General features: G+C 50.6%; 2 protein-coding genes across 2 annotated transcripts in view; both read left to right on the forward strand.

Annotated features, from left to right (window-relative positions):
* Positions 1–13,328, forward strand: part of MFSD11 (major facilitator superfamily domain containing 11) — a 16,971-nt gene extending 3,643 nt beyond the window's left edge. Inside the window, exons 5-14 of the mRNA XM_064395316.1 lie at positions 1–61; positions 162–258; positions 1,398–1,456; positions 3,483–3,624; positions 4,425–4,465; positions 5,220–5,285; positions 7,333–7,458; positions 8,329–8,503; positions 9,496–9,631; positions 10,142–13,328. The exon at positions 1–61 is cut by the window's left edge and continues 19 nt beyond it. Coding sequence (XP_064251386.1) covers positions 1–61; positions 162–258; positions 1,398–1,456; positions 3,483–3,624; positions 4,425–4,465; positions 5,220–5,285; positions 7,333–7,458; positions 8,329–8,503; positions 9,496–9,631; positions 10,142–10,309 — 1,071 coding nt within the window. The 3' untranslated portion in view covers positions 10,310–13,328. The remainder of the gene's footprint in view (positions 62–161; positions 259–1,397; positions 1,457–3,482; positions 3,625–4,424; positions 4,466–5,219; positions 5,286–7,332; positions 7,459–8,328; positions 8,504–9,495; positions 9,632–10,141) is intronic.
* Positions 13,329–37,709: 24,381 nt separating this feature from the next.
* On the forward strand, positions 37,710–107,047 carry MGAT5B (alpha-1,6-mannosylglycoprotein 6-beta-N-acetylglucosaminyltransferase B). Its single transcript, XM_064395298.1, has 17 exons — positions 37,710–38,005; positions 44,669–44,781; positions 62,173–62,317; positions 75,039–75,151; positions 76,237–76,310; positions 77,746–77,916; positions 78,674–78,838; positions 79,810–79,979; positions 88,867–88,998; positions 90,318–90,451; positions 92,134–92,264; positions 94,539–94,694; positions 95,666–95,812; positions 98,093–98,209; positions 104,556–104,630; positions 105,054–105,328; positions 106,416–107,047. The coding sequence occupies exons 1-17, from the start codon at positions 37,938–37,940 to the stop codon at positions 106,612–106,614; spliced, it is 2,385 nt and encodes a 794-aa protein (XP_064251368.1). The 5' UTR covers positions 37,710–37,937; the 3' UTR covers positions 106,615–107,047.
* Positions 107,048–140,688: the final 33,641 nt, after the last annotated feature.

Consider the following 140,688-nt stretch of genomic DNA (forward strand, 5'->3'; position numbering starts at 1 on the left):
ATCCAGCCAGCTACCTGGGCTTTCTACACTGCCTCTGTGCTTATTGGCATTGCAGCTGCTGGTAAGCATTGTTCTTACTCTGGTGATTGTTTTTTATGAGATTTGACAAAATACCTTTAAAATATTTTAATTTCCTGAGCAATATCTTCTGTCTGTTTCAGTCCTCTGGACAGCCCAGGGAAATTGCTTGACTGAAAATTCTGATGAAAACACCATTGGAAGGAACAGTGGAATATTTTGGGCACTCCTACAATTCAGGTAAGCTTTATTTGTTAATTTTTTTTTGGTTGTGTACACATTCTACCTTTTAAATCTTTTTATAAGTGGGAGACTGCATTGAAAATGACTCCCCTGGGACCTTGCAGTCAGTGGGAAGGAGAGATGGAAGCAATGTTTTTATTGGTGCTGTGCATTACAGAAGAGGGAATTTAAGAAAGCTGAGTATTGCAATCTCAGCTCTTGAGCTGCTGAAAAGATATATTTCTGTTAGGGGAGCATTTGAGGGATGTAACAGCAATCTTCTTGGTTGTGGGGGGATGTTCCAATTTGTGTCCTTTACTGAGGGAAAAGCTGGTTCTCATTGCCAAGATGAAGACACTGAAGTTTGATCTGGCAGTCAGAAAAGAAATCTTGTTTTTGATGTCTTTCTGATATTAAACTTTGAGTGCTGCTCAACTGAAAAAAAATCACCAAAAAGCTCAGCATCAAGGGCAGTGAGAACAAGGCAGGGAGTGCTGTGTTGTGGCCATTAAGTGTTTTGTGCAAAGATCATTAATGTTTCTCATGGGAGTGGAATACAATTAAGATATAGAGAAAAAAAATGAAATTATACAAGAAGACAGAGCTAATGGCTTGAGGAGAGACTGAAAAGGTTGGGACTCTTCTGAGGGGGAACATTTTACAATGGGTTACTGTACAAAATACGTGGCTTAATAAGAGGAAAATTGGCTCTAAAACTCTTTTAAATTATTTATTCAGAATGACTGTACTTTGGGAATGGTAGTTAGGGACAGAGAATTTCCTTGAGCTGAGCAATCCTTCAGACAAGACACATGACAAGGAAGCATTACAAAATCACCTCCAGACATATGTCAGCTGTCTAACCTATATCCTTCCAAAATTAGAAACAGCTTAGATGCAGATTTCATCATTTTTGCAACCACTTTGTGTCTTGATTGATAAAAACAAACAGCCACCATTTTGGGGCAGAATCCTCAAATTTGTTTTAATTTTATGTAGAAGCAGTTGACATGGGGAGTGACTCGTGTCTTTATTTCTTTCACTGTTGTACAGCCTTGGGATTTTTTTTTTTTTTTGTATAAAATAGTACTAATGTGGTGCTATAACCCTATTTTTTTCACAGAATGTATCGTTGACCTTTGCTCTTTTGTTTTCAGCTTGATTTTTGGAAATCTGTATATATACTTGGCTTGGCAAGGAAAAACTCACATATCAGGTGGGTACTGCTTGTTCATATGTTCAACCTTTAAACACAGTAGCATGAATTAACAGGTGAAATAATGAACTCCAAAGTGACAGGAAGCTTATACAAAAGCAGACTTTTTTTTTTTTTCTCTTCCAGTTTATTGTAGGTAGTCACTTCTTGGAGATTTTCCACAATAGCTACTCTGGGATTTTCCCTGTACAGACACATTTGTGCCAAAATACACCTGGGGAAGGTGTTGTGGCTGTATGTGCAATACTGTACACACAATCCTATTCCAAAGCAAGCTCCTGGTGTGGAGTGTTCTTTGAATCATATTGGAGATTGATTAAGCTATGAAATAAAGGAAAATAAAGGAAAACCATCTCAGTTTTTACTTTGTGTCTGCATTAATTGTGCTTGCACAAAGCATTGCTGGAGTCAGAGGCTGAGATGAGGCAGCACTGCTGGGAGAGTGGAGAAAGAACTCTCTTCCTTTCTTGGCATAGTTTATGAGATGAACTTCCTGATGGGATTGTAATTAATGCTGTATTTTTTTCCCATTTGATGTTGTGCTTGACTGGCAAAGAGCAGGGACTGGATAACAGTGGACTTTACTTGTTCTTGAGCCAGACAGTGTTGAGATTCTGTTTTTAAACCAAAGATTTCTGTCAACTGTTTAGGCCAGGCAAAGTAGGGAGGTGGGAATTCACTAAGAAAAGTGGTGAAAATAGATTTTAATTACCAAAAATGAGTGCTGCTGGGAAGGCAGTGCTCTGTAAACAGATAAGTTTGATTTTCCTGTTCTATAATTACTGATAATTTTCCTTATTTAGTCCTAATGTTGGATATCTACTAGAATGGTCAATTCTTTTAACCTTTAACAGATGATTAATTCTGCTCTGGTCAATCAGGAGTAAGATGTTGACTTTTAAACGATAATTATCAGGTTTCAGAAATAACAGAACAGGGAGAACAGTCACTTCTTGTTTCTGTTAGCTCCATCTCTTCAGCTTATCCACAGAAACAGGTTTGGTAATGACACACTGGCTAAATTTAAAGTTTATTTTCTGCATTCTCTCACCTGTAATACAAAGGTTTAAGTGTTATTGAAAATACTGGAGACACTTTGAACCTGGAGGGGTGCTCAAATTCTGTGCATTCCAAACTTCACTGCTCCGCTAACCACAGAACAGAGCAATTAACTGTGAGGCAGTTCTGCTGTTACACATCCTTCCATCTTAAATGTCTTGAGATTCCTCTTAGAAAATTTTATATCACACCCTAACAGCATTCAAAAATCACATAGCATTTAAAACTCAAACCTTATTTTACTGCCTATATAAAAATAGCAGGGTCATTTCAAGCTGTGAAGCACACCTTCTCTTTTTGGATCTGTGATTATACCCAAGTTATTTTCAGGACAAGTTTACATTTGCTGTTGAGCTAAGGGGGAAGTAAATACAAGCATAGGTAATATCTTAGAGTTATGCATTAGTTCAGTCACAACTCTGCTGTTACTGGCTTTTTTCCCTGCTTAATACTGGTAAGTGGGGGTGGCTTTTGTATTAGATGTGCCTGTGCTGTGCTGCAGTTTACAACTTGCTTAGCAGAGTTGCCCCCTCAGCTGCTGTGGCAGTCACTGAGGTTTTGGTGGTTTTAATGCCTACAGTTTGTGATGTCATGGTGCTCATGGTTCTGATGCTGGTCAAGGGATTCTCTTACAAATCTGAAGGGGTTTATATAATCTTAAATTATATAAGTCTTCAAAGATGTATTTTCTTCTGCTAATTATTTATGCACTTCCTTTGATTGGCTGCTCCTTGGTCATAGCCTTTGCATGGCAGAGAATGCGAGGGACCTCTTTAATTTGCTGATATTTTATTAGCACCATAAAACTGAGACAGGAGTTTGCCAGCAGCTCCATGTGGAAGGTAAGCTAGAAAAATTAGTGTGTGTTAACCACTGTAGCATGTGTGTGTTAGTTGTTGGAAGGTAGCTGGATTGGTTTGAATCTCTCCTGCACATCTGGTTATGGCTCTTGTTTGTTTTCCCACAGAGAGCGATCGCAGAACTGTCTTCATTGCTCTGACTGTTATCAGTCTTGTGGGCACAGTTCTGTTCTTTCTGATTAGGAAACAAGAGGACACAAAAGCTCCAGGGGATGATGATTCCACTAATGAAATCCTGGGGGAGAGCTCGTAAGTGCTGATGGCAATAACATGTTGTCACATCTCCTTGTTTGTGCTCCTGCTCCACAGAGGAACATTGTGCATTCACTTCCCCTCTGTGCTGGAAACATGAATGTTATCAGCAATCTGGTGGATTCACAGATTTAACAGAAAAGTGTCTGTATTTTAACAATGAGAATATATGAGAAATAATGTTCTTGCTATGGCATGTTCTCAAGGGTGAAGTTCAGTACTGCACATCAAGTTTTTCCTTTGATAAGCAAGTGCCTTGCAAAAGATGCCCTTCACCTCTTCTCCACTGGTTATTATTTATCTTGCCCTCATCAGCCCATTTGAAAGGCTGGAATAAACAGAAAATGCTCCTTTTGATAGGTTGTTTTACAAACTAGAACATGTTTTTCCTATCTTCTCTAAATATATATTCCACCCTGATAAATACATTAGAAATGCACAGTTACACTGATTCAGTGCAATTTTGCCTGAGGCATCAGCTTAAATATTTTTGCTTTATTTAAAGAACAATGAAAATGTTAGAACGACATCAGTGAGCAGGCCTGTGGAAAAAATGTTGAAAGCTAAAAATGTTCAAAAGAAAGATTCTATTAAGCAAGCATTCACTAGTGCAGGCAGCAAAGAGATTTTGTGGTTACTTTAGATCTCAGAAACTTTTAAAAATACATTGGCATATTCCAGTGTATATTGCAGGGCTAGAAAATGTACAGAAGGTTTGAAAAATGAAGGTGCCTTGCAGCACAGCAGTAAAGTGTGGTTATTCTCTTCCATTTTGACCAAGTAATTTGTTTACCCAGGTCTGCACGAAACAAAATGATGAGAGCAGTGGCTGCCTTCAGTAAGTACAATTTCACATAAGAGTTGCTTCAGCAGAACCTGGCTCTCCTTGCCAGCTCTCTGTGTTTGTGCTGATGATGTGATCATGTACAAACCACTTCAAGCACATACCTGAGTGGTCCAGGAGAGACTTGGAGTGTTCCTCCTTTGATGTGATTTCAGATCCAAACTGCTTTACAGCAGCGTCCTTGTACAGATGAGCACGAAAGAAGCAGCTTACTCATTGGGAAAGGCAATGAGACTGAAAAATAAAAATCAACAAACATATGAAGATAAAAAGAAGTCAAATAGGTTGTTTGATTTTGTCACCAGTTGATACCAGTTAACAATTTAGAACTGAAGCATCTGCAGTTCCCTTTGAAGCTTGATGTGTTCTGCCTGAGACTGTTAAGTTTGTTCTGAGGATCTTCACTGAAAATCTGTTTATCCTTTCAGGAGACAGTTGCCATGAACTGAGAGTACAAAAATACAGAGAGCAGAAAATTGTCTGATAATTGAAAACTGTGTTTCTCCTTTTTAGTATTTCCCCCACTGCATTTCTTACAAAATACAATTTTTGAATGACACATTTCTTCTAGATGGCAGATTTGGGTTGGTTTATTTGGCACTCTGCTGTAATAAACAGTAAATAAAACTTTAATCCACAGTTTGTATAATAACCAATTTTTGCTTTAAGCAAAGAGCAAAAGTAACTGTAGATTATCTTAGTGCTATCTTCAGAAGTTTTATTAATTTTCTTTATTATTTCCTTACAGAGAAATCTATTACACTGAGCTTCACCAAAGAGATGCTGCTTCTCAGTGTTACCACAGCCTACACAGGTATGAAGCCAGCAGAGTTTCACCAGGGAGCACTGGCAGGGCATTGTTTGGAATTTTAACCCCAGACTGGAATTTTAACCCATATCTCTGCAAACATTATTTGGATGTTTTAGTTAATTTTGGGTTACTCTTGATGTTTCTGTGTCCTGGTGAATGTTTTGTACAGGAGGATGGTGCATCCAAACCTGCAGGTGCTGGTTCAGTAAAGTTCAACATCCCAAAGTGTGAGGCAAAATTACAGAGCTGGCTTTTGTGGGATTTGATATTGCACTACCAATAGAGTGGAGATTTGTAATGCAGCTGTATTGCATCCATTTGATGCAGTTGTATTGCATTTGAATTAAAGGATTGTTTGTACATCATACCTTCATTAAGGCATGGGAGATTCCCAAAGCTCTTCATTTTAGTCTTTGTTCTATTAGGAAACAGCTTTGTAATTTCCAGCTGTTTTTATCAATAGGATTTGCTGTGGCAAGAGTTCTCATTCTTTTTAGCAACTTTTAGTTAAACTTGGTCTGGTATCCTTGCACCAATGTAGACTTATAAAATAAAAATGTATTTTTGCCATATAAGTGATTCTTCCATCAAAAAACCCCATATAAAATCCTTGAGTTGTTTTTTTGGGGGGATTTCTTGCTCCTTATTTGGCTTCAGATATAGTTTTGTTCATGATCAAATTGGGTTTTTTTATAAAATAGATGCACTTTCAGAGCTCTGAGTCACCGTTCGGAACAATTATTGTTATGTGAAAAGAAAAATGTAGATGTGAACAAAATATCAACAATGCAGTTTACAGCAGCTGCTGGTAGAGAAACAGCAGGAGTAGCTCTGGAGTTGGGTTACTCCAGCCACTGATCTGAGTTACAAATTACTCCACAGCATCTCCAGTGTTGGGTTAACCCAGATTAATTCACATGAGTTCCTCTGGGGATGGGAATGTGGAGCAAGATAACAAGAGAAGGGAGTCAGGTTTTGCCTGAATATCCTGAAATTTGGGTTTACAGGTGGCATAAAAATAAATCAGTCCAGACTGGGGAAAAAAATATCTGCTGCCATCTTCTGGATCTGGGTTGGTGTTGCTACTTTCTGTAGGAAAACAGAAAATTCCCTAAGGACAACAAGAGCTTTTATTCCAATATTACTGGAATTAAGATGCTCCAAGTGCCCCCCTGTTATTGGGGCCATGCAGTTCAGGCAGGGCAGGGTGAGCTGTACCAGCATTAGGTGTAGCTAAAAAGCAAAGGATATAAATGAGAAAGCTTTATTTTAAGCTGTTTTTTCTGTTTAGGAATAACATTTTGTGTTGTTTTAAATGCACTTTTTAATTGAGTTGGTATTTTTATATTAATGGTTGCTCATGGTCACATTAGCTGGGTCAGTGGTGTCACCTTTCCTCACACTAATGGTAATAGAAAGAAAGAGGATTTAAAACAAATAGCAGTTGTTCTTTCTCAGCTTTTTAAATTCATTATGTATGTATAAAAAAGTTCATTTTAGGATTCTTATCTCCTTATTGGTATTTGGGGCTGCAGGGACTTTTAGGAATGCCACAACTTGAAGGGGAGAAATCCTTAAATGAAATTGTGCCTTATTTCTTCAGTTACTTTGTGTTGTTTCATATGGCATTTTTATTTGATAAAATTCCAGAGTCCTTGTAGAAGTAGAAATATAAACTGTAGGTTTCTATTTGTTTAATATAACTAATATAAAAAAAAATATATATAGGTTTATTATAAACAAATATAAACCTATATTTTATATTTTGTTGAATATAAACACTTTAGGTGCTGGGTCAAGAGTAGCAGCACTGAACCTGGGTGCCTGTGACACCAATTAGTGTCACTTTCCTAATGTGGTTTTTAGGAGCTGGTGTAGAAGAATATAATAATTACATCATTTAAAATTCCCTCTTTGCTTTTATTACCCACATCTAATTTAAATATATGATTTGAAAGATACCTGAGGGCAAAACAGCATTTAGACATAAAGATTTTTTCATGACTTTTATGAGAGTGCATCTGTCAGTTCTGTTTGGTTTCCTTCCAAGGTTTGGTGTTGACATTCTTTTCTGGAGTCTATGGAACGTGCATTGGTGCTGTGAACAGGTTTGGCAGTGAAGAGAAAAGCCTGATTGGTCTCTCTGGTATTTTTATTGGTGTTGGAGAAATCTTGGGTGAGTCTAAACTTGCTGTCTTTTGACAACAAAAAGGATTAAGCTGATGCAGTTATTAATTTATTTTTTTTTTTGTGTTTAACTCAGTTGTTAAGTTAAATGCTTGGAGCTTCCAGCAATAATTATGTGAACACAAAATGAAATAGTAGCAATATAATAGGCACTGTGGTTCCTTACTGCACTGTGAATTATACCTCACACTCTGTAAAGTGGATGTAGACCAATTCTAATATTCTGCATTCCTCTATGGAGGAAAACACAGACTTCAAATGTGAGAAGCACTGGGCTGCAGTGTTGGGGAATTGTAGGGAATTGAAACCATTTTGCTGTTTTAAATGCTATTTTGAAATAGTATTATGTTTGCATTTTTATTACTTCTTGAATGATATAATTTTAATTTTTTTGAATAAATGCTTACACTAAGGATTTCTTCCTCTAAAAAGTTTGCTTGTGTTAAATGAGATGTGATATTTGAATAAATTTGGCTACAGGTAATATTCATTGAGTAAATATTTCTTTTTTTCTGTAGACTCAAGTACTGAGGTGCTTAGCAAAAAACCACTGTTCATTAGCAGCTCAAATCCATTGAGTTGCATGTTTTTCAATTAAGAGCTGAGCACAAGGCTGTCCATTTTCACTTAGTGATGTTGCAATACTGAAGGAAACTGGCTGCTGGTTTGCCAAATAGGTGAAATATGTTCATCAGCACCCATCTGATCAATCTCCCGCCCCATTTCCCTGGCAAACTCCTTGGGGCTGTTTGCATGTCAGTCAATCTTTGTTATTCAGTGTGGGAATGTTTTTCATTTAAATCGTCAGTATTTAAATCTCCTCTCTGATTCAGTTCTCTCCTCTTTTCTGCTCCTGCAGGGGGAGGAATCTTTGGTTTGCTGAGCAAGAAGAGTCGCTCTGGCAGGAACCCAGTGGTGATGCTGGGCATCTTTGTCCACTTCATAGCCTTTTATTTAATTTTTTTCAACATGCCAAATGATGCCCCCATTGCTCCTATGGAAGGAACAGATCGAGTTGCTTATATGATTCCAAGGTATGTGGGATTTTCTTGCCTTTGGCTGCTGTAACTCAGGATGTGTGTAAAACAGCTTGTTTCTCTACAGAAATTTTCTTGAAGTTTTTTTCTTTATAGTGACTAACTCCCTGGAAAAAGCTTTCAGGAATTCTGTTTTTATTAAAGGTAGATATTCCACCAGTGTGCACCCAATTTAGGAACTTGAGTGGCATAAGAATAAAAAGCCTGAGGATGAATAATAGCAGTTGTGTCACTTGACAACTGATGTTTCTGACATGTAGCACAATAGCAAGACCAGCATCTATTGTAGTGGGTGTTAAGAATTCAGTTTATTTTAAAACAGTCTTGGGCTCAGTTTTACATCAGGGAGCACCAGCTTTGCCCTGTTGCACTGGTTTTTAAAGTCTTCCAGTGCTTATTGTCAAATTCCACTTGGTGTGACTGCAGCCTGTCCCTTACAGCACTCAGTTTTGGGGGAAGAATATAGAAAGCTTTCTTATCTCACCATTACAACTTTCTTTTGGGCTGTATTTTTACCAATTTATGTGAAAATCCTTTACTGTCAGTTTTGCACACCCAGCTGCTAACTTGCAATTCTAAGCATTTGTGCCTGTGCAGGTGACTGGTTTTAGCTGGAGTGTTCTTCTGCCAAATGAATTGGTTTTTCTCTAACATTCCTGCAGATTTTTGAACTCACCATGTGCCTCAGCTTTTAATCACTGTGTGGGTTTTGTGGCTCCAAGCACTAAAACCTTATTTTAGTGATTCTAATTCAGTGCAGAATTGACTGCAGGTAACAGTAACAGAAGTCTTGGCATTCAAGAAATTAAAGCTGATGAAATGACTCCTTTTGCCAAGTCAGGCATTCCCAGTTCTTTTCTGTGGAAATTAAAAGTGTGATAACTTTCTTCCATTTGCAGTTTCCAAATAAGTCTGCCAGAAACAATTTATAGATGTGTGTGAGCTGTTTGAATGAATGGCTTTTAAATGGGAATTGCTTTCTCCTTCAGCAAAGAGGTGGCCATGCTCTGCAGCTTCCTGCTGGGGCTGGGGGACAGCTGCTTCAACACCCAGCTCCTCAGCATTTTGGGATTCCTGTATTCAGAGGACAGTGCTCCTGCCTTTGCCATCTTTAAGTTTGTTCAGGTATTGCCTTTTGGAAGTAGGATTGTTGGGATGTTACTGAAATACTGGGTTGGGCTTTTTAATGAACTGAGAAAAATATTTCTGCAAATTATTTCATGCTGAATTTTTTTGGTGTGAAATAGTTTTGTGAAGCTGGAAACAGTTTCCTGGGCCATGATCTTAAAGCTTTGTCTGTGTTGCTTCTAGACACAGTGGTTAGAAATACCAGAGGTTTTGGTAGATGTTTTACCATTTGAAATACCAGCTTGCAATGCTACAAACACTTTGGAATTTGGTGTTAATTTTCTACAGTTGAATGCTGTTTAAATAACAAGTAAAAACTAAATCTGTTGTGGGACATGCTGAGACATATGTTGAGGTATAATGAAGCCTTAAGATTCTCTGTCTACTACAAAAGCATTCTGAGAGCTTCATATTAAACTGTCTCTGTGTCACTTTGATAATCCTCCTGTAGCAGCACCAGCCTGGAAATCTCCACTGATAATCTTCTCACTTTGTTTTTCCTCTCAGTCCATCTGTGCTGCAGTTGCCTATTTCTACAGCAACTATTTCCTGCTGCAGTGGCAGCTCCTGATCATGGTGCTCGTGGGCTTTTTTGGCACAATCACCTTCTTCACCGTGGAGTGGGGAGCAGCAGCAGCCCTGGCTGCCCGTGGCTCAGACTACAGCAGCATCTGATCCCTGTGCCAGGAGCAGCAGCACAGGCATGGCTTCTGGGAAGTGTCAAAAGGGGAAAGTTGCTGCAGAGGTTGAGGTGGAGGAAGCTGCTGCTTCAGTCCAACTGAATGTGAAACAGGAGGGAAAAAAATGCCACGTTTGAAAGGCTCTTATTCCTTGCTTTGGTCATCTGAGAGTGGTGTTGTGTTGTTAAAAATCTGCTGTTGGGAATGGAAGGAAATGTAGGGACCCATGTATTGAACAATTCTCTTCTGAGATGTCCCTTTCAGAATGTAATTGCCTAATTTCACTCTACCATGCACTACAGAATTAGTTTGGGGTTTTGTCCCTTAAATTATTTTTCCTATACTCTAGTTCTGCAGGCATTTGAATTCCTGTATTGAATGAGTGATATTTTTATAAGGTAGATTATATTGCAGATGGTGTCTGCACAGCTGAGAAATCAATTTGGCATTGAATTTTTCAACAATTAGATGTGAGGAAGTATTTCTGTGGGAAATGTTGCCTTATTCTGTATCCCTCAGCTCCTTGTTTCCCAACCATTTGTTTATTAATCTATTTTGTGTGCTTAAGTTGTCAGATCCATGGGGTTTTTTGTTTGGTTGGGGTTTTTTTTCTGTTGTGGGCTTTTTTGGGTTTGATGTTTTTATTTTTTTTTTCTTTGTAAGGAAGTCAATCAGGTTATAGTGTGACATGATAGATTTTACAAGAATTTGAAGAAATCACCCTTGGCCATCTTAAGGATGGGATCCCAAGGCCTGTGAAATATTGATGCTGGAAAACAGCTTCTGGCTCAGCATCTCAGAATGGAGCTGTGTTGGGAAAGGTGCTGAACCTTCCTCAGGGTAGTGCTTTATGAAGGACCATCATCCATGTGGGATTACAATCCACAGCTTCCCTCCCACAATCCCAAACAGTTCTTTTGAGTTCAGTAGCATTTTCATCAATGATGGAAATCTGTGATGGGAGCACTAAGACAACTTTAAAAAAAATAAATAATCTCAGAATGTGAACTGTCAGAATAATTTTGCAGTGTTTATTCTACTGCATAACCTGGAACACTTGTCCTAAGTTGTTTTATTCAGTCTGTTTTGGGAAAATGGAAGTGTAATCTTAATCCACCAAATAGGAAAGCAAGGTTACAGGCATAGTAACTGAATTTTAGTCCAGAACTCTTGTAGGTGATGTAACAGGCAGTGACTGCAGCTCACCCTGCCTTATCTGCCTACATAAAACTCTGCAGTTCTTGCAGTTTGTCTGGTGGGCAGAGAGCAGCCGTGCAACACTCAGAAGGTGTTTTTAGACACTCCATGGGGCTATTTTTAGATAGGTACAATTCACCAACCTTCTTTTATGCCCAGTCAGAATGTTAATGCCTTCTTTAAAGACAAATTAAAAAGACTGTTTTACATTTCAGTAGCTCCCACGTGCTGTTGTAACCGTGTAGGAGCTCCCAAGGTTAACCCTGGGGAGGGAGGGTGGCATCTCCTGTGACATTTGCTGTCACTTCTGCTCTCCAGGAGCAGTGTCACAACCGGAGCACAGCCAAACAGCCGAGGGGCATCTTTTCACAGGGACAGAGAAAGGGATTTTTAAATTCCCAGGGATAGAGAAAGGGATTTTTAAATTCCAGGCAGGTTTTTGCTGTGAGATCAGCAAGGTGTTAATGGGGGGATTAGAGGGCACCTGAACATCCAGCAGGCTGAGAAAGCTGTGAGGACAAGCAGGAGAGAGAGGTTTGTGTGTATTCCCAGGAGATTTAATGAATGATGTAAAAGAGAATGAGGCAGAACATGGATTTGAGTGAGGGGTTACCAGAGCCATTCCAATCTGTCAGGCAGCCTGAAAAAGCATTCAGTGTTCAATCAATATGTGATTAATGGGACCAGCAGCACTGCAAAGCCTCTCTCTCTCCCACTCCTGTTATCCTGCAATTTGAAGCATATGATTTTTATATACTGAGCACTACAAACGTGTGGATTAAAGGGTGCTGCCACTGATTAAAATTCTCTTGTTGCTACACATTTGCATTTTCTCCAGAGTACCAAAAGGGATAAAGAGCTTTTTTTTTTTCCAGATAGGGAATTACTGAATTTTTTTTTCCTCCAAACCCTTTTGGGGCTCTGTTCTCCCCATCACCTTAATGAGAGCAGAAAGACTTGAAAGTTCACAAGGAGCAGTTTTTTCTTACGGTGTATTTGGGGAAAAAATTATTCTTGGGTCTTGTGGTGATGAGTAACTTGTAAGTGCTTTTTAAACAATGTAATTTAATTGTAAGTAGGTTATGGCTCTCATGAGGTTGCTTTTTAAATTGACCCCTTTTAATGATGAACTTCTGTGATGTTCATTTGCCATATAAGAATTATACGAACTATTTTATTAGAAATTTAAAATGCTAAGTTTATGTAGTTTCAAAAAGCATTTTGAAACCAACTCAGAGGGATACTAATGAACAAGGACTTGTGGGTTTTCAGTACCCTTGTGAATCTGATGCTTTACTTTTTTTCTTTTGCTCTGTTCTGGTCTGACTCAGTATCAGATAATCTTAGAAGGCTGCTCAGAACTATTTATAGGGTCATTAAAGGGAAGTATTACTGCTCTGTGACAAGATTTTCAAGAAATCACAGCACTCTCCAAGCTGCATCATGGATAGCTGTTCTTTTTTACAATTAACTATATAAGTATTGCTTCTGACATTTGATCTGAAGAGAGAGGCCTCAGTTATTCAGGCTGCTGATGACAAATCATTGCTTTTCACTTACTCATATTTCTTTAATATGCCAAGAGGTGAAAAATCCTCTCCCATGTACACAGCTGTTCATTTGGTTGAAAAGTTTGGTGTAGCAATATAAAGAACAGCAACACTGACATCCATTTATGATTCCATCTCTTCATCTGTTAATCAGCATTTACCAGCCAGGAGGCTGCAGCCCCTTCATTTCACCTCAGTGGCCTTTGAACAGTTTCATGTTAATCTGAATTGGGAGCTCACTGTTAAATAAAGAAGGATTTTGCTTTATCTGTGGGTTTGTTTTATATTATAGATTTCATCTTTATAAGCAAAATTATACATGAAGTTGCTTTGGTTTATTAAAAAGTTCTCTTTCATTTTTTTCCTTCATTCTTTTAGGGTTTTACTAAGGTTTAATATCTTGATTTAATATCACATCCTCATGTTTTTCAAACAAATGCTAAACAGGAAATGAAAACTGCTTTTCTTGACAACTGAGTGCCAAATAAACTGCTACAAATTAGTCTTCAATGAATCTCATATAAACATACCTGTATTTTGTCTTGCCAGCTGGTTTTCATTTTGATACATGGATGCATGGACTGAGAATTTCCAGAACTGTGGACTTCCTTCCTAATTAATTATGTGGTTTTACTGTTGTGTAATTTAATTACTTTTGTGTTAATTTAATTAGGTAAAATCTATGTTAGCAAGCTGAGATAAGAGAACCATTTATAAAATATTTTTTTAAATAATTCAAATTTATAATTTTCTGCAGGTACTGCCAGACTCTTAAAGGGGTTTAAAAAACCCCATCCCAAACAATCAGAATCCCCAAAGATCCTTAACCAAGGTCCCTATCTTAGCAGAAACCCTCTGTGGTACAGTTATGAAAAACAAGAAATCTTGTGCTGGTGAGTTCTTTGAATGTTTGTGACATTTTAAAATGGAAAGAGAACTTCCTGGTGGGGTTTGCTGTGATTTATGGAAAAACAATTTAAGTGTACGAGGCCATAAGTTCAGGACCACGGAGTTAATCAAAGTTCCTCTGGACCTTCTTGGAATTCCACAATTTTACTTCAGCTGATGGATGTGGTTCCCTGGACCCCAGCCTAAGTGCCAGCAATTAATGCACAGAGGGGTGTGTGAACAGAGCACTAAATTCTGTGTTTTAGGGCAAACATGAATTGTTTGCTGTCAGTGTAAATAGGAAATGCAATGTTCAGCATCAAGCCAGGAGCCACAGTTCCCACCTTGGACCCAAACTGTGCAAGTGTGTTAGTCAAGGCACGACCTCACCATCACAGCCATTAATTTTCCTGGTGAAATGTGTGCTTGAAAGTTTTATCCACACTTCTATTTTCCTTGGAGACCCACAAATGTTAATTAAATGGCAGCAGCAGTTAATACCATGTTTTCCTTGATCCCTGTCTAACATGCAGGCAGAATAGTAAAAGATGGGGTGATTTAGAGATGGAGCTGAACTGGGAAGTTTGCTGCTTTACAAGGACCTTGCCCTTCTGATATGACCATGCTGCTTCAAAAGCAAGATTGAGACTCATGATTTTCATGGATAAAATCAGAATGGTGCCTTGATAAATTTATTTTCAGAGGTTGAGTTAGTACCACAGAGAAGCACCAATAAGAGTGGGGAAAACATCCTTAAAATGCAATAAAGAGCAAATCTGGAAGTGAGAATTAGTCTCAGTGGGCACATGAAGGGGGTGCTTTGTTCAGTTGAGTTCGTGCATTAGAAATTGAGATTTCTATTTAGTTCACCCTGCCTCTGTTAAGTTGGTTATCTCAGCTGCTGAGAGTCTTCCTCCAAGCTCTCCTTTCTCTTTTATTTACATTTTAACACTGTGCAGAACTCTAAATGATGGCAACTTTTTTACCTTTAAAAGGTGTCCTTGGGTTGGAATTGGTGGTAATTGGGAGCAGGCTCACACAATGATCATCCCTAATGGAACTCTTGATTTCCAGTGAGTGTACTGACTCTTCCTTTCATGGTCACAGGCACGCAAATAAAAGCGAATTACAGACATTGTTTTTGTTAATAGGCTCGTTAAGTTGCTCTTGTCACTGTTTTAGAGACACATTCTGAACCGATGGCTTGGGAAGTGCTTTGTAAGAGCCAGCTTAGGGAAACGAAGTGGTTGGTTTAGGGCTAGGTAGTCCTTTGGAAACCCATACTGTTGTTGGGAAGTGTCTAAATGTTGGTTTGGGGCTATTTTTTTTTTTGTTTATTTCCTTTCCCAGTACCCTTTCCCACAGTTTCAGTTATTTTCCTTTTAACTCAGGTGGTCAGGTCTGAAAGACTTCAGAAAATCTATCAGAGTCGTGGAGTGCTTGTGTCCTGCTTATCTGAATTTAGATGTGGCTGTGGAGGGCTTTGTCCAGGCTCAAAGTCAGGATTTAGTGCAGGCTCCATCCTGCAGCTGAGGGGAACGGAGGGAGCAGCTCTGCTGCCTCTCATTTGGGTGGGTATACATGAAATAATTCAATTGCACGGGTGAAGATGCTCAGGGTAACAAGGAGGAGGCCAGTACAGATGAATTCTGCCTGCTGCAGTTTTCCCTCGAGGTTTAGTAATTTGCAGATGGGCCAAAATCCACTGTGGTTTCACCAGTGTGATCTTTGGATGGCCTTGGCATTCTGATTTGTGAGGGAAAGAATCTGTATTCAATACCTGGCTCCTTTATATGAGCAAATAGAAAAGAACCTTGCAGGTTAACTTCTGCTGTGCACAGCCCTTTGAGTCTTGGATAAAAGGACATTCAGGAGTTTGCACTTCAAAGTTAATCATGAAGGGAGGAAAAAATAGAAGGTTTGTGCCTTAAATTAAAAAAAAATAAAATTAGTCATTCTGTCATATGAAAAGGAAATTGCTATTTAGGGTCACTTAGTGAAATTAGCTTCAATTAAGCATCCTTTCTAAATGCAGTGCTTGTTGTCAGAGCCACTCATCTTGTGATAATGCCTGACCTGCTGAGTTTATGATTATTAATCTGTGTTTAAAAAAACCCCTAAAACCAAACAGGTTATTAACTGTGTAATCAGCTGTTGAAAGGAGCTTTGCCACCATACATCACTGTTTGTTTTGTGCTCACAAAATTGTGACTGACAGAGCATTTGTGATGGTGATGGTGCTGAGGAGGCGTTTCCTCAGCTGGAAATACCTCTGAGCTGAGTTTTGTGGGCTGAAAGCAGAGCAGTGGAAAGAATCAAAGCTGCTGGAGTGTCCCTGCTCTGTTCCCAGTGTGGGACTGATGGAGAAAAGCACAGCACGGAGTGCTCAGCCTTTTCCCTCGCTGCAATTTCTCCAAATGCTCACTTAAAATTTGCAGGCCAAACTTCTTAAACTGCCTTTCTTCCCATTGTACCTATTGCTATAAAATATCTGTAAATACACCACAGTGGTGTCAGTGTGCTCAGCCTGGCATGGGCACACCCAACAGGTTCAGCTGCTGCTCCCATCTCAGTGTTTCCTCTGTGTGAACGTGACCCAGCCATGGAAGAGGCTGCTCTTCCTCCCTGCAGGGCTGGGATTCAACAGTTTTGGAGAAAATAGGACACGAGAGAGCCTGAAAAATGAGTGTTCCAGTGCTTGCGTTCATCTGCCACCCTTACCCCGCTGCAAGTGAGAGAGAGCAGCGGTCACAGGCACATCTTGATGACATTTATGAATAATTATAATAATTATACTTCACAAGAGCCTAATTCTGCTGATTGCCAGACGTGTCAGTGAGACACGAAGTGCTGTCCTTGGCAGGGACAGGGACAGGGCTGAGACCTGCGGGCGTTCAGTGGGATCAGTGTGGGACTGTCCCTGTCCCCAGCTCCACAGCCTCAGGTGTGTCTTGGTTTGAACAAACAGTCTGAACTGTGGGGGGAAAAAAATATACATGGTCTTTGTTGGCTTTCCAACACCCTCACCCTCACTGTGGGTCTGGATTCACTGCAGGATCAAAGCCAAAGATTTCAGTTCGTGAGGCAGCCCAAGGCTGCAGCAGCCTGTGGTCAGGAGAGGTTGGTAACAAGACAGAGGGGAGTGCTAAAATATGTAGGAGAGAAAACAAGAGGATTATTTTTCACATTCAGGCAACCAGGAGCTCTGAAATGATGCTGTGTTGATAGGCAGCAACACTGAGGGATCAGCAAAGCTGGGGTTCTGCTTGTCTGTGAGGATGAGCCTGTGAGCTAGCCCTGTGCAGGGCACAGAAAGAGCTCTCTCTGCCTTCACTGCCTCTTGAACTCACAGCGTGTGGTGGTGTGGTTTGGTTTTCCCCTGTGTGAACACGTGTCACTTCATTTGGAGGGGAAAGAAAGGTCATGTTGCTGCATTAAAAATTAAACTTTTTCAGCTGGTGGTGAAGCCGTGACAGGTGCTCAGGCTGTGGAATAAAGGAGTGGGAATGCCCTGGGTAGTTTTAAACAGCTGAAAGTGTAGATTGATGGTCAATATTTTCCTGAAGGGCTATGTTTAGCAAGAATGATAATGTTCCCAAGTCATTGACTGAAACTCTCAAATGGACTTGTTTTGTTTGTGGTGGAATTAAAGGTTTAAGATATTCATAATACTTAGATGTGGAAACTGGTCAATATTTTCTACTAGAAAGTACTGCTGGAGAATATTTGATTTGTTTTTCCTCTATGAATACATTCCTTTCCCCCAAAAAACAACTTCACGCAGGAAATAAATATTGCAGAAGAGGAGAATTTTGAAGCAGAAAGGCAGAGGTTGTGCCTAAGGCAACAACAGCCTCAGAGGAGGAGCTGGGATTAGCAGCTGGTTGCCCCCAGCTAATCCAGTTTGTAAATCCCCAGTGAGCATCGCTGTCCTGGGTTCTGCCTGGAGCTGTGAACAGCCCGGGGCTCTCCAACCCAGACCCAGAGCCCACTGCAGGTCCAGGCTGTGCCTGTGGCTGCAGACGATGCTCTCTGCTCGCGTGGTGGCTGATCCCACCCTCTGCCACCCTCCACGGAGCCTCCCCAAGGTGCCCTTTGGATCTCGTTCCAGCTGGCTCCCAATTAAATCCAGCTCAGGTCAGCTCCTGACAAGCAGCCTCTCTTGTAACTCAGGGAGGTTACCAGCCAGCAGATTCTTGAAATGCATCTTAAAAAGAGAAAGGTTTGGGCTGGGAGCCAAGATGATTTTCCGTCTTTCTTTATATTTTTTTTTTCCTGTCTCCCCCTTATTTCTCCCCAGAAAGTCTTTTGGCAGGGCTGTGGAGGTTGTGGGGACCAGGAGCACAATGTTAATTAGCTGTTGTACCTCCCAGCTTGTAAAACCCTGATAGAGACCCAGTTGTCATAATTAATGACCACAGAAATAGCAGAAGGGCTCTTAGACCTTGTGCTGAGGGATGTGAGCCAATTCCTCAGTACTGGAAACCAGGCAGAGGCTGGAGTGAAGGCAGGCTGTCCTGGGTGTGTGCAAAGGGTGTCCTGCACCCTCCTCAAGTGCCCAGAACGGGATGGTTTGTGGGACACAGCTGCTCCCAAACACGAGCTGCTCTGGTGGAGTTTCTGAAGTTACCTCTGTGTCAGTAATTATAATTGTTTTTCATTAATACATTTTTTGGTGTGGCACAGCAGAGGTGGAGGATGGGTTTAGTTTATAACTGAGCTCTCTGTAGTGTGTTTTGTACAGAGCAAAAGGAAAGGAACGAAGTGGTGTTGTGTGCTTTGAGGCTCTGAGTGTGAGCAGTCCCGTTGTGCTGTGGCAGGACACAGAGCAGGAATTGCTGCTGGGCTGGGAGAGCAGCTGGAGCCCCTGTGAGGAGCAAAGCAGCAGCACCCAGCTGTGTGAAGGCAGCTCCCTGCTCCAGCTGAGAGCCAGCGGAGCTGCTGTCCCTGTCTGGAGGGTTGTGAAGACTGCAGGTTCTGGATTTGGGGTCAGCTCGGGGGGGACACCAAGGGAGGAGCTGGAAATGTGGAAGAGCTGTGGGGCTGACCTGCTCTCTGCTGGATTCTGGAGCAAATCCTCCCAGCTGTGGAGGACATGCTTGGAGAGGGAAAGTGTAAAAACACAGAAAGGATGGGGAGATGTTGTTTTGGGGAGGAGTTCATGGCCAGCTGGAAGGGGATCAGTGGACACAATACTGCTCTGATTGGGCATTTCAGGATGTGTGTGGTTGGAAGTGCAAGATGTGCTGGGGGGTGTGTGCTCTGTCCCCGTCTGTCAGAGCTGGGGCAGTTCTCTGCTGTTCCCTGGGCAGTTTTTTCTTTGTCTCTCCCACAGCCAATCCTCCCTCCAGCAGATCTCTGCTGTCCATGGCCAGGGAGTGTCCCTGCAGGGCTGATCAAATTCCAGCATCCCATGGGGAGATGCTCCGCCCAGGGCAGGAGCCAAGCATTCCTACCTGGATACAATCTGAGCCTGGAACAGCACAGCAGCCTTTGCCCCCTGCATTCCCAGAGGAGCAGCTTTCTCCTGCCCTGCATTCCCAGAGGAAGAGCAGGCCCATCTCCAGCAGCCCTGGAGCTGCAGAGGAAAACTCCAGCCTTGTGCAGGATCCCTGCTCCAGCAGAAGCACAGCTGGCACTGCAGGAGGGCTGAGCCCCCATGGGATGGGACTGTGCCACCACCCTGACCCACAGGGCTCAGGGCATGTTCTGACACTGGCAGTGGTTTGTTTTCTTTTTTGTAGTATTGCATTTGTATTTTTTAAAATTTTCCTAATAAGAAGTGTTATTTCTACTCTCATATCTTTGCCTGAGAGTTCTTTAATTTCAAAATTAAATTTTAATTGAATTAGGAGGGGGTTTACATTTCCCATTCCAAGGGAGGCTCCTGCCTTCCTTGCAGACACCTGTCTGTCCAAACCAAGACAGAAGCCTCTTCTCACTGCCTACTCCTGGCAATTAAACCCTGAGCATGGCAGCATCTCTGTTCCCCAAGGAATTATATTCCACCCAAGCCAGACCTGTGGCTGGGCTGGCTGAGCACACAGCTCTGGTGTCATCCCAGCCAGGCTGGCTTCAGCAGCATTGCTGGCAGAGTTCATTCCCCTGTTGGGCACACAGAGCTCCTGAACAGCCTTTGGTTCCCCCTTATCTACAGGAAAGACAATTCCAGCCTCTGTAATTAATGGCTCTGTCCTGCTGGGGTCTGGGGTGAAGCATCAGCACAGGAAATTGGCTGGGCTAAGTGGTGCCTGTGCCTGGATCCAGGCTGCAAAGGCAGCCCTCAGCCAGCTGAGATGAATTGTGGCCGAGGTGCTGAATTCATTTTTCATCCTTGGGTCTGACAGACGCAGGAAGAGCTCCTGTGCAGCCTGGTGTAACTCCTCCATCTGCAGCCTCATTTGTTGCAGATGTCCCATGAGCAGGTGGAGATCCAGGGCTTGTTGGGCTCTGTCCCTGGGGATTAGCTGTGCTGGGGTTTTGCAGTGGCATTCAGGGACCAGACAGTCCAACACCACTCAGGGAGATCAGGTTACAGGACAAGGGTTAATTCTCAGGGAGCTGCTAAAAGGCAGCACAACTGCTCTGACCAGAGCTAGCACTCGATGAATCTCTCAGAACAGAGAGGTTCTGAGGTGCTGTCAGGCTCCCACACATGGTGTGCTCTGTATCCATCTCAGAAAAAGCTAATTTATTTCACTTGTAGTGAAACATAACCATACACCAGGAGGCTCCTGTTCCTGTACCCCTATGCTCACTTGTTTTTCTCTCTGTCCTGTGTTTTCTTTGCGTCTTGTCTGCCTCCTCCTTCAGTTTACCTCTCCTTCCCTCCTTCCCCTGTAGCTCCTGCTTGGCAGGGAGCTGTGGTCACCTCTGTCCCAAAGGCTCAGCAGTGTCACCTTGGGCCGTGTCCCTGTGTGGTCCAGGTGAGTCTGGTGAGCTGAGCTTTGGGTTTCTAATCCTGGCTCCTTTGCTGGCCTTAGGTGCCTTAGGAGAGGTTTTGGCTTCCTCACCTGCAGGGTGGGATTGTTGCTGGAACAGCCCATGTCTGTGGCAGTGTGAGGTGGATCCTTGGAGGATCAGATTCTGGGGAAAACAGGCAAAAATGGGTTACTCAGACTTGCTGGCCAGCAGCATGTCCTTCAGTTTCAGTACCTCCCCTGGGCTGGGAGCGATCCCTGCAGGAGCAGCCCGGCCTCAGGCTGCAGATGGACACTGGGGGCCAGGTGGGGCTTCCAGATGTGACCCCTGGCTCCAGGCAGCCCAAATAATCTGCCTTGCACCCCGGAGGGGACTGTGTGTCCGTGCCCTGGAGCACAGCTGGGAGCAGCTGATGCTGCTGGAGGCTCTCAGCTGTTTCTGGAGGCTGTAGGTAACTGGGGTGGCACTGTGATATTTTATGAAAATCCTTTGCTGGGATTTTTCTCCTGTTCTAGCTGAGAAGCCTCAGAAAAGAAATGTAAACAATTAACTATCTGATGGCTGTGGAATGTGGTCTGGACATTGTTTACCAACAGATGCATCTTTGATAGGTCCATGTGAGTTGTTTTTGCTTGATGATCAGTCAGGGTCCAGCTGTGTTGGACTCCCTGGCTGTCAGGGGTTTTTGTTATCCATTCCATTCCATTCCATTCCATTCCATTCCATTCCATTCCATTCCATTCCATTCCATTCCATTCCATTCCATTCCATTCCATTCCATTCCATACCAATTCCTTTCTAGCTTTCTGATGGATCCTTTCTCTCTATTCTTTTTGGTATAGTTTTAGTATGGCAATATAATAATATAATATAATATAATATAATATAATATAATATAATATAATATAATATAATATAATATAATATAATATAATATAATATAATATAATATAATATAATATAATATAATATAATATAATATAATATAATATAATATAATATATCAGCCTTCTGAAACATGGAGTCAAGATTCTCACCCCTTCCCTCATCCTGGGACCCTCAAACACAACCACAGTGGGCAGCATCCAGTTCCTCTCCAGAAGCCGTGGAGGAGGCTGGCCTGACAGCCAGACCCAGCTCCAACACCTCGCTGGGGGTGCTAAACCCACTTTTTCCCCTCACAAAGACACTTTTTGAGCTTCTGTCTCCTCCCCACCCCAGGAAGAGCTGTGTCCTGTAGCCAGGAGCAGCCAGGAGCAGTTTGGCCCTGGGGAAAGGCTGTGACAGTGCTGGGGATGCTGGGGACAAGCTGCACTCCCCACAGGTTCTTTTTCCTTGCTTTTAAATCACTTGTATTTGCTGCTGTTGGCACATAAGAGCTTTTTGGAGGCTGCTGGGTGCCTGAGGAAGGACGGCAGCATTTTCCCATTTTCCCATTGCTGTGCTGAAAGAGCAGCTGGGAGGGAAGGAGCAGGCCTGCTGGAGCAGGAAGGATGCTGCGTGCTCTCACATGGGGTGCCTTTCAGCCTGTGCACACGAGAGGGGAAGCGCCTTTTGCAGGAGTAGCTTTTCCTGGCGTTGCACTTCATCTTGTTAATAAATCTCTTGTAACGCCTCCCTGCAGAGCCCCTCGAGGAACTGGCTAACCAGGAGAAAGTGGAGACCCGAGAAAAGCCTCCTAATCCATTATCAGCAAACGCAACCAGACTCTCCATCTGCTCCCCCCAGGCCCCTGCAGCTCCCTGTGGGAGCCAGCCCCTGCTGCACAGATGTTTGGTCACCTCGCTGCCTCTCCCTGCACTCAGCCTGGTGTCACCTCGCATCAGTGGGCTCCTGCTCAGAGCCTGCCCTGCCCTGGGGGGAGCCAGGTAAAGCTGGCAGGCTGAGGCAGGCACACCTTGGCTGGAGAACAAGTGTGTGTGTGTTAGAGGATTGCACAAATGAGGACTGCTGGGGTTCCTTGAGCTGCACTGCAGCACCAGCCTCATCGCCTGGCTGAGACAACTGAAAGATGACAACAGCTCACATGTCACCAGCAGCTAAAGATTTCTGTGTTACAGAGCGTTAAAAAAGCTTTCTAGCCAATAACATTGCTAAAGCTTACAGATAATTTGTTGTAGTGGCTCTCTGGTCACAGAGAGCAGCGGACAGCTTTCCCAGGCATGGTTCTGGGAGAGGCTGTGAGGAGATCAGAGAAAAAAAAAAAGAGACAATTTTTACCTTGCTACACCTAGTATTGTGAAAATGTGGCCCTGGTTTGCCTCGGTGGCAGTGCTGGGGCAGCAGAGGGGTGGTGGGATGGAGATCTGCCAGCAGAGCACCTCCTCCACGAGGGCACATTTCAGGCTGTGCCAACCAAGCCGTGCTTTGTCCACCACCCCCATGTTAACATTTGGGCACCTGCCAGCATTTCCTACTTTTCCTCTTTTTTCCTGTGTCCTTTGAAATATTCATTATCCAAGATAAAAATCTGTCCCAGGTAATTTCAGGATTCAGCTGCACAAAAATGAGAAAAAGAGCCAAAGTAACAGCAGGTAAAGAATGGTTTAATTTAGTAACTAATTTTCTATAAAGTAATTATTTCTTTAAAAACCTGGGATTTGCTCAAAGTATCCCAATTACTTTTTTCATTATGGCTACAGAATCAAGTGCTTGTTTAATTAGTAAACATTTGGCATGCCTTTAAATAGGTTTTTAATTACATTAAAGGGACACTGTCAAGGTGTCTTTCATAATTTTTAATAGACCTGGATTTCATTTTTCCCCTCACAGTTGGATGCAACTCCTTGGGTTTGATTGGCTGTGCCAGACAAAAACTGGAGAAGCCATTTCCCTGGAAAAGATTAAAAAGAGAGGCTCATTTCTGGGTTTGGAGCTGAGCTGTGGTCTCCCCACCTCCTGTTTTTTTATCTTGCTACCAGCAGGGCTTTGCAGCCCTGAGGGTGGTGACCCTGTGCTGACCACCCAGAGCTAAACCAGCACCTTTTCCCCAAAAAAAACCTCCCAGTGCTGCTCCCTGGTGCAGCAGATGCCTTGTTCTGCAGCCTCGCAGCTGCTCCCAGGAGTAGCTCTGCTAATAAATCCCAGTGCTCTCACTGAGCTTGATGCGAGCTCCTGGAGGAAATTGGGCTCTGGGTGAGCCCCCAGGCTCCTGCTTGCCTTTGGATCCCCATCCTGCTCCTCCCCTGGGCTGGGAGGAGCTGCTGGGTGCTGCTGGTGCCCTGCCTGGCTTGGGCAGCTGGACATGCCCGTGGTCAGTGTGAGATGGGTCAGGCTCAGAGCAGCCACCCCCATGTGGCAGGGGACGTTTGCCTGTGTCCCCCCCTCTCTGCTCACAGGAGATGGGGCCTCTGGTGCATTTTTGGGGAAGGTTCATTAATTGGGATGGATGGGAGCTGCTGCAGGCAGCTGGGATTGAGCAAAGGGTGTCCCCAAAGGGAGAGCGAGCAGCACCAGAGCGTGGGGTGTGTGACACAGGGGCTGCCTGGGGACACGTGCCAGCCCTGTCTGTCCCCTCTGAGCCTGTCCCTGCTCTGCTCCCCATGTTTTACAGGCTGAACAAGCAGACTGAAGTGCCTCTGGCTGAATTCTGCCTGTGTTTCACACATGCTTGCTCTCCTCTGAGGGGCAGGAGCTGCAGGGAATGAAAATATCCAGTGTCTTTGCTTTAATATCATTGACTTTCTGCTCTGCTGGGTCCTGGCAGGCTTCCCCGAGGCCACATCCTCCTCCAGCACTCTCTGAGCACCTCTTCTTGGTTTCCTCACATTTCCCCCTTACTCCCATCTGTTTTCCTCCTCTTTGTCCACCTCCTGCTCCTTCTTCCTCCTCTTTGTCCACCTCCTGCTCCTTCTTCCTCCTGCTCTGTTGGCTCTCCACGAATTCTTTTTCCTGCAGTGGCTGCCATTCCCCCATGTGGCCTTGAATCCAGCACTGATCCCTCCTGACCCCAGAGCAGATGGAGATGAGGGGCACTGGGAATGGCTCCTGCCCCTCCACAGCTGGAGGATCCCTGGGAAGGAAAGGTGCTGCCTGGCACAGCTGGAGCTGGGCAGCAGGGGAGCCACAGCCTTCCATCCATCCCCCTTCCTGGAAGGAATTGCTGCACAGCTTGTCCACCCACCTTCCCCAAAGGGAAGCGATGCCCTTTCCTGCTTCCAGTTTCCAGGGAGACAGCTGCTGGGGAAGCACTGGAAGTGCTGGAGCTGGCAGGAATGCCCAGCCCACCATCAGGCAGCCCTCTGCCCAGGCTGTGTCCCACCCATCAGACAGAGGGACCCTGGGAGCAGCTCCTGCCCGTTTGTCCTGCTCACCATCACCGTGTGGCATCTTCCTGGGCACAGGGAATGGGGCTGTGGGCATTGATCCCTTCCCAAGTCCCTCCATGGGACCACAGAGCCTCTTTTCTTTGTGGAATCAGGGCTGGGGAGGGCTGTGTGGTGGTGGCTGCAGCAGTGGGGTCATGGTGGGAGCCCTGCTGCTGTGCCAGTGTCCCTGTCCCCTCTGCCCTGGGATGGCTGTCCCCAGGAGGGTCTGGGGGATGGAGGGGCACAACCCAGCCCTGGGAATGTGGCTGCCCTGATCAGCTCCGTGCCCTGTCCCCAGTGCCACAGGGAGCTGAGGTCCCTGAGCTGTAATTTCCACTCCAGCTCCCAGCACCCCTCACTGACAGAGATTTCTGGAAGGGAGCAAATGGTTGTGAACATCCCTGGCTTTGCAAGACTTCCATAAAATATGAATGCATGACAGCATCTGCATAAATTATTCAAGATAATCAGGATGGAGGATATTTCCCTGGCAATTTCATGGGGGCTCCTGGAGCTTGATTGTCCCACCCGTGGGGTGTGTGCCAAGCCCCCCTAAGGCAGAAATGGAAAGTCCTGAGCATGCCAGGTCTCCCTGCTCCTCCCCTCCCTCTCCTCACATTGCCAGCAGCTCTCCCTGCTGCCTCCATGTGCTTTCCCCCAGCTCCCAGTGCTATTAACACCTCTAATTAGAGCTGCTTATTGATGTACTGCTGTTTATCTAAGTGCAGCTGATCAAGGCAGAGAAGCCGAGGAGCCGAAGGGAATCACAGCCCCCTGCAGCCTGCAGAGCCAGCACAGCCTCCCAGGGGCTGGGGAAGGGGGAGAGAAAAGCCAGGCAGGAACAAGGGTGTGGTGCCAGCCTGCTTGGCTGGGGCTGGTCCCTCTGCGAGTCACTCCAGGGAATGGAGTATTGGCTCTCTTTACAATGGCATTTTCCTACAGGAGCGTCCCTCAGGAGAAGGTGTCCCTTGTGTCTGTGCCTGCAGTCAGCGTGGCCCCATCCAGACTGCCCCGAGTCAGGAAAACCCCACTGGAACAGGGGGTTCTCCAAGGAGGAGGGGTTTTCTTCTTCCTGAGGGGTCAAGCAGAGCAGATCGTGGATGGATGGATGGATGGATGGATGGATGGATGGATGGATGGATGGATGGATGGATGATGGATGGATGATGGATGGATGGATGATGGATGGATGGATGGATGGATGGATGATGGATGGATGGATGATGGATGGATGGATGGATGGATGGATGGATGATGGATGGATGATGGATGGATGGATGATGGATGGATGGATGATGGATGGATGGATGGATGGATGGATGATGGATGGATGGATGGATGGATGATGGATGGATGGTGGATGGATGGATGATGGATGGATGATGGATGGATGGATGGATGGATGGATGGATGGATGGATGGATGGATGATGGATGGATGATGGATGGATGGATGGATGATGGATGATGGATGGATGATGGATGGATGGATGGATGGATGATGGATGGATGATGGATGGATGGATGGATGGATGGATGGATGGATGGATGGATGATGATGGATGGATGGATGGATGGATGGATGGATGGATGGATGGATGGATGGGTGGAGGGATGGATGGATGGATGGGTGGAGGGATGGATGCTCACCACAGGACACTCACGAGCATGGGCACCCTGTGGGTTTGAGCAGGATCCAAACCCCCAGAACCAGCTGGACACAGGGTTTGACCCCACACTGGGGTGCTGGGGGCACAATCCTGCTCTCTCCTCCCAGGGCAGGGACCTGGGGGGGCTGTGTGTCTGCCCTCCATAAAGCCACCCCCAGGTTAGGGCAGCACTCCAGGCCCTGGCTGCTCCTGCTGCGAGCAGAGAGAGGAAGGATGAGCACAAACCCACCACTGGACTCTGACCTGTGTGTGCTGAGCCAGCTCTCCTGACTCCCTCACCTGCTCTGAACCTGGCATCTCCTCCTGGGCCAGCAGCACTGACAGAGGGTGGTGGCACTCGGCTGCAGGAGGCAGGATTTGGCTGTCCCTAAATTGTGGCAGCCCCCTGGCACCTCTAACCAGCCATGCCAGGGACACGAGGAGAGGCTGATGTGCACCAGGAGTGCTGCCCTTCCCCCGTGCCATCAGGGTTTATTAATTCCTCACTCGGTGAAGTCTCTATTAATAACGGCTGCAGGATCTGGCTGGGAAGCTGCGTAATGAGATCCTCTGCTGGCTGTTCCTGGGCTGCTGTGATTGTGTTTGGAGGACAAAATTCTATGTGGATTAATTAAAATGAAAAACAAAAGGGGAAAGGAAAAAAAAAAAAAAGCAGTGTTGTTTGAATTATTTACTAGTTTCCAGGAGACAAAGCAGTAATTGCAAGTGTCTTATTGCAGGTGTTTGGAGAAGGGATGCTCCCACCTCTGGGCAAGGAGCAAAGTCTGGTTATTTACTGGTGTGGAGGAGACTTATCAATCCTCTTTAAGCCCAAGTGCAGCTCTAACTGCTCCTCAGTTTGCTGATTCTGTTTTTCTCCTCTTCCTTTTCGAAATTCAGAAGAGAGAGACAGCTTTGATGTGGGTAAATGTGGGAACAAGCTCTGCCAGCAGTGTGATCTTCCCTCCTGAGCAAGGAAATGGAGAGGGAAAACCTCAAACCATCCTTCCCTGAGTGACTGCCTGTTCTCTGTTGGCTTTTGCCCCTGCCAGGGCCCCTCTGGGTCACACAAATGCCACCGTGTGCTCCTTGTGGTGCCCCTTTCTGGATGCCTGTTGTGCCAGGGGGATGCTGAAGGAGTGGAACCACCCCATAATGGGTTCAAATGCCCTTTGGGAATGAGGTTGTGTCCCTAATGGACACATCTGGGCTAGATGCAAGCCCAGGGAAAAGCCAGCACGTGCTGTGTCCCAGCTGTCCCCCGGCACTGGGGTGGCTTTGGCCGTGTGTCCCAGCCGTGCCCTGGGAAGCAGGGCTGGTACAAAACCAGCTGTTCAAAGCCTGGCTTCCTTCACAGAGCCTCTCAGCTGATGGATCAGCAGCATTTTAGGGAATTGCTCCGTGCTTTTACTGCTCTTTTACTCAAGTGCTGCTCCCCTTGATTGCCTCCGTCCGTCTCTTTTCAACCCGGGGCTTGGGAGCCGCCTAATTGATTTCAAAGGGAGCAGGACTTGCTGGAAATTGAGTTTTGCATTCCTCCCTGCCTCTGTGACAGAGCACCTGGCAGCTCCAGCCTCGGCTCCTGCAGCAGTTCACCTTCACTGGCTTGTCTGTAGGAGAGGAACTATGGAAAAGAAAGAAAAATGAAGGAAAGAGGCACAAAAAATTCCATTTAGCAATTTAGGGCGTGCTCAATATTCCTTTGTCTCCATGTTCAAATCGTGATCCTGCTGAGAGAAACAAGTGGAGCTGTCTTGCTGGAGATGAGAAGTTAATCTTTAAAGCCAATAAAGATTTAGGGCAGTGTAATTGCTTTAAGATTTGGTGCTTAAGACTATTCAAACTTTAAGTTTTTAACCAAAGGACCTGGATCCTTGGCAGTGGGAGATGAGGAGCAGCGACACTTTGGGAGGGAACCCGTGGTGATGCTGTGTGGCCTGGGATGGGCACCCTCAGGAGGGGACAGCTGGGTGCTCCCTGTCCCCAAAAGCACCAGCAGGGAGTGGAGAAGGTGAAGAGGAATGGGCTGGGAAGAGGAGGTGCTCTGTAGGAGAAGGGGACCAGCCCCAATGGGGGTCACAAAGCACCCCATTCCCTCCCCTGCTGCATGGAGGGCAGAATTAACCCCCAAACTTTTCCACTGCTGTGATTTTACAGTGTTGTTACAGGAAGGGAGCACGTAAGGGATGAGGTAGATCATTATGTGCTTATATTATCAGCAGTAAAGCAAAGTCTCTTAATTCCTAATTCCACCATTGTCTGACACATTTCTTTGTGAGTTTCCTATTCATCCATATTTTTTTCCCCTTGGTCTCCACTAATAGAAATTGCTTTGTTGTTCAACTCAATTTCACTCTTGACTGGATTGAAATATGCTTATTTCATTTCTAAAATAATAATAATAATAATAATAAAAATCTAAAATTATTTCCACTCATTGTATGTGAAAAGCGAACATTTTTCTTCATGAAGTCTCTCAGGTTTGAATGTCTGAGGGTTTCAGAGGTTTATTTTCTAACAGTCTAATTGCATGGTCCCAGCCCATAGCTGGGGGCTTTCCATTTGTTTCATCATGAATTTGAATAACTCGGGACAGTTTAGGATTTCCTGGATTCATTTTGGAGTCTTTTGGCAGAGAGGGGGCTGCAAAATGAGACTTCTCCCACATTCAGCCTCCTGACACAGCAACAGGGCTGGGAGTGCTGCACAGCAGCCTTGACTCTCCCGCAGTAATTAAAAGGCTGGAGACTTCTTCTCACCCCTGACTTGATTTCCCTTAATTACAGCAGAAGCTTGGTGTATCTTGTCCCTCTTAATTTGGCTGAACTTCCTCCTGCTCTGGCACCCGCTGCTCGCTGCAGTGACCGGCAGCTCTGTCCCTCCCCAGCCCTTGCAGGGGCTCTGAGTGCCCTGCTGGGCTCGTTTTGGGGGGTTGAAGTGAGCCCTGGCTCAGTGGGTAAATCCCTGTGGATACAGGAGCCTGTTGGGGGGTTTCAGCTCTCCCTTCTCCCCTTCTTCAGAACTTCTTCAGCCACTTTTCACCTTGAGCTCCACCACGTGCTGGGTGATGCCCCCAGGTCGGTGGGCTTGCTCCCCAGGGGATAAAATCCATCCTGGGGGATGCTGGGGTATCGGGGTTCGCTGAGTTCCCACACTGGGGGAGCTCCTGGACTCTCCCAGACTTTTCTGTGGGGCATAAAATCCATCCTGTGGGATGCTGGGGGATCTCCTGGACTCTCCCAGGCTTGTTCTGCAGGGCATAAAATCCATCCTCATCCTGTGGGATGCTGGGGGAGCTCCTGGACCCTGCTGGGCTTGTTCTGCAGGGGATAAAATCCATCCTCATCCTCTGGGATGTCTGGGGGAGCTCCAGAACTCTCCCGGGCTTTTTCCCCAGGGGATAAAATCCATCCTTCATCCCATGGGTTGGCTAGGGAAGATCCTGGACTCTCCCAGGCTTGTTCTGCAGGGAATAAAATCCATCCTCATCCTGTGGGATGCTGGGGGAGCTCCTGAATTCTCCCTCTCCGGGCAGGCAGCACTTGCTGCAGGAGCTCAGGATAACGTGCTAACAAGCCTGGGAGGCTCCTCCAGCGGGTTTTTCTTGTCCTTTCGATGCTAATCCAATAGCTGAGCGATGTATTGTCCTCCCGGGACCGCACCGGGCTGGGAAACGTGCTCAGCTGAGTGTGACAGAGAGACACGGGGACAGGCAAACCTGAGCTGGCAGCTCTGAGAATCTGCCTGGCAGAGGGGCAGATCCAGCCCTCGGGGCTGACTCTTCCCCTGGTCCCCTTCCAGTGAGGGCTCTCCGGGGTGTTTAACCCCACCCAAGGAGAGGAAGGATGCTCTCTCCTCTTCAGGAGAGGTGGTTCAGCGTTTCCCACCCTGCCCTGCTGCTCTCCTTTCCCCTGGGCTCTGTGCCTCCTTTCCCCCGGGCTCTGTCCCCTCCTTGCTGCCTCTTCCCTGCCTGGATGGAGCTGGGCAGAGCTGCCCAGTGAGGGAATTGTGCTCCCCGGGGGGGTCAGGAGCTGCCCCTTGCAGCCCTGCAGCGATCCCAGCGCACCTCCCTTCTCTGCTGCGCGCATCTTCCTCTCTCTTCAATTTTTAATTGCTGCTCGTGTTTCCTCGGAGCGTCTCCCCTTGCAGCCGGGGAGCCAGGAGCCCTTTGTGACCGATAAAGCTGGTTCAGGTTTTCCTTTCACCTTTTGTGTTTGCTTCTCGCTGGAGCCGGGGTCGCTGCTGGGTTTAATTAACATAGTGAGAAAAATGCATGAGTTTATTTAAGCAGGAGGAGAAAGGGAAATTCAGCTTCCCCGCTGCTCTCAGAACACATAATCCTATTGGGAGCCGAGGAGTGATCCCTACATCGATTATTCTCCTCTGCTGAATTAGCGAATTAGCGGCTAATGGAAGTGAAGGATTCACAGTGCTGACAGGCTGGAAGAGCAGGAGCTGCCCAAATTCCCCTGCAGGGCAGCGCTGACAGCCCTGTGCTGTCGGGAGCTGCAGAATCCCGTGTTCTACCCCCGAGCTGGCTCTGCTCCTGCAGCAGTACCTGAGCACGGGGCTGTGCAGCCCCCTGGGCATCCAAGGAATGCTCCCCCTGCTCCCCCCTGGATGCTCCCGGGGGCCCAGAGCCCATCCCGGCTGCTGGGGGCTGCAGCCAGCCTAGCCCGGCTGGGTCTGCCCCCAGGGATGCCTTCAGGCAGGGCAGAAGGGCTGAGCATCCCCCTGGGCTGCCGGCTGCTGTCCCAGGCAGGAGGGGACAGAGATCGGGGTCTGCCTGCTGGGGCTCAGCCATGCACACAGCTCCGGGGGACAGAGAACAGCTCCAGGGGACAGCTCCAGGGAGCAGAGAACAGCTCCAGGGGACAGAGAACAGCTCCAGGGAGCAGAGAACAGCTCCAGGGCACAGAGAACAGCTCCAGGGGACAGAGAACAGCTCCAGAGAACAGCTCAGAGCAGAGAGCAACTCCAGAGAATAGCTCTAGGGGACAGAGAACAGCTCTGGGGACCAGAAAACATTGAGAACAATTCCAGAGACCAGAGAACAGCTCCAGGGCACAGAGAACAGCTCCAGGGAGCAGAGAACAGCTCCAGGGGACAGAGAACAGCTCCAGGGAGCAGAGAACAGCTCCAGAGAACAGCTCCAGGGGACAGAGAACAGCTCCAGGGCACAGAGAACAGCTCCAGGGAGCAGAGAACAGCTCCAGGGCACAGAGAACAGCTCCAGGGCACAGAGAACAGCTCTGGGGACCAGAAAACATCGAGAACAATTCCAGAGACCAGAGAACAGCTCCAGGGAGCAGAGAACAGCTCCAGTGAAGAGCTCCAGGGGACAGAGAACAACTCCAGAAAACAGCTCCAGGAGCAGAGAACAGCTCCAGAGAGCAGGGAACAGATGCAGAGACCAGAAAACAGCTCCAGAGAACAGCTCTGGGGACCAGAGAACATCCCCAGGGACAAGAAAACATGGAGAACAGCTCCAGGGATGAAAGAACAGATCAAGATACCAGGGAACAGCTCCAGGGACCAAAGAGCAGCTCCAGGGGTCAGAGAACAGCCCTGTGAACTGCAGAATTGCCCCAGAGAACAACCCTGGGGAGCAGAGAGCAGCCCCAAGGACCAGAGAACAGCTTCTGGAGCCCTCACCACTGGTGAATCCCCCCAGGGCAGTGTCAGGTGCCCTCTCCCTGCTGCCTGCCAGCTGAGCAGTGTTCCTGCATTTCAGGTGTTGAAGGGAAATGTTGCATCTTCTGCAGGCTGCAGTCACGGGGACTTTAGGCTGTGGATGGATCTTCAGCATCCACATTTACTGCTCTGACAGCAGCAAGGCCACCCATGCCCAGGGTTTTTGCTGGCTCCTCTTGGTCCCTTTCAGCAGTCTGAGGGAGCTCCTGAGTGTGTGGGGATGCAAAGGTGGCTTTAGGACACTGCCATCCCCTCCCTGCTCTTTGCCCGGCGTTCTGAGGACCAAATTTAAGTTGTTTTTTTTTTTTCGCTGCCCCTGGCTGGTGATGCTCAGTGGCACAGGGGGTCCCTGGGAGCCTTTCTGCCCTGTTGTCACAGAGCTGGGCAGGGGCGTGAATGCAGCAATTGAGGCTGCGCCAGGGGCGAGCCGGCTTGTTTGTGTCAATAAAAGAGCTCCCTGTCCCCAGCAATGCCTGGGGGGGCAGAGGAGTTGCGGTGACTAAGTGATCCTAATGCCCGAAGCATTTGGGCACGGCAGCTCCTGCAATCAAATTATCTCTCTTATCTCAAGGGCAAGGCTGTGTGCCGGCAGAACTTCAGGAAGCGCCTTGTCACAGCACATTACAGCTCCACTGCTCGCTGCCACTCTCCCCCTCTGGGGTCACTGGTTTTCCATGAAGAACCAGTACACCGAGGATGGAGAGGAGGGTCCAAGGTGAAACACGGGCAGATCCAGCCCCCAGGCTTTGGAGAGCACTGAGGGAGGAGTGGGGAGGCTCTGGAGGGTCCTGGGGTGCTTTTGGACCCCCAGCAGACGGGCAGAGCTCACCCAAAGCCCAGATGAATCTGCCGCTGTGGCTTCTCTGGAGGTGCCCCCAGCTGAGCACTGGTGTGTGCGTGTCTGTGACCTTTGCAGGAATGGATTTTCAGCTTTATTTCTGGTGGGTTACAGCCCCCCTGCATTCATTGCCCCTTTCCTGCAGCTGTGGTGACCCAAACCTTGACGTCCTGTGCTCAGGGAGCTTTGGGACTCGGGGCTGCACAGTCACCAAGGGTCAGCTGAAGATCCCCAGGGTGTCCTAGGGTGACTTCAGGATGCTTGTATCCCCAGTTATCTGTTCTGTTTGTGCTGGGCATTAAGCTCTGCGCCCTTAAGATTGGTTCTGAGAAGGAAGGGGGTGAGAAGAAGTGTGGGGTTTGTTAACAAAGTTATTAACAAAGAGTGGTTTAACACTTTTTGTTAAGCACACTTATTTTTTGATAACAGAGTTAATAACAAGGTGTGGTTTTCAGAAGCTGCACTTGCTCCTCCACATTCCTGCTCCTGACTGTGTTGTCTGCAGATGGACAGACAGCAGGACAGATCTCTCCTTTGCTTTTAGTTAGTTTTTAGCTGGCTGAGGCAGAGAAGTTCCCTGGACTGTGTTTTTTTCTTTTTCTTGGAACTGATCAGCCCTGCTCTGGACTGAAAACCCAGAAAAACATCAGGAGCTCACACCTGTGGCCCACTGGGGCCCGGAATTCAGTGTTTCCAGCACAGGAGGATAAGAGACTGAGCGAGCTGAGGCACTCCCCACCACGAGGCCTTTCTGAGTTTGCCATCTCTTCAGAACAGCAAGAGGCTCCATTGTTTAATATTAATCATTTTCCATGTCTGTGAGTACTTTGCTTGTTAAATAAAGAGTTTTTAATTGCTAAATAAACAGTTTTTTCCACTTCTCTTGAAGGAGGTTTATGTTTCCCAAACCTGTAGAGGGGCTACTTGAATTTGCTTTCTATGGGGACCCCATTTGGAGGTTTCCTCCCAAATTTGCCCTAAAGCAGGACACTGGAGCAGTGGTGCAGGGTGAGTCCCATCTCCCAGAGGATGCTCTGGTGTTGGGTCTGGAACCTTGGCCCTTCCCCAGTTACAGGGGCAGCCTGGAGCCTGCACTGGGGGTGCTCCGTGTCTGCCTCTGGGTAAGAGGGGCTCTAACTGCTGCAAAACTGGTTTCTTTTGGGGCAGCTGGCTGCTGAGTTGGTTCTGCCCATTCCCTGCTGCTGCTGAATTCAGAATAACAAACAAATGTGTGTGTGTGTGCAGTATAACTTCAGCATATTGATTTTTGGGGCTATTGCTTCTCAGCTGCCGAAGGAGATAATTCACTGCTTTATTACCATCCTTGGATTGTAGATTTATCCCTCTAAACAGACAGCGAGCTGGTAGTTAATTAAGCTTTTGTTTCAAGCAGCAGCACAGGGAAAGGACTTGGCTGCTGCAGAGCTTCTCCTTGGGGATGAGGGCCCTGGGGGTGGGGAATGCCACATTCCCATCCCTGGGGTGATGGATCCTGCACAGCTGATTCAGGTGGGAATTGCTGCAGAAGTAACTCTGACTGTGCTCCCTTCTGATCCCAGCACCCTGCCAGGATGTGCATGGAGACTGACAAGAGCAGATTTCTGTATTTTATTTTATTTTATTTTATTTTATTTTATTTTATTTTATTTTATTTTATTTTATTTTATTTTATTTTATTTTATTTTATTTTATTTTATTTTATTTTTAAAATTTTTAAAATTTTTAAATTATATTTTATATTTTATATTTTATATTTTATATTTTATATTTTATATTTTATATTTTATATTTTATATTTTATATTTTATATTTTATTTTTATATTAGTTTATTTTATTTCATATTTTATATTTTATTTTATTTTATTTCATATTTTATTTTATTTCATATTTTATTTTATTTATTTTCCTGGTCGGTGCTGCAGGAGGCACCTGGAGGAAGCCAAGGTGGCTGAGCTGCCTTCTGCCTGCTCAAGAAATATCCAAACCCTTTGGGAGTGTTTTCCAGCCCAGGATCAGCTCTGGAAGGAGGAATGGGAGGACACCATCTCCTCCTGGTCCCTTCTCCCCTCAGTGTCACTCACCCCTAATTCTTAAATAATTAATGTGTGGTGCTCTGCCACACCCCAGACTTTTCCTGCTGGGAAGAGCTGGATTGGCAGGACCCAGATCTTGTGGGATATGCAGAAGGACCTTGGGGTTATTCTGTGGGGGTCAGAGGGCCCCACCCCACAGAATTCACCCTCGCTGAGCTCTGCCCCCCTGCCCTGCACTCCTGGCTGGGATGTTCCCTGTCCCTGCCAGGCTCTCGGCAAGGCACAGCTGGATCCTGGCACAGGTGGGCAGTGCCTGCTTGCCCCAGCAGCCTCTCCATGCAGTGTTTATGTGCACTAGGGAGGTTCCCAGCCCCACGGGGCTGAGCTGATCTTGGAAAGCAGCTCTTGGAGTGAAGGGCTCTGCTCCTGCTGCCGGCTGGAGCCGGGCTCTGGAGGGCAGCACCAGATTTTGAGGTGGATTTACAGCTCAGGTGAGGAGCAAGAACTCCTGTCAGGAGCTGGGAATGGAGCGAGCAGGCAGGAAATCCAGGGCAGCAGGATCCCCCCACACCTTCCCTGGGCTGCTCCTCCCTCCTTGCCCAGGTGAAGAACGCCTGGTGGCTTTTCCAGAGGAGGCCAGGAGCTCCCACTTCACCTGGAAGAGCAGGGACTGAGCACCCAGCTGCTGTCTGGGGTCTGTCCACCCCTGGGGCTGCCTGGCTGTGTCCACAAGGTCCCCACAGGGTGGGCTCCAGGGAAGGGTGGCCTTGCCAAGGTGACCTGAGGGTTTGGCTTGGCAGTGCTGGCTGCTCCTGAGCCACGCTTGCTGCAAATCCTCACTCTGTGCATCCCTCTGCATCCTGCTGTGATCCCAGCCTGGTGGGGCAGTGGCTCCTTCCCTGCCAAGGACACTGTGTCCTCCTTGGTCCCTTCTCCCCTCAGTGTCAGGGGACAGGGGACATCTGGATGAACACAAAAATCCTCCTGAATTTAAGAAGTCCTGCAGAATCGGGTTTTGCCTCTCACTTCCGCTTGGAAAAAAAAGTGCTGTTTTATGAGGAAAAATTCTGTTTTGGGGTAAATTTCCAGCTGCTGTCCCTGAGCTCACTCGTGCCTGGTGCTCTTGCAGATTTATGCTCCCTGGAGCTTTGCTGACTCTGATTTCCACGGGGGAGAAGGAAGCACTGTGAGCATCTGGGGTGCCTGTGGAAATGCAGTATCACAGCAGCATTTCCTCCTCCTCAGCCCCACGGGAAAGCCCTGGGGTTGTGCACAGTCAGGGTTGGTTTGTAGAGGAGGGGGTGGCTGGTGCTGGGAGGGTGCTGGGATTCAGCACTTGAGGTGCAGATCACTAAGCCAGGGAAAATGGGATGGAGAAAGGCTGGGGAAGACCATGGGAGGAGAGCATCCCTACCACGAATTTGGGGAAGGCAAAGGACAGCTGTCCCCTGGTGTCACCCTGAGCCTTATGGCACCCGTGGTGGCATTCAGAGCAAAGAGGGACAGCCAGCCATGGGGCCAGCGTGGCATGAGGGGGTTCTGTTGGCAACACAGCCCCCCAGACCACGGGGACCCTGTCCTGTAGCCTGGCCAAGGGGGGACAGCGTTGTCCTTCCAGCCATTCTGTGCTCACCCCGGGGTGCTGCATCCCTTCCCTCACCCCCAGTGGGTGCACCCATCCTGGCTGGGGTTGGAAATGGGACATCTCTGGGCTCTGTGCACACTTGGCCCCTTTAATTCCCAACTTTTGGGAGGCTTTTTGTGCTTGTCACCTTCCAGAGGAGAGCAGGAAACTCCTCTGCTGAGCTCAGCGCTGCTTCTCCCGCCTCAGCTCTCACGGCCCTTCCTTTGTCTTGCCAAGGACACCGCCCTGGTCCTCTTGGCAGCACCCGGGCACTTTGGGGAGCCACATGGTGGCTGTGACTGTGCCCCCCAGACAGAAAGCAGAGTGATGGGGCGGCAGAGCTGCAGCCTGGTGCTGTCAGACTCCAGACCCGCCTTTTCCTCTCCCCCAGGGGAGGTTTGCCCTGCTCCAAACCCCCTCAAGTCAAACAGCACCCGGGCACGGTGCTGGGTGGCATTTCTGTCTGACTGCCCCACCAAAGGCCATCGCTGCCTCCCGATGTCCCCCCGCCGGGCGCTGTCACCTGCGCGGGGATGCTGCCGCCCTCTCCGCCCAAACCTGGCCATCCCCACCCCAAAACGCCATCCCCTCACCTCGGGGGGGGGGCTGCCCACCCCCACGCCCCTTCCCCCCTGCCCCGAGCCCCCTCTGCGGGGCCGGTTGCCGCTAGATGGCACGCGGAGCGCGGCGGAGGCTCCGCGGGGCGGAGCGGAGCCGCAGCGCGGGGTGCGCGGAGCGGAGCGCAGCCCAGCGGCCCGGCCACCCCGGCCATGGGCTCGGCCGGCAGCGGGCAGGGGCAAGGGTAGGGCGGGGGGGTCCCCGCAGAGCCCCCGCCATGCGCCCCCGCGCAGCCCCGCGCCCCTGAGCCCCGCTCGCTGCCGCCCGCGGGGAGCGGGGCCGCCCCTGCCCGCAACTTTGAACGATGATCACTGTCAACGCGGATGGCAAGATAATGGTCAGAAGATGCCTCGTCACCCTGAGACCCTTTAGGTAAAGTTGGTGTTTCCTCCAGGCAGCCTCGCCCGGCTCCTGCGGGCGGGGAGCGGCTGGTGCGGGGGCTGCGGCTCCGGTGGGGCGGGAGGGTGCGGATGGAGCCCGGCCGAGCATCCAGGGATCCGGGCAGGATCCGGGCAGGATCCGGGCAGGGATCCCGGCAGGATCCGGGGAGGGATCTGGGCAAGGACCCGAGCAGGATTCGGGCAGGATCCGGGCAGGGATACGGGCAGGGATACGGGCAGCATCCAAGCAGGGGTCCGGGCAGGATCCAGGCAGGATCCAGGCAGGGATCCAGGCAGGATTCAGGCAGGATCCAGGCAGGGATCCCGGCAGGACTCCAGGCAGGGATCCGGGCAGGAATCCCGGCAGGATCCGGGCAGGGCTGCCCGCGGGGCAGCGTGCGGCTCCTGCAGCTCCCGCTGGCTGCCGCTCCCGGCTGGCCCCGCCGCTGTCTCTGGGGTTATCGCGGGGATGCTCGCCGCTGGCTTTTTTGGGAGCCGTTCTGGGAGGTGTTGGTCCTCGGGGGGATTCGGTTCCTGTGGTTCAAGCCTGCTGGTGCAGCTGGGGATTTCGAAACGCACCCTGAGCTGGCAGTGGGGCTGGGGTGCATGTCCAGACCTGAACCCCTCCGGCTCCAGCACACCCGTACCCACCCATTGCTTTTTCCCCTGGCTGTAACTCCCATTTTTTGCTTCCATACATTCCCTTCCCTCTCCAGCCTTTGCTCTCCGGCTTCTTTGCTTCGCTGGAGACGTGCTGGGGTTGGTCCCAAGCCTGAGACACCCGGGAGATGTCGGCAGTTATTTGGTTTTCCGATGGGGAGAGGGACCAAACCCCCTTAGAGACGGAGGCGAACGTGCCGGGGGACGGAGCTCAAGGTGGGGCGAGCCCAGCCCCGTCTCCCAGCGCTCCCCGCTGCGTTTGGAGCTCTGGGCTCACCCGAGGGATGTGCTCACTGCCTTTTTCTCGGCGCAGGTACCGCCCGGCTGGGGAAGGACAGGCTGGGCTTGCTCCCCGGGTGTGGAGAGGTTTTCTGCCTCTCCTCGGGACTGGGGAACTCGGCCAAGGGGTGCCACAAAGCAGAGCTGTGAGGGCTCCCAGAGCTCAGCAGTGGAGCAGGGAGTGACTGCCAGAGACACGGGAAGGGCACACTCACCCCGGGGGATGCTCCTTGCCTGCCTGTTTGCTCTCTTGACTGGGTTTGAGTCCCACAGTGAGGAGGTGACTGGCTGGAGCATCCCTGTGCCCTGGGCATCACCCCTGAGGCAGGGGAACCCCGGCTCCAGCAGTGATCTGGGGTCAGGGTGGGCGAGCACAGGGAGTGCGTGGCAGGGTGATCACAAAGTCCTGTTAGGGATGAGGATGTGTGTGTGAGGGGTTTGTGATGGCTGGATGGTCTCTGGTGCCCAGGTGGAGAACTGGCATGGTGCTGGCCGTGTGCCCTGGGCTGGCTTCTGCTCTCCAACCAGTACAGACCAGTACTGGTGCCACTGGAACCTTGTTGTTAACAGCCAGGCTCTCCCTGTGTAAGAGGAGGAATTCCCAGACCCTCTCCTTACAGTGTCCAGGACCTCTGCACCTCCTCCCTGCTGCTGTCAGGCTGAGTGTCACCCCCCTGCCACAGTCCTGTGTCACCTTGCTCCCAGCCCAGTGTGGGTGAGTGCTGGCACTGCCCAGCTCCAGCCTCAACCCGTGCAGATCAGCTCTGCTCCCCCAACACCAGCACCCCCATCCTCAGGGATAACCTCCAGCAGTGGGAGAAGGTCCTGGCAGCCAGGCTGGGTCCTGCAATGTGCAGATCCTGTAAATGTGCAGATCCTGTAAATGAGCAGATCCCACAGGTTCCCTGCTGCTGGCTGTGCAAAGCCTCGCTGCTCCGGGAATCCCGTGCCCTGCCTGATGGGATTGGGGCCATCGGCAAACAGCACACAGGAAACCCGATCCTGTGCACCAAAACATTTCATTAACCACCTCCAGACACGCTTAGCAAAGCAATGCAGAGCCCTGAGCTGGGAGAGCTCCTGCAGAGAGGGAGCAGATCCGTCTGGAGAAGCACAGGAATGTCCAAGGGTGGCTCTGACTTCATCCCAGCAGCAAAGGGGGTCTCACTTGTGATGGATCCAGGCAAGAATCCACCCAGCAGCCCTGGTCCAGCTCGCCCAGCTCTTGGCTCTGTAGCTCTGTTTGGCAGCTGGGAGCCAAAGCCAGGCTTTCAGTGGGATGTGACAGTGCTCAGTGAGAGTTCTCTCTGCTCCCTGCCTGGATCACAGTGCCCACGGCTGAGCATCAGTCTGACAGCACCACAGCCCTGTCGGGCTCCAAGCAAAAAGGGTTTGAGGGAGAGGAGTCACTCATTAGCCTGACTGCTGCTGGTAGGAACGATGGCTCAGCTTCTGGGAGTTGAAAACTTGTCTAATAAAAGGTGTCACCTGACTCTGCAGCCCTTGGTTTCCCCCTGCTCCTGTGTAGGATTTTCTCTGTGGGTCCCAGCTGGGTGATGTGGCACCATGGGCACAGTCCCAGTGCCACAGTCCCATCCTGCTGGGTGCTGCTGGCCTTCCTCCCCCACCACATCCCAGCTCTGCACTCAGACCCTCCTGGTCACATCCAGCTTTCAGTTCCATGGGCCAAAATCCTCCATGACTGGGGCATCACTTCCAATTTGCATTTAACACTTGAGGAATTTCACTTTCTTTTCTTTTGGGCTCCAAGCCAGAGCCCAGAGCTCTGACTATTTCAGTTTGGGGAGGGTGTGGAGAGGGACTTGGCACCAGAACTGTGCCTGAGTGATGAATTAAATGTGACATGGGATGGCAGGTAAAGCCAGCTTGCAGGATAGGTGTTATTTGGTCCTTGGAACGCTAGAGTCTTCAGGGAGTTAGTTTTGATTTTGGGGAAGAGGACTCTGCATTTGGACCATGTGGGATCTGGTATGTTTTACCTACTTTGTGGTAAATTTGTGTTCTGTATAAGGAGTTTCCACTCAGGTGAGTCTGGGCCAGGCACTTTTATTCACCTGGAGAACAGGAGCAAAAGTAAAGGAGTTGGGGTTCTCAGGCTGAGAGTCCAGCCCTGCAGCATCCCTGCTCCCTGGAGCACTGCTCTGGGCTGGATCCACTGATTTCCCAAGGACAGCAACTCCAGTAAGGCTCCAATTCATCTTTATTTTATTTATTTTTTTTAAAGCATCTTGCATCTCCCCTACTCTCTCTGTAATCCAGGCAAAATGAAAAAGGTTTAGTTTCCTAGGGAGATGGTAGAGCAGAGATCACCTTTGTATCTTTTTCTTCCCTTCCCCTTTTTCTTTCTGCTCAGTGTTCAGCGATCCCTCCTTGCCAGACTATAATTATGAAAATTAAAAAGCGCCAACACGGTCTCGCATAATGATGAAGATATTGTCAATAGGGGGTGTGAGAGCAGGGTCAGGGCTGAGTGTTTGTTCAGGTGGTGCTTTGTTAAAATGCCCCTTGGGGGAAGGGACACCAGGCCAGGGTGGGTTTGTACCAGGATGGACCCTGGGGTGCAGGATGGACCTGCCAGGGCTCTGAGCCCTTCAGCTTGTTTCCTCTCCACCTGCTGCTGTCCTCTCCTGCCAGGGCAGTGCCATGGCAGACAGCACTGCCCAAGGGCACACTCAGCCCTCCAGAGCCGAGCTGGGTGCAGCAATCCCCTCCAGGGTGTTCCTGAGAGCCTTTCCCAGAGCCAGCACCGCGCCGGGCTCAGGCTGTGATGATAGCAGACAATGATCCAACATCCCCAGATCACCCCCTCTGCAAGCTATTTATGGGACACCACACTGCTCTGCAGCATCAGGGACGCTCTGCTGCCTCCACATCTCCCTGCTGGAGCTGGACCACAGCTCCCTGCAAACCCTTCTGCCAGGTCTGTCTGTGTGTGTCTGTGTGCAGATCCCACAGCTCCATGGCTCACCAGCATCTGCTGGGGAGGGTGGCTGTGCTGCACTGCTTGCTGCTCGTGGGGCTGTGCCTGCAGCCAGGCCTGTAGGGATGGGAGCCTGGCTCAGGGAGTGCACAGTGCTTTCTGTACCCTGTAGAAACTGCTTTCCACGCCTCCAGGGGCGGCTCGTTCAGAAATAAAGGGACCTGAGCTGGTCCAGGCTGCACGGGGATGTCGGGCAGTTCTGGTGATGCACTTGAGGATCCCGTCTGCCAGGTGGGTCAGTTCTCCACCAGGTGGGTCAGCTCTCCCAGGTGTGTCAGCTCTCCCAGCTGGGTCAGCTCTCCAGGTGGATCAGCTCTCTCCCAGGTGGATCAGCTCCAGCTCTCCCAGGTGTGTCAGCTCTCCCAGGTGTGTCAGCTCTCCCAGGTGGATCAGCTCTCTCCCAGGTGTGTCAGCTCTCCCAGGTGGATCAGCTCTCTCCCAGGTGTGTCAGCTCTCCCAGGTGGATCAGCTCTCTCCCAGGTGTGTCAGCTCTCCCAGGTGTGTCAGCTCACCCAGGTGGATCAGCTCTCTCCCAGGTGGATCAGCTCTCTCCCAGGTGGGTCAGCTCTATTTCTCCCAGGTGGGTCAGCTCGCCCAGGTGGGTCAGCTCTATTTCTCCCAGGTGGGTCAGCTCTATTTCTCCCAGGTGGATCAGCTCTCTCCCAGGTGGGTCAGCTCTGCCAGGCCAGCTCTGGCCTGGCTGTCAGGCAGGGTTTGTGCTGGTGCTGAGCGTGCTGCTGGCAGAGCTCATCAGTGCTGACAAGCCCAGGGTGTTGCTTTCCCCTTGGTTAGGTGGGAGGTGAGGGGGGATGGGGAGCTGGGCTGTGCTGCTTGCCCAGAGCCCAGGGCCAGGTGTCCCTGATCCACTGGGAATGGGGCAGGGCTGATCCATGGGGATGGGCAGGAGTTGTCTGCTGTGAGCAAGGCTGATCCTCCTCGGAGCAGGCAAAGAAACGCTTTGTTCTTGAGCTGGCTGCTGCTGAGAGTGAGGCTGCCCTGGATCTGGGGCTCAGGTGTGTCTGTCTGTGTGACAGCAGCATCAGAGCTGCCTGGATGGAGGCAGGGAGCTCGTGGCATCCCCTGTAAGTGCCATGCCTTGCCCAGGAGCCTCTCCAGGCAAGGAAAGCCTGGCTGTGCTGGCTGGGACAATAGGGAGCTGCCCTCACTAGATCTCCCTGGGGAAGCTCAGCCCTTCTTGAGCTGCTTGACCTGGTACTTGAGCTCTCCACAACATCTCCAGTCACTAACGAGGGCTTTGAAGCAGGTCACTTTATTTGTTAGCCCTTTCCAGCAGCAGATAATTGCACTGCTGGCGTGCTGTAGCCCGGAGTTGAAGGCTGGTTCTCACTCCTCTGCCTTTTAGCTGTGCAGGAATGCTCAGGTGGAGGGCTGGGGGCTCCTCTGGCCCTGGAGAAGCCTGGGTGGCTGAGCTGTGGCTGTGTGCAGCTCCTGAGCCCTGTGGAGGGCTCACACAGCTGTGTGCAGCTCCTGAGCCCTGTGGAGGATGCTGTGAGCTTGTGAAGCTGCAGGCTGCTGCTCTCTGTGGTTTGCTTCCCTTTGGCTCAGGATGAGGCAGCGATGCCAGGGCACCCCTGAGGGCTCCCTCAGCCCCACACAGGATTTATTCACCTGCTGGAAGACAAACCTCTTGTTTCTCCAGGCTGGCTGGGGGTTGTCTTTTCTCCTGCTCCTCCTCGAGGTTTCCCCTGGGTCTGAGATCACACTGCTGCTCTGGGAGCTGTCACACTGACACCTGGCAGTGGCTCTGCCAGGGCTGCTCCCCTGTGGCTGCTGCACCTCCACGGAGTCCCGGGGATGATGGCAGCAGCTCCGAGCAGTGGAAGGAGGCCAGACATCCATCCCTTGGCACAGAGCACTCTGCTTTTCACTCCCTGGTGCACAGCACCCAGCTGGCACAGAGCTCTGCCTTCAGCCCTTCCACCCCCAGAATGGGACTGGCAGAATTTGGGCTGAGCAGGAGCAGTGCTGGGAGCTCCTGCCCCTCGCTGGAGGTGACGTCCTGCCCAGGGTGTCCCCTGGGAGCCCTGTGAACAAAGCAGTGATGGGATGGCCCCAGGCCACACGAGTGCTGCAGGTCCCTCCTTGTCCCCTTGTGCACAGGGGACACAATGACAATGCTGGTGGCCTAGTTACAGGGGAACAAAAGGCTTTGTACAAAACACTAAAAGGGTTTATTTTAGATCCTTTGGGAGGAAGGGAAGGTAAAGGTCTCTCTTTACTCCTCTCTCCCAGAGGAACACAGGCATTGTTCATTGTAGTGGTTCCTGTGCTCTGGGCTGTTGGGCTGCACCTGCGGGAGCATCACAGGGCAGCAGTGCTCTGGCTCAGCTCCCCTGATGAAGATGCAGATCCACCACTCCCCTTTGTGCACTGGAGGATTCCTCAGGGCCTGCCCATTGCAGAGGCTGCAGGGAGTTCAGAGGGGTTCTCAGGCAAAGCCCCCTGCTCAGTGCCAGGCTTTGTGTCCTGGGCTCTTTGTGAAGGGTCTGGCATAGCTGGGCTGAGCTGCTGGTGGGGCTGCACAGATGGCCCCTGCCATGGCTGGGTGGGGTGAGCCACAGGGATGGAGCTGGGATTGTCCCAAACACCCAAACCCAAACCCTCTCCTGCTGCTGCTGTGCAAAGGGATTACCCCATGGTGGTGGGGCTGGCTCCTCATCACGCCTTGCTCCAGCTCTGCTTTTTCTCCCGCAGGATTTTTGTGCTGGGCATTGGATTTTTCACCCTGTGCTTCCTGATGACATCCCTGGGAGGGCAGTTCTCAGCCAAGCGCCTGGGGGACTCCCCCTTCACCATCCGCACCGAAGGTGAGCGCGGCTCCGAGCCCGGCCCGGGGTCCTGGTCTGGACAGACAGGTGTCTGCCAGGGAAGGCAGCAGCCTCCCTAGAAATGGAAAATGTAAACCCCCTCCCTCTGAAGTATTACAATTTTGAAATTAAGGGGCACTCAGGTAAAGATATGGGAATAGAAATAACAGTTCTGTACTAGGAAAAATAAAAATACAAAGGCAATAGTACAAACAAACAAACCACTGCCAGAGTGAGAACATGACCTGACCCCCTGTGGGTCAGGGTGGTGGCACAGTCCCATCCCATGGGGGCTCAGCCCTCCTGCAGTGCCAGCTGTGCTTCTGCTGGAGCACGGATCCTGCACAAGGGGGGAGTTTTTCTCTGCAGCTCCAGGGCTGCTAGAGATGGGCCTGCTCTCCCTCTGGGAATGCAGGGCAGGAGAAAGCTGCTCCTCTGGGAATGCAGGGGGCAAAGGCTGCTGTGCTGTTCCAGGCTCAGATTGTATCCAGGTAGGAATGCTTGGCTCCTCCCCTGGGCGGAGCATCTCCCCATGGGATGCTGGAATTTGATCAGCCCTGCAGGGACACTCCCTGGCCATGGACAGCAGAGATCTGCTGGAGGGAGGATTGGCTGTGGGAGAGATAAAGAAAAAACTGCCCAGGGAACAGCAGAGAACTGCCCCAGCTCTGACAGATGGGGACTGAACACACAGCCCCATTTCCAGCCTAAGATCCTCATCTGGTGCCCTTAGCTGCATGGTCCAGCTGAGCTGATGAGTGCCAGGGATGCAGGAGGATGGTGCTTGGATCTTCCATTCCCACAGGTTCTTCCCTTTTTGGTTCTTCCCTTTTTTTCTAATCCTTTTTGGGATTATCAGGATGGCTGAGGGTCAGAGGGTTCTAAAGATAGGGTGAAACAATGGAAACAAGACCATTACTCAGCTCTTCACACTCTTTCTGGATGCCTTGGAGTGGCTTTTCCCATCATTATCCTTAATTTAACCCAGATCTTTGAATCCACTGGCTGCATCTTTGTCTGTCTCTTGTTTCCTGGGAGCAGTGTCATCTCAGCCCTGGAGCTGGATTGACCCAAATCTCCTTTTTCAGGCACTCACACCTCAAATCCTCCACATGCAGGGGTTCAGGTGATTAAATCAAGGTGTGTAAATGGGTTCCCCCTCTTGCCTGAGCCTCTTTGGCTCTGCTGAGGGCTGTGAGCACCAGCCCTGCTGGTTGGGAGAGATGCTGCTTTGCTCTGAGGTGGTGCAGGTTGAATGTTGCTTCTGGTAATGCCTGACTGGTCTCATTTAAAGAAGAAAAGAAGTAAATTATGACCTCGGTCCTCTAATTTTTCAAGGTTTTGGTTTCTTAGCTTTCTAACTGGGTAAGGCAAATCCTGCTTTGTTAGAAAGCTCAAAAATTCAATGCAAATCCAATTTTTTCCCCTATATTCAGTGGCTTTGCCAAACAAACTATTGCTTCCAGATGAATTGCTGCACATTTGGCTGTTGCTGTACTTCTTATTGGGGAAGATGAGCTTCATTCATGGCCTCACACACTGGTTTCAAACACAAAGCATCCTCTCACCTGTCTCTGGAGGAAGGTTGTGTTCTTTGTGCCCTTGGCAGGCACAACCTGGGAGGCTTTTTCTCACTCTTTAACACCTGGTTCAGGCTTTTGGGGTTCAGCTTTTCCTGTCACACTGTCACAGCTTTTCCAGAGGCTGCTATGGTTCCCACTTTGCTAGTTTTGTGTTCTGAAGCACCTGCTTCCCCCCAGGCTCAGGATGAATTTTTATTTTGGAGTGAAAAGGGGTAATAAAAGCATAAAGAGCCATTAGCATTCCTGCTGGCCATGGCGGGGTGTTTGCAGGGGCTGGCTGTGCCCCAGGGTGATGTAGCTGTTCCTGGGGGTGAGTGACCCCCAGAGCAGAGTGGGCCCAAGGCTCAGGGAATGAGCTGGCCCGTGTCACCACAGAGCTCCCTCTGTCACCTGGGAAGGGCTGGGGCTGCTGGGAGGAGGATCTGATGGCTGGGAGGACCAGCTATCCACCCATGGCAAAGGCAGGAAGGGTGCTGCATCCTGGGCAGCCTCCCTGGGGATGGGAAATGGGAGTCACAGCTCTGGGGAGGTGGGGAACCCCATCCCTGCAGACTCTGAGAGCACACCTCAGCTGAGCTGAGCTGAGGTGAGGTGAGGGCAGGGCTGACCCTTCTGTTTGGAGCAGTGTGAAAAACACCAGTTGCTTGTTTTTAAAATGTTAAAAGTTTAATAGTAATAAAATGGTTATAAAAATAGCAATATAATTACAGTAACAAAAATTTGAATAATTGAGATTAGGACAATACAAGACAATAAAAAGAAAGAGTTATGGACGTCCGGGTACCTCTTTGAGGAAAAAATAAGCCAAAAAAGGACACACATTAACAGAGGATTAACCCTTAAAAACAATAGCCTGTTGCATCTTTATACACCTCACACATGATGCATAAATTCCATTCAAACAAAGGATTCTGTCTGGTCACTGTCAACTTCTTCCTCTTAATCCTAACGGCATCGAGGTGGGAAGAAGTTAATTTCTTCTGATAATGGAGCAATAAATTCGCTTTCTCTGAAAGATTTAGGTGTCCTGTGGCTGCTATCTGGTGCGAGTACCTCATTCCTTTCTTTAAAAAATATTCCATATACATAGTTTCTCTTTTAGCATTACCTTATATCCTAAACCTATATTTAATACACTACTTGAGAAAATGAACACAGCATAACTTTCCAACATAACACATATAATATTAATTTTAATATTTGCAAAAAGCCAATCATAAAATACACATTTTTCACAGGCAGGAGCTGAGGAGGGCACTCGGAGGGCTCTCCTGGCTGAGGGGAGGTGCAGCTCACGTGGGGAGGGAGGCAGGCAGCAGGAGTGGATGTGCTGCTGATTAGTGCTGTGAAGTCTCCAAAGGTCTGTTTGAATAACAAACTGGCAATTTAATTAACATGTGTTCTGGTGCCCAGGGAAGGCCAGGAAGTGTTCCTGGCAGTTATGGTGGCTGTTAAAGCACACGGTGCTGGGCTGGAGGAGCAGGTTAATTGTGCTGGGCTGTGCTGAACTCTTGGTGTGATGAGGAATGGCAATCTGGGAGGGTTCATGGCTGGTGACTTTGGAAGGGTTCCTGGGGTGTGGTCAGGTTTGCCATGCCCAGGCTGGAGTGTTTCCCAGGAATGGGGCAGGAGCCTGCTCCCTGCTGCTGTTCCCTGCCCCTCCTGGACTCCTGGAGCATTATTCATTAACTGATGGGTGCTGCAGGGAAGCTGCCATCATCCTCCGCGTGCTCTGGGGTAAAAATGGGGTGAGATTGTGCTCAGTGAGTGCCAGCTCCTTCCTGGAGCTGGTCCCAGCCCTTGTGGCTGTTTGTGCTGCTCCTTGTTCCCAGTGTCCTGCCAGACCCAGCTGTGCAGGGGAAGCTGCCCGTGCCCTTCAGTGCCTGCGGGGTTGGGGTGGCTGCAGAGAGCTGGGGGATGTCAAAAATAATTTGCTTTAAAATCACCTGCATCAAAAAATCCTTTGGGTTGTGGATGAATGTGAAGTTCATGGTCCCTGGTCCAGTTTAGGCTGGGGCTGTGAGCCAGCCTTGAGCCTCAGCTATTGCCATTCAAAGCGTGACATGAAAATGCCCCAGCCCTGCCCAGAGCTTTCCTGGCTCCTGAACTGTGTGAGCAGCCAGTCATAACCAAAATAAACATAGATGTGAGGCAGGAGCATGAACAGGAGGAATGGATAATGTCACAGTCCAGAAGTTAATCCCATTTAAAATGTGATTTTTGTATGTGAATACCTTTCTCAGAGGTTCTCTCCAAAAGCCAAGTTTCTTGTTGTGTGCCAGAAATTATTCTTCAGATGGATTCTCTGCTTGGTGATTCGCTGCAGCAGAGGCTTTGCATCTTAACAATAAATAAAAAAACCCTTCTGAAATGCAAGTTATTTTATCCTAATCCACTGCTGTCAAGTAAACACAGACAGAGGTTCCTTTGTTTTGAAATGGCCACTGAGAGAATTTATTCTGCAAACAAAGATGTAGATAAAAAAGGGAAACAGAGAAGTCTATAAATTTTGAATGTGGGAGATGCTTTGGAAAGGGCTCTAGACTCAGGAGATTGAGTTTTCTGTGCCCTCCTCTCTCCTCTCATTTAGAATTTAATATGTTTGATGATCCTTTTTCCCCCCAAGCATCTTTCTTGCGGTTGTTTTACTGCCAGAGTCAGGGGCCAGGAGGCTGCTGCTGAAAAAGCACCAAATTCTGTAATCATGGTGCTGGGAGGGATTTGGCTGTGGTCCCTCAGCCCGTGGCTGTGCCCCAGGCTGGATTTGGTGGGATGTGCATCCCGCTGGTGGAGCTGGCTGCTGCAGGGGATTAGCCAGGGAAAATAGGTTATTAAGTGTTAAAACGTGATTAGATGTGGCTGGAATATTGCCTGCAACTGCTGTAGCTGGTTCAAAGAACCAAAAGCCTTTGGATCCCTCTGGCTGTTGATTCCTGCAGGGCTGGGTGTGAGGTGCTGGAGGAATTTGCTGCAAATCCAGGGGAAGTTTGGGACGGGTCCTGAAACGGCTGGGGCAGAGCTCTGCCCTCGTGCTGGGCTGCTGCCTGCAGGAGGGGATTTGATTTGATTCCAGCTGACCTTGCTGGGGCTTTGACAGAAGCACCTGAAGTGGCTCTCAGGTGTCTCAGTGCTTGGGGTCACTGCAGCAGCGGTTCTGGGGCTGGGCTCCTGCAATCCTGCTGCCTTTGGGAAATGGGGGTTTGCTGAGTGCCTGGGCTTTGTGTTTGCTGTTCCCATAACTGTTTTTGCAACTTGTTTTTAAGTGTTTCCTGCTGCTCAGCTGCAGAGCTCAGCACCTGCCTTTTCCCAGCCCAGCACCTCCAGCTGGTTTCCTGTGCCTGACCACAGCTGGGCTCCTGTTTGCTCCACTGCTTTGGGAGCAGGATTGGTGGGAATGGCATGGAGGAAGGACAAGGGTGGGGGAGAGCTGATTTTAGAGCACAAGCTGGAAAACAGAAGCAAGGAGAGGCAAAGCTCAGCCTCTACAAGGCTCTTGCACCTTGTGCTAAGTTGCTGAGATGTGTTTTGGGGTCTGATCGCAGGGCTGTGGGATATGGACCCTGATGGGGTGATAAGCAGCTTGTGGGCTAGAACAGAGGTTTTCCCAGTCCTGCAGCACTGGGACATTGCAGCTGGGAAATGGTAACTCAACCTGGAACCTGTCTGGGGGTGGGCAGTGCAGCAGCCCCTGCAGGGACTTCCCATGGTCTGTGATCCAGCAGAACTGCAGGTCACCAAGGAACTGCTTGTGCTGCAAAAAGATTTGGTCATTTATGCTCATTTTGGAGGGAATAAAAATAAATGTGGAAAAGAAAAAATAATAAATATAAATATAATAATACATGAAATGTGGAAGCCTGTTCTTGCTGGCTTGGGGTGTCTTGTCCCACATGCAGACCATGGGGGAGCTGAGCACTGGGGCTTCCTTGTGGTGTCAGAATGGCTCTGGTTGGTCACGTTGGGCTACAGGACTGTCAGGAGAGATCCAGAGCCAACAGCCCAGGTGTGTTGTGCTGGAGATGGTGTGTAATGCCACCTGGCAGGGATCCTGCCCTGTTCTCCTCAAACCCTCTCAGTATTCCAGCTCTGCCTCCCCTGCTGCTGCTGCTTGCTCCAGTTCCTGGAGTCTCACCTGCTTAAAGCAATTTCTTCCATCAGTGAACACAGAAGAGGAGAGAGGGAGATGTTTGGGGCTGTGCAGCACAGCTGCAAGCTTTGGTGTTTGTGGCTTCTGTTTCTCTCCAGAGCAGGGGTGTTGTGGAGGGGTGGGAATTCTGTGCTGATGACAATGCTGAAGGTTGCTCGGGGTTTTGTAGGGCATTCTCACCATTTCAGAGCCACAGCGCCGTGAAGCAACGGGATCTCATGTTATTTCAATGCCTTGCATTGCTCCCTGAGGAGCGGAGCAGAGAGGCCAAACAGAAATGTGAGAACGACACGATCTCCTCAGAGGGGTCCTCTGCTCCTGCTCCCGGCTCTGCTGCTTCTCCTTCTGCTCCAGCAGCGTCCCAGCTGGGCCAGCATGGCCAGGCAGCATCACCATTTGTTCTCACAGAGGAGGCAGAAAGGTCAGGCTCGGATTTGCTAACGATCAGAGTGAGCCCAAGGAACTCTGCCATCCCTCCTCAGCCAGCTGTGCCGGGAGGGCAGGAGGAGGAGGAGGAAGAGGAGGAGGAGGAGGGAGGTCTGTCCACAATCCTGACCCCCTGTGTACTCTCTCTTTGTGAGGGCTGACAGCAGAGCAGGGCACAGCTCGGTTCAGTTCCATCCTGGCTGCACTGAGATGCTGCTCAGCCCAAGAGAGCTTTAAAGTAAAACACAGATGTGTTCACCCTCCCTCTCTCTCAGGAAAGGTAATTTTCAGGACCTATTTGAAAATTTTGTTGCAGCCACTTGTGACAGATCCCAGTCTACTTCTGGGCAGAGCACACAGCTCTTCTGACAGGAGCTTGGGGTGGGCAGAATCCCCAAAAGCTGCTTTGTGGCTTTGGGAATCCCTTTTCTTACCTGCTCTGGCTGGGGAGAGCACCCGGGAGTGAGGACTTGGGCTGCTGGCTCCTTGAGACACGGCCCACAGCCCTGTGGTTCCAGGGATGTTCGTGTTCCCTTTGCTTTTTAGAAGTCATGTGAGTTACAAATTTATCTTGCTGCCTTTAAAGCTCAGTGGGGGCGACAGGAGAACCATCGTGCAAGCAAGTGACAGTGACAGGGGAGGGAGGCAGCCGGGCGGGCTCTGCTCACCAAACGGGGCACTAATTATTGCCAGTTTCTTCCTGAGTGAGTTACAACCCTCTCCCGGGCTGCTGGTGTCATGTTTTGATGTTGTCTGCTGGGCAGCCCTGGATAACTGCAGCGTTTGTGAGCAGCTTGTCAGGATCAGGGGATGCTGCAGCGTGTCTCGCTGGCAGTGCTGGGATGCTGCTAAAGGAGGAGGGATGAGACTCTTCTCAAGGTCTGAATCCAGAGTTTGCTTAGGTAAAACTCTCTCAAAACACAGGAGGTTCCCCTCTTGTGGGAAATGAGTTTGTAGAAAATTTTTAAACTTGATAGAAGGTTTATATAGTACGTATTTTTGTGTAAATTTTAAGAAATGTTGACTTAGAAATGTTATGGAACAGGATAGATATTGTTAAGAGTATTAAGCGTAACACTATTGTTAGTGTTTTTAAAACACCTCTCATCTCTAAATAATAAAAAAACCACAAACTGAATCCAACACGCTGTCCTATCCCCTCTTCCTGCCTGGGGGTTGTTATCCAGTCTCCTTTCCCAGGTGCCAGGTGTGGGTCTGAGTGTGGTGTCACCTCCCCAGGACCTGCAGATCCTGCACGTCCCCAGTGCTTCCCCTTCCTGCTGCTGCATCCAGAGCTGGACTGGCCTCTCCTGGAGCCTGTGGGTGCCAGCCAGGGGGAAGCCACGTGGAGGAGCCTGCTGGGCAGCTCTTCAGTGCTCGGGGCTCACTTCCAGCCTCTCTGCATCCATCCCTTCCAAAGCCACTCCATGGATCCTCAGAGGCTGGAGCAGCCAGCTGATGCTGGAAGAAGTTGTCTGGTTGGTGCCAAGTGGAGCTGGCTGGCTCTGGGAGCATCTCCTTGGTGAGGAGCTTTGCTGGGAGCTGGTGGGGTTTTGATTTCCCCTGGAGCGTTCTCCTCCTTCCTTGTCCAAGTATTGGTGGGGAGAAAGGAGTTCAGGGAGGCGCCAAAGCCAGGCAGAGCCCAGCTGCAGGGTGAGGGCTTTCTGCCCCAAACATTGCCTTTTTCCAGCTCCTGCTGGATGCTCAGCTGCCCCAAGGGCTCTTTGGGCAGGTGACACAACGCCCACGAGTGCCAGCAGTGTCACCTTGCTGAGGTTTCACCCCATGGCCAGCACAGGGCTGTCCTCAATCTGCAGGATTTTGGGAGCAGGCCATTGCTTTGTGTGGGTGGAGAAAATGAGAGTTGGTTAAAAGCATGTGGCTTCTTCCCCTTCTGCTGGTGTCCCCACTTCAGCCCCAAGCTCTGCATCCATCGTTAGGTGCACTGTGCTCCCATCCTTGACCGACTCGTGGAAAGGGAGTTTAAAGTGGAGGTGTAAAACTTTACTGCCCTTATTAAACTGGTGTTGCAGGCAGGGAAATGTGAGCTGTTGAAATAATGAAAATAAAGGCATCCCTGGGGCTCCACGTGACACTGGAGGTTCCTGCCTGCTTCTGGGGGAGCAAAATTCAAAATGAAAATTGTGCTTTGCAGGGCACAGAGGGGTAAAGAGAAGTGTCAGGGCTGCTGTTGTAGTGGTTAAGGCTTAATCCACCCTGGGAAAATGTCTCTTCCTGAAGAAGTGCCTGTTTCATGCAATTACTGCTCAGAATTGAATGCCTGCAGGCTTCAGGAGAAGAAAAAAAATGATGCCACCAAACTTATTGGAAAATGGAAGTGTGAATTCACACGTCTTGAAGTGGGGCAGCAGGGATGAGGGGCTCGGAGCAGGGATGTGTGCTGGCCCCTTCCCTGCTGGCCCTGTGTCAGAGCAGGCAGGAGCAGCTTCCTGCTGCCCTGGCACTCTGTTATCTCCATAAGCAGGGACACCCAGGGAATGATTAAATCAATTAATTGATTTTCTATAGCTCATAAGGAAGTCAAATGGCATTTCCATCAACTTGTGATGAGCCAACACCCCACCATGGCCAGGAGGAATGTTAATGGCTCTTTATGCTTTTATTACTCCTTTTCCCTCCTAAATCAAAATTCATCCTGAGCCCGGGAGGCAGCAGGTACTTCAGAAAATAAAACTAGCACAGTGGGAACCATAGCAGCCTCTGTAAAAGCTGGGTTTTCCCATTGATTTATTTGTTTCTCTGGCTTAAACGAGAGAGCAGGGCTCAGTTCAGCTTGAGGAGAGATTAGCTGAGGCTCATCCTGCAGCTCTGCCAATGCCCCCCAGCTCTGGCCCTGCTTTGGGCTCTGCTGCTGCTTGGAGGATCCGGCCCCTGAGCTTGCTGGAGACTGATGGGTCTGGAGGAAGGGATGATTTATTTGCCCCTGGAAGCAAAGTGGCAGGATGCCCAGCACTGTTTGGCCAATCTTTTTGGCTGAAGGAGAAAGGGTGATCATTTTAGAAGTGTTAAGTGAGTGAGTTCTGAAGAAATCACCTTTCAGGGCAGCTGTGAGTGTGCAGGGCTGGAGGATTGATGGGGGTGCTGAGCCTCCTGGAGCCTTCCCCTGGCTGGTTTTGGGCTGTGCAAGTGTTGGGTGCAATCCTTCCTTCCCTGCAATCCGTGGGGCACTGCTGCTGGCAGTACAATTGTCCCTGGATGAGCAATGGGGACCATCAGGAGGAGAACCCAAAATGCTGGTGCCCTTGAAGAGACTCCTGTAAACACCAAGAACCCACACGGAGGTTGGTCCCTGGCTCGTGAGTCTGTGGAGTCACTCTGGGGCTGTCCCTGTCCCGTGGGACCTGTGTGTGCTGCTTTTCACCTGAAAGTGGGGGTCTCAGCTGCAAATCCAGGCTCCAGTTTGCCCCCAGTCCCAACAGCATCCACCCCAGTGTGGGGTGCAGCCGTGCCCCAGGAGCTCTGGTGTCCTTTGGGCTTTGCTACAGCAGCTGCCCTGCATCCATCCCTGTGCTGGAGCCTTTGTGTTTTAGGAAGCAATTTAAAATCAATGTTAATCTTGTAATTTGGAAGCCTGTCCTGCAGTGTGAGGTGTTTGAAGCGCTGCAGAACAGCTTAAAATGCAATTTAAAATAGTGCTGGCTGGCAAAAGAGAAGCAACTAAAAACTCCCTGCTGCTGCTTTTTTAAAAGAAAAAGTGAAAGGGGGATGAGAAGGAGGAAGAAAGATGCCTTTAAAAATATATTAAAACAAATAAAAGCTGAACTGCAGCTTGTGTTGGGGTTGTGTGTATTCATCTCTCCTTCCCCAGCTTCCCAAGTCCCCAGCCCATCTCTGGGGGCTGTGGGGGAGAGGAGAGATCCAGCTCCCTTTACCTGCAGTGATGGCTCATGGCAGGACTCCTGGGACTGTCCCCATGTCCCAGAGGGGACATCAGGTCTCTGGTGTGTGCATGGCAGGGTAAGAAGCAATAAATCTGGGGGGAACAGCCCTGGGCTCTCCCTCGTAGCAGTGAAACGCTCCTGACGGGGAGTGTGAGTGTTTGTATTGTTCATTTTCCTGCCTTTTCTTATTTGTATGGAAATAGGGAGCAGACATGTTTGGGTGGAGCTGCAGGCTGTAGGAAATCCTACAGGGTTTTCTTTGGGATGGGAGGGATGGGGGAGCTGGAGGGGTGGAAAAGCATCAGGACCCTCTTGTGCAGGCTCAGCTCGGGGTCCTGTAGGGGTGGCATGAGGCTTCCAGGACAGATTTTTGGGGCTGAACGGGGTTATTTCCCTCCTGCTGGTGCTGCTTTGGGTCTGGCTTTCAGCAGGGAGCTCCCACAGCACATTTGTCCCCCTGCTGCCACGGAGCCCAGGCACTGCTGCTGCGAGGGGCTGCAGGAGGGCAGGGGGGTCTGAGCCCAGGGAAGAGCTCAGGATTAATCAGGGAAGGGTTGCAATTGCTGCTGTCACATGGCTGCACCTGCAGAGCTGTCTTGGTTTGGAAAGACAGGTGTGTGCTAAGGAAGTCAGGAGCCTCCCCTGAAAGGGAAAATGTGAACCCCCTCCCTCCAAATTGCTGTAAATTTTAAATTAAGGGGCTCTCAGGCAAAAATATGAGAGCAGGAATAACAGTTCTTTATTAGGGAAGAAAATAAAAAGATAAACAATGCAGTAAACAAAAACAGCACTGACAGAGTCAGAGCACAGCCTGACACCCTGTGGGTCAGGGTGCTGGCAGCAGTCCCATTGGAATTGTGGCTCAGCCCTCCTGCAGTGCCAGGGGTGGTTCTGCTGGAGCAGGGATCCTGGAGAAGGGTGTAGTCTTCCTCTGAAGATCCAGTGGAAGGGGCAGCTGCTGTTCCTCTGGGAAATGCAGTGGAGAAGCTGTGCTGGTGTTCCAGAAACTCCAGATTATATCCAGGTAGGAATGCTTGGCTCCTCCCCTGGGCGGAGCATCTCCCAGTGGATGCTGTGGTTCTTATCAGCCATGCAGGGACATTCCACAGCCTGTTATCAGCAGATGTCTCCCCTGAGAGAGGAGTGAGTGTGGAAGAGATAAGGAAAACTGCCCACTGAACAGGAGACAGCTGCCACATAGATGGCAAACAGAATACAACTTGCCTGGCAATCTGGGACAAGAGCCCTGGGTCAGATCCTGCCTGCCCGGGTTGTTGGGAGGGCACAGAGGGTCTGACAGGCTCTGCCTGCCCAGGGATGCAGGAAGAGTGAGGGAAAACACCCTGAGGCTGCACATTGACACAGCAGTGCAACAGGGGAGGCAGAAATCCAGGAGCAGGTGAGAGCAGGCAGGTGGGACATAATCTGCTTGACCAGCCAGTGGCTCAAGGTTGCCTAATTTGGCTGATTAGCAGGGAGCTGCTCTGCTGCAGGCACTCCCAGGGCTCAGCAGCAGATCAGTGGTGCTGCTGGAGCTCTGCTAAGTGTCCACTTCACCAGCAGCCCCTGAGCTCCTTCACGGGCACCTCCAGCTGCTCCTGTGTGCCTCCTGGTGCTCTCTTCCTTGGGGGCACTGGCTGTGCAGGTCTGTGTTTTCTCTGTATAACTTAAATTAGTGAATCTGGAGCAGTTTAATGGCAGATGTGGGTGGATGTGCTGGCAGCAATAACTGGCTGGGAGCTCATGCTGAGCAATGAAGGGGTGCAGCCACCCTGAGGGGCATTGTCCATCCCTGGAGCAGCTTCCCCAAAGGGATGGAGACAGCAGGGGCCATTGCTGCCCACCTGAGCCTGGCCTTGGGCTCTCTTGTTTGCACTTAGAGCTGGGTCTCTGGGCTGTGATTGCAATGGATTATGTGTCAGAGTTAGTCCTTGGCTAGTTGGCTCTTTGGTCTTTTAATCTGCTTGAATCAAAATCGATGGTGAAAGTAAATAGAGGAGCAGGCAATCAAAGGGCTGGGGCTTTGCTCCCTGGGAACATGCCAGGGTGAGTGCCCTCATGGGAGGATGGGATCCCCAGGACAGCCCTGGGCACCACCCCGAGGGGCTGGGCATGAGGTCTGGGTCTGCCTCAGCCCCACTGGAGACCCTCTGGTTTCCTCTGCAATCAATCTTTCAAGACTGTGCTGCCCTTTTGAGGGGTTTAAGTAGCCTGGAGTTGTCCTTTAAAGGAGAAAACCACAGCAAATGATGCTTTAGATTGAAATTAATTCAGGTGGTATTTTCAATGGACATAGGTAATATCTCACTCTGTCTGAGCTCCAGTACCAGCAGGGGGTTTGCTGTTGTGGGATGGCCAGGCAGGCTGTGACACATCTGGAAAGGGAGGGGACCAACAGCCAACCAGCCAGGTTATGGACATTGGGAATACAGTGTGGGATTTTAAAGGAGACTCAGGGGTGCCCTCATCACTCTGCACAGCTCCTGAAAGGTGCCTGTGCTCAGCTGGGGCTGGGCTCTGTCTCCAGCAGCACTGACACAACCAGAGCACACAGCCTCAAGCTGCACCAAGGGAAATATAGGCTGGATATCAGGAAAAAGTGTTTTACAGCAAGGGTGATAAAGTTCTGGAATGGCTGCCCGGGGAGGTGGTGCAGTCACCATCCCTGGGTGTGTTTAACAAAGCCTGGATGTGGCACTGGGGGCCAGGGTTTGGTTGAGGTGTTGGGGCTGGGCTGGACTCGATGATCCTGAAGGTCTCTCCTAACCCAGTGATTCTGTGAATTCTGTGAAGTCTGTAAAGGTCAGGGAGATGCTTTGGTGCTGTTCACATGGGTCTGTGGAAATGTGGGTTGAGGATATTAGGAGAAATTTTTTCACTGTGGAAGTGATGAGGCACAGGAGCAGAAAAGGCATGGATGTGCTATCCCTGGAAGGGCTCAAGGCCAGGTTGGATGGGGCTCTGAGCAACCTGATGGTTGGAAGTTGTCCTGGCCCATGGCAGGAGGTTTGGAGCTGGATGACCTTTAAGGTCCCCTCCAACCCAAACCATTCTGATAACATGAAGGAGTGGCCAAGGAGGAAAGGAGATGCCCCTTTCTCAGCTGCTCTCCACACCTGCATGGTCAGAGAACCACAGAAACACAGAATATCCTGAACTGGGAGGGATGCACAGGATCACTGAGTCCCACTGAGCTCCACCTTTGAGTTCAGGTTGGCACACGCAGCAGAACTGCCCTGACTGCTCCTCCTGGCTCCTGCTCTGGAGGTTCCAGTGGCAGGTCCTGGCAGGGGGTGACGCCTGCTCACGGCTGCTTTCACTCCAGGCAGGTATTTTAAAGACAAGTGCATCATTAGTGAATTCCCTAGGGTTTCAACCCATCCAAATTTGAGCATATTGGCTGTTGACTATTCCACTGGTTTCACAGAGAAGCTATTCCTTCTTCCACAAGACATCACCCTTAGGGGTTGCTTTCCTTTTTTCCCCTGATTTCATCCAATTACTTAGCTGTGTGCTCTTCAGAAGCCCCATAAATAATTCTCCTCCCTCTGCTGTGTTTACCAGCGTGTCTCATGAAATCCAGTAAGATATGATTGATTGCAATCATTATTTCCTAGTGCTGCTATGAAAACCTCTGTCAGTTCAGTGATTGCCTGGAAAGCGTGGCTGCCACTCAGGAAAACTGTCAAAACCCTGTCATACTTTAACAAACTCCAATTAATCTATCAGTTAGGTTTACTTGTATTTGCTGTCCCATCATTGCTGATTATCAGGGGAAATGAGAATATTTTTTCCTTTCTAATTAGCAGCACGGTGGCTTTGTTTTTTAAAAGAAAGTGTTTTTCAGCACTGTTTAATTTTTCAGAACTGTTGTACTGGGGTTTTGTGCTGTTAAGGTGGGTTTGGGTTTATCCTGGCTGCCTGCAGTGCTGTGGGTAAAGTCTCCTTGAGGATCTTCATCACTGGCTTTAGGGAGAAGCCTGAGCTCCTGGGCAGGATCTTCTCCATCCCCTGGATCCCCAAGCCTGGCTCAGGCAGCTGAGCAGCCCTGGGTGGGAATCTGAGTCTCTGTTCCAGGTTAACAAATTAATCCTGGCTTTTGCATTTTTAAAAGAGTCGCTTCAGCACTTTTCCTCCTTTCTTCTGGTTTTAATGAGACACACTTTCCAAGAGATGTAATAATCATTGCCAAAAATGTCAAGTCGTTGTTAGCTTCCTTAAGCTGCTGGAAAAACAACAACAACAAAGACCAGGAACAGAAAGAGAGAGGTGTTGATGCGGAAGAGCTTCGACTTCATCTCCGAGTGCCAGGGGAGGGCTGGGGAGATGTGTCCTGCCTCAGCTCTGCTTTCTGGCAGGCTGCCCCAAAAGATAGTGCAGGGAAAGCTGAGATTTTTTTATTACTATTTTTACTTAGTATTTGGATTTTTTTAAACATTTCTTTATTTGAGAAGGAATATCTCAGCTCACTGTTGACAGCAAAGCTCAGAGCTCTGCTCTCAAAGCATCCTGCAGTGGTTCAAAACCAGCTGGGAATTGGATGGTGGCAGTGACAGCAGGGGAGATCTCAGAGAAATTCAGGGAAGCCACTGGGAATGTCGGGGCCAGGCTGGTGGTGAGTGCAGAGCTGGAGTTGTGGCTCTCTGGGATCCACAGGGAAATGGATTTGTGTCCTGGTGGGAATATCCTCATCCCTCATTAGTGATTTGGGAGCAGAGCTGTCTTGTCAGCTGTGCTTCTGTGATGAAGCCTTGGAGGAGCCATCCTTGCCTGGGCTGCCAGGAAATCTCCATCTCCACTGCCTTCCCAGGGACATCTTTGTGTGTTCCCAGCAAACTGTCACAACCTGACCCCCCCAAACAAGCTGGGCTCCAAATCCCCAGGCCAGGATGGACTCCATGGGAATCTGGGGGTTGTGGTTTCAGCCTTTCCGGGCAGCTGTAGGGTTTGGGTCAGGTCTTTTTCCTGACCTCCAGCCTCACCCACTGCAGCACAGGAGCATCCAAGAGGGATCAGTAATCACTGTCTCATGCAGAAACCAAGTTTAAGGTCTAAGCTCTGATCTGCTGGCCATGCTGGGGTGTCAGAGCAGGAGCAAATTCTGAGTAGAAATCCCTGTTTGGGGGATGGTCAGTCCTGGGATGGACAGAGGGTGCTGGGGCTGCAACCCACGAACCCAGCCCAGCTGAGGGAGGGATGGCACTGGAATGGGCTCAGTCTGTGGACAAATAACTAAAGTGGATTTTCTGATTTAAGCCCATGTCAGAGCTGTTCTATTTCCCTTGTTTGTGCCTTTGCCTGATTTTCTCAGCTCTGTTTGGGGCAGCCCTTGTCAAAACAGATCTCCAGATTCCAAAATTCCATTTTTTTTACCCCCCATAGCATCTTTTAATTGCAGGCTCATTAGGGCTGCTGCTCTTCAGTGGGACAGGCTGTGACTTTGGCATCACCCAGGGGACAGGGTGACCTTCCTGGTGGGTTGGACCCAGGTGGCTCCTGCCTTCCCAAACCCACCCAGGAAGGTCTGGGGCTGCACAGGACCTTGGGCACCCACTGACTGAAGCAGAAATCACTGACTTCTTGCCATGGAACTGAGGGAATGTCTGGGGAAGAGCCCAGTTTCAATCTCCATGAATGGTGGCTTGTCCTCTTTCTTTCTGAGGAATTGCTTTTGCTCTCAATGTTTCTTCTGTTTCGTTAGATAGCGTCAGGAAAAATAATGTGCTGCTGATAATCTCAGCCGAGCGTGGCAGGCAGCCTTTGGCGAGGTCTGGCTGGCCCGGTGTCATGGTCCTGGAGGGGTTACGGGCTGGCTCACAGCCCTGTGCTCGTGTGCCGTGCCGCAGTGATCCGGTGTCATCCCAGCGCCTGCCGGGGTCAGAGCCTGGCAGGGGAGCCTGGGGGGCTGGAGCCTCCAGTTCGGCTGCAGTGCCAGTGCTGCCTTCCCTGGGAAGCAGCTTCCCCAGCCCCTGGGAGCTCTGCCTGAAGAGTGGGTGAATTCCTGGGGGAGCAGGGATGGAGCCGGGGCTGCAGCTCTGCAGGAGCTGGCACGGTGCCCCTGATCCCACCATGGCCACACCCTGCTCTCATCTGAACACCCAAACACTCAAACACCCACACCGAGGCCTGTGTGCTGTTCTATGTGCTCAGCCAGCTCCTGTGGTGAGGAGAAGCCCATGCCAGGGCTGTCCCTGGCACACAATGCCATTGGGATGCTCTGATCCATCCCGCCGTTCTGGCTGTGCCAGCGTAGGGAATCCCAAACTCCCTCTGCCTTTGCAAGACTGGCTGTGCATCTGTTTGGAGGTGCATGAGGTGTCCCCAAGTCCTGACAGCCACCTGATAGCCACCCAGGACATCCAGCAGCTGCTTGCCTTCCCACTGCTGCCCCCCTGGCTCCTGCTGCTCCCTAAATTAAATATGTGCTGCCTCTTGGAAAGGACATGAGAGTGGAACGGCAGAGATAAGCTAAACGGGAGAGGTTCAGGGGATTATGCACTGATTAAGTTATTACCAACGTGAAATGAGCCGAGCTGAGATGAAACCGGAGCTTTATTTTCTGTTCCCTGGCTCCGGGCTCGCTGCCTGTCACTAGATGGCAAATCAAGCTGGGAGCCAGGAGCTCCTGGATCCCCCTGTGCTTTCCATGTGGCAGCAGGTCAGCGCCATGCAAACCCACAGAAAACTGTGTTAAACAGGGCTGGGAACTGGGGGCTGCTGCTGGGGGGGTTTTGAGATGCAGCACTTGAGCTATTTCCAGTGCTGGGTCACCCACCCCACTGCAGATTTGGGCAGAAGATTTCTTCTTTTCTGTAACAGGAAAATCTGGTGCTGCTGGGAGGATGTGTTGGGGAGCACCACCTCTTTGATTAGTTTCCCATGTTTTTCCTTAAGCATCCTCTGCAGGCTGCTGTCAAAGGCAGGGTGCTGGGCTAGGTGGAGGGTGAGAAATAGAAGTGCCAAATGAAAAGCTGTTATTTGGTGCTTGGGAATGAAGTCAGTTTGCCATAAGCCCTCGGGACAGGCTGGATGAGGTGGATAAGTCAGGAGTTCATGCCTGGTGAGGGGGCTGGATCCAGGCTGAGATAACCACGGAGCTGGAGGAGCCCAGCTGGATTTGGGCAGGGATTTACCCTGCTTGGGCAGGACGATGGGGCTGTGGGGCCAGGGAGAGGACACGGGGACAGCAGGGCACTGAGATGCTCCACACACCACCCATGGGGGTGGGGAGCAGAGCTCCAGGGGTAGCTGTGGGGCTGGGGCAGGGGGTCCCGTGGGTGGGATTGTCAGTGGCTGGCGTGGCTGTGCCTCAGCTGCTCTCTGTGTGCTGCAGTGATGGGCGCGCTGGAGTCCCGAGGGGTGCTGCGCAGGATGAGCGACATGCTGGAGCTGCTGATGAAGAGGATGGACATCCTGGCCAGGCTGGAGAACAGCACTGACTTCCACAAAGGGGATGAAGCACGATTCCCTCTGGACAGGTCAGTCAGACCCTGTGGAGCAGTGCTGGGCGTGGGGGTGTTGCAGGAGACCCCAATGTGCTGAGCTGCTCTGAGGGTGGTGGGAGCCAATGGGACGTGGGCCTTGGGGAGATCTTTGCTAGTCTCACTTGCCATGTCTGGAACCATTTCTTTTGGGATTTCTGAACTGACTGTGATTTTTAGGATTAGTGGTCACACCCCCAAGCTTGTCAGAGTTCAAGAAACATTTGCACTCAGGCACACTGTGTGATTTTTGGGGGAGTCCAGTGCAGGACCAGGAGCTGGACTCAGTGATCCTTGTGGGTGTCACCTAACTTGGGATATTCTATGATTCCACGATGTCCTGAAGCAGCTGTCCCAGCTGCAGGTGTGGCAGTGTCTGCACTGCTGTGCTGTGGTGCAGCTGGAGCTGGGACTTGCCAAGCAGCACCTGGCATGTGGGATGTGCTCCCTGAGCTCAGGACAGCTGCTCTGTGCCTGTACTCCTTGGGTAGCTGTGGAGCTGGTGGCTGGTTGGAATCCAGGGCTGATGTGCTCAGCCTTGGAGCTGAGCAAGGTTTAAAATGTGCAGAAGGGCTTAAAATGATGCCCTGGCTCCCTGTGATGCACATCTCAGCTGGCAGCATCAGAGATGCCAACAGACCTCCCTGTTGTGGCACACTGATTCACTAAAAAGATATTTCCCTGTGCTCTGGGAGCCTTTAAACACTCATTGATACTAATTTGGGTGTCAGTGCTCAAATGGTAACTGGTGGTGGGGGAGCAGAGATGAAAAACCACAGGGGCAGCACCTGGGACAAACTTGGCAGTGTGGAAAAGATGCCAGTGTGGATTTTGCTCAGGTGGAGCCTCGGGTGACACAGGAGAGGTGGATGGCAGGGATGTGACGTGCAGGGGTCACCCCTGCTCTGTTCTCTGCTGACAGCACAGGAGCTGTGCTGCATCCTGCTGGATCCCTCTCAACATTCCCACCTCCACCTCCTGCCATCACTGCGCTCTTCCCTGCTCCCATCAGCATTTCCATCCCTCTCCCTCGCTTTCCTCACGAGCCTCTTTTGTGCCTGTAACAGCAAACAGAGTCAGTGAGCCTGTAATTAAAGGCTGAGCTCTGCCACAGTACCTGCACACCTGAGCTAGAGCTGCAGGGGCAGCCGTGGGATGCGTGGCCCTGCCTTTTATGTAGCATCATTTCCAGCACTGAGAAAATACAATTTGCCTCAGCCATGGTAGGTGCTGGGGATTTTGTTGTTCCAAGGCTGGCTGGTACCCAAGAGAATGAGATCACCAATAATTCCAGAGAGGAGTGGACAGGACTATTACAGCCAGCCACTGGAAGGTGCTTGCTCACATGGAACGATTTTCTTGGCCAGTCTTGTGTTAAAAGAACCAGTAATTTCAGGTGATGGTTGTTTCTCTACACCAGCAGCCAAGAGAGAAACTTAAAAGCGTTTCTGTGGGCTGGCAGCAATGGCTGCAGATGGGATTTGCTGTTTCAGATCTGCTGTGGGAGTGATGGCTTCGGGGCCATCACCTGAAGAGAGGATTGCAGCTGATGGACCCACATCAAAAGAGCCTCAGGTTTTGTGTGTGTGCTCAGATGGGCCTGAGTGGCTGAGATCACAGATGTCTTAATTTGCAGGAATGGAAAGTCAGGGGCAATGAGTTTGTCACCTTTTGCTCCTCATAATTCACCCCTAAAGAGAAATAAATTCTCTTCACTTGATTCTGCATCCAAACCCATCTCTGTCCTCTCCTTGTTCTCACCTGGCCTCTGAAGATCCCGTTGTGGTCATGGGGCAGAGCATCTCCAGGTGGAGCAGCCACCAGGGGGGAGTTTCTTGTGGGGGGATTTTGCTGTGGCAGTCCCTAATGAAGCACTGGCAGCATTTGCCAACACTTGGGAAGCATTTCCTGAGTGCTCCCTCCCTTCCCTGCAGCCCTGGCTCTGGCTGAGGGCTGCACCCAGAGGGGATGTGATGTGTTGGAGGTGTCTCAGCAGGTTTGAGTGGCTCCACCTCTGCTGCCACACATGCTGCCTCATCCAGAGTGACCTTTCTTGGCTTGTCCTGGTCCCTGCTGCCCTCTGAGGGGTGCATGAGGCAGCTGGAAGGGTTCAGAGCTGTTCTGCTCTGAGCAGAGCCTGGCTCTGTGCTGATCCCACAGCTCCGGGTGCTCTCAGGAGCTGAGCAGAGCATCCCGGGGGAATCCAAAAGCAGCTGGTGTCAAACCCTGTGGAGTCTGGGTGCTGAGATCCCTGTCCCTTCGAGGGTAACCAGCTGCAGTCCTGGGGACCCCTGTGCTGAGGTGGGAATGGGCACCTCCAGCTGCCCCTGGACCCAGCAATGACTCCTGGGCCCGGATCAGCCCCACGGAGACACCCGGGTGCTGTTCCTCGTCAGGATCCCGGGATTCCACCACGGGCTTGTCTCCTTCCCTCCCTGTCTCTGTCTCTTTGATCACCAGTGACCGACTTGAGGCTGTCAGGGGAAGATAATACAATTAAAGGGTGGTAATTTCAAAGGGATTTTAGTCTTCAAAGCGTCCCTGCTTGGCACGGCTGCTGCCTTCGTCTCCTTCCCGCTCTGCACAGCTGCCAGCGTGGGCTTTGTGCTTCCAGCTGCCCAAAAGTGGATTAATTCTTGTTTTTACAAAGTGCTCTCCTGCTTAAGGCTGGATCTCCAGTGGAGTCAGGAGGGCTGGGTTTTGCAGAGCTCCAGCTGAGAGGAAGGAGGTGAAGGCTTTGCTGAGCTTTATGGAATAACCTGTGAGCACTGTACTTCTCCAGCAGAGGCTTGGCGTGGCTTTACCCCTTGGAAAGTGCAAGGAAAAGTCTGTACATGCAGGGTGGCATTAACGGCCTGCCTTGGAAAGCCTCCTTCCCAAGCTGCAAAATCTTTCTTGCTCTGCTGGGGCTGTCTGATCAAATATTCCACAGGTGCCTGAATTTCCAGCCCCTTGCAATGCTTTAGATAAAACTCTTGAAAAACCCAAATGTCCCACTCCAATTTTCTTCCCTTTAGAAGAGCTGCCCAAAGGTTTTGTGGGATGGCACACAGGCTGCACCTGTGAACCCCGGGGGTTGCTGGATCCCTTCTCCAGCCCTGCCTGGGCTCCCTGCTGCCTGCATCCTGCCCAAACCCTGCCCGTGCTGGGAGGGGAAGGATGGATTCCCTAACGAGGGCGAGCAGGCTGCCAGTCAGCTGCAGGAAAATCAATACTGCTGTTAATTGAATGCAACCCTCGTAAATCATCAGAGGGGAAGGAAATTAGGAGTACTTATGGAAGCCTCCTGGAGAGCTGTTTACTGGGCAAGGGAAATATTAGTTTGCAGGGGAAGTGTTGATCTCTTGCTGAAAAGTGCTTAGGAGGGAGGGAGGGGAGGAGGGGTCTGAAGGGGCTGACCCAAGCTGGCACTGTAACCCAGCAGTGCTGGGGCTTGGAAAATCCCTTTTCCAGGAGCTGGGCTGCCCCTGCCCACCTCATCCCCCAGGGACATGGCACAGGGGAAGGCTGGGGTCTGCAGCACTGGTGTTCCTGGTCATCCCTCTCCCCACGTGGTGGTTAGCCTGCACAGGGTGTTATTTGCTAACGACTGATTAATCTTCAAGCTTAATTACTGCCAAGGCTCAGTTAATTTCCACACACTTTAAGTATTTGTTCTTGTAATCATTACATGACTCCATATTCCCCCAGTAATTAAAAGTCTCGCAATATGACACTAAATGGATGATGTTCCTGCATCCTGCCAGCCCGGCTCTATTAATTCCTGAATTGTTGCTGCTGGTGAGCTGGCTGCAATGAAATCACTGCCAGGGCTGTGCTCTCCTGCTGCCCAGGTGAGCCTGGAGCAGCCCTGGATCCCTCTGAGCATTGCCTCCCATCTCCTGAGGGTCTCGGGGGGGCTGCAGCAAGGGGAGGGGGCAAAGCTGCTCAGAGCAGCCCAGGGAAGGTAAAACCCACCCTGTGGTCCAGCCTGGCTTTGCTGGGTGTTGGTTCTGCTGCAGGAGCAGGGGTGCAGCAGGAGACAGGAGCCTTCCTCCCCAGCACTCACCTTCCTCACAGGTCCCACACCCTGGCAGAGGTGGTGAGTTGTTTCTTACCAGCTCCTGAGGATGGCTCCAGCCTGGCCCTGGATGATTTCACAGGATCACTGGGTTGGAAGAGACCTTCAGGATCATGGAGTCCAACCCAGCCCCAACACCTCAACCAAACCCTGGCCCCCAGTGCCCCATCCAGGCTTTGTTAAACACACCCAGGGATGGTGACTGCACCACCTCCCCGGGCAGCCACTCCAGAACTTTATCACCTTGCTGTGAAAAACTTTTTCCTGATCTCCAACCTATATTTCCCTTGGACTGTGTGCTCTGGTTGTGTCAGTGCTGCCTGGAGAGAGAGCCCAGCCCCAGCTGAGCACAGGCACCTTTCAGGAGCTGTGAGAGTGATGAGGGCACCCCTGAGTCTCCTTTTCTCCAGGCTGAGCACCCCCATTTCAGTGTTACTTGCAGAGGATGGGCACAGTGTAGGGCCTCACTGCCAGTCTGGAGTCCCCATCAGCATCAGGAGAGGACATAAATGGGGGAATTCAGGCCTGGGCAGATGAGATAAATTGCTTTTCTCTCTAAGGCAGAGCAGGGCAGTGTCTGTGTGCTGCTAGCAGGTCAGCAGGGTCCATCCATGCACCTCGCATTTCCAGAAGGGCTGTGGCCTCATGGAAGAGCCCCACAGCCCAAATGGTGCTGGGCATCACCAGCATGGGGATAGGACAGGTGCCAAGGTGTGCCCAGGTCACTCACACCCTTCCCTCCTGCTCCCAGGCTTGCACCTCCCCCAGCACCTCCTGCTCAATTTGCTGAACTTAATTCAGCAATAGGCCGTGCTTTCTGATTTTATTTTATTTTATTTTATTTTATTTTATTTTATTTTATTTTATTTTATTTTATTTTATTTTATTTTATTTTATTTTATTTTATTTTATTTTATTTTAATTTCCATGCCAAATAAATATTTTATTTCCATTGGCACACTGGAAACTGCTTCATCACAGGGCTGGTAAATGAAGCTCCTTGAATGAGCACCTGAGGCCAAGTGCAGTCGGTGGTGTTTTTGTGCTGTGGTTATTTTTGGGTGGCTGCACAGGGGCAGGGCTGGGCAGTGGTGGTGTGGGGCTGCCTTTACCCAGCCTGTGTGTCTGCTGTACCCCACAAGGAAAATCAGAGCCTGTTAACCTCCAGCAGATCCCCTGATTTTGGAGCAGACAGAGGGATGTGCTCAGGGGCTTCCCAGCTTGGGGCATGGACACGATGGAAAGGGCTGTCAGGGCAGGGTGCAGTGCTGGCAGTGGAAACACAGGCTGCCAAAATACTCCTGCTCAAATTAAACAGAGCATGAGCACCAAACACACAGCTGGCAGAGAAATGGGGGCTGAGGAATGTATCTTGCCCCAGGGGATCCTCTGCCCAAGGATTGGGATTAAACTGGTGGTTTTGGTCTCACTTTTAGGCAGGTCCCTCTTAGTCCAGCCTGTGAGGCTGGCAATGCCTCCCCAGCTCACTGGAGGGGTTTCTCCCAGCCTGCGTCAGGCTACTCAGGCCTGTAGATAAATATATCTGATTTATGCCCCAACAAAGTGGTGATCCCATAACCCTCCTTTTCATGACCCCTGTGATCCCATAAATAAACCCACAGCTGCCCAGGCCTGTGGTTCAGCCCAGTTCTGCTCTGAGGGTCAGGAGGAAAATGAAAGTTTGGGCTTGTGGCTTCAGCTTTGTGTTCTGCTTGGGGAAGATCTCAAAGCACTTTATAGCATTGATAAAATATTTTAACTAATGGCGTTGGTTATACTTTGCTGGCTGTGCTGGTGAGCTACAGGATTTGGTTGCAAAGCTGCTTTTCATCATTTTTTTTCATGAAGTTTATTGCCAGCTCACTGAAATGTCAGTATTCCCCCCTGGGGTGTGCAGCCACAAGCTTTGGGTTGGCTCAGGGTCTTTTAGAAAAGTATTTGTGTGAGAAATATCACCCACAATCAACTGAAATGAGAATAAATGGAAGTGCTTTAGTGAGTTAAATGCTCCTGAGTTTATTATGTGATTTATTATGTAACTTGGTGTTGGAGCAGTTCAGTCAGGGCTCTGCCATGCATCATCTGGTATTTGCTTCAAATGAGTTTCCAGGGAATGCTCCCATCCCAAGTCATGTTCTCTGGGATATTTTCCCAGGGTGAATTCCCAGTGAGCACAAACATGGCCAGAGCGAGCTCAGGCCTTTACCCAGGTGTTTGTGGAGGGGAGATGGAGCCGTTTGTGTCACCCTGAGGTGGAAAACCTTGGGAAGTACAGAGACCCCAGAAATTACACTGGGAACAAATGCTGCCCTCTGTTTTTTTTTTTTTTAAGAATATTTTAATTTCATTTTGATTTCTCCTCCAGTTAACTGGCAGGAGCAGCCTGTGAAGAATAAACCCACTTCTCAGTGGAAGGGACCTTCTCACACATGCAAAGCCAGGTGCCACATCCCTGTCCTTGTCCAGTGTCAGGAAAGGCACCGAGGGGCTGAGTGACCTGCAGAGCCCACTCCAGGGGGGAGCAAAGCAGCTGTGCCTCAGCCCCTGCACTTTTTTCCTCCAGGATGACTCTAAATTTCCACCATGCTGATCATGAGCAGAGCTTTGGGCTTTTGCTCTGCTCGCTGGGGGTCTGAGCTTTCCCAAGTGGGGCAGGATGTGGAACCCTCCCTGTGCTTCCCACCACAGCACGGGGTGTGCTGCCCTCCCACCACCAGGACCAGCACTCAGACAAGGCCTGGCTGCTCATCCAAGCCAGGGGAACAGCACTGGATGATGAGGATTAAATCCAGGGTTACAAGGCCAATAGATAGAAACTGCACAGCTGAGCCTCCCAAGCCTCTCGTGCTGCACCTCCTGTCTTGGGGTCACTGGTGTCAGGGGACTGTGACACAAATTTTAGACAGAGCATCAGCCACCCAATAACCCCCCTGGGTCTGTGTCCTGCCCTCTCCCACATGGGCAGCCCTGGCTTCTGGGTTTTTGGATACAAGCCATCCCAGAGAGGATGTGGAGATTCACACCAGGGCATGGATCTCCCAGAAATGTTCTTCCTCCAGCATGGATGAGTTTTATTTCTATTCTCTTATGTTAGTGGAGCAAAGCTTTTAATTTCTCCATCTTCTTGGACATTTTAATGACTTTTTTTGTTATCCAGCACTCGGATGAGAGTTTTTCCCTACATCCCTGGGACTCCTCAGCTTTCCAGCCACTGAGTGGGTGACTGCCCAGAGCTGGGTGACTCTGAGTGTTCCCCACTGGAGGGGGTTGGGGATGAAGAGGCAGATGGATGGATGGGAAGAGCAGCCTGAGCCCTCAGGGTGACCTGCTGGTGATGCCCTTGGGGCTCATTTTTCCTGGAGATGTCCCAGCTGTTTGAACAGGCAACAACCTGCAGCAGGAACCAGGAGGACAGGACAGATCCTTTTTCCCTTGGCATTCCCTTTCTCTTCCCTGTGGGATTTCAGCTCTCTGGCCTGGAGACTGAGGCTGCTGTGGGGTTGGATGTGATTTGTGTCCCCAGAGCAGTGAAAGAGCAGCACCAGCCCTGCTGCTTTCTGCTCTGCTTTGGGTCTTTGGGCAAAAAAAACTTAAAAAAATATTTAAAGAGGCAAATGGCAGCACAGACACTGGATGTGAGCAAGTGGAAATCCTTTGGTAAACTGCTCTGTGCAAATGCTGAATTTGTTGATGTATTATCTTCAGAACATCTGCTTTTCTCCATCTGTATTGGTCTTCCCAAAGCCATGGCTTTCACAAGTTAATAGCAAGAAATATCGGATGAGCAAGCAAATATGTTTAGGGCTTGTATTATGAAGACAACACACAAAGAGAAAGAGATTCATCTTTTCATAATGCCACTTTTATAAAAGGCAATAAAAATACAGCGGTTTGTAAAGGGATAAACAGGCTGGATCCGAGCTGGTGCTGTGGAGTTGGGGACAAGAGCAAAGTGAAGGGAACCAAATTAATGCATAAAAAAGTGACAGAAAACCCAACCTCCGGCTATATTCTATGGCAAATGATCTGTCAGTGGGGAAAGATACATCTTAATAGCAGTTTTTGAAAGGAAATGAATACTGTATACAGAGCATTATAAGGCACAGTGTGATCTGAATCTTAATCAACGGGGGGAAATATAAATCTGAAAATAATAAAGACGAATCTATATTGATGGTTAGGAGTAAAAATACTGTACTTGCTGTAGTAAACGCTTTTAAGGTCCCAGGGAAAAAATTGTTCTAGAAAAGCTGTGGTAATTTAGTGTAGTTTCAATAGCTGGCACAGTGCCAGCACATTTTGGTGGCATTTAGCATGTCACTATGGAAAAATTTAAAAAGCAGGAAGGGAAAAGGCACAAATCTGCTCCCTGGGCAGTGGTGGTGCTGGAAGAAAGGAGATTCTTTTTCTGCTGGGCTGGCAAGGGCTGTGCTGGCATCCTGGCTTGGATCAACCACGTGGTGGGATATTCCTGCTGCTGTTGAGCAGAATAAACCACTTACCTTGTCCTTCCTCGTGTCTCCAGTTACTAACAACAAGGCATCAAACTCCCACGAGGCACACAGAACCTTTTCACATTGCAGATACACCTTTAAATGCCTTATTTTCTTGTCCCCCGCCTGGGTGACAAATCGCTGTGCTGATAGTTGATGTAACTTATGCTTAACCTGCTTGTCACCTCCTTAATGCCTTACACAAAATTTGCTGCTCCCGTGATGGCCTTGTTACCCAGCAGACACAAACACTGGGACCTGTCAGTGCTCCCAGCTGGGAGAGTGGCTCTTCTCCCCAGGTGTGAAATCCTTCGCTCAGAAAAACCCCACGAGGGTTTGGAGACATCCAGTTTGACATGCAAGGGTGAGGAGCATGGGAGATCTGAGCCTGGTTCTGTGTTTCAAAGCGGCTTTTCTACTTTTCTCCCTCTCCTTTTGATGCCTCAGGTTTAGCTTTTCTATTTTTCAGATTCTGTGCTGCTTCAGTGTGTGGGTCTAGGTTCATATCAGGGGATGGTGAGCTCTCTGCACAGAGCAGGGAGACAAAACAATTCCTGCTCTAGCTGGGAACCAAGGACAAATGATCCAAATCTCAGCCCCAAGAGCACAAACACCGTGGGCTGGAGAGAGAAAAACAAGCAGGATGGGACTGGATGGGCTAAAGCTGGAATTGGACAATGAACTGCAATGTGCACATGGAGCAGAGCTGATCCCAGGGAGAGACCCCGTGACCATCGTGCATTTTGGGACCATTTTAGTTCATCTTGGGTGCAGCCCTGGCTGGGCTCTTGTGCTGCCCAAGGTGGATCCATGGAGGCCTTTTCATAAATCCCTGCTTTATCCTTTAGCTCTGTCCAGCCTCTGTTCTAGGTCAGCCTTCACAAGGCATCACATTCATATGTTCCAGGAGTCATGGTGGACATTTTTAGTGTCCCTTTCCAGTAATCCTGTGTGTTTTGGGGAAAGCCTTGTGGTGCTCGTGCGATGCCTGGCTTGTCTGGAGGACTGGAGTGCGATGCTCAGAAATACATTTTGCATCAAAGGGCTTTAAGGTAAAATCTCTGTGTTTGGGGAGCAGCTGTAGCTTCACAAGAGCTGGGCAATCTGGCACAGAGCCTGAGCCAGCTCCATCACCCAGCACTGTGGCTGCCTGGCAGGACAAGGCTGTGTGGGAAGAAAGCCATTTATTTAGGATTTATTTAGGATCCTGATTTTTGTTTGAGCATTTTTGTGGCTGCCCAGTGCTCAGCCCTAGCTGAGTCAAGGTCTGGAGGTCATCAGTGAGGAGGTGGGGACTGAGGTTGCTGTTGATTTTTGAGGCTCACCTGGTTCCTTGGGTGTTTGGGAGCAAGTGAGGATTGGGATAGCTTCTGGGAAGATCTTTGCCATGAGTGATGGAGAAACCTGGGGTGCATCTTCACCAAGCCCACATCCTTTTCCTGTTAAAAAGAAGAGTTTGGGCTCACTGGCTCTAAATTCACTGCATCCTTTTGATGTTTCCTCCTAAACTGCCCATCCCATGTGTTTACTGAGTGTCTCTTCATCACCTGCAGGGTCTGAGGCTGCTTGCTGGTGGAAAAAGGCTTGCAGAAATGGGGGTTTGCGAGCTTTCAGACCAGGACAATTTTATCTCCTTGGAGCCATGCTGACAAGCAGAGCTTATCTCAGGTTATTTTTGTGCCCATATTTTCCCAGGGCCTCACGAGCAGCCTCCCTGCTGCAACGGTTACAGCAGGATACCTGGGGTTTATTTTCTGCAAAGGTTGGAAGTGACTTGGGGGCAATGGTGTCCTCTGCATTTAATTATTATTTCTTAAAAGCCCAAGATCAGTGGCTCCCTGTGGAGATATGCAGCCTGAATATTGATGGTCATAAACCATGCCAGAAGGAAAAATGTGGGCTGCTCGCTGCTGGCAAATGGACTTTAAATCAACAACTGAAGCAGTGTCGGTTCATAAAACCAGGATTTTTTTAGCCTTGAGGACAGAGGTACTTTAAATCCCAGCCTTCGGGTTCACTGATCTGCTGGAGAACAAACATAAAACTTCACCACGAAGGACCTGACATCAGCACATATTTTTTGTTCCACGAGTATTCAAGGTAGCCCTTTTGGTTTTGCTCACTGCGTGTGACATTCTCTTGTATTATAATGACCTCAATGGCAGCAAGAGGGAAAACTTACAACCCAAACACTGCAGAAGGGGAGATTATTTACTGAGATAACTCGTGGAGACGTGGTGGCTGTTTGTGGTGGAAATGGCAGGTATCTTAGGTTGGAAATGCAAGATGGGCTGCGGGTGTGTATTCTATCACCATCTGTCAGAGGTGGGGCAGTTATTTTCTGTTCATGGGGCAGTTTTCTTTATCTCTCCCACAGCCAATCCTCCCTCCAGCAGATCTCTACTGTCCATGGCCAGGGAGTGTCCCTGCAGGGCTGATCCAATTCCAGCATCCCATGGGGAGATGCTCCGCCCAGGGGAGGAGCCAAGCATTCCTACCTGGATACAATCTGAGCCTGGAACAGCCCAGCAGCCTTTGCCCCCTGCATTCCCAGAGGAGCAGCTTTCTTCTGCCCTGCATTCCCAGAGGAAGAGCAGGCCCATCTCCAGCAGCCCTGGAGCTGCAGAGGAAAACTCCCCCGTTGTGCAGGATCCCTGCTCCAGCAGAAGCACAGCTGGCACTGCAGGAGGGCTGAGCCCCCATGGGATGGGACTGTGCCACCACCCTGACACAGGGGACACGGCCTGCTCTGACTCTGGCAGTGTTGTTTTGTATTACTGCATTTTTATTTTTATATATGTATTCTTTTTTCCTAGTAGAGAACTGTTATTCCTATTCCCATATCTTTTCCTGAGAGCCCCTTAATTTCAAAATTGTAATAATTCAGAAGGAGGGATTTGCATTTTCCATTTCAAGGGAGACTCCTGCCTTCCTCAGCAGACACCTGTCTGTTCAAACCAAGACACAGGAGAGGTGTTGGAGTGGGAGGGCTCGCTCCTTGTCAGGCCTGGCAGGGCTCCACTGGTCATGGATGGAATTCTCTTTGCCTTTTTCCAGCTTACACCAGGTTTTAATTGACACCAGGCCTTTTTACAGGGTTCTGTTTTCCTGTTCACACAACGTGTTCCTTGGATCACTTCACTGGGGCTGTTCACCCAGGACAGTGTTGATTCCAGGTTTGATTCCATGGAAGCACGTGCAGCAATCCAAGCTGCTGGGATCCAAGCCTTGGTGGAAGGTTCCTGTGAGCTTTCCTGGGGCTGCCATCCCCAGCTCAGCCCCTGCTCCCTGTCCCTGCACAGCCCTGACTGCTGCTCCTTGCTGCAAATCCACTCACCTGAAACTCACAATCACTGAGGCTGGAAAACACCTCTGATATCATCGAGTCCAACCATTAACCCAGCACTGCGAAGCCCACCACTAAACCCTGTCCCTAAGAACCACATCTGGGTATTTTTGGGATGCTTCCAGGGATGATGATTCCACTGCTTCCCCTGGCAGGCTCCAATGCCTGGCCTCACTTCCAGTGAAGAAATTGTTACTGATATCCAATCTAAACTTCCTCAGGTGAAAATTGAGGCTGTTTTGTTTTGTCCTATCACTTGTTCCTCAGGAGGAGAAACTGATCCCCACCTTTAGTGGATGGGCTGGCTCAGGACATCCATGTGTCCTGTGTGTTTTTCACCACTCTGCTCCAAGCCCATGAACTTCCTCAGCCATCCTCAGTTTTACCTTATTTTCTCTGTATTTTTATTCTTTTTCTCTTTTTTTTTTTCCTCAACACAGCTTCCTACTGCAAGACCAATTATCACAGCAGAGGATTTTCAAACACAGCACATCTGAAACAAGAAAAAACATTTTCTTGCCAGTCTATTTAATATTTTCCCCACATAAAATGCACAGGTGGATCCATGTTTAACAGCACACTTCAAAAAATGGCAGAATATGTATAAAACATTGATTTAAATAGGTTTTCAATCAAACCTCCTGGAAGGCAGTGACTTCTTTGCCTGCTCAATGCTGCACTAGGCATTCCTATGTTTCATCCTGGAGCTATATTCAATCTGCTGGCAGCTTCCAAGGGCATGGATTTCTCTTTGAGCACCTCTGAGTGTCACCACTGGGAGCCATCAAGTTCTCGGGGTTAATTTGGTTTCTTTCCCAGGTTCCAGCCAGCAGCTGGGCTGATGGAGAGGATCCAGGCCATAGCTCAGAACGTGTCGGACATTGCCATAAAGGTGGATCAGATTCTCCGGAACAGCCTCCTGAATGGGAAAGGTCAGTGGCCCTGGGGGTCCCCGTGCCCCAAACCCCCTGTGTGTTGTGCCGTGCCCGTGGGAAGGTCCAGCCATGACAAATTTGGTAAAAGTCCCAGAAATGGAGGCTGATCTTGAGGCTGCCTTCCTTGGGAAACTTGTGCCTGGATGAGTGGTGACAAATCAGAATGGCTGACAGGAATAAATGCTGGGGAATTAAATGCAAAATTAAAGGTGAGGAGCAGTGCCAGCACAAGCACTTGGATAGAAGAATTTGGTGGTTTGGATCCAGATTCACAGGGGCTGGGATCCAGCACCAGGAGAGACATTCCCATCCCATTGTGGCACTGCTGGGAGGGCAGCTGGGCTCTGCAGATGTTTCCCCAAATGCCTGTGTGGTTCTTGGGGTGTAGGCTGAAGATGCTTCCACTCCCTCTTGCACCTCTTGCTTTGCAATTATGGGCAAAGGAAGGCTTAGGGGGGGGGCTGGTGGCTTTTATTGACCCAGCCATGAGGGGAGAAAAGATCCTGATGCCATTTTAACCACTTTGTGGCTTATTCTGGAACTCACCCTGGGGGCTGAGTCTTCTTCCGGCAGCTCAGCAGGACAGCTTTTATTGCAAGTTTACAGCTTAAAGGCTGTCAAGTACTTCCCCAGATCCTGCAGCCTCCTTATAAGAGTGGGGATAGGTGGAATTTGGGGTCTGAACCAGGCAGAGGGTGCAGGGAAGTGTTGGAAATGCACCTGCTGAGATTTAGGGAAAGTGAACATTCCCAGCATTGAAGCAGGGTGGTTTCCTCTGTTTGTTCCCTGATTTGGGAAGGATGCTGAAGATGCTTCACACCTTAATGTCCTGCTCCATCCAGTGGGATGGGGCTGTCTGCCAGCCCAGCTGTGGCACCAGTGAACATGCTTGGGGGCTGCCAGCCCTGTCCCATCCCATCCCATCCCATCCCATCCCATCCCATCCCATCCCATCCCATCCCATCCCATCCCATCCCATCCCATCCCATCCCATCCCATCCCATCCCATTCTCCTCACAGTGTTTCCAGCTGCTCCTCTGTCATGCCCCAGCTCTCCCCATGCCCAAACTGTCTTTCTGCAGTGATGGAAGGCAGGAGGGATCAGTGTGAGGTGCCCAGGGATCCCAAGTACCCCGACTGTGCTGGCAAGGTGGAGGTGAGTTGGGGTCCCCTGTGTGGGAGAGGGTCTCCAGCTGGGATGGAAGGGCCCAAAGCAGTGACCCTGGGGGTTAAACTGGGAAGAACAATGGGGAATGGGATGTTTTCCAGAATAAAATGTCTGTTAATGTTGGAAAGGTGCAGCCCATTGAAGGAGGAGCAGCAGAGCCAAAGGCGTGGAAAGCAAAGCAGCGCTGTGCTTTGAGGAGAAAACACAAGGGAGGTGTCCAACCTTCTCTGGCAGCCTTTGCTACAGAAATGGGATTGTTTGCCCCAGTAATACCCTCCCCAAATATACCTTTAGGTGGAGTGGTACAAAGCATTGGAGCCAGAGGCTGCAGCAGAACCAGCTGTGAGACCACCTCTGCCTGCAGCCCTCCCTGCCTGCAGTCTGTGCATCCAATTCCAGAAGCACAGTGAGGAGGAAGCTCTGGCACATCACCTCTGAATATCTGGAGCATTCCCTGGTGCCTGGGGATTAAGCCCAGCACTGCCCAGAGCAGCAGCTCGTTCAGGTGGCCAGAACCTCCATCTCAATCAGTCCTGCCTGACCCAACCTGCTCTTCATACTGGAAAGCGGCCTGGCACTTGGCCCAGAGCATGATGGCTTTGTCAGAGAGCATATTTACATCAACTAATTAAAAGCATTGCTCTTTTCCCTCCTCTTCCCAACATGCTTCAAGCTCAGGCTTCTGCAGGGCCCAGTCTCTCTGGAAAGATGTTGAAGGTTGTGAGAAAATGATGTGGGAGGAACAAGAAAATGATGTGGATTTTTCACTTCCAGGGATGTTAGCCATCCTTTCCTTTCACAATTTGAGTAAATTCGGGATGTAATGCAATTGTGGAAGGCTGTAACCCCATCTCCCCTCTTGGTGATTGCTGTGCTTTACAGATTGGGCACAGCAACCCGTCCCTGAGCAGATTTGTTTTTGTAGTTGAATTAGGAAGAGGCTGGCAAAAGCCGTTGTGGGGGATGATGAATCGCTGCTCTGGTCCCTGGTTATTCTCCTCTGTGTGAAATCATCCCTGGGGACTGCTGGCAGATCTGTCTCCTGCCCTGCTGCTCCAGGGGCAATGAGATCAGCAGCTCCCCAGCAAAGCCAGCCAGAAGAAATCCCTATGGTGCATAATTTCCTGGAGATTAATGGCTGTGCCCCTGGGGAAGGCTGGCACCAGTGCTAGAAACCCAGGGAGCCCCCAGCAAACCTTCCTGGCTCTTCCTCTGCCCCGCATTCCCTGGAGGCCCCGAGTGGGTGAACACCAGCCCCGTGGCACTGGGGCTGGGTTTGCAGCCCTTTTTCCACCCTCTGCCCTTCATTTTTATCTGCCAGGCAGAGAAAGGGACAGAGAACAGAGCTTTTCCATAGCAGGGGCAGCTGGCAGGGCTGGCACACCTCCTTCATGGGCCTCATGTGTTTCTTTGCCCCTCGCAGTGGATGAGGGCCCGCTGGACCTCTGACCCCTGCTATGCGTTCTTTGGCGTGGACGGCACCGAGTGCTCCTTCCTCATCTACCTCAGCGAGGTCGAGTGGTTCTGTCCCCCCCTGCCCTGGCGAAACCGGACGGTGGCCGTGCCCTCGCCGCCACCGCCACCGCGGGCGCAGGTAAGGTGGGCCCAGCCTGGCTTCTGCTGGGCCAGGGGTTTGTGTGGGGAAGCATCAGTGGGAATAAACATTCGTTGTCAGCACGGCCATGATGCCTGACGTGGGTTTTCACAGAATCACCGCGTGGTTGGGGTTGGAAGGGATTTTGTGGGCAGGGAACCTTGCAGTAGAAGAGGTTGTTCCAAGGCCTGCCCGACCTGGCCTTCAATGTTTCAAGGGATGGAGCATCCACCACCTCTCTTTGCAACCTGTGCCAGTGCTTTATCACCCTCACCACGAAAAGTTTCCTCTTTATGTCTATTCTGAGTCAGTTTGAAGCCATCACTCCTTGTCCTGTTGCAACAGGCCCTGCTAAAAATTCTGTTCCTGTCTTTTTGTAAGTCCCTGTAAGTATGGAAAGGTTGCAAGAAAATCTCTCTGGAGCCTTCTCTTGTCCAGGCTCCCCCAGTCTGTCTCCACAGCAGAGATGCTTCATCCCTCTGATCATTTTTGTGGCCTCCACTCCTCCACTCCAACACATCCATGCCTTTCCTCTGCTGAGGAATCTGGGTTCTCACGAGGAGCCCTGCGTGCAGTGGGATCCCTCTGGGATTTGGGGCATGAAGTGGAGGAGCTGCCACGGCTCCAGGGCAGCAGGAAGGGCTCAGATCACCTCTGCTGAGATGGACAAACCTCCCCCAGGCCGCGGGGCAGCCCGGGGGCTCCTCTGGCGGCTGCTTTCCCTACACTCACCGTGCAGAGCCTGCTCCTTCCCTAGGCAGCTTTCCGGAGGGACCTGGCTCGCCTGCTGGAGCTCATCGGCACGGGCAAGGAGTCCCTGAGCTTCATGAAGAAGAGGATCCGGCACCTGGCCCAGCAGTGGCTGCGGGCGGCGCGGCGCCTGGAGCAGAGGCTGGCGGGACGGCAGTGGGACCAGAAACACGTACGGGGGTTCTCGGGGAGGGGAGCCAGCTGGGAGGAAAATTCATTTATGGCAGCGTGTGGGTATTGTGTTTGTGGGGTGCCCCGATGAAGGAAGGAATGATGACTCTGACTCCATGCTCTCAGAAGGCTAATTTATTATTTTATGATACTATGATATTAAACAATACTATGCTATACTAAACTATACTATGCTAAAGAATACAGAAAGGATACTTACAGAAGGCTAAAAATATATCAATGAAAACTTGTGACTCTTTCCAGAGTCCCGACACAGCTTGGCCCTGATTAGCCAATGAGTCAAAATAACTCACACCAGAATCCAATGAAACAATCACCTGTGGGTAAACAATCTCCAAGCACATTCCACATGAGCAAAACGGAGGAGAAGCAAATGAAATAAGAATTGTTTTCCTTTTTCTGAGGCTTCTCAGCTTCCCAGGAGAAAAATCCTGGGCAAAGGGATTTTCCCAGAGAATGCGAATGCCACATGTGGGTCTGTAGGGTTGGTCTGTTGTCCATGGGCATGACTCCACGGGCATTTGGGATGTGACAGGACTGGTGGATTTGTGACAGTGGGGTGGATTTTGGAAAGGGGTTCTGGTGGGTGGAGATGGTGTCTGGCTGCCATTGGAGTGTGACAGATCTCCTCTGAGGATAAGCTGAGGTTCCTGGCCCTCCTGGTGGTGTTTCTATTGGGCCTTTGGCCCCTCTCTGCTGGGAAATCCAGCTCCAGCCCGTGGTTCAGGCTGTGATGTACACAGAGAGCACGAGCCAGGCCCCGGGACACAGAGTGGCAGCCAAAGGGCCACGCTCTGGCCATTGGGTCTGTGCTAACTGGACATAGATCATTTGTCTGCACACCTGACTGAGCTCCCTGAGTAATCACAGCCTGCAAAGGAGCTGGAGGGAATCAAGGAAAACCCAGATTGTCCCTTTCCCCAGTGCTGACCCCTCTCCTTGTCTCTGCAGATCCTGGTCCATATTGGCTTCCTGACGGAGGAGTCGGGGGACGTTTTCAGCCCACGGGTGCTGAAGGGAGGCCCTCTGGGTGAGATGGTGCAGTGGGCTGACATCCTGGCTGCCCTCTTCATGCTGGGACACAGCCTGAGGGTCACAGTCTCCCTGAAGGAGCTGCAGAGGTGGGTGCTGGGCTGCATCGAGGTCTTGGGTGGAAGCACCAGGTCTGAGAAGGCTGGGGGAGGCTCTTTGCCCACCTGCATCTCAGACAGTGCTGGTGCTGTACTGTACAACCAGCATTGTGGCTGGGAGAGATCCCCTCCTGCATCCCAGGAAAGTGGGAAGGATTGATGTAAGGTGATGCTTTGCATGAAGCTGATGTGGACATATCTGGAGCAGGGCTCTGTGCTGTGGCTTCAGTGCTGGATCTGAGTAGAATGGTTGCCTGCCACCAGCACACAGCATCACCTGTGTCCCCTGACACCTGCCTGGAGCTGGCTTTGCTGGTGGTTGAGCAGTGACCTTCCCTTCCCTTCCCTTCCCTTCCCTTCCCTTCCCTTCCCTTCCCTTCCCTTCCCTTCCCTTCCCTTCCCTTCCCTTCCCTTCCCTTCCCTTCCCTTCCCTTCCCTTCCCTTCCCTTCCCTTCCCTTCCCTTCCCTTCCCTTCCCTTCCCTTCCCTTCCCTTCCCTTCCCTTCCCTTCCCTTCCCTTCCCTTCCCTTCCCGTGCATCCTTTGCAGGGGGTGGTGGTCCCCAAGTTGTCCCACCTCAGGAGGTGGTGGGGGTGACCTGGGGACATGTGAGGGGATTTGTTGCTGCTGGAGGCACTCCTCACAGAGGGAGTGGTTCTTTCTGCTGAGGGACATGGGGCAACACAGGATGAGAGTCTCCAAGAGGGACCAATATTAGATGGAAAAAGAGGGAGAAGCTAACAGTGGGCCCTGTTCCTCTCTGCTGTTCTGCTATTACTGGGCTGACACTGCTGCCTTCTGTCGCCTCATAAGGTTTGCTCCCCTCCCAAGTGGAGGGCAAGTACCAGGGAAATTGCAAATTAGATGGGTTATAAATCAAGAAGAGCCTGAAGCTGCCTCGAGGATTGGGCAGGCTTTGGGAGATGCTAAGCCAGCATCAGCCACATAATGAGCCATGCTGGAAAGGGAGTGATAAAAACCCAACAATCCTGGAGAAAAACAACAAAAAAACCCAACCCACCCCTTGCAGCATTTCAGAATTAATGGATGGAATTAGCTCCTAACTAATTAACTTCAAAAAAATCCCGGTCCTAATGCGAGAGGCAGCATCTCCTCAAAGAGGCAGGAGTGACATGCTAAATAATACCCGTGTAGTCAAGGATGAAAGGAGTTAATGGCTGGGAGGGTTGTGTTGTTGTTGCTGTGTGGTTCTTGTTTGTGTTCTATAATGACAAACCTCCTGGTGGTTGTTTAGGGAGGGGAAGGAGCTGCCGGCTCTCACGGGGTGCTTCTGCAGCACCCGTTTCCCTCTGTGACTCTGGCGAGAGCTGCTCTGCTGCCTGTAGTATTTTGCCCTTGCCAGAAGCCTGGGAGCTTCCACGTCACTTCTCAGTGATGAGAGCTCCTCCTCTGACGTGGATTTGGATGTGTCCCTTGGGATGCAGCTCCGTCTCTTCTCCTGGGTAGCTGAGATGGGAAGTGAGCGAGCCAGGCTGGGGCTGCACATCTTGCCCTTCTCTGTGTCCCAGAAACTGTCCCCACCTCCCCCAGCACACGTCCAGTGCCTTTGGTGATGTTTTAAATGCTGGACACCCACGTCGAGTGCTCACTTTCATGTTGATGGGCTGGGGTGAGTGGAGGCAGGAGCTGGGGATGCAACCACGTCCCCTCTGTCCCTCTGGAGACCAAGCCCCGCTTGGAGGGTCACCACGGGCACCTTTGTGCAGCCCATCAGGAGATGGGTTAGATGTGTCACAGAGGGGCAGAGGTTCTGAGGGGAGGAACGAGTGGTGCCAGCAATCCTGGTGCTGGATCCTGCAGATGTGTCAGTGACATCCCTGCTGCTGGGCTGCTGCCTCTAAGGCGTGCTGGGAAAAGCTTTTGCCTGACCAGGAGCGAGTGGGAGGCTTAGCAGAACATGAGTAATTAGTCCTGAGGTGTGCTAAGAGTTAATCTTGGGCTCTTCCTTAAAGCCTGGAGGCATTTTACCTGTAGCCACAGCTTTGAACAAGGGCTGCGGAGAGCCAGGGATGCACAAAGGGCTGGGGGATGCAGCAAAGCTAAATCCCTGTCCTTGGGAAGTGGCAACCCAGGCACTCTGACTCCTGTCCCTCCTGCACCCCCTTGAAACAGCAAAGCTTTGCAGCTCTGTAGACTGAGCCTGAATTTATCCTCTCCCATCCTGGAGACTCCTTGCAGCAGTGTTGGGTGGGTTTGGGGGTATTTTGCTCCAGCGGTGTGAAATGTTGAATCCATCCTTGTTATGCTCTTTTCATGGCTGGGAGCTGTAGCTGCTCCAGCCCAGCAAAGCCTTCACTGGAGCCCATAAATTATTCAGCACAGATTAACCTCTCTCCTGGTTTGGTTTGGTTTTTGTTTTTTTTGGGGTTTTTTTGTCTCTTCAAATTTCTGAGCTGATTTTTCTGCGTGTATTGATCATTGGCAAGGGATCACTGGAAGATTTGCCTGCATACACTTCAGCCAGTGGTTATCTGAGAGCTGTTCATGATTAGCATCTGTATTGATTGCAATGCAGCAGTGCCTGGAGGTGGTCTGGAGTGGGTCAGGAATGCTGAGGATCAAGAAAATGAAGGAGGAGAAGTAAGGCCCTGGTCAAAAAAGCTGGTGATGAAGGGCTGAGGGTGAAAACATGCTGGGAGTGTGACACCCATGTGTGTGCTGGGCACCTCTCCCTGCCCAACAGTGAGGGCCAGGGGTGTCAAATGCTTCTTCCTCTGGTTTAGGGACTGATGCTAATCTGGAACAAAGATAAGGAGCTCAGGGAATCTGCAGGCTTCATCCCCAGCTAAGCCTGGCATTGTCCAAATGTCCCTGTGAGGTCTGAGATCACAGCCATGCAGCTCAGCTCTGGTTTTTCAGGGCCAGTTTATTTGCGTTATCTTTTACCCACTACAGATTTCAAGATCTGTGAATTCCACTGCTGGGTCCTATCAGGGGCTATTTTTTCTCCTGTAGCTGAGCTAAGTGCAGGTGTTTATTCTCCTTTGAACTCCCAGTGAATTTGTGAGCTGCTTCTGGTGCCTCTGGAGAGGCAAGGGGTGAATCACAGGGTTATCTGTTCCCTTCCAACCCAAACCATTCCGTGTTTCTGTGTGCATCTTCCCAGGAGGAAAATGAACTGCCGAGCTGGAGCAGGGAGCCAGGAGCTGTTTTCTCTCTGAGATTTGTGCTGGGTGGGCAGCCAGCAACATTTTGAGCCTTGTCTTGAAGCAGGGAGGGAAGAAGCTGAACCCCAAATCTGAACAGCAACACTTGATTCTTGCTGAAGACCCCTGGTGCTGAGTTGGTAGCCCAAAAGTGCTTTCAGGGAGGTGAGAATCCAGGCCAGTGTTGGTGTTGTTGCTTGCTAGGGGAGGAGTGGGAAGTGCCTGAAAGCTCTGAGCTGGGTTGTTAATGAGGCAGTTCATGAGTAAATGCTGGAAAATTACAAGCAGCACTTTGGAGCAATGGCTGAGCCCACAAAAAAAGCTTTAATAAACTGAGGCTTTTCCTCTGGAGCCCCTGCGCCCTGGGGTCAGGCAGGAAGGATCCTCTCAGCCTTTTTCCCTGGGAGAAGCAGCACAAGGGGCACTCCTGGATGCTCCAGCTCCTACCCTCATCCTTGAGCCATGGGAGTGGTCATCCTGGCAGGTCCAGTGGCTTTTCTGGGGCTAAGGGAGAGGCTGGGGGAGAAGGGGCTGCAGAGCCGTGAGCTGCTGCGGAGTTCAGAAAAGCACTGAAAGGTGATTTTCTCAATGGTTCCCTCGAAATTAACTGCTCATAAAGCAGGACAGAAAGTCGAAGAAAATGGGATTTGATGCCTCTTGGGGTCAGGGCTTTACAAAGCACTCCCAGAGCTTAATTGCTCCTGTGTCAAGTTCTGGACTCTTAATTCTAGTCCTGGCAAAGCACTGGATTTGCAGCACGTGCCTGTACCCTGTGCTGGGAGCCCTTTCCTGCTGTGGTTTGGGTGCTGAGCCACCCTCCCTGTGCTGGGGTGGGGAGGATGGAGCCTTGGAGCTGTGGTGGGACTTGGCTCTGCTCCCACTGCCCCATCTCCTCCCAGTGCCTGGCACACAGCGAGAGCCGCGATTTTCCTGCTCTTTCTGCACTCACCGAGGTGTGCTCAAGCTGCACAAAGGGCTGTTCAGATGGAAACACGATGTCCAGAAAGCACATTTCTGATTGTCTCCTGGCAGATTAAAGCCATCTTTCTGTCTCACATCTGTTCACATGAAAACCTGTGCCATGCCCAGGCTCTGGCTTCACTCCCCTCACCAGCTGGCGAAACCAGTCCTGCTGTTGTGTGGGAGAGGAAGGAGCTGCTTGTGGAAACAGCCAGAAGTGGCTGGTTCCGTGTGATCCTGATGGAGCTGCAGGGGAAGGCTGTGGATTGATCAGCTCTGCACCACTGGGGAGGAGCCTCCAGCCTTTAGCAGGTGCTCCTGGTACTCGAGTCCAACCTGGCTTTGGGCACTCCCATGGATGGGGCAGCCACAGCTTCTCTGGGCAGCCTCTGCCAGGGCCTCATCACCCTCACAGGGGGAGAATTTCTCCATTTTATTGGAGCTGCTGGAGCAGCTGGGACAGCAGGAGTACAGCCCATCTGTCCCAGGGTCTGCCCAGGCACTACCAGCACGTGAGTGCTCAGTTTCTGCTGCTCCCTGCAGGAATCCAAGTATTGATTTCTCCTTTCCTGGGAAGTTCCTTCATATTTGCTGAGTCTCCGACCAGAAAGAAGTGTTTGTTCTGGCACTGTCTTTTGAGTCTCCAGGTCTTGGAAATAAATAAAAGGATTACTGAACTTCCTCCCTGGAAGGGTAGGGCTGTGTCATACAAGATCAATGATGAACCAGAGAAACAGTCCAGGTGCACCTTGCAAAAGTGAAACCATTGCAGGTGCTGAAATTGCTTGGAAATCCTCATTTCCAGCTGGTGTTCATTCCAGCAGGGGAAGAGCTGGGGGCAGAAGGCAGGCAGTAGGATGTTCATTTTGTGGACTTAGATTTGCACTTGTTGGTTGTGATGGGCTTGTCACAGACCCCTGGGAGCTGCTCAGGCCTGGCTCTGGCACCTTTCACCCCTGGATAACATCCCTGTGCCTGCTGGGCTCTTGCAGCTGAGGGAGCAGTGAGAACAGGCTCCCTGCTCTGTTCTCAGCCTTGCTGATGGCAGCAGATGTGGGCAGAGAAGATGCAATTAAATATAACACAAAATATTGGCCCAGGCTGCCAGGAGATGCCCACGAGATCCATTTAGTCCTGGACTTCTCAGCACCAGGAGTGATAACGCGGAAAGAAACGTTGGGTTAATTTGAAAATAGGTCAATGGGATGTAAAGATAACCCCGCAGTCATGTGACTCCAGAGCACCCGCACCATGCCCGGGGAGGGGACGGTCCCCTGGCTGATTAAAGTACCTCTGAGAGGAAAATAGCAGGACAAGAATCTGCTGGAGATTTATTCTGGAGTAGGCACAGCTGGTGGAGGCAGCTGGCGGAGAGGCGAGCTCGGCATCCACTTGGATCGGAGCCGCTCCGGCTGCTCCCTCCCAGAGAGGAGCCAGGGCTCAGCTGATCCAGGATTTGGGATGGGACAAACCCCTGGATCACCAGCCAGAGGTGCTGAGCTGGTCACCACCCATGGCCGGTCTGGGAGGAAGGTTTCCCCAGCAGACCCCTGGACTGTGCTGGCGGCAAAGGCGGCGTTTGCGCTCATCAATTTTATTTGCGCAATTTCAAGCGCCATTAATAGTACATGGCACAAGGAAAAATCAGGGAAATTGCACTCCAACCATGAGTGAAATTGGGTTTAGTAGAAAATTAGTTGACTTAACTGGCAAATGATGAAAGCCTGAATAAAGAATGTTTAAATAAGGAGGAATAAAAAAAAAAATTTCTCCCCCCGCCCCCATCTCAGAGGTGCAGGCTGGATTTGCATGAGTGGAATATTAAAATCAGTGGTTATAAAGTGTTTAGTGAGGATAAGGGGGGGTAAATGGGGAGATGTTTTGCTCAAAGCCACTGCTCCTGCTGTCAGAGCTATTCCAGCCACGCAGCCATGGCACAGGGAGTATAAATGGATGTGGCAGGTCCTGAGCACCTGGAGAGGGGATGTGTGGCAGATTGCGGTGGTGATGGGAGCTGGGAGAGGCAGACCTGCTCTTCCCAACTGGTGGGAACTTTTTTGGAGGCTTCGGTATGAGTTACACTAATTGCTGCCTCCTGCAGCCCCTCGTCAAGCTTGGTTAGGGCTTCCTTAAATTACAGATTATTTTGTAGTGCAGTGGCTTGTGTGACATGTACCAGCTAGAGGATGGTGTGTGCTGCAAGCACAGTGTAATGGTTTGGGGATTTTTAGTTAAATACAAGGTTTATGGATTGGTTCCACCACCGTGCAGGTTGGTGTAAATCACTGCTTGTCTGATGACTGAGGAAAAAGCAGCACTGTGTGAGCAAATGTGTTGTTTAGAATTCCATCTCTACAAAATCCTGGCTTAAAAATTCCCCTTCAGCCTTCCCGGGAGGTTGAGTCTCCTTGGTGCCCTATTTATTGTACCGAGGTGGCTGTGGGAGGTGAGAGCCTTTCTATTCCTGCCATCTTCCCAATCAGTCCTGTCGTGTAAAATTGTGCATAAAAGTGACAAAACTGCAACCTGTTCCCCCTGCGGCGTCCCCAGCCAGGCTGCCCTGAGCTGATGCTGAGATTCCTTGTGACAAGAGCAATGAAGCAGCTGCAAAAGCAGCTCTTTGTCTTAAATTGAAATTCTCTGTTTTTCCTGGCTTTGGCCAGCGAGGCTGTTCCACATTTACACATTTTCTGGTGTCCCTGTTATGGTCAGGAGTTTGGGGTGACCCTGCACTGGTGTCAGGTTGGGATGGGGCTAAGAAGGATCTTGGTGTTCAGTGCTCAAGGACTTGGAGCCACATCAGAATCATAGAAAAGTCTGAGTTCAGAGGGAGCTTTTAAAGCTCTTCTGGTGCAAACCCCTGCAATGAGCAGGGGCATCTTCCACCAGGTCAGGTTCAGAGGAAGAGGGAGGTGTGGCCAGGAGCCAACCAAGAGCCCTTTATCATATTTTGTATGTCCAGCAAATTTCTGCCTCTGTGTGGTCCCTTCTGATGTTAGTGAGAGACTGGAGAGCAAATCCTTGTCCCCTGGCCTTCCCTGGATGGGAAAGCCATTGATTCCCTCTGGAAGCAGCCATGGGATTGAAAGGTGAAATGCTGAAGTGCTCCTCAGAGGATGGACCTGGGGCCATGGGTCCATTTGAGCTTCAGCTGGGGGACAGATTAACCCCAGGTAGGGCTGGAAAGGGAATTCTCAGGTTCAGAAGGGAAAATGCTGAGAAACTGAGAGAACCAGTAAGAGAGGTCAGAGAGAAGGAAAGATTCAAAGCCTGGGAGTGTAAAGCCTGACCAGAACTTTTATTCTTAAAGAACAGAAAATACCTACAGGCATGGCTGGGATAAATTCCCATCTCCAAATAGAGGTTTGGAGTAAGTGAAGAGCCTAGAAGAAAACAAAGACAGACGTCCTGGCAGGAAGGAGCTAAGGGTGAGATTTCACAGTGTCTGAGCTCAGACTTGTGAAATAAACCAGGAATTCCTCAGCCTTGTTGGAAGGACTGAGAACGGAACGGGACAACTGCGTGGTGGGAGTGAGACAGCCTGGGTGGACCAAATCAGCTCAGCACTTTGGTTTTCCATGAGGATGCTGCTGCTTTTTGGGTGTGAGTGGAGTTAGGAGGATAAGGAATTATCATCTTTAGGAGGAAAAACAAAATACAGGAGCATTAAAACTGCAGAGTGAATCAGCCTCTGAGCAAACTGGCACTGGGAAATCACAAGTACAAGCAACATGGATTTTTGAGAAACCTGCAGAAGCTGGAAGGTATCACAGGGATTTTTATTTTTTCTCTGAGAAGGAGGAAACATGGTCCAGACAAGCAGATGGGCTGTCAGGCTGACATCAGTGGTACACTTGGTGGAACAGCTTTGGAGAGAGGGATTCATCAGTTCACAGAGGTAATTGGAAATGGAAGGAGACATACCACAGGTTTAGCAGCCCTGTATCTTGCTGGATTAATCACATCTCACCCTGGCAGCGAGGTAACTGATGGTCTTGATAAAGAGATTACAGTCAGTGGAGTTTATCTGGATTTTCATAGTGCATTTTATCCACTGGAGGAGGGAAGAGGAGCTGAATGTGGCTGTTTGTAAGGAACTGCTGGAAACCCCCTGAGTGAGACCCAGTGCCCAGCTGCCCCCTGTTTTATGGAATTATTTCATAAATGGGACCAAAAGTGAGAAATATGAATGAAATGTGCCCGGCATCCAAGGACAGGCATTGCCAGCAGAGTCAAGGAGAAGCTGAGAGTGCTCTGGGATGTGGTGGGTAAGGACTGGAATAAGAGAGACATTCAGGGTGTGCTGGGAGGGATGTGGAGCTGGAACAGGGAGCTTTAGGCTCAGCTGGGAACCTTGCAGGCAGAGAGGAGAGGAAAGATGTGGCTTTACAAGTCTGTCACTGGTGTGACTGCAGTGAAAGTAAACGAAATCTGGCGTCTTCAACAAGAGAGGTCCAAGGGAGGGTGTGTGGGGACTGGGATGCTGGTGAGCCCAGGCTGGGAATGCTGTGCCTCACAGTCCATCTGGGAGGAGCAGGAACTCTGCTGGAGCAGGTGCAAAGACGGGGAGGGACCAGGACCCTCCAGAGCTTTGGCCTGGGAAATAAAAACTGGGGTGAGAAGAACCATCTGCCTGCCCTCCACCACAGAGGAGCTGTTTGATGGCTCCTGCTCCATGCCCAGCAGGGAAAGGAGTGTTTGTGCTGCAGGGCTCTGGTGGTGCTGGGGGCTGATCCCTCCTGCTTCTCCCCAGTCACTTAGGGGTGCCTCCAGGACGGGGGAACTGCCCCTTGACCAGTCCTCTGCCTTTCGACCTGATTTACACCGACTACCACGGCCTCCAGCAGATGAAGCAGCACATGGGGCTCTCCTTTAAGAAATACAGGTAAGCAAAGCCACTGCCTGCTCTTGATCTCCATCTCATTAATTAGCAAGCAAAGGTTAATGCTAATGACCAACCCAAGGAGCCAGACCCTATGATTTTACCTTTGATTTTTCCCTGCTTTTTGCTTTGCTGTGTCCCCTGCTGCCACAGCAGGAGGCATTCTGAGCCTCAGGTATTTAGAATAAAACCTCAATAAAGGAGAGAGAGTTGGGGAAAGACCAAACCCTTCATGGGCCTGCAGTTGTTGATGTGTGCTTCCATTCCTGTAGCCAGGGGTGGGCACAACATGGAGGGGAGGGTGAGCCTTGGGAATTTGTAAGGAGCCCTATCCCTGGCTCCTTGAGCATCAAGACAAATGTCGTCATCCCCTGGTACATCACCAGCCTGGAAAATCTGCGATTTAATTTAGTGCTGATAGACCTGCTATTTATTACATTTTTTCCCATCTCTTCCACTATCCTACACAATTTTATTAGAGAGAAAAGTGACAAGCTGCGTTATTGCTTTTATTATAAATGCATTTGCTTTTGCATTCAGCTTGCTTTGCTCTTCCCTTACTTGTTCCTCTTCTCTCCTCAGCCTTGTGCTGGTAGTGCCTGCCTCAGCATTCCCAGGATATTGGGAAAGGCATTAATAAGCTTTGGGAGGTTCATCATTCTCACAACTGTTGGGGAGCTGAGGGTCCTGCAAAGGGAAATTCTCCTGCAAGGAGGGAGCAGTGCTGGGAAGGGCTCCTTGGGATGCTGCTGCACCCTCTTGTCAGGAAAATTAATCCACAAACACCAGAGGTTTATGTCCCAAAAGGAGACAGAGGAGTCCTTTTACTTTATTCAAATAAAGGGAGAGGCCATGGGGTATTCCTCTGGGGTCTCTCCAATTTTTGGAGGATGCAACCTCCTTTATATCCTAATTTCCTGCCACATTTCCCTTCTCTCTTTCCCCGAGGTACTTGAGAGGTACAGACTTCCTGAAATTCCTGATACCGAAGATTTCCCTCTAATGTACAACACTCTCTTTTAGTTTTTAATTCTTATGGAATTTATGTTTTTTCCCCATTTTTTCTTTTATCTTTCAATATCCAATTTCATTTATCAGCAAACCTGCAGTTTGTTTGTAAAAGCAAATACCATTTTCCATTCATCAATCAGTGGAATCCTTCCCACTGTTTCTTTTATCTCCCAGTGCTGGTTTCATCTACCAGCAGACCCACAGCTTGTTTGTAAAGACAAACCCATCATTCCTCTCACTCTGCTCGGGGTGCAGACAGGGACAAGGCTCCTGGGGACAGCAGGTGTCCTCAGGGGGTGTGTGCCCCGCAGGTGCCGTGTCCGGGTCATCGACACCTTTGGGACAGAGCCAGCCTACAACCACGAGGAGTACGCCACGCTGCGCGGCTACCGCACCAACTGGGGCTACTGGAACCTGCAGCCCACCCAGTTCATGACCATGTTCCGTAAGTGCTGAAGCCTGGGACGGGGGCTTGTCACCATCTGCTACTACAAGCAGGGGTTGTGATGGTTTGTTAATTGATCTGAGTGCAAAAATAACACAGAGGGGATTTCAGTATTATATCAAAACGAACGCACCTTTATTGAGTGCCCACAGCAAATGTGGTAGAAGGGTTAGAAAGGAGATAAAGGATAGAGAGAGAGAAAGAAAGAGGGGGGAGTACAGCTACCAACAGAGAGACGAAATCCTCGTGGTCTGGCCAATAGATCTGTCTTTTCACATCGGGGAGAATCTCAAAGTCTTGGTTAACTCAGGGATCTATTATAGTCCTCCACCGCGGGGCAATCAAGTGAAAGATGATGGAGAATGAGTCTACTGAAAATGGGTTGCATATCAGGGGTTAATCCTCCAATTACAGCTTCAGGTAATGAAGTCACATTCCCCCAGTGGGCTTCTCCCCAGTTCACTTTGGTTTAAATATTGGAATAAGTCACACAGGACTCCCTTTTTCTCATGGTGGAAAAAACCCATTTTTTGTTCACATAACTCTTTTTCATACAGTTTTACAGACCTCATGTGTGACTCCAATTGGTCAGGAGCTTTCTTCCCAATCACTTTATTGGTTAGTAACAAGTTGTTATTCTGTATTGATTGGTCATCAAGCCCCAGGTGTGTACATGCAGGAAAAGTTGTTTGTGCGAGATAGTTTTCATTTTTCTAGAAACATTTTTCTGTGCAAAACCAGTTTATACAGGTGCTAGTTGCTTTTCACCCAGGAATAGATTGTTAAGCTAACTAGCTTGTATCAGGATTGCTTTCAGATGGGCACTTGCCAAGTGCTAGCTTGACAGGGCCAGCCACTGATACAACAGAGCAGGCCTGATTTTATGCGGCCTTTTTCTCATAGCTTTTCTACCTTACTGCAACACCTATACTTTTCAAGCCTGAGGCTGTGATGGTGACCTTGGTTCTCAGGCCTGGAAGGATTGTTTTGTCTGACCAAACTGTGAAGAGAGCTAACTAACACTCTATATGGAGTTTGGAGTTATACCCTATGCAGTACAAGATCTGAAAAATGTAAAAGCTAAAAACTTAAGGCATCGGTAGGGGCCTGCCAGGGTGGTTCTGGGGCTCTGAGATCCTCCACGAGGTGATGCTCAGGCAGTGTCATCCACCCCAGCTCTGCTCCTGCTTCCCCCTGCCCCCGAGGAGATTCTGCTGGGCCACCTCGGGCTACAGAATGATCCAGGGAGAGAGACCAGGCTCCTTCCCCTGGTCCAGCACAGTCAGGGCACAGCCTGCAGCTTCCAGAGCTGCAGAGCCTGCTTTGCTTCCAGCTGGGATTCTGCAGGTGAGAGCAGCTCAGGGGTTGGGATTTGCCTGTGGGAGATGTGCATGTCTGGAAGGAGCCCAGTGTCCCACTGGCTGCTGGGTGACCCAAGCATTCCTTTTCCTGGCTGGGTAAATCACCTCTGGCAGCCTTAAAACCCCTCACTGTGTGAAGAGCTGCTCGAGTGGGTTCTGAAGCCTGGATTTCATGAGCTGCCTGGATAGGGATCCAAGCTCCATTCTCCTCCATGCTCCAGCAAGGCTCTGGAGCCGGGCACATCTCAGGCTGTATCCCCACCCCTGGGGACATCCCAAAAAACATCTGTCCCACCTGTCTCCTCCCCTTGGTGCCCACAGCTCACACCCCTGACAACTCCTTCATGGGCTTCGTGTCAGAGGAGCTGAACCAGACGGAGAGGGAGCTCATCAAGGCCAACAAAGTCAGCAGCATGGCCGTGGTGTATGGCAAGGAGGCCAGCATCTGGAAGGTGGGTGTCCTTGGGCTGCAGGGGACAGGCCAGGCAGGCAGGGGTAGGCACAGGCAGGGCTGGGAGGCAGCCCCAGCCTCTGGATCTCACCCTGAGCTGTGAAGGTGCAGGTCTGGGTGTGTTTGTGGAGAACCATCCTTGTCCTGCTCCTGGGGGAGTGATGGACACATCCAGAGCCTCCAACAAGCAGGGAGAGGCTGGTGGGACACCATTCCCTGCTCCTTGCTCTGGGTGGTGCTTCCTCCCAGCAGGCTCTGAGGCTGAGGATTTCGTATTGATGATTTTATGTAATTAATTATAATGATTGCAACTAATTAATTGCAGTGATTGCTGCATTATGATGGGGATAGTTTGTGTCTGCTTTCAAGCACTCTGAAAAAGGGTCATGCTCCCCATGCCTGGAACACCTGGGGGAGAGGGGTGGGTCACTGCATGGGGACAGCCCCTCCAGCCCCCCAAAACACCCCCCTGCATCTCCAGAGGGGCTGTGCATGCTCCCCCCATCCTATCCAGAGCTAGCAAGCTGCTTTTCCTTCCAGGGCTGTAAAAGGAGCTAATTCTCATTGTCTGTTGATTTATTTCTATTTTTCCCTCTGTGCACCGCCTGGGGCTGCTCCAGTTGCAGGTACTGTACCACACCAGCTGCTGCTGGGCTTTGCCTCTGCTCCTCTTCTCGGGAGAGAAAAGGTTTTTGTCAGAGTCGACTTTGCCATGACGTGGGCTGGGTCCTCTGGAGCTGCTGGGCTTGATGTGGGTTGATGCAGCGGGGGCTGTACCTCCTCCCCTTCCCAGCTTTCCTGATTAGCAGCTGCTAATTAGCAGGAATGCTTGTGGTGAGCCAGGATCCAGCCACTCCATCTCCTCTTTACTGGTGTTTGTGGGTTTTCCATCCCTGCCCAGGTCTGAGAGAAAATCCCCCCTGCCTCTGCCTGGCTCCAGGGCTCCCTAAAAGCCCTACTGAAACCTACTAAAACTCATTTTAGAAGAACTGCAACATCTTGTCTTATTTTTCTACCATTCCCCTGCCCTTTCTTATCCAGAAGTTTCCTTGGAGCTTAGTTAAGGTGATTTGGGAAGGCACTAAAGAGAGTTCAAACCCCAGAATGGACATTTCCCTCCACCCCAGGTGCTACAGGCATTTGCTGGTTTGAGTCAGAACTCACAAACAACATCAGTTTTCCCCCAGCTGCATTTTTGGGGTCATTTATTGCTGGGTGAAGAGGCTGGGGCTGGGCCTTGCTGGTTCCTTGAGGCCAGGCTGCCTGGTCTTTGCTTCCCACCTTGTACACTCCATGCAATAAAAAGGGAATAGAGGAGTTTTTCCTTATTTTGAGTGATTTTGAGGTCCAGAAAGGCACCGATCACCTCCACCTTCTGGAGTCAGGTGCTCATTTACCAGCCTTGGACTAAACACTCTCTCCAGAGCAGGATGTTTTTGACATTTAGAAACATTTCATTAAACCTCCCTTCTCTTTATTTCTCATTTCCTGCCCCTCTGAACTTCTTGCCTCTGGCTCACAACAGGAGCTGAAGTTTTAATAAGCTGGGAAAGCCTTGGAGGATCCCAGGGATCCATGGCTGAGGGCAGAAATACAGCATTTAAGGAGGCTTTAAGGCAACATACAGAGTTTTCTCCAATTCCCCATTTACAACTCCTTATTCCCCCTGGTCTTTCCTCTTTTGGGGCCGTTGCAGCCCTGGAAAATCCAGCATCCAAAAGATGGGCCCTTTGTGGTTTTTTTCAAGACAAAAAAAAAAAAAAAAAATCTGCAGTAGAGAAATTGTTAAAAAGAAAGGCTGCTTTAGAGCAAAAGGAGGGAAGCCTCCAAGGGAAGAAAACTGATGACCCCCTTCATTTTCCAGGTAGTGAAACAGGATTAAATCTGAATGAGAAAATCCTTGGAGCTTGTTACTTGGAAGAAGAGGCCATTAGCAAGCTCTGGTCTTTGCAGACTCCCTTCTGATCCCTCTGAAGCCTTTAATTCAGCAGCTCCAGAGTGGAAGTTGCCCTTGGAGGGGACAGGGGAGGCAGGAACCTGATGATCAGAGTGATGGATCCTGCAGCCATTGGGGCTCTCCAGGAGCCTGGGGCAGTGCAGGATGTGTTTCCACGGGCTGAGGAGAGACAGGTGGGGGTTTTGCACTGCTGTGGGTCTGCCTGAAGCATGGCAGGTGCTCTGGGACAGCAGTTTGAGAGTTAAACCCCCCATAACTGTGAGGAGGAGGAGGTCAGACCCATCCTTTGGTGTAGTTCATGTCTGCCTTCCTGCCCAGGGCAAGGAGAAGTTCCTGGCCATCCTGAACAAGTACATGGAGATCCATGGCACAGTTTATTACGAGACACAGAGGCCACCTGAGGTGCCAGCATTCGTCAAGAACCACGGGCTGCTGCCCCAGCACGAGTTCCAGCAGCTGCTGAGGAAGGCAAAGGTGGGTGAGGCCATCCCAGGACCCTGTTCCCCATCACCTGTACTCCTCCCAGGCCTGCAGGCACTCCTAGCTGGGATAATTAAGCCTGTCAGCCTGGATAATTAGGCAGGAGCACATTTCAGATCAAGATGTGTCTGAGGAGTTTCTCCTTGCAGACTTTCCACAGGCAGAGTGCAAAGTTTCCTCATTAATTCATTTATTGCTGAGTGGGGTGAGGCTTGGGTTTTTTTTTTCCACCTTATAGCTGTGATAAAAATAAACCAGATTCTTGGAGTGTGTGGGTGCGGGCACATCCCCATTGCTTCAGCTGGTGCCTGGGGGAAATATTCCTGATTTACCAGCCCAAACAGCTGTGGCAAAGCAATTTTGCTCCATGCAGGGCCAAGCTGATGGTTGTAAGCATCATGGGGGAACTTGCAGCTCCTGGACACTCCATGGCTGTGCAAAGTGGGCTGTGGTTGATGGACTGGGGTTGTGTAGCCTGGAGAAATGGAGACTCAGGGGTGCCCTCATCACTCTCACAGCTCCTGAAAGGTGCCTGTGCTCAGCTGGGGCTGGGCTCTGTCTCCAGGCAGCACTGACACAACCAGAGCACACAGCCTCCAGCTGCACCAAGGGAAATACAGGTTGGAGATCAGGAAGAAGTTTTTCACAGCAAGGGTGATAAAGTTCTGGAGTGGCTGCCCGGGGAGGTGGTGCAGTCACCATCCCTGGGTGTGTTTAACAAAGCCTGGATGTGGCACTGGGGGCCAGGGCTGAGTTGAGGTGTTGGGGCTGGGTTGGACTCCATGATCTTGAAAGTCTCTTCCAACCCAGTGATTCTGTGAATTCTGTGAAAGGTGGAATTTTGAGCCCAGTCTGCTGAACCCCCTTAGAGGCTTGGCGTGCAGGAGCAGAGCAGCAGAGAGGCGACGCTGGTGGGTTTATCTGTGGGGAAAATCACTCAGCAGCTCTGTGTTTGTGCCTTGCAGCTCTTCATTGGCTTCGGGTTCCCCTACGAGGGCCCGGCCCCGCTGGAGGCCATCGCCAACGGCTGCGTGTTCCTGCAGGCGCGCTTCAACCCTCCCCACAGCTCCCTCAACCACGAGTTCTTCCGCGGGAAGCCCACGTCCAGAGAGGCAAGTGTGCAAAACACGGCTCGCTCTGCTGTGAACGCTTAGAAAGTTAATAAACTACAATAGGAGACAAAGACAATAGAGAAAAGCTATACGGCCGGGTGGCTCTTGGCTATCTGCCAAGAGCACACCTGCTAATTTGGAAACACCTTTTATATACCATTTCTATTGCATCAGCCTGTTACATTGTCATAAACAATATAAATATGATAGTAAATATAAAACAATATAAGTATAATAGTAAATATATACAATAGAATAAATATAACATAACATAATATAACATAATATAACATAATATAACATAACATAACATAATATAATATAACATAATATAATATAAATAAAAGATATTGTATATTTATATATAAATATACATGTGTAATATAATAATATTAATTTATAACTATAAATAAAATAGTAAACTTTTCCCCAAACTACTTTACTTATTCCCATAATTGTTTAGCATGGCTCCACCTCAGATTCGCCTTTTTAGAGCGTGCATGTTCCTTTGGTTTTAGTCCATTCTTATCATCACCTTCAGTTTTAGGCCTTACTTTCTACAAATGGTAAGTGTTGAGAGTTGGCATATCAGTAGCAGGGTCCTCATCATATGTTCCTTGGTTATTATCCCATCCAAGCAATCATTTTAACACAAGCATATCTATATCAGCTATTTATAAATTTTAGCTAACAACAGAAATAAAAACTGTATAGCAAAGTTACTTTAACACTACACATATAGAATCCGTTTTAATATTTGCAAAAAGCCAATATTATAATATATATCTATAACACAAATGTGCTGTGGGGGCTGCATGGAGCCACCCCGTTGGCACCAGGCCTTGGGCCAGCCTGGGGAACAGCAGCTGCTAGGCTGAGGTTACTTTTTTTTGGGCAAGATTTCCTCTGTGGATGTCTGCAGATGGGGATTTGCCTTGGATAGAAGGGGCTGTGCTGTAGGTTTGGGGTTTCCAAGGAGAAGGTTGTGCAGGAGCCTTTTGCAGACCACCAGCCCAGACCCACACGTCCCCACACCCTGCTCCCAGCCCAGGGCAATGCCCCCTGCTCATCCCTTTGTCCCCCCAGAGGGACACCAGGACCTGCACACTGTGGCAGGGCTATGAGATCCCTCCCAGGCTTGCACAGCGCTGGGAATTCAATCTAAGTAGAGCAGGAACTCTTTAAAAGTTAAAGGCTTGGGAAAATTGCCTCTTTTATTATTAATAAAGTGGATAATGCAGTGCAAGGCTCCCTCGCCGAGCAGGGAGAGAGCTGGGGGCTGTGCAGCTGGGCTGGGCTGTGCTGCCCTTCCTGATTGCCCCATGCACCCCAAAATTTGGTGTGAATTGTGCAGCTGGGCTGGGCTGTCCTGGCCCCCCTGACTGCCCCATGCACCCCTGAATTTGTTGTTAGCACCCATTTGTGTAGGGCTGGGGCTGTACCTCAGCCTGCAGCCAGGGTGAGGGCTGTGAAATGCCTCGGGGTGTTTCTGTGTTGGAGGGGAAAGAGGTGATCAATCTGCCAGGAGAGAGATGAGGAAGAACAGCAATGAGGGGATGAACCACACAGCTCCTCTCCTCCAGCTGGCAAGGGTTCAGGCCCTTCTCTGATGTTTTGTGGTGCCCCCAAAACACATCTTCTGCTCAGCAACCTCTCTCTTCCCTTCCCAGAGGAGATCAGGGTTGAAAAAGCACCTCAGGGCTGAAACAAAAGAGGTGGATCCTCAAAAGTCAGCTGTGTGGGCAGCCCAGGGAAAAGCAAGGATGTCAGTACCTGTGGAGCACCAGTGTGGGGGCTGCCCGTGGCATCAGGGGGATGCAGCTTCCAGCACTGCTCTCTCCCAGTGCCAGCCTTTCCCAGCCTTCAGTGGCAATGGATTTTCTCCCTGCCTTGTTTCTAGCACTGTCAAGCCTGGGAGATGTGGTGCCTTCACACACCTTTCCTGCTTTGGAGTGTTTTTACCATCCAGACCCACAGAATGGCTCAGGTCAAGGGTAAATTGTTCCTGTGGTACAGAGTGGAGATATTCCCGGCTGCCAAAGGAATTCAGTGTTGTTGGGAATGGGACATCCCAACCCAGTGGGAATTATAGCACATCATCCTGAGGCTGGGGAGCAGCTGGATTCAGAGGAAACCAATTTCCAGCACTCCCTATTGCAATGGGTCAAACCCCGCTGTGTCTCTGAGGCTGCTGCTCCTCTCTGCCATCCAGCTGTGAGCAGGAAGCAGCAGCCATTCCAGCAGGGATTGCAAAATCCAGCTGGCACTGCTGTGTTTCAGGTGTCCTCCCAACACCCATATGCTGAGGACTTCATTGGGAAACCACACGTGTGGACTGTTGACTACAACAACTCTGAGGAGTTCGAAGCTGCCATCAAAACCATCATGAGGACACAGGTAGGGCTCGGAGCAGTTTTGGGGTGACCTCCCTGCTGCTGAGTTTGGACAAGTGTCTTGGTTTGAACAGACAGGTGTCTGCAAGGAAGGCAGGAGCCTCCCCTGAAATGGAAAATGTAAACCCCCTCTCTCTGAATTATTACAATTTTGAAATAAAGGGGCTCTCAGGAAAAGATATGGGAATAGGAATAATAGTTCTGTATTAGGAAAATTAAAAATACAAATGCAATATTACAAAAGAGAAAAACCACTGCCAGAGTCAGAGCAGGAGCTGAGCCCTGTGTGTCAGGGTGGTGGCACAGTCCCATCCCATGGGGGCTCAGCCCTCCTGCAGTGCCAGCTGTGCTTCTGCTGGAGCAGGGATCCTGCACAAGGGGGGAGTTTTCCTCTGCAGCTCCAGGGCTGCTGGAGATGGGCCTGCTCTCCCTCTGGGAATGCAGGGCAGGAGAAAGCTGCTCCTCTGGGAATGCAGGGGGCAAAGGCTGCTGTGCTGTTCCAGGCTCAGATTGTATCCAGGTAGGAATGCTTGGCTCCTCCCCTGGGCGGAGCATCTCCCCATGGGATGCTGGAATTTGATCAGCCCTGCAGGGACACTCCCTGGCCATGAACAGCAGAGATCTGCTGGAGGGAGGATTGGCTGTGGGAGAGACAAAGAAAACTGCCCAGGGAACAGCAGAGAACTGCCCCAGCTCTGACAGATGGGGACAGAACACACAGCCCCATTTCCAGCCTAAGACAACAAGCAGAGCAGATGTTGGAGCCTGGCTCTCCTTTTCCTTTCTTTTCTCCTTTGGATTTTTTGGTCCCTTCCTGCAGCCCCAGGGGCGCACGTGCTCCCACCTTCCTTTGGCATTGTAGGTGTTTCCCCAGGGCAGAGCTGTGCCTTTGAAGGATCCCCTGGGGCTCCTGTGGGTAGGCCTGCAGCAAGGGGAGGCTGAGGTAAGGTTTGGGAGCAGGAGGCTGAGGTTGCTGCAGGTGGAGAGCAGTGCTGGGAGCTGGTGTGATAACAAAGATAAACCCAGAGAGCCTCAGCCCTCTGCACATGCCTTTTCCCCACTTCACTGATTGTTTCCTTTGGACTGAGCAAATTGATGGGAATAACTTCAGGAGTTTGTGAGGGATGTAAGGAAGGGGAGAGCCCCAGGGAAGGCAGCACTCCTGCTGTGCCCACTCTGGAAACACTCCCTCATGAATATTTAGCTCCCACCCTGTGGCAGGAGCCTTTCAAATTGTCCAGATTATTACAGTCAGTTTTCCTGGAGGGGAAGAAAGTGCTGATAGCCATTTTGCTGGCCATTTGCTTCACCTGGGATGAGCCATCCTCTCTGGAGGACAGGGATGTGCTGTGGAACCTGGGCTCTGCCTGAGGCTCAGGGTTCAAGGTGCTGGGTGGGATTTGGGGGCACAGGGGTGTGATGCTGGTCAGAGAAGGGTCATCCTTGCTTTCCCCTGCATTAGAAGCTGCAGAGGAGGGTGCCTGTGGCAATCTGATTCAGGTAACGTGGCCATGCCATCACCCTGTGCCTCACCTCCTCCAAGGTGATTACTGCAGCTCTTCACCTCACGTTCATTTTCTCTGGGAGTTTGTAAAGACTCATCAAACCCAACTTAGCAAAACAGTTGTTGTTCTGCACATTCATTCCCGTATCTCGATTAGAATTAAATTAAAAATAATGACATCCCTGCTGCTGTGCTGCCAGGCCAGCTGTCAGAGCTTGACCCTCCACCATCTGGGCTGGAGACAGCCCTGAAGTGAAGGAATTGCTGTGGGTGGGAGGCTGGGAGCTATTTTGGGAGAGAGAAGGAAATTTTCAGTTTTTCCAAAGGGAAGAAAGAAAATAGTGAAGCCTGGTGCTGTTAAAATTATTAAAGAATGGCGAGACTGAGGATGGAGGAAAGGGCTGTGCTGGTTCTTGAGCAGCTGTGTTGTGCTGCTGCAGTGTTGACTGGATGTGCACCAGGTCATTTAGGTGCTTAATGGTCTGGTTAAAAATTAAAGAACTAAAAAGGATTTCAGGGAAGGGTTTGCAATGGGCACTGGGCAGGAGGAGCTGGTGTCCAGAGCTGGGCACTCACTGGAGGGTGCAGCTGCTGTGCCCATTCCTGGTTTGCCCAAACCAAGCTCCTGTCTCAGCTCTTCTCCCCATTCCCACTGTCAGAAAAATTAATCCATAAACACCAGGGGTTTATGTCCAAAAAGGAGACAGAGGAGTCCTTTTACTTTATTCAAATAAAGGGAGAGCCCATGGGGCATTTCTCTGGGGTCTCTCCAATTTTTGGAGGATGCAGCCTCCTTTTTATCCCAATTTCCCTCCCTCTTTCCCCATTTCTGAGGTACTTGAGAGGTACAGACTTCCTGAAATTCTTGATACCAAAGATTTCCCTCTAATGTACAACACTCCCATTTAATTTTAATTCCTATGGAATTTATGTTTTTTCCACATTGTTTCTTTTATCTTTCAATATCCAATTTCATTTATCAGCAAATCTACAATTTATTTGTAAAAGCAAATATCATTTTCCATTAATCAGTTAGTGGAATCCATCCCATTGTTTTTTTTATCTCTCAGTGCTGGTTTTATCTACCAGCAGACCCACAGCTTGTTTGTAAACACAAATCAGGGCCCCCATTCTGTAGTGCCCTCCCACAAAGCACCCCAGCCTCTGGAATTACCCTCAGCTGCTGAAAATCCTAAATTTGCCTCAGATGAACAACTCCAGTCACTGAGGCCTCATTTACAGTGTGACATGAAGTCACTCTGGAGAGGAGGGATTCCTTCCCACCCAGGAGTTAATCCACACCTCACCTCTCTGGGGTTTTGAAGAAATTATAAAAATCCTCCCATAGCAGAGCAGGGAGTGAGTGTGAATAACTTACAGCAGCCTCTTTTTCCTCCCCCCCACCTTTTTATCTTTTAAATAGAAAGGTCTGCTTTATTAGAGATGCTGTCAAGGCAATTAAGCCTAAAAATTGACCTACCTTACAGGTTTAAAAGCCTTATTATGGGCTTTGGCTCCAGGAGTCCATGGGTATCTTGTCTTTAAAATACTGTTTGTTACAGCAGGAATTGAAAACAAGGGCATTAGCAGGAGGATGGTAGCTGGGCAATTTAGTGTTCCTGTTCCCAGCCAGTTACTGCAGTTCGGAGAAATTATTTTACTGACTCCTTTTTTTTTTTTTCCCAAAGGCAAAATGGGGTGTTCTGTTATTGGAATATCTAATAAATTTGTCTGTGTTTCAGAATAACCACCATCAATTTATTTTTTTTCTGTCAAAACATTTCATTTCAAAATTACTGGAATGAAATACTATGGTTTTGTTTCCCATCTGCCTGCCTTTGTTTGGAAATACCCTGCCAATTTATTGAAAGGAATTCTGGATCTGAAATGATGCATTTCCCTTTGCTTCACTAACTCAGACAGATTGAACCTGAAACACAACATTTTCCCCCTCCCTGATGGGTGAAAACATTGATTGAAAATTGAAAACTGACCTGAAATTGATTTTATTTGGGGATTTTTTGCTGTCACATGACCGAAAAATCACACGTCCCACAGATATTTTGCATCTTCTAGGCCAGAACTGAGTCAGAGTAAGACCCCATAATTTTCGGGGTTATGGCAACTTGTGGGAAAAGTGTCTCTGCCATCAGGTGGGAGCTGAGCTGGGGACCAGGGACTGGGAACCTGTCTGGGAATTTGGGAGCTGGTTGATGAACCTGGCAGTAATTCTGTCGTGGTCGAGCTGACAACAAGCTTTGGTCCCGGGGGGATTTGCTGATTCCCAGCGATATCTCAGTGTCCCTGCAGCACCCCAGTTTCTCCTGCTGCAGCTCGGGGCAGGCTGTGCCATGGCAGAGCTCCGGCTGGGCTGGCAGAGCTCCCCCAGCACAGGGCTGGCTGTGTGCAAACAGAGTTGGGATGCAGCCGGCGTCCCTCCCAACCTAGTTCTGCCTGAAAGAAACTTCTTCCTTCTGGAGGCAGAGCTGAATCATGCCTGGGACGTGGCTGGGGTTTGCAATCTGTGTTTTCCCCCCCCAAGAACAGCCCTTGTGCTGCCCTCTCTCATCCTTTTGGAGGTGGCACCCGTTGCAGGTCACCCTCCAGCTGCTGGGCAGGGTTTTTGGCAGGTTGTGTCTCTGCCATTCATCTCACTGGGAGCAGCTCTGGGCTCCCCTGATGGTTTGCATCCCTGAACTATTTGTAGGGAAGATTAAAACCAGGGAAGCACCAAACCCCTGTACCCCAGAGATCAAATCTCAGCACAGGGACAGGGGGCAGAGACACATGGTGTCCCCTTGGGACAGGGGATGCTGGAGGCTTGTCCCAGTGATGGATTCTGTCTGTTATCCTGGGGTGAGAGGCTGGAGAAGGAGAGAGGTTTGCTTGCACCACCATTTTCTGGGCCTTCAGCTTTTCCCATTGTCAAAAGCAGCCCTCACACAAGCAATTTAATAGACCCAATATTCTGGTGTAGTGAAGGGAGAAGGCTTCATTATATTAAAGTCAAACATACAGGACTATAATGGAAAATTATACATTTCAGACTATGCCTGAAAGAGCGGCACATTAAACATCACAGTGAAAATAGCTGGTTAAAATGTTCCAGCCTGCTGTTACGTGCCAGCACAGAATTGCATTATTTTTCTACTTATTTGTCTGATGACGTTCAGATTTTTTTTCCCACCCTGCTTTCTTTTCCTTTTGAATGAAGGAGACTTCATCCTCCCTTCCAGCTGGGACTCTAAATGCAGGGCTCTCGTGGTGGCAACCCCATGGGACAGCAGTGACTCCCTGCTTGGCTGATGGAGAGAGCACTGGGGCTGGGAAAGGATGAAGAAAGGATGAGGAAAGGATGGCAAAGTCCATCCTACCAACCCCTCCATTCCCTCCCCTGCCATCCCGTGCATCATTCTGCAGTGGGATGTGGTGATCCCCACCTCAGAACCCCCTTCCTCCTCCTCCTCCTCCTCCTGCTCCCTCCCAGGGCTCTGGGGATGTGAGGAGTGCCATTAACAACGTGGCTGTTGAGAAGAGGCCGAGCCTGTCAGATTTTAATTAAACAATTATCTTCTCGAAATTGGCATTTTCTCAGTCCTGAGCGCACGAGCTGAATCCTAACAAAACCTGGAGAGGGGAGCAGAGGGAAGTGAGAGACTTTGGGGTCCCCCTGAGAGGGAAAGGAGCTGGAGCTGCACTGGGCTCCAACCCACTCCTGATGCCCAGGGATCCCCCAGGGCCCCTGGGAGCCTGTGGAGAGGTGGGATTGCAGCTGGAGCTTCACCTCTGGATACACCTGCAGGCACAAGGAGGGTTTGTGTGATGTGCTGCAGCGTTTTGGGGGATGAGGCTGTTTCTGGAATTGTCTGCACTATGCCTGGCAAAAGGGGGTGCTGGGAAAAGCCCCCCATGAAGGCAGTGGTGAGATGGGACTGAGCACTGGTGATGATTTGTCTCCTCCAAACTGATCCCAGACAGCCCCAGCCTGGCTCTGAAGCTGAGACAGGCAATTTTGCTTTCAGAGGACTCTGCCCCAGTTAGCTGAGAGCCCATCAGGAATTCAGAGGCAGGATTGGTGCCTGTCACTGTGTCAGCCCTGATTAGCGTGCACATCTGTAATTAGATGAAGCAGCTGTGATTTCCAGCCTGGCTGAGATCTCAGGTGGGATATTTATGGCAGGGAGATGCTTAGAGGGTTCTCGGCAGACTGAGCCTTTGAGCTTGGTTTTGACAGGTACTTCAAAAGGAAATAGCTATTTTGGAGGTGCAGAGCTCAGAAAAGAGAAGCAGCAGTGTTTTCTGGATTAATTATCTTTGGGTGGTTTTGCTTATATCCTCCTGAATAAAGCTCTGCAGAGATACACCAGGGGAAGGGAGGTCCCAGGACTGGCACCAACCTCCCGTAACATCTCTCTGGAAAAATAAGGGAGTGTGGAAAAATAGGTCTTCCCAGGGCAGAAAGCTCCTTAATTTTTTTTTTTTTTAAGATTGCTCCTCCCTTGCCCACAGCTGCAGTGTGTTTTATGGCCTGTAACAGTTCATGGTTTAGTTTGAAGTGACCTACTGGATGAAAACTGATTTGATTGTATAACTTGCTGAAAGTAGAGAAAAGGGAGATTAAAGTGGAACAGGGATGATTTCATTTTCACCAGCAGGTTGAACCCAAAGTATTCCTCTCTCTTTATCACCTTATGGCTTGTGAGGTTTCCCCAGCCCTAGGGTTGCTTTGGTGGACAGACACGAGTCGTGGGCTTTAGTGGAAGAGCTATGCCCAAGGTTCTGGTGTCTCAGGGACAGGGCAGGCTGTCCCCACCTGCTGCCTGTGCTCTGCTCTTGCCCTTCACAGGTGGACCCTTACCTGCCTTACGAGTACACTTGCGAGGGGATGCTGGAGCGGATCCACGCCTACATTCAGCACCAGGTTGGGAAAATCCCTGTCCTCCCTGGGGAACCAGCTCTGTCCTCATGGCCAGCTTTCCCTCTTCTCCCTGGGGAGCATCCCTGTTCTCCCTTGGGCATTGTGCAGCCAGTAGTGCCCTGATTGCAGAGAGCACCAGGAGATGGGGCTGGGGGAGGTTTGTCACGGGCCAAAGGTGCTGGGGGTTGGTGGAGGACACCTGGGGGTGCTGGGGCTGGGTCAGGGCCTTTCTGCTGCAGAGAATAAGGCAGCACTGGGAGAAGAAGAGCTGAGAGAAGCAGAGGTTCATCCCCCACAGCAGGACATGCCATCTGTGCATGCAGACCTCAAAGTCATCATCCCAAGTGTCCTCCTGTCCCACCAGCAGCCTCCTTTCCCCACTGTTAACATCTCAGGGCACTGACCCATTATCTTCTCTGCCACCAGGATTTCTGCACCACATCATCTCTTGCTCCGTCTCCCAAGACCAAGAGTCCTGCTATGCAAAGCCCTCCGAGCCCGCTGGCCCTGTCCCCCAACGCCACCCACCTGGTGTGGTCCCCCAGCGCCGGGCGGGCCCCCCAGGCGTGGCCCCCGGTGGCCTCGCTGCAGGTGTGGGTGTCGGAGCCCCAGCACACGTGCACGGAGACGTGCCGGCGGCACGGGCTGGTCTGCGAGCCCACCTTCTTCAGGTTCCTCAACAAGGAGGAGGTGTTTCTCCAGTGAGTCGGGGCCTTCTCGGGGAGCTTGTGGGGGGCCACCAGCCAGACAACATTCCCTTTGCTCCCCCCATCCCCTGCGCCCATTTTCCTCATGCTCCCCCTCCCAAAATCCCAGTGATAAGCCCTCATGCCCAAGGCAGGACAGAGCTTCACTCCTCAGCAGGCAACAACAGCGTTTCCAGGCATGGTTCCGCCTCTTTCCAACCCCATTCCTCTCCACCTCCCGCATGCTCTCTCCTTTTAAATGTCTCTCTCTATAAAACTGCGTTTTGAACACCCAGTGGTGAAGTTTTAATGGAGTATAAATCTGCCACCGGGCTCTGTGCTGCTCTCTGGGCAATTTAAATGCGAGCGTTGCCGGAGCTGTCACGCTGGTCAGGCAGGCGCCGCGTGTCCCGCTGACATTTTTATGTGATAAATTACAGCTGGGGCCTGGCTTTCACTCTTTCCCCCTGCACGTCCTCTTCCAGACCTTAAAACGAGCTGGCTCAGGGACTCATCACTTGAGAAGGGTTGGTGGGAGGGCAGTGCCAGTGCTGCTGCTCCATCTGGGAGGGGAGGAGTGTTAAAATCCACACTGGGCATTTCTGCTGCTCCTCGGGGCTTTTGCTGATGCCCACCTCAGTTTTCTGGCTAATCCCAGCTAACAGGGAGCACGTGGGCATTCCTTGATTCCCTGTCCCTTCCAGGGAATGTTGTCTGCAGTAAGAGGTGTCCATGGAGCTCTGTTCATGGAGCTCTGTCCATGGAGAGAGCTGTTGGTCAGCAAGGGGCTGTACAAGAGCCATTGAACTTCATGAGCTGGAAGGGACCTGCAAGGACCAATGAGTCCAACTCCTAAGATTTGGGTGGGGTTTTGTGGGTGATTCTGAGCCATCTGTGGGTCGGGGCAATCTCTGGGCTGCATAGTTGAGTTGCCAGGGTCTCCCCTTCCTGCGTGGCGTGTCGGGCTGGTGACAAGCCCTCACAGGTAGCCAAAGGCTGGCAAACCAGATCAGCAAAGGAACCTCCCAGGAAGGATAAAACCCCTTAAATGACCCCTTTAATGGCTGCTCACCTGACCTGACCCCCTTGCCTTGGCCCCCAGGCTCAGCATCGCGTGCGACAGCACCGAGTTCGAGATGAACCACCTGTACCCCGCGGTGGCCGAGAACGTCCGCGAGTGCTACCTCCAGAAGGAGCCGCTGCTCTTCAGCTGTGCCGGCCACCACGCCAAGTACCGGCGCCTCTGCCCCTGCCGCGACTTCCGCCAGGGACAGGTGGCCCTGTGCAGGGACTGCTTGTGACACCGTGTCCCCACCGCCTTTGTGGCTCCGGGTGGCTTCTCCTCGGAACTCCGCAGCAGCCGAGGAGCTGGGACAGGCCTCCTCCTGGTGGGTGAGCTGTCGGACTCTGGGGGCTGTTTTGTGTCGGACTCTGGGGGCTGTTCCATCCACCAGCCAGCTGTGAATGACCACGTCCTGAACTTTGGAGTCGTTTTCTCCCTGAGGAGCATCGTCCGACCGCATCCGAACCCACCTGGGCCTGGTGGCGCTGGGATGGGGTGGTGGGGAGAGAGGGGCTGGGGACACCCTTCCCCTCCTCTGGTGATGGGACAAGCCACCAGCAGACTGCAGTTTCAGGGTTTTCATCTTCTTCAAGCATCCCAAGTTGTTTTATTTATTGATTTTTTTAACCCTCCCCCTGACAAGTGGTAAATTAAAGGGGCATCCACACCCAGCCCTTCTGTGGGAGTTCTTGGGCAGAGCTGCATTGGGGGTGGGACAGGGTGATGCTGGTGGCTGTTGTGGGTGTGGAGCTGGGGGAGGACAAAGCACAAGGCTGGGTTAGATGGGCACACTGGGGACTCAACCCTGGTAGCCCCAGGAAGAGCCACTGTGGGCTGGACAGTGGTGGGAGGGGGCTGGAGTGGGCTCCTGGGAAAGCTGCTGGTCCCCAGGCAGGGCAGAGGTGCCCAAAGTGATCCCCCCAGCCTCCAGGCTGCTCTTCACCCTGCTGGGCCATGCATGGAGCTGAACATCCGCCCAGGGATGGTTGGAGGTGGAGGTGGGGGCACAGGGGCTGCTCGGGGTTCAGGTGAGTGGGCAGAGGGGACGATGTGCTGCAGCACACGAAGGGAATTCCTGGAGGGCAGAGCCCTGAAGAGCAACATCCTGACTCTGTGTGCCCCAGATGTTCCCAGCTCAGCAAGAAGTGAGCTCCAAGCAACCATCTTCCTAGAACTCTGCTTCTTCAACTTTCCTTGGTGCTGTTCCTCTTGCTTTGGGGAGGAAAGTTTTCCCCCACTGCCGATGTGTCCCCTCCTGGCACTCCCCTGGTTGGGGTGACCTGGTTTGTTCTTGGAGGGCTGCTCACCAGGGCAAGGTGTTGCTGTAAGGTTGGTGCTGAACCCTGCTGCTGTTTGCAAGGTTGAATGGGGAGAGCCCTGCATGCCATAAAACGTGTGGCTGGAAAATCAGGGGCTGGAAACTCCTTCTCAGCCCTTCCCTGCATGGAATCGCTCCTGGCCTGGCTGGTGAGAGAGGCTGGGGGGGTGGCAGCCTGACCTGGCACTGTCACTGCAGGATCCCTGCAGGAATTGTCCCCTCTGGCTCCAGAGACTGATGGAGAGCAGTGGCAGCATGAGTGCAGGAGGTTGCCCTGGAGCTGTGCCACACCCCTGGCACCTCTAGCCTGGCCTCCTTGTGCCAGGTTTTGGGAGAAACTCCCATTCCTTCAGGCTGGCAGAGCCCAGCCACCCTCACCGTGTCCCTGCTGTGTCACCACGGGGTGCTGTGCCCTCTGGGCACCCGCCACGTGAGCCTGGCCACATCCTGCCCTGGATGAGCTGGAGACACTGCTCCTATCCCAGAGCAATTTATCATCTTCAGCTCCCAACTGCGTGGGCAGCCTCCATCCTGCCTGTGACGCCAGCCCAGGGGAAGGATTGATTAAGTAATTTTTGTGTCTTGCGGCCGGCGTGTGTCTAAATAAAAGCAGCACAAGCCTCTCTTTGCAGAGCTGAGCAGCAACACCTCTCCACAGCACCTTTCATCTCTGCCTCAAAGCATCCCCTGGCAGACTGCTGCCAGTGCTGGGTGGGCAGGAGCTGGCCTGGGAGAGGCACGGGGGGTCTGCCAGCAGGAACCACCAGCAGTTCACTTCCCAGGGTTGTAAAAACCAAATAAAACCGGATTTTATAGGAGATCTAAGCAAGTTTTAAAGACCAAGAGGCTCGGGATGCCTCGTGAGGCAGCGCTTGTTACACATCAGCTCCCTGGGCAGCTTTTTCCACAGTTTCTGCTCAGCTGCTTTTAAAATAGCCTCACCTTTCAGCAGTGCAGCGCTGCCTCCCACTGCAGAGAGCCCCAATTATCCCCTGGCAGGAGAATTTTTCTCCAGGCTGAAATAAAAGGTGGCTGTCTCACCTTCGCAGCTGTCATGAGAAATAATGATCAGCCTGGAACCTGGCTGGACCTCAAGTCAGCCTGGGAATGTGGGTGATGGGGCTGAGTGAGGCTCTGCTATTGCCTGTCAGGTCTGTGCCCCATTGGTGGGCACCGAGTCCTGCTCAGGGAAAAAGCTTCTCCTTTGGCCTGTTGGTGGTGGAGCATCACTTGTGGATGTTGGATGTGGCAGGGACCAGAGTGTGGGTGCTGGGGCAGCCCCTCCTGCCCCATCCCACATGCCTTGCTCTGTAAAATCCCATGGTGGGGCAAGCTGGGGGCTGGGCTGCTTTGGGAATGCCACTGCTGGGTGTTAACATCACTTTTGGGCGCGGAATTGGCATCAAAATATTTGTTATGTGTGGGGTGTGTGTGTGCCAGGGGCACAGTGGCACCCTGACGTGGAGGTGGCACCAAGGAATGGAGCTGCTGGTGTGGGACAGAAGGGATTTTGTCACCTGAAATGCTTTTCTGTGCCCAGGCTGTGCCTGGTGATCACTGGGGCATCCCAGCTGCCTTGCCAAGCTCTTCCTGAGCAGGTCTCCAGCCTGGTCTCCCTGACCAGGACACATTTCCATTTGGAAGGGAGATCTGAGGATGCAAACATCAAATCCACAATTTATTAAGCAGGAGCATGAAAGAGGTTTGAAGGGAAGCAGAGCCACTGCCATGTGAAAGAGGTTCTAATTCCCACAGCTAATTGCAAAGAATAAATCCCCAGTGGGGAGGGGAAAACGGTGTCCAAACTGTGAATAAACCCAAACAAAATGGAATGAGGAGCTGTCAGCTGCACTCTCCGATGCTGCTGGCTGGGACAGTTTGTTTAACAGCCAGAGTGGGTTCATGGGGAGCCCCTGGGGTCCCCTCGGGGTGGGGTTGGACTTTTTGATTTCCAGATTTCTGCTGGCATGCACCCAGCAGAACCTCCTGGAACGTCTTGCCTTTTTTTCCTAACCTGTTTTCTGGCAGCTGTGAAAGCAGGACAGGCGTGTCAAAAGAATGATATTGTTCTGGAAATCCATTTTCCTTACCTAGAAATGAAGCCAGGGGCGATTTATGTTTCTGAGCCTCACTATTCTTGTAAATAATTCCACCCAGAACTTTCTTTATGAAGTGGTGGGTTTTTTTCTGCCTGTTTTTAATGTTGCTGGCACCAAACCCATTCCCTGCCAGTGCAGTGAGGGGAGGATGGGTGTCCCTGCCCTGTGTCCCCTCTCAGCATCCTCAGCACCTCTGTTGTAAATGCAGGGCTACTGAAAGAATGATGCATTTGACTCCATGTTCTCAGAAGGTTAATTTATTACTTCATTATACTGTATTATATTAAAGAATACTAAACTATACTAAAGGATACAGAAAGGATACAGACAGAAGGCTAAAAAGATAATAATGAAAACTCGTGACTCTTTCCAGAGTCTGACACAGCTTGGCCCTGATTGGCCAAAGAGTGAAAACAACTCACAGCAGAACCCAATGAAACAATCACCTGTGGGTGAACAATCTCCAAACACATTCCGAAGGAGCAAAACACAGGAGAAGCAAATAAGATAATATTGTTTTCCTTTTCCTCTGAGGCTTCTCAGCTTCCCAGGAGAAAAACCCTGGGCAGAGGAATTTTTTCAGGGACTGTGAATGCCACATCCCTCTCCTGCAGCAGCTCCTGCCCTGCAGAGCCAGCCTGGAGCAGGATCGGGGCTGGAAATCACAGCTGGGGAACTCTCAGGGCTGCTCTGCTCTTATCTCAGCCTTTATTAGCAAATGGTTCCAGCAGCTTTTCCCTCCTGATCCTCCTTTATCAGCGCCTGGGTAAAACAGCAAATCGCATCCCCGGGCGTGGACGGGCCAGGCAGCAGAAACCCATTTATTTCCCCTAACGGGTTTATCAGCAGATCAAGGAGCTGCTGAAGATGTAAGCACGGCTGTTATTTCCCCGGGTGATGGATCTCGCTGCCACACAGCCTCCAGGAGCCTGGCAGGGATGGCTGATGGACCCTGCTGCCTCATGCATCTCAAGGTCTCGCTTTAATTGAGTCCTGTCTCCCCAATGGCAGGGTTTTCCTACTTTTTTTTCTTTTTTATTTAATATTAGTTTTCCCCCTTTAGGATGACTTTCCCAAAATAAACGAATGCCTTTAATCTCCTGTCCCCTTCCCTCATCTCTCCCTCCCTGTGGCAAATCCAGAGCTGTGAAGAAAGTGAACAAATTGAAAACCTGTCCTCAGACTACTGGGTGAAAAGAGCAGCAAAACCTTCTGCCTTTTTTTCTTTCTCTTTCATTCTTTCTTTTATTGTACCTTGTAGAGGGACATGGACTGGGGGTGCGAGTCCTTTTCAGAGCTGTGGGGCTGAGCATTCCCGTTTTTATCAGCTCCAGCAGTGGTGCCCAGCCACACTCATTGTGGCTCGTTAGTGGAAAGCCATTAAAACTCGGGATCGATGTTTTCTCGGGAGAGATAAGGCCCATTCCGTATTATTCCCCGAGGCAGGCAGAGAAACACCAAGAGCCATCCCCAGAGCAGAAATGCTGAGGGAGCAGCTCCTCCTGCCAATGCCAGAGGAGGGGACAGGATGGGACATCCCCCAGCCAGGGAGGGGGACAGCTGAGCCAGGACCCAGCCCTCAGCATCCTCTGGAGAGGGGGGAAATTAAATTTGGGGAGGCTGGGGAGAGAGGGGAATGTCTGGGGGGATTTGGTGGCTCTGTGGGGTTTGACCCCAGCCAGGGCTGCTTGGCACAGGTGCCACTGCTGCCTGCAAAGGGCATCAGGAGGGCAAAAATAAATTAATTAATGAGGTTTCCATTCCCAGGCCCTGGCTGCTGGCCCTGGAATGCCAGAGGAAAGGGGCTGGTGGGTGTTCCCATCTCCTCTCCATCTCTCAGAGGGCTCCCACCACCCTTCACCCTCTGGAACTGGGGTTCCAGCAGAGACCAGTTAGAAACAGGAGAGAAGTTTGTTTTTAGTGTTAGAGAGCTGCCAGAGGTATCAGCTTCTCTCTAAATATAAACCAGAAAACAGGAAATAACGATCTGTCCTAATTTAGTGCCTTTCATCTTAGGATTCAAAGCATCTGACAGCACCACTAAGAAATAAGGGAAGACTTTGCAACCTGCATGGAAATGCAGCCACTCCAGAGCTTTGTGTGCAAAGCATTTCTTTTTAATTTTGTGCTGAATGTTGCATTGCAACCCCTCACTCCCAGCCCCAATTCCTTCCCAAATTCCCCCAGTTTGCCATGACTGGGACTGGGACCTGGAAGTTCAGCCTGGCAATGCGTGATGATCTTGCAGCTTGACACTGTGCACAGCTGGCTCAGAGCGTGGAGGAGTGTTTATTTAATGAATTAATCGAATTAATTAATTTTCAGGAGAGTGCTGAGAAAAATAATAGGGAGCTCCAGCAGCTCTGCCAGCTGTCTGGCTGTGTGCAGCAGTGGGAGCAGGGCAGGGTCTGTACATGGAACAGGGAGCACAGCAGGCCTGGCCAGTGCTGGGACAGATGGGAATCACAGAACCGTGGGCTGCTTTGGCTTGGATGCTTTAAAGCTCATCTCATTCCAACCTCTGCCACGGGCAGGACACTTCCCACTGTCCCAGGTTGCTCCAAACCCTGTCCAGCCTGGCCTTGGGCACTGCCAGGGATGGGGCAGCCACAGCTGCTCTGGGAACCCTCTGCCAGGGCCTCCCCACCCTCACTATAAATCCTTTTTTCCTTGTATTCATTCTGAAATGGCCTTATTTTGGTTTAAAACCATCACCTCTTGTCTTATCACCACAGCCCCTGCTAAAAAGTCTGTTCCCATCTTTGTTATCAGCTCCCTTCAGGCCCTGGCAGGGGCTCTGAGCTCTCCCTGGAGCCTTCTCCTCTCCAGGTGAGCACCCCCAGCTCTCCCAGAGGGGCTCCAGCCCTGGAGCATCTCCATGGCCTCCTCTGGACCCACAGGAACCCCCCTTGTCCCTGCACAGAAGCTGTAGAGATCCTGGTCTGCACTTCCAGCAATGCTTTCCTCAGGGAAAGGCAGCCTGGGCCCTGGGGCTGCTGCTCCTCCCTTCCCTGGCATTCCCTGCCATTCCCAATCCTGCATCTTTGCTGCCCAGGGAGCCCCTGGGTGTGGTTTGCCCCTCGCTCTCACCAAGCCTGGCACACCAGGGTTTCCTTGCATGGTTTGCTCTGGAAACAAAGGAGATCCAGGCAGCTGTGGGGGTTTTACATCCCCTGGCTCTGGAAAAAAATTCCCCAAGGATGCTCCCACAGCAGCTTCATGAGCAGGAGAGGGGTGCAGGGAGAGGCACCACCAGATTTAACTGCAAGGTTCCCCAGCCACCAGCCCTTCAGGGCACCAGCAAGATGTCCCCAGGCTCCTGTGACATTCCTGCCCCTCTGCAAAACTCACACTGAGCCCTCGTGGTTCCTGTCATCTTGGTTCCCTTTGCCATCTCTGCTTGTGGGTCAGACTGTGGCAGTGGCTGGGTGCTGAAGTGGAGCCCCTCTGGCTGTCACCAGCAGTGCCACCACAATCTCAGTGCCACCACGCAGCAGTGACACTTCTCTGCCCTTCCAGGTGTGGCCAGGCTGGGGCTGGGCTTGGGAGTAAGAAGTTCATAAGAGAAAAGTGGGAGGCAACAGATTTGCACAGGTAATTAACTCACCAAATGAATCCCAATTAGGAGCTGTAATTGGGGTTATAATGGTTAATCAACTATCTCCCTTAACTCCATCACAAAGGGGAGGACTGTCCATGACACCAGAGCTGCCCCCCAGGTGTCCCCTGGGGGTGGGGATGGGTCTGGTCCCTCACCTGCTGCTCCCCAGGGTGGGGGACAGGTGAGGGGACACCCCTGTGTGACCCAGTGTCCCCTGACTGAATTTCATCAGCAGCATTTTTTCAAGAACGGTGAGAATTTGGCTGTTTGAGCTCCTGTTTGAGCAGGCTCCTACCAGAAAACCAAAGTGCAGGGACATTTCAGGGACTTCCCCGCTGCTGCTCTGTGCTGCAAGGAGCCTGACTCAGAACATCTGCTTGTCCTCCTTTTTCTGGGCACGTTAGCCAAGCAGTGCCAGGTGGCCTCAGCAGGGAGATGGAGCAGCCCTGTCCTCCTGCTTTGTTCTGGATCACACGAGGGGCTCTGGACCCCTCTGATCCCAGGGGCAGATCAGGACTGTGCCCAGCCCTGCCCCCAAACCCTCCTTGTTTCATTCCTGCTCCCTAAATCCCACCATCAAGACCCCTAAACCTCTTCCCAGCAGCCCTCTCCTGCTCATGAAGCTGCTGTGGGAGCATCCCAGCACACCTTTGCTGTTCCCTTGGGGAATTTGCTTCCAGAGCCATGGGATGTAAAACCCCCACACCTTTCTGGCTCCTCCCCGGGCACTGGGAAAGATTCTGCCAATGCTCTCCTGAAAACTGGCCAGGAGGCTGAAAGATGAACTCCTGGAGAGGCTTCTCCCCAAAGCTGGCTGCCAGCGTGGCCTCAAGGGGGTCCTGGATGCCCAGGCTCCTGGATGCATCCGAGCAGCCAGACAAAGCTCCATTAAACACACCAGAAAGGACAAATTCACTGACAAAATCGCACTGCCAACATTCAGCAGCACAGAAAACAGAGGATTATGCTCCTTACATTTGGCTCAGCTGCAGAGAGTTGTGCACCACAGACCTCAGGGTTATCTTCCTTGGAAGCCTGCTCTGCTGCAGAGGAATGCTGCTTCTCTTCCTCCTCCTCCTCCTCCTCCTCTGGCCGCCCCAGCACAGGCAGAGCCTTCTCACCTGCCCACGCCCAGCTCCTCCATCGCCCACCAGGGGCTCAGCCGGTTTTGCAGCTGCTATTTTGGCTGGGTGTTTTTGTTGTAAGTGTTGTTGAACAGGAAAAATAAAAAACCCGAGGCCCCCGGTGGTATTTTTAGCCCCGTGTTGGTGACTGGCTCAAAAGCCTCAGCAGGACTGTAAAATAAAATTAATCTGCATCTGCCGTGCGTCACTTTTACAAAGCTTGTCTCCTTCTGGTACCACGGGGATGGTTTGCAACCCTCAGCCTGGGAGAGAGCCAAGTACCTGCCAGGCAGCCCCAGAACACAGACAGCACCGGGGAGGCAGCAGGGATGGGGTGAGGGGGGGCAGAGGGAAGGAAATTGGATTTTCCTGGGATTTGCAGGAAGGCTGTGCCTCATCTGGCTGCTCAGGTACCCTGGGCTCTGTCCGTGCAGGTGGAGTGAGCTGCACTGGTTGTACTGGTTTGATGGCAGGGGAAACTGGGGAAAACTGGGGGATCTGCTGGGAAGCCCTGGCAGTGCCCCACTGTCACTGTGATATTTTCTGAAAAATCCCTTCGCTAGGATTTTTTCTTTCTGGAAAGCTGAGAAGTCTCAGAAAAGAATGAAAACAATAATTATCTGATTGTTTTAGACAGTGGTCTGGTTTACCAACAGGTGCATGTTGGATTGGTTCCATGTGAATTGTTTTAACTTAATGACCAGTCACCATCAGCTGTGTTGGACCCTGAGGAGTCAGTCACGAGTTTTTATTATTCATTCTTAAATGAATAATGAATCTTAAACCTTCTGATGTATCCTTTCTCTATCTTTAGTATAGTTTTAGTACAGTTTTTCTCTCTCCAGCCCACGGTGTTTGTGCTCTTGGGCCTGAGATTTGGATCATTTGTCCTTGGTCCCCAGCTGGAGCAGGAATTGTTTTGTCTCCCTGCTCTGTGCAGAGCTCACCATCCCCTGATGTGAACCCAGACCCACACACTAAAGCAGCACAGAATCTGAAAAATAGAAAAGCTGAAACCTGAGGCATCAGTGGCACAGCTCTGGCTGGCACAGGTGGGGTGGGGGGTCCAGGGGTCACCTGCCCAACGCCCCCAGCAGCTCTGTGTCCTTTTCCCTCTTTCCCCCACATCCAGCAGCTGGCAGAGGGATCCTCCATGTGCAGCTTTGAGCACCTCCCCAGGGCTGGTGGTTCTCCAGCCTGCCCACTGCCCCATTCCATGGCCATGGAACCCCCCCTGGCACTTCCAGCCCTTTCTTTTCTGCTGTGGCCCTGCCTGGTCAGACACAGCACTGGCCGTGCCCCCTTTTCTGGGGTGCCCTGCTATGGGGCAATTCCCCACCCCAGACATGCCCTGCAGGGCCAGCAGATGTTCTGGCTGCAAATCCCAAGGCTGTCTCCCCTTGGCATGGGATGAACTGATGGCAAAGGGATGGAGGTTTCCCCACAGCTGTGCTACTAAAAACACCTTTCTGCCCTTATTCCCCATTCCCAGGGGGCTGGGCACAGTAGGATGGGGCCGGCCTGGCCTCCAGCCAGCCCATTCCATGGTGCAGGAAGGCTGGGAGCCCTGTTAGAGGTGAGATTTGGGCTGTGCTGCTGCGGGTGGGGGCTCTGGGGTGACCCTGGCTGCAGGAGCAGGGATGGCTGTGGGCTCTGAGGCTCCTCTGGGAGTTGAAATCTCCACCCCTGTGCCCTGAGGGGAGGGTTGAGGGGTGCTGACAGCCACAGGGGTGATGCTTTGGGGCCTCTCTCCTCAGGGAGGCAGCCTGGGCAGGGCTGGTGGCCCAGAACCCCAGGATTTGGGGGTAGGTTGAGGGGCTGTGCCCCCCCAGGGCTGGGCTGGTGCCCAAGAGCTCAGCTTGCCCTTGCTGGGGCTGAGCACAGCTCTCATGTTCACTGTAACCTCAGGATGCCCTTTAATTTTTAATGCTTCAATAAAACAGTAATTACAAACACTGGAATTGGTGTTTTTTAAGCAGAAAGTATTAACTTCCCAGGGTTTAATTATTCAACAGAAATTAAGGAGAGTGGGGCTGGATCCTGCTGGCACTCTAGGCTTTTCCTGGTGCCCATCTGTTTTGCAGGGAGGAGGGCTGGGGGCAGCATGGAGCCCACCTCTGGTGTGCCTTAAAAAATCCAGGGCAGAGCTGTAGGGGGGCACCAGTGGGCTGGGCAGGGTCAGGGAGGGGAGAGCTCGGGGGGCAGAAGGAATCCCCCTCGAAATGGCTCCTTCTGTGTCCCTGCAGGGTTTCCAAGCAGGGCAGGGCAGGGTCAGAGCTCCCTGGGAGGTTGGTGCCTGCTGGGCTCTGAACTGATGCCACTGGGGTGTGTGCATGACCCCAGTGGGGATCCTGGGCAGGGGGCACCTCGGGAGGTGACACCCCCACCCCGTGGCTGCCCCTTGTGACCCCCAGCCAGTGCCTGCCCCCTTCCCCTGATCAGGAGGGGACTCAGGAGCTCCCAGTCTTTGTTTTCTGGAGTTTTCCACAGCTTTGCTCTGAGTTCCCTGGGAAGGTTCCAGGCTGGCTTTTAATCACTGTGCTCCAGCATGGTGTGGGTTAAAGCACCTGTGATGGGAAAGGTCTGGGGAGACCAGGAGAGCTCCCAGGGATGCTGAAATGCAGCAAAGCAGGGCTGTGCCAGAGCCTGTGGATGTGGCCTGGCTGATTTGGGACCCCACCCTGCATGGGGCAGCAGTGGGGTGGGAAAGCCTCGATGGAGGAAGGCAAAATGGGAGAAAACAGGGATAAAATATTCCCTGCGAGGAGTGGAGGGGATCTGGGGGGGTCCTTGTGCTGGGATGGGACCTGTTGGGGTTTTCCAGTTTCTTGCACCCACGTCTCACACCTCAGCCCTGTTCCCACATCCACAAAGCCCTTTTCTGTGTGGGGCACCTTGGCATTGTCCCACCCTGAGCCACAGGGTGGTGGGCTGCAGGAGCTGGTGCTGGATGGAGGTTTGGGGACCCACGCCAGCTGGAAAAGCAAGTTGTTCTTGTAAATATTAACAGTTAACTGCAATAACTTCACTGGTGAGCAAACCTGTCTGCAGTGAGATGGAGAGGTGGGAATGGCTTTGTCAGGGCTGGGCGATGAGCTGAAGTGAGTGGGGTGGGGATGATGGCTCTGCTGATGAGGTGCTGGGACGGGGAAGGAACGTGGGCTCATTTGCAAGGGAAATGAAATTATCACCTGCTCTGTCTGCTGTCCTCGCTGCGCAGAGCCTGATGAGCTGTGTGCCTGGAGGTGGCCATGAGAGCACCCTGGGGTGGGGGCCCTCTCACAGATGGGGCAGCTGCAGCCCCCCGAGGGGTCGGGAGTGATCCCCTGCCCCCTCTCCGAGGGGTCTGGAGTGATCCCCTGCCCTCCTTGAAGGGTCTGGAGTGATCTCCTGCCCTCCCCGAGGGGTCTGGGGTGATCCCCTGCCCGTGGGGTGGCCTTGTTGTCCCCCTGGACACCGCTCTGCTCAGATCCTCACCAGGCTCTGCTCTGCTCTATTTAGGGCAGGTCACAGCAGTGAATGGGGTCATCACTCCGGGAAGAGGGGTGGAGGTGATGCTGATCCAGGGGGATCTCCACTGGAGCAGTCAGTCCTGGTGATGCCCGGGGGTCTCGTGTTGATGTATTCGTGGGTCCCAGGACAAGGGAAGAGATGAATCTGACTCCATATTTCTTAGAAGGCTGATTTATTATATTATGATATTAAAAAGTGCTATACTAAAGCTATAATAAACTATAGAGAGAAAAGAATACATCAGAAGGCTAGGAAAGAAAAGGATGAATAATAAAAACCCATGACTGCTCAGAGCCTCACACAGCTGGACCATGGTTGGTCATCAAATAAAAACAACTCACATAAGACCAATGGAAGATGCACCTGTTGGTAAACAACCTTCAGACCACATTCCACACCCATCAGACTGTTATTGTCTACATTTCTTTTCTGAGGCTTCTCAGGAGAAATCCTAGTGAAAGGATTTTCATAAACTATCACAGTGATGGTCTCACAGTGTGCTGTCACACAGACCCATGTCCCCAAGTGGGTCCCATCACGTGGGATGGTGGCTTTGGCATGTGCTGGGAATGGGGGGGGATTCTGTCCATGGTGCCCCTGCCAGGACAGGCTGTACCCAGCTTCCTCCCCGAGCTGGGCGTGCTGCAGTGCAAATATTGTCCCATTCCCACCCCATGAAGAGCCCATCAGTGCTTCCCAGATGGGAACACAACTCTCTGCTTCTCAGGGTGGTGTCTGCTGGCCTGGAAAGAGAATTGTGCTGGGAGGGGGAGCAGGGAGAGAGGAGGGGTGGCTGAGCTGCCTCACTTGATGAGCTGTGGCCTGGTGAGAGACCCAGCTGCTCCCCATGGCTGCACAGAGAGAGTTCACAGCTCTGTCACCAATCATTTGGGGCGTTTTATTCAGCTCTAACTTTGATTTAACTTCACTAGATTATAAAGAACTAAAAGGCATTCCAAGGCACTTCATTCAGCGGGGAAAAAAAAAAAAAAAAGCCAGAACGGGGTAGTTTGATGTTGTCAGAATGATTTTCCACTCCTTCAAAATAATCTCACAAAACTGACCCAGATTTTACAAGGCACTCCAACTTTCAAAGTCCTGCCTGCCTGTGCAGGAGATAGGTCTGTAAAATATATATTTTTTTTTTTTTTTCTCAGTAATTTCACAGAACCTGTGCCTTCCTTCATTCCTGGGGGATCCCTAAAGCCATGGTGCTTTGTGGGAAACACAATCCAGCCTCATGGCTCATCCCAGAGCTGAAAGCTGCTGTGATGCTCCCAGGAGTGAGGTGAGGTGCTGCAGAGTGGGAAGAATGGAAAACCCCAGGTCACAGCGGGTGTGACAGCAATGCCCTGCCCCAGCTGCCTTGTGGAAGAGCCTGTCCTTGTTTTTTGGGCAGCTCAGGCTGGCTCAGGGGTGAGTGGAGATGAGCAGTAATTGGTGACCTCGTGCTCTGAGGCTGCAGGGCTGGGAGCTTCCATTTGGGAGAGGCTGGGCAGCAGGCTGATGGAGAGGCCGGGTTGATTGCTGCTCCCTTGTTTATTCAGTTGGTTGGTTGGGTGCTGGAGAAGGAGGAAAAGGCAGCCCTGGGCTGAGAATCCAGAGAACCAGCAGGGCTGGCTGGCTCTGTGCCCCACTGCCTTGGCTGGCCACTGCTGATATTTATGGCTGATTTTCATCAGCTGTCCCAAGGGCCCAGCTGCATGTCCCAATTTTCCTGAGTTAATGGTGGCTGTGGATGGATCTGGCTGATCCTCCCGGGGTCCTGCGGCTGTGGGGATGGCTGGATGTCCTGGATTGCCAAGATAAGATGTGTTCTATTTGCCATCTGTGTGGCAGCTGTCTCCTGTTCAATGGGCAGTTTTCCTTATCTCTCCCACACCCACTCCTCTCTCAGGGGAGACATCTGCTGATAACAGGCTGTGGAATGTCCCTGCATGGCTGATAAGAACTACAGCATCCACTGGGAGATGCTCCGCCCAGGGGAGGAGCCAAGCATTCCTACCTGGATATAATCTGCAGTTTCTGGAACACCAGCACGGCTTCTCCACTGGATTCCCAGAGGAACAGCAGCTGCCTCTTCCACTGGATCTTCAGAGGAAGACTACACCCTTCTCCAGGATCCCTGCTCCAGCAGAACCACCCCTGACACTGCAGGAGGGCTGAGCCACAATTCCAATGGGACTGCTGCCAGCACCCTGACCCACAGGGTGTCAGGCTGTGCTCTGACTCTGTCAGTGCTGTTTTGGTTCACTGCATTGTTTATTTTATCCTTTTTTTTTCTTCCCTAGTAATGAACTGTTATTCCTGCTCCCATATTTTTGCCTGAGAGCCGCTTAATTTAAAATGTATAGCAATTTGGAGGGAGGGGGTTCACATTTTCCATTTCAGGAGAGGCTCCTGCCTTCCTTAGCAGGCACCTGTCTTTCCAAACCAAGACAGTTGAGGAGGGCAGAGCTGTGGGAATGATTCCCAGAGCTCCCAGCTGAACACCCAGCTCGTCCCGGAGTCCTGTGGGTGCAGAGTGGCAAAAGGCACAGCCGTGGGGAGGGGTGAATGGGCATGGTGAAGCTTTGGGGGCAGTCCCAGGCTGCTCTGTGCCCCACTTCCATCCCCACCTGGGCTGTCCTGCTCATGGGAACCCAAGCATGGCGTTCCCTGATGCAGCTGGGGGACTTTGGGCAATGACAGGAGTGACAGGACAGGGGGGGATGGCTTCACTGCCAGAGGGCAGGGATGGATGGGATATTGGGAAGGAATTGTTCCCTGGCAGGGTGGGGAGGGACAGGGTGCCCAGAGCAGCTGTGGCTGCCCCTGGATCCCTGGCAGTGCCCCAGGCCAGGCTGGGCAGGACTGGGAGCACCTGGGACAGTGGAAGTGTCCCTGCCACGGCAGGGGTGGGATGAGATGGGGTTTAGGCCCCCTTCCAACCAAAGCACCCTGTGATTCTCTGACAGCATTCTGCCTTTAGCAGCTAAAGATGCATGGATGTTTCCAAAGGAGATTGCTGTAGGCAGGTGCAAAGTAGGCAGCTCCCTTCCAAAAATGGGGAAGTGGAGAGAGAGAGGAAGATAAAGAGGAGCCAGATGAAAGCAGGGACTGTGCCAAAAGTGCCTTCTATTTATGATCACACAAGGTCAACAATAATCCCCCCAGCCACGAGCACATAAAAATTGATTCTTTCCTGAAGAGATTGATGGATTCGTGGTCAGGACACATTCTCTGATCCTGCTGCCCTCAACACAGCTGGAATTTATGGAGATGGTGTGTGTTCCTCTGTAGAGGCCTAAATAGCTTCTCAAAAAGCAACCACTTTCAGGTGTGACCTGGGGTCCCGGGAAGTTGCTGTAAATAAGGGAAATGCCTGCTCCAGCTGCTGGGCTGTGTGTCTGCAGCTCCTGCTGGGGTTGAGGCTCTTCATCCTGCCTCCAATGCCAGCCTGAGGTGAGCGGGGTGATGCTCACCCCACACACCCCTCTGCTCCTGCCCAAAAGATTTTCTGCCCAAAACAGCACCTGGGAGAGGTGACATTCACGGGGGTCACATCCACAGCTGTGTGACACACACCCTGTGAGGCTGAGGGCTCTTTCACTCTCTCCCAGTGCTGCTGTGGCAGGGAAGAAGGGCTGAGCATTTCCAAAGCCTCCATCTCCTTCCCCAGCCCTTCCCGAGCTCGTCTTGCTGCTCCGATGTCAGCTGGAAATCTCCTTCACTTCTTTATTTTAAAAATACCCAGCTTTAAAAGCCGTGGCGTTTGAAACCACTTTGTTTCCCACAAGTGGCAGGAAGCTACCAAACAAATCCCATTTATTTTTCACAGCATCATCCCTGCAGCTATTAAATCCTCATCTCTCCTGAATTCCTGGGAAGTTTGCTGGGTCGTGCCAGGACCTGAGAGCAAAGAGCACACGCTGTGACATCCCTGTGAGCAGTTTGTGCCCTGTATCTCCCATCTGGTGAACGAGCAGCCCTAGGTGTGCTCAGAAGGCCTTTCTGCAGGTGCCTCTGCAGAGTTCTGATGCATTTTGAGTGTGTTACATAAACTGCTCACACACAAAGGGATCCCGGCGCTGGGGTTTGGGAGGTCAGGGAGGGATGGGCTGGCAGGGATGTGCAGAGAGAATCGATGCCAGGCTTTTTAACAACCATGCAGGTATTGAACAAAGCTTTTTAAGGGCTTTTCAGGCAGCAGTGGGCTCCCTCTGTGTGATGTGCTGGGAATAGGGGCCCGTGGAAGGGCTGGCTGTTATGCCCAGAGCCTGTGGGGTGTTTGTCCTCACTGTGTCCAGGGTGGATCTCCAAACTGCAGCGTGAACTTGGATTGTGGGGTGACAATGAAATGGTTGACTCTCACCATTAAAGGGCCAATATTATGTATATGTTAGGAGTTTTATGGATTTATAGTGGTGTTCCCTCCCTTTTGCATTGTTATCTGGGTTTGGGACATTTGGGAGGCTCAGCTTGTTACTGTGGCAACACCTGACCTCCAACCAAGATGCAAAAATGTAAAACTCCACAGTGAAAGACAGTTGAAAGAGTTGATGGACAGAACTTTGGGAGGGGCTAAAGGGCTAAAAGGTGAAACCTGCATTGTGATGCACATGGTGATAGAATCCTCTGCTCCTGTGCTGTAATATTTTCTCTATTCAGTCTTCTCTTGTATTTTTGATAAGGTTTTAATAAACCTTTTGCATTTTTTGGAAGTGGGCATCATTTCTCACAGTGGCACAGGTGGAGCTGCTCTGCTCTGGGCTGTGGTCCTGCACTGCCTGCCCTGCCCAGGGCTCTGCCAAGAGGATCCTGGTGGGATTCCTTCACCTCTGGTGTCCCTGCTGCCTCCAGCCATCCCCTGGTGCTGCTGGAGAGAGAGCAACCCGGCGCTGTGGTAAAAGGACAGGGAAGGCAGGGAGCAGGGAGAGGAGCCCTCAGGGTCAGCTGGAAAGCAGCTCAGAGCCAAGAGAGGTGAAAAACAAATCAGCCTGAGCATGGGCAGGGTGTCAGGTTCAGAAATCTCGGTGGGGATGTCCCCATTGCCCCTCACCTGCCAGCTCAGCTCCCCAGCTCTGCACACCTGGGCTCTGTGTGGGGTGGGACCATCCCCACCATGTCCCCCAAGCTGCCCTGCAGCAAGGATCCCTTCCTGTGCCCAGGGAGCCTCCAAATCTGCCCTCAGGCACGGGGAAGGCTGGCAGCTGACTTGATCTCGTCTTTGACCCAAATTCCAGCCTCCTTGGGGCAGTCTGAGCTTCCTCTGTGAGCCCTCCTCTTCCTTGGAGGCTGCTGCCTTTTCCAAGCTTTCCTGGCTGGGAAATGCTGCTGTGGGGTGTGCTGCTGCCTCCATCCCTCCCTCCCTCCTTGCAGCAGAACATCCTCACAGAGGCATCACCTCCTCCACACGCCCAGCTGCCCTTCAGCTGCGAGGCACAAAGAGGGAAATGCCAGGGAGCCCCGGGCAGCCTTGGGCTCTAAAATGCCGTGTTTCCTCATCCCCTGTATCCCCCTGCTCAGAACAAACCCTCCTGCTGCTGAGCAGCAATCCCACACAAATCCTTTGGCATAAAGCTGCTTCCCAGAGGGGGTTTAGCAAAGCCTGGCGATGCCAGCTCTCTCTCCCAGTCCATCCCAGCACCAAGAACTCTGTATTTCCACCTGCCCCCGGGGAGCAGCCCTGGCAGGGGTGAGCACAGGTCACCAGTTCAGCCCAGTGCTCCCCGCCAGGCTCTTGCTCCCAGTTTAACCTCCTCCTACAAGAGAATAAACAGAGAAACTCTTTCCCCTTGACCCCAGCCCCAGCTCCCTGAGCTCTGGCTGACAGATGGCAGCAGGCAGAGGCTTTTCTGCCCCTCTCTGCTGCCAGGGTGTCACGGCTGTGCTGCTGCCAGTGCAGGGGAAGCCTTTCCCAAGCCTCTCTCCAGTGCTTTGCACCATCTGCAGCACGAGCCCAGGGGCTGGGCCAGTCGCTCAAGGCTCTGCCTGAATAAGCAGCATCTTTGCTAAGTGTAAAATTGGAAGCACAGGGGAGCTGGAGCAGAGGCAGCGGGGGTGTTTGAGTGGGCTGCCTCCCCTGCATGCAGCCAGGGCTCATCTCAGAGGATTCACTCTGCTCTCCATCTCCTTTGGCTTTTTCCAGTGGCTTTTGATGGGTGTTAAAAGCAGCCTGGCCTCAGAGGGTGCTGCACACAGATTTATGGGTGCTGTAAGTTACCTGCTGCAGGAGCCCTAGCAGGGAGGTTTGCTGCCTGCAAAAGCTGTTTGACTCATTTTCTTGGAGGCTGTTGCAGCTTCAGGGGGTTTTGATGGGCCAGGGAAAGTTCAGCAGCTGTGAATCCTTGTGGGATGGCTGCTGGTCCCAACAGCACTGAAGGAAGGGGGCACAGGGGGGTCCTGCCCATCACCTTCCCCCTGGGGCTGAGCCCACAGCCATGGCCAGCTGTGGGGATGTTCCTGTGTGCTGTCACCCTGAGCCACATGAGGACATCAGAGAGGTCAGGGCCACCCAGAGCAGGGAAATCTGCAGCCCCCCTTGGCTGATTTCCAGAAGGAAATAATCCAATTTTCCCCACTTGTTAAAATCTGATTCATTTTTGGACAGCTTTTTTCAGACTGGGAAAGGGGGTGCTCAGGAGATGCTCTGTGCAGTGGGGTGAGAGCTGAGAGCTGCCTTCCCTGGAGCTCACTCTGAGAGCAGCCCCTGTGCTGCAGAGAGGATGGGGAGCCCTTCCCTGCTGTGTTCCCAGTTCTAAATGAAAGCTGGGGTGCTGCAGGAGGCAGAGATGGGGCACTGTGCAAAGTGCTGCTTTGGCAGCTCCCTCAGGATCCACAGCTTGAGGGCTGGGACCCATCACAGGAGCAAAAACAAAATCGTGTCTGTGTCAAAAGCAAGAACTGAATCTGCTGCGCTGATTTCCCAGGTGAGGTCTCTGCCAATGTTTAAAAAGGATAAATGAGACGACCTGGATAATTACAGGGCTGTCAGCTCCACTTCGATCCCGGGCAAACTGATGGAGTGGCTGATGTGGGAATTGATTAATAAAGAATTAAAAGAGAATAACAGCAGTAAATGAAAGGAGAGGCCTCGGTGTCTATCAACAGGTTGAAGGCAGTGGGATTTGCAGAAGCAGCTTTTTGGGGCAGAGCTGCCTGCTTTGGAGGGAGAGGGTTTGTGTGAGGTGCTTCACTTGGAGCAGAGTGACCATCAGAGTGACCATCAGAGTGACCAGCAGGGCCACAGCTGGACATCACCATGGGCTGCCAGCTCCCTGTGCCTGTCCCTCCATCCCAGCTCAGCCTGTGCCCCTCTGGGCAAGCTGAGCTCCTTCCAGCCTTGCCACATCCTCCTGGCCAGGCGTGGACACAGCAGAGCTGCCACGGGGTGAGCAGGGGACAGAAAACACCAGGAAAACGTGTTCCTGCCCTGCTGGCTGCAGCACTGTGGTCTCCTGGCAGGCAGAAGGGATGGCAGCATCCAGGCAGGATCCATCCCCGTGCTGGCTGCAGCCTTGCCTCCTTCCCCAGTTGCCATAGGAACAGACGAAGGCCTTTAAAGCATCGCAGTGGGGTGCGTGTCTAGGTCATGCTGTGGAGCAGGCAACCATTTTATAGTGATAATAAATTCAGGGAATTGGGAATTTGGCCGAAGTAGCACGCAAGGAAAGGACTTGAAAAGGCAGAATGGAGATAAATGAATGAAAATAATTTTATGACGAATGGCCACGCGCTGTGCTAGACCTGACTGAAATCCTTCTCTGGAGTGGAGGCGAGAGGAGCTGGGAACACAGGTTGCAAGAAATTATTTGTCCCTGAAGCCTGAAGATAGGCAAAAGCAGCACCTGAAAGTGTTCAGGGACTATTGGATTTCAAACCCCTTGGTTGTCGTCAGTCCCTGCACTGTCTGTTTGTGAATTACTGCTGGCCAAAGATTTACCATCCCTCCATTTGCATGACAGCAACCAGAGAGGCTCCAAATCACTGGGGACGAGAGCTGGCCAAGCAGAGACAGCCCTGTGAAGGTCATCAAGGATCTGTGGAGGTGTCTGCACAGGGGGATGGCCTGGGTGAGCTCTGCAGGTCCCTGAAGGTCTCCCCAAGCCCTGCAGGGCTGGGGGGTCTGGGATGTCCCCTGGGAACTTGGGGAGCTCCTGGGGCAGCTGATGTGTTGTGGTGGATGCTCTAAGTGTGAGGACATGAGGCTTGACTCCATTTTTCTCAGAAGGCTGATTTGTTATGTTATGTATTATACTAAAATACTACATTAAAACTGTACTAAAAGAACAGAGAGAGAGGAAAGATCAGAAGGCTATCAAGAACAAGAATAGAATAGAATGCACAACAAAATCCTGTGAGTGCTCACAGCCTTGGCACAGGGGGCTGTGTTTGGTCACTAACAGAAAACAATCCCCATGGACCAATGGAAGATGCACCTGTTGCATTCCACAGCAGCACACAGTTATTGTTTACGTTTCTTTCCTGAGGCACTCGGCTCTCAGGAGGAAAAAATCCTAAGAAAGGATTTTCCATAAACATCATAGCTACACTAATGTTGGGTTCTGGAGCTCTCACCCACTTGGCTGATCTTCTCTTGCTTTGTGGTGTGGAGCTGCTCTCCTGCTCCAGCCTGGGACCCTGTGTGGGTGCTTTCCACCATCCTGGCAAATTCCCTCCCTTTTGTGCCAGATCCATGTGCTGTGCAGCATCTTCCTGGCTTTCCCTCCCCTGCCTGGTGAGGCAGAAGCAAAAGCTCTGTGCCAAAATGTTCCTCGCTGACAGAGCCCAACCTGTCTGTGTGAGCAGCAGCTTTAGCACACCCAGTTCCTACTGCAGAGTGTGGGCAGGGGGGGTGGGAGGGGGTGGCAGGTCACTGACACACGCCAGCAGTGTCCTCACATGCCCTAAGGAGTTGGGGGGCTGAAAATGGGTGGGATCAGGCAAATCAGGCAATCTCTGTGTTTTCCCAGCCCTGAGAGCTGTGGGTAAATGCAGATCCCCTGTTTGTCCCAGCCTGGCACTGCTGGCATGGCACAGTGAGCTCTGGGAGGCCCATGCAGATGTCCCCCTCCGCAAAACCATCTGCATCCTTCCCCTAATTGAGCTGAGACTTGAAACTCGTTTTATGTCACCGCGCCCTGTTGGCTTGGAGCAGCAGAATCTCTCACGCTGCTTTAATCACCTTGTTGTGTCAAACAAGTTTGGGTTATTTTGGGATGGCTAGAGGGTGCCAATTTGTACCTCCTGGCAGCACAAGGCCCGTGCTCTGCCTTAGCACTTGTTCTTGGCAAGACAAAGAAAGCCTTGAGCTGGTGGCTCATGCGGCAAACGAGGCTCGTGTGGGACCTGGGACAGCTGGTGCTGCTGCTTTCAGCTGCAGCCCAGTTTGGTTCAGCAAGGCCATGGGAAGAGCTTGGAAGGGGCTGAGCTGGGGTTGGCCAGAGCCCAAGTCAGGCAGGCACCAAAAGCTGCAGCAGCTCCTCGAGCAGAGACTGATCCCAGGGAGAGACCCCGGGAGCGCTCGTGCATTTTGGGACCATTTTGGTTCATCTTGGGTGCAGCCCTGGCTGGGCTCTGGTGCTGCCCATGGTGCATCCATGGAGGCCTTTTCATAAATCCCAACATTATTCTTTAGCTCTGTCCAGTCTCTGTTCTAGCTCAGCCTTTCATCAGTGTCCCAAAGTTACCCCAGCAGAAGCTGAGCTGCTGGAGCCAGCCCAGTGCTGGAATGTGGGTGCCTCTCCCGGAGGAGACAGCTGTGATTTCAGGATTTCTCTCTCTGGCCTGGGTGAGTTGCTCAGAGATTGCCTCTCCCCCACACCCAGCACCTGCCAGTTGGGGTGCAGCAGTCGGTGCCAAGCCAGGAGGCTGTGCCACATGTGGGTGGGTGTGGCAGTCATATTTTCTGGAAAAATCCCTTCTCCCAGGATTCTTCTCCTGGGAAGCTGAGAAGCCTCAGAGGAAAAGGAAAACAATTCTTATCTCATTTGCTTCTCCTGTGTTTTGCTCCTTTGGAATGTGTTTGGAGACTGTTTACCCACAGGTGATTGTTTCATTGGATTCTGCTGTGAGTTGTTTTCACTCTTTGGCCAGTCAGGGTCAAGCTGTGTCAGGGCTCTGGAGAGAGTCAGGAGTTTTCATTATTATCTTTTAACCTTCTATAAGTATCATTTCTGTATTCTTTAGTATAGTTTCATTTAATATTCTTTAATATAATATAATATCATAAAATAATAAGAACATGGAGTCAGTTTATCATTCCTTTCTTCGTCTGGGAACCCCACTAGTACAACAGTGGGGGAGCTGAAGTGTCCCCACTTCCAAGCAGGTGTGACCAGGGAGGCCCTGGGCTCTCTGAGCTGCCCCTTGAACCCTCCTGCCTCTTCCCAGCAGCTGCTGGGAGCTATTCCCACACAAACAGAAACACAGGGCACCTCACTGAGCCCTTTCCTTGGAACAGGCATAGGGAAGGGGAATGTTTGCTCTATTTTGGGATTTCTCTGCTCCGGAAAGCTCCTCCAACTGCACGGAGTGGCTGCCGCTATTTTGAGGTCCTTTTCCTTCCCTGCCATCCCCAGAGGCTCCTTGCTGAGCAGTGGAATAGAAAACAACACATTATTGCTACATTTTGCTGAGCCTCTCTGTTTCATAGGAGAGGAGGATGCTCTGGAAGCGAGTCAAAGCCAGAGAATTGGATTTTTTCCTGAGTGTCTTCCCAGGATGCTGCCACAGCCAGTGGGGAGGTGCCCCACCCTGACCCAGCATGCCCTCTGGGCTGCCTCAGGTCCTGCTGAAATGCAAAATTCTCCCTTCAGACTTCTCTCCATGCCCTCCAAAGGGATTCCTGTTCCTCAAGAGCTCGGGAGCCTGGCATGGAGGGATGTGAAGCCTCCATTGCTTCACAGCTGTGGGAAACCCAAGGTGGTGGCAAATCCAGGTGCCAGGGGGTCTTGGCATCCTGTGGGACTTTGGGATCCTGCATCCCTGGGCTCCCCACAGCACCCTACCAGCGTGGAAGCAGGAAGGTGGATCCATCTCCCATCCACGAGGGATGGATTTCCAGCTGGGACACAACTGCTGCCCCTTCTCACCTCATCCTGCTGGGGGGATGCCTCCTTGGGAGGATCCTTATTAACATTTCCTACAAAACTGCATATTCTGCCCATAAATAATTCAGGAAGGGGTGGATTTGGTGGCTGCAGGGGGCCAGGATCCCATCTCCCCACCCCAGGGCTCTGGGCCACCCGTCAGTGCCTGAACATCATGAGATGTGCATCAACCATGAGTCTGCTGCTCTTCTGTGCCCCTGGCTCTCCCCAAATCCCAGCTTTCCCTCCCTGACCCTGGGATCCAGGAACAGCTGTGGGACAAGTGTCTTTCCAACCATGAGGTGCCTGATGGACTGGGGAGGACTGAGTGATCTGGGCAGCTTTGGGCTCTTGTCATTTGGATTTTTTAGTCCATTCTAGGCACTTGTAATTTTAATTAAACTCTCATTTTAATCCATGAGAGTTCAGCGCTGTCTTAGGTTACAAGATGTGCTGGGTGTGTGTTCTGTCCCCATCTATCAGAGCTGGGGCAGTTCTCTGCTGTTCCCTGGGCAGTTTTTTCTTTATCTCTCCCACAGCCAATCCTCCCTCCAGCAGATCTCTGCTGTTCATGGCCAGGGAGTGTCCCTGCAGGGCTGATCAAATTCCAGCATCCCATGGGGAGATGCTCCGCCCAGGGGAGGAGCCAAGCATTCCTACCTGGATACAATCTGAGCCTGGCACAGCACAGCAGCCTTTGCCCCCTGCATTGCCAGAGGAGCAGCTTTCTCCTGCCCTGCATTCCCAGAGGGAGAGCAGGCCCATCTCCAGCAGCCCTGGAGCTGCAGAGGAAAACTCCCCCCTTGTGCAGGATCCCTGCTCCAGCAGAAGCACAGCTGGCACTGCAGGAGGGCTGAGCCACCCTGGGATGGGGCTGTGCTACCACCCTGACACACAGGGCTCAGCTCCTGCTCTGACTCTGGCAGTGGTTTGTTTGTTTGTACTATTGCATTTGTAGTTTTATTTTTCCTAGTACAGAACTGTTATTTCTACTCCCATATCTTTACCTGAGTGCCCCTTAATTTCAAAATTGTAATACTTCAGAGGGAGAGGGTTTACATTTTCCATTTCTAGGGAGGCTCCTTCCTTCCCTAGCAGACACCTGTCTGTCCAAACCAAGACAAGCACCATGCTCAAGTCCCCTGCCACTGTCCCACCACTTCCAGCTGCAACCCTCAGCTGCTTCTCACCATTCCCAAGCTTTTCCTGGGGTGGAAGGGGTTGAAAGCTGAAAATTCCAGAGATGATTTATTTCAGCCACCTCTTTTAATGATGATTTGAATGAGCAAAGCAGAATGCTTGGTTTAAATTGCCAGCTTTTAATCTTGTTTCTCATTTGTGTGTTTTATTTATTCCCATAATTTGATTCTTTATTGGTAACCACCAACCTGCAGCTTTGATTCTTCTAAAACGCCTCTGTTTTGCTAAACAGAAGAAAACACTTTGTATGTGGGAGGTTACTTAAGCAATTATGTAGCTTAATGTACATTTACAGCAATTCTTTGTGTTTGGGTTTTATTATGTTATAATATAGGGAATGATGCATTTCTTCTTTATGAGATGATTATTAAGTTTGGACTCACAGCGTGTGCCATGGTCTATTTGGATGGAAATTGGTTTTCAATTTAAGATGCCCAAAAACCAGTATCAAAAATGGGTTTTATTAGTTAAATAAAGCCATTTAAAATGTGCTAGCCACAGATGAAAAAATTAGCTTATCTGAGCGTTCATTTAAAGCTGATTTCCTAAACAAGATAAGCACTATCCACCAGGAGGGAGCTGAGTGCTTTGTTCCCACTTTTCGTATTCTTTATGGGTTTAAAAATTAATATAATACTTAGGATTTATTCACAGGCAGGAAAAGACAAAGGAGCTTTGCCACTTTTCCTCATCCCAAATTCCTAGGGTTTGCAATAACTGAATTACTGGGAAAAGTAAATGCAGAAGGAATTTTTTTTGCCTGCAGTGTTGGAGGGTATGGATGCTGGGAGGTGCTGGATCCACCCCTTCAGCCACTAAAACTTCCATGGTTTTAGAGCTTCTTTATAGAGCTGACAGCACCCACGTACTGCCCGATGTTTTTATACAAGCTACTTAAATTACAGGAGGGTACGTCTCAACAACAAACTCAATTTTTAATTAAAAGGGAAAAAAAGTGTATTTCAGGTAAAGAGAAGCCACTCTGAAACTGGAAACACTCCAAAAATAAAGGTGGAGAGCTGTGGCAGAGCAGGCAGGGAGCCCTTCAGCCTCCAATTTTTCCAGGCACAGAGAATTATTATTATTTGTCTTGCCACAGCACTGAGTCCAGTCCATAACTTCTCGTTCTCCTTCCTGGGAAGGAGAATTTTTCCCATTTGCAGGTCAGAGCCGACAGTAATTGCCCACTACTGCCTGCTCAGGGTTCTCACTGTAACAATCCCACACAAAATAAATGGCTGTGTGCTGTTATCAGCAGTTTTCTGCCCAGCAGATCCGGGGGGTTTTGTTATCTCAAGGAAAAGAATTCCGCGGATTGCACATAAACAGGGACAGGGCCATCCTAATAAAGATAACGGATTATGTGCATCGTGCCAATAAAAACGCCCCCGGGGTGGCTGAGATCTCCTTTTTGGAGAGGCTGGAGCTGTTTCAGGGCTGTTTCAGCCATCCTGCGGTGGCTGATGCTGGAATGGCCTCTGGGTGAGGGGGAATTGTTTGGCATTTCCAGGGATGCAGTTCCAGTGAGCCCAGGGGTGCCAGAGGACCAGCCCGGTCCCCACAGCATCCCGGGGATGTTTTGGGAGCTCCTGGTGGGTCTGGCTGCAGAGGCACCATCTGCCTCCATCCCTGGGCATCGCTCCCGCTGCAAAAATTTAATAATGAGAAAAGGCAAAAGCAGGAAAACAGGAAAACAAGGCGCTTCTGTGCTTCCAGCTCTCCAGCAACTGGCAGCAGTTTCATGTGTGTATCACTAATGCTGCTTCGTGGGCTCCAGTCCTACTGGCATCATTTTTTTTTAAAACCCCTTTTCCAGAGTAATTGCTGTTTGTTTTGTCATTTCTCAGTGGACAATTACAGCTGAAAAACAAGAGTGCCTTTGAAGATTGTGAGCGGGTGGAGGCTTCATTAACACGCTATTAATGCTCCATCGAAACTCACTTGAACTCCACCTGCCTGGGGCCTGGGACACAAAAATCTGGCTTTGCAAAGCGAGGATTATTTGATCTATTTAAAATACTCACAGTATGGTCTCCTGGATACATTTCAACGTCAGCAGTTTGGGAGGCTGAAATATCTCCCGTAGGTTTGTGCTGTTACTTATCATTCAAAAAAATATTCATTGCGAAGAATAATCCTCTCTTTTATTTTTTCCCTGGAGAAGGGGAACAGAGAGACAAATCTGAACCTGGTTTGTCTCAGAATGGGGTTCTTTACCTGGGATTAAAGTATTAAGAAGAACAGAACAATTTTGATTTAAACAAGCAGCTCCCCAGCCAAGAAGAGCTGGGGTCACCCCACCAAGCCTGTCAGGGACTCGATCCTTTTGGGAGTGCATTGGGAGAGCTTCCAAGGCCTGATGGTGCAGTGATGTCAGGAGTGAGAAGAGCTGTTAAAAATAAAAAGGAGAGAAAATCAGGAAGTTTCCTGCTTAGCTCATTTTTATAATTTTTACTGAAATGGAAGCTCTGGAAAATCAGGGGTTTGTGGCGCTCACCACCCGTCTGTCCATTCATCCATCTGAGGTTACTCTGGTGTTTCATTGCTCATCAGGAATGTTCTTCTTCTCAATTAATATTATCCATCATCTGTTAATGAGGCTGTTTGCTGGGAGCTGGGGGCTGCTGCCAGAGCTGGGCCCTGCTCCTGACTGCTCCCAGCAGGGTTTGGGAGGTTCCACCACCCAGAGCCCTCAGAGCTCAGTAATCACATCTATGAAAGATGCTAACGTGGCTCTGGGGTCGTGTCCCAGGGCACAGAGATTTTCCTAAAGGGAAGGAAGGGTTTTCTTTCTGTTGTGCTGATGCCTTAGGATTTTAGGGTTTATATTTTTCAGACCCTGCACTGCATTAGAGCATAACTAAACTCGATATGAAGTGTTGGTTAGCTGTCTTCAAATTTTGGCCAGACGAAACATTCCCTCTAGGCCTGAGATCCAAGGACACCCTACAGCCTCAGGCTGTGATTGGGGGCAGCAAACTGGGGGAATAGGACTTCATTACCTGAAACTGTAATTGGAAGATTAACCCCTGATATGTAAATGGGCCAAACTTAAAATTGTCTGAAAGTCTTGTGGCCATGGTACATCTTGAGTGCAGACTCTGGGAGGCTTTTGACTGCCCAGGGTGTACCTACTTGAGGCCTTTAATAAATACCCAGTTTATTCTGTTAATCTTGTCCAGCCTGTGCTCCAGGCAGCCACTCCAAGGCACCATGCAGACAGGAAGGTGGCCCTGAGCAGGGAGGTGTTTGCCCGAGGTGTTGGAGCTGGCACCCAGCACTGGTGGGAGCAGGCAGTGAAGGAATGCACCCCTGGAGATGCTGGGCTGGCATGTTTGTGTCAGCCCTCCAGGGGAGCTGGGCACCCTGGGCCAGCAGCACCAGGGTTTAATTTGTGTGTAGGCACCAGATTTTGGCCACTTTCCTGTGATTTTCAACCCACTCCTACTGCAAAGTGCAGCCCTGGAGCCCACTGAGCGTCGCTGGCAGGGGATGGAAAAGGAGAAGGGTTGCAATAGAACATGAAATAAAACTATACACACGCTGGAACTCCAAGGTAAGAAGAAGGAAAATTTATTTTCTGGCTCCAATATTTATAGACTTTCAAAGTGACAGTGGATTGGAGGATGACAGTGCCACCTCTCCAACGACACTGGACAAACCAACAGTCCATCAAATTTCCCCTCCTCCAGAAAGGAATGCAAAACAATAATTATCTACATAAAAATGCATGAGAAACCCCATTAAAAATGTAAACATCAGAAGGCTTAGAAGAAATTAGAACAGGGTAACAGAGAAGGGAAAAGGGAGCTGCTGGAAACAGCTGCCATTAAGCCATTCTTTTAAACCTGGAGAAGCTTCCTCCAGCCCACCTGAGGAGCCTTAAGAGACTCTGTGCAGCAGGGAGGAGAGCAGCCCTGGAATTACGCCCTGGAATTACGGCGCAGTAATTGCTTGGTACTTACAGTCCAGGTCTAGAAGATCTCTAAGCCATAAGTCATTGGAAAGATATTGAGCTCTCATCACAAAGAGGAAATATGGTCTCTAAACAGGCAGCTAATGGTGTGCAATTTATCTGATGGCAAATCACCCACGTTCATTACTCTGCAGCACAGCCAGAGAGAGAAATACAAAATTAGCTGAAGGGGAGAGGGAAGGAGGGAAGGACACATTTCCTTCAAGGTGGAATTAGGCTGGCAGCTCTTTGTACCCACAACAACCCAGCCAGGAAAACCCCCTTTAAATTCATCTTCCTTCCTGGAGACAACAAAAATGTTTTCTGTTGTTATTTTCACACTATTCAGAGTTCTTACTGAGAAAAGCCTTAGCATTCATCCAGGAAAACCTTGGACTGGTGGAGTTTTTATTGTTCTTGTCCATCTTTGCCAGTGCTGTGGCTCCAGGGGTGAACAATGACCAGATACTCTTTCATGCCTTTCCAGCTCCTGAGTGTCCCTGTGCCGGGGTTGGGAATGCCTTCCAGCTTCCCCTGCTTTACAGCTTCCTTCCTCTCCACTTCTTTTACTCTCTTCCAGGAATTTCTGGTGGAGGAAATGGTTTGCTGACTGCACCAGGCTTTTCCTGAGGGGTGGGTAATGTTTTCCAAGCACTGGTGAGGGGACTGCTGAGCAGGAGGTGCTGGGTGAGGAGCAGCCCAGCTGGGCACCCCCAGAAGGCAGCCACAGTCGCTCCATCCATCACCCTTGATGCAAACATGCATCTAATTCATCCCTGCGTGTTGTAGGAGCTGTGGTTTCCCTTTGCAGGCCCGAGTGGAGGTGTGTGAAGCAGCTGGGGAGGAGGGGGAACGTGCAGGGCTTTCAAAGCTGTCACAGCGCAGGACTGACAGACGACGGGCACTTCTCCTTCCTCTGCCTCAGGCTGGGATCAATTCCTTCTGCCCCTGCTCAGGGTGGAACCACAGGATTGTTAAGGCTGGAAAAGGTCTCTTTGCAGCCCAACCATTAACCCAGCAGTGCCAGCTCACCACAAACCCAGGTCAGCACCACAGCTGCACAATGTGGGAGCTCTGCAGGGATGGTGATTCCACCACAGCCCTGGGCAGCCCGTTCCCATGCCTGACCTTTCCACGGAGGAATTTTTATCCTGGTATTGAAATAAACCTTCCCTGGTGCAAACTTGGAGCCTTTTCCTTTTTTCCCAATGCTTGTTATGTGGGAGAAGAGACTGACCCCACTTGTCCACAACCTCCTTTCAGGGAGCTTGGAGTTGAAATGTAGCAAAACTCACTGGCTGATCCTGGAAAATCCTCCTTTGTTCCATGAGCTGCTGTGGAAAGGCCTGAAGGACTGACCCTGCCCCAGTCCTGCCCAGGATCCATCCCCCAGTAGCCCCTGGGACCCCTGAGAATTTGTGGGTTGCACACACTGAAAGGAAAAAAAAAAAGCTAATTTTAGTTTGCAGAGCCTTCATCAATTAATTATCCTTCATTGTGGAGTTATGGAAGAAGGTTGGGAAAAAGCTGTAGCAATTCTTAACTCTTAATTTGCCTTTCTTAACCCTTAATTTGCCTTTTCTAGATAATCAGAGGGACACAGTGGCTTGGGGGATGTTTGATTGAGGTTGCTGTGCATTTTGCCTCCTGTTTTTTGATGGCCAACAGGAAGTTATAAACCCCTGAAATAACCTTGATTTTGTGGGAGGGGATGCTTTGCTTCAAAGAATTCCTTCCATTTCCTCCCAGGGTGACTACAAGAATGATCTAGAAACAATGTGAAATCCAATTTTCTGTTAGTCATACACAAAGCACATCCAAGTCATCACTTCGTGCTTGGGAATTTGTCATTTTAATGTGGCTGGAGATCGTGTTGCAGGTCTGAGCTGTCACCTGCTGGTGCCAGGGCCAAATCCTTGCTGGGACTTCTGCAGCAGTGGCTCAGCCTTGAGCCCCTCTGTGACTCTGTAATTCATCTGATCCTGTGCCAGGAAAAGAAACCAACAGCTCAAGGCATGGAAGGGAGGCACCTTTTCCTTGCTTTGCTTGGCCACCATCTGTTCTGCAAGGTGCTCTGCTCCTCCCAGAGAGCTGGCTGCTGTTTTCTGCCTTTCAGCCCCTCTCCAAACAATTCCCACCACCTTCCCCTGGGACAGGTGCATTTCAGATGGACACATGTCCTTGGAGTCCAGAGATGGGAATTCATTTAAGACATATTTTGGTGATGGACAGATTCCCTCAGAGTGTGGAGCTGGGAATTAATAAATGAGGTTAAATCTGGGGGCAGATTTGAATTCTAAATTCTAACAGAGGTTTTCTTGGAGATTTTCCTGGCAGGGCTGGCTGCTGGCAGGAATCCTGCCTGACTCCACGTGGCACCAGCCAAGCTGCCCCAAAGGCTTCCCCACCCCACAGCACAGACCCTCACATTCCAACCCCATCCCAGAAACTCCTGTTAACTTTAAATTATGTTAAAATTAACATTTTAACGTTAAGCCCCCATGTCTGGGGCTTAAGAACCTCAGCAAGGGGTGATGCTCCTGATCCCAGCAGAGCTGCAGTGGATCCACCACAGGAGCAATGATTTGCAGTTCCAAGCCAGGAACATTAAGAATAAATCACTCATAACTGGGAAGATGATAACAACAGAAGCCTCTGGGGAAATCTGTACTGCTGAACAGCATCTTTTTTTTTTTTTTTTCACTTGAAGTCACTTAATGAACCCTCGTGTTGAAATCTTCAGAAAGACTCACCTTAGGGGGTATTGGGAAATATTGATAAATAGTGTTTGGCACTCCTGGGGTTTTCACCACAGCAGATGGACTGGATGCCTCCAGTTTTTGTTTTCCCACCCTCTGTGGCTCTTCCTGCAAGGGGCAGTCAAGGTCCAGCAAGAGGTCAGCAAGCTCCATCCCAGCACTCACACAACCTAATTCCCAGGGAAAGGGGCTGTTAGCTCAGCAGGAAAATCCATTTAATCCCAAACTTTGCCAAGAAACAATATATTAGCTGTAAACCAGCTTCCATACTTTATTTGAAGGTAATTTACAGCCCACACTGTGAGACAGAGCAATATTTGCAAGCAATTAAGGAGAGGATGACTCAACAACAGCCACCTCGGGTCAGATTTTCAAGTGTTCATCGCTCATAATTAAGAAGGGATTTGGGAAGCAGTGGCTGCTGGCACTGCCCTGTCCCAGGAGCTCCTGCCATCGGGCCTTGGGGGCTGTGTGTGGCACAGTTTGGGGTCTCTGGGATGGGCTGTGTGTGGCACAGTTTGGGGTCTCTGGGATGGGCTGTGTGTGGCACAGTTTGGGGTCTCTGGGGCTGTGTGTGGCACAGTTTGGGGTCTCTGGGATGGGCTGTGTGTGGCACAGTTTGGGGTCTCTGGGATGGGCTGTGTGTGGCACAATTTGGGGTCTCTGGGATGGGGCTGTGTGTGGCACAGTTTGGGGTCACTGGGGCTGTGTGTGGCACAGTTTGGGGTCTCTGGGATGGGGCTGTGTGTGGCACAGTTTGGGGTCTCTGGGGCTGTGTGTGGCACAGTTTGGGGTCTCTGGGCTGTGTGTGGCACAGTTTGGGGTCTCTGGGATGGGGCTGTGTGTGGCACAGTTTGGGGTCTCTGGGATGGGCTGTGTGTGGCACAGTTTGGGGTCTCTGGGGCTGTGTGTGGCACAGTTTGGGGGGATTGGGATGGGGCTGTGTATGGCACAGTTTGGGGTCTCTGGGATGGGCTGTGTGTGGCACAGTTTGGGGTCTCTGGGATGGGCTGTGTGTGGCACAGTTTGGGGTCACTGGGGCTGTGTGTGGCACAGTTTGGGGTCTCTGGGATGGGGCTGTGTGTGGCACAGTTTGGGGTCACTGGGGCTGTGTGTGGCACAGTTTGGGGTCTCTGGGATGGGCTGTGTGTGGCACAGTTTGGGGTCTCTGGGATGGGCTGTGTGTGGCACAGTTTGGGGTCACTGGGGCTGTGTGTGGCACAGTTTGGGGTCTCTGGGATGGGCTGTGTGTGGCACAGTTTGGGGTCTCTGGGATGGGCTGTGTGTGGCACAGTTTGGGGTCTCTGGGATGGGCTGTGTGTGGCACAGTTTGGGGTCTCTGGGATGGGCTGTGTGTGGCACAGTTTGGGGTCTCTGGGATGGGCTGTGTGTGGCACAGTTTGGGGTCTCTGGGGCTGTGTGTGGCACAGTTTGGGGTCTCTGGGATGGGCTGTGTGTGGCACAGTTTGGGGTCTCTGGGATGGGGCTGTGTGTGGCACAGTTTGGGGTCTCTGGGATGGGCTGTGTGTGGCACAGTTTGGGGTCTCTGGGATGGGGCTGGCCCAGCCTCATCCCCAGTGGGTGCAGCTGTGAGCAGCAGGTGAGCAGCACTGGCAGCAATGAGCCATGGGGTGCCCAGGTGTGCTGAGCAGCCACCAAAGGGAGCAGAGGGCACACGGGGCACTGCAGGAACACCAGGGAACACAGGGGTGGCCCCTTCTGTAAACAAACAGCTTTTCCCAGCCAGGGATAAATGCTGGAATAAATCACAGCAGCCACCAGAGCGGGTACAGCTCCCTGGCACAGCAGGGCTCAGCCCAGTTGTCACCCCTTGAGGTGGCTTTGTGCCATTCTCCTGGACCCCCTGGCCCATGGCACCTTGCCTGGCAACTTCCAGTGGTTACAGGAACTCCCAGAGCTGGTCCACACCAGAGCTGCTGATTTGACTGTTCTGCCATCATCTGGGTTTCACCAGATGACCCTGGCCCTGTTGAGGAAGTGCCATTTCTTCTGCAGTCAGCTGTATTTTAATAAGTTCCATTGTGGGTAAAACACCCCCAGAGAAAATCCATGCATTGTTCCATTCATCAGCCACAGCAAGTTCAGGATAAAAATATTCCAGGGTGAGGTAATGTACTGTGACACTGTGCAAGTTAATTTATAAGAGAATTAACTGTGTTTAGAAGAGAGGATGAAACTTTCTCCAGTCAGCCAGGGCTGGGAAATGTACTGATAGGAAAAAAAAACCAGTTCTTCCCTAAAAGATGGGTTGGTTTGGGCATGTTTTTTGGTTTTTGTTTTTTAAAATTTAGGTGCTAAGAGTGGAAGTGCAGCTTCCTGGGTCCCCGGGCAGGGAGGGGATGAGTGCTGCTGTGTGTCCTGTGTGGGCACAGGGAGCTGCAGGCTGTGGGTGCCAGCTGTAAATGCCTGGCATGCCATTATCCCAGGAGATTTCCATGCTGCTTTGTGCAGCTGCACTTCCCTGAGTGCCTTTGGGACAGGGGATCTCTGCTGAGAAACCCCTGGCACCTCCCTGGGCTCCTCCCCATCAGATCCTGCAGGCACATCCCAAGGTGCCACCTGGCTGGGGACACACATCACACCTTGCTGGGGATGGTCCCCACGGCCTTTGGGTCTGGCTGCAGGGATTCCCTGGTCCTGCTCACCTGATCTCCCACCAGCAGCAAAGGATGAAGCCAGGAGGACCCTCCAGGCCTTTTATTCCAATGAGTGTTTGCAAATTCTTCCTCCTGATCTGGCAGCTTTCACCTCAGCTTTGCAGAAGCAGCGAGGAGTCTCCATTCTGTAGCTATTTTTCACCATAATGATTTATAATAGATGACAAAAATGAAAGTGCTGGAGGAAGAGAGGCCCAGCCTGGGCACTCGGATGGCCCTAATGAAGTCCCATCCAAGTTCCCATTTGTTGTCAGCTATTAATTCTCTCCCCAATTCAGCCCCCAAATTACTTTCCCGAGAACTGAGTCTAAATATGAAAATCAATTAAGAAGGGAACGAGTAGCTACATCTGGGAGAGGAGGCAAATATAATGACAAATCACCTGGTTCCTTTCGAGCATGCAAATTAACATTTAGAGTGTATTTTGAGGAAGGGGAGCTTGGAAATGCTGCTTCACAGAAACTGCTAGATCAATTTTCCAAGCCTGAGTGCTGGAGATTCTTCAAAGTTACTGAGGGCTCTGTCTTGGGATAAAAATATAAAATAGGCAAGAAATCAATGCTGATAATTAATTTAGCAGAATCTATTCGTTCTTTCTCCTTCCAGTCAATGCAAAGAAAAAATCATGCAGGAGCTGAATTTTACATTTCCACAGAGATTGTGCCGGGACAAAATGAATAAACGCTCATAAATTAGTTCAAAAGCTCTGCTATGTTGCTGAAGTGGGGCTTTTTAATTAACTGGAGGAATTTGTCATCACTTTCCCCCCTGCCCTTGCGAGGGGAAGCGAGTGCCATCCACAGTGCCAGGGCAGCTCAGCCCTCTGGAGCTCCAGACCTGAATGTGGAAGAGTTTTAAGCTGTGATTTTTTTGTTTTAGGTCTGGTTTCATCTGGTGCTCAGTCTGATGTGCACAAAAAAGCCCAGAATCCACGTCCCAGCCAGGATTCCTCTTGTGGAGGTGGCTGGGAGTTTGTGGGATTCAAACTTTTTA

Source organism: Passer domesticus, chromosome 20 (assembly GCF_036417665.1).
Source record: "Passer domesticus isolate bPasDom1 chromosome 20, bPasDom1.hap1, whole genome shotgun sequence".
Taxonomy (NCBI): domain Eukaryota; kingdom Metazoa; phylum Chordata; class Aves; order Passeriformes; family Passeridae; genus Passer; species Passer domesticus.

Excerpts from the sequence above, each read along its gene's own strand:
- MGAT5B (XM_064395298.1), top strand. The coding sequence starts at position 37,938 with ATGATCACTGTCAACGCGGATGGCAAGATAATGGTCAGAAGATGCCTC. Across the intron at positions 38,006-44,668 it reads GTCACCCTGAGACCCTTTAG|GATTTTTGTGCTGGGCATTG; the intron begins GTAAAGTTGGTG and ends TTTCTCCCGCAG. Across the intron at positions 75,152-76,236 it reads CAGCCTCCTGAATGGGAAAG|TGATGGAAGGCAGGAGGGAT; the intron begins GTCAGTGGCCCT and ends GTCTTTCTGCAG.